The sequence below is a fragment of the Siniperca chuatsi genome, linkage group LG18 (genome assembly GCF_020085105.1).
Source record: "Siniperca chuatsi isolate FFG_IHB_CAS linkage group LG18, ASM2008510v1, whole genome shotgun sequence".
Classification (NCBI taxonomy): domain Eukaryota; kingdom Metazoa; phylum Chordata; class Actinopteri; order Centrarchiformes; family Sinipercidae; genus Siniperca; species Siniperca chuatsi.
In genome coordinates this window covers 1,976,939-2,097,559 of record NC_058059.1, presented here as the reverse complement: position 1 = coordinate 2,097,559, position 120,621 = coordinate 1,976,939, and the positions used below count along the sequence as shown (strand labels likewise).

The 120,621-nt window shown below is 42.3% G+C and overlaps 6 protein-coding genes and 1 long non-coding RNA gene across 7 annotated transcripts in view; 4 read left to right on the top strand and 3 right to left on the bottom strand.

Moving 5' to 3' along the window:
- Window positions 1-12,819: 12,819 nt before the first annotated feature.
- On the top strand, window positions 12,820-14,372 carry cldn5b (claudin 5b). The gene has a single exon (XM_044175047.1). It carries the CDS (start codon window positions 12,835-12,837, stop codon window positions 13,675-13,677), a length of 843 nt encoding a protein of 280 aa, XP_044030982.1. The 5' UTR covers window positions 12,820-12,834; the 3' UTR covers window positions 13,678-14,372.
- A 671-nt stretch (window positions 14,373-15,043) lies between these two features.
- On the bottom strand, window positions 15,044-25,608 carry acads (acyl-CoA dehydrogenase short chain). The gene is made up of 10 exons (XM_044175046.1): window positions 25,452-25,608; window positions 23,254-23,414; window positions 22,383-22,532; window positions 22,189-22,300; window positions 21,290-21,441; window positions 20,959-21,129; window positions 19,311-19,448; window positions 17,953-18,048; window positions 17,811-17,867; window positions 15,044-17,721 (listed from the first exon to the last, which is right to left on the bottom strand). The coding sequence occupies exons 1-10, from the start codon at window positions 25,477-25,479 to the stop codon at window positions 17,569-17,571; spliced, it is 1,218 nt and encodes a 405-aa protein (XP_044030981.1). The 5' UTR covers window positions 25,480-25,608; the 3' UTR covers window positions 15,044-17,568.
- A 3,443-nt stretch (window positions 25,609-29,051) lies between these two features.
- Window positions 29,052-33,111, bottom strand: crybb1 (crystallin, beta B1). Its single transcript, XM_044175048.1, has 6 exons — window positions 32,997-33,111; window positions 32,473-32,616; window positions 31,426-31,544; window positions 31,133-31,265; window positions 30,247-30,389; window positions 29,052-29,445 (listed from the first exon to the last, which is right to left on the bottom strand). Exons 2-6 carry the CDS (start codon window positions 32,593-32,595, stop codon window positions 29,268-29,270), a joined length of 696 nt encoding a protein of 231 aa, XP_044030983.1. The 5' UTR covers window positions 32,596-32,616; window positions 32,997-33,111; the 3' UTR covers window positions 29,052-29,267.
- Window positions 33,112-38,108: 4,997 nt separating this feature from the next.
- On the top strand, window positions 38,109-40,436 carry cryba4 (crystallin, beta A4). Its single transcript, XM_044175050.1, has 6 exons — window positions 38,109-38,183; window positions 38,848-38,891; window positions 39,300-39,418; window positions 39,620-39,761; window positions 39,874-40,016; window positions 40,197-40,436. The coding sequence occupies exons 2-6, from the start codon at window positions 38,853-38,855 to the stop codon at window positions 40,342-40,344; spliced, it is 591 nt and encodes a 196-aa protein (XP_044030985.1). The 5' UTR covers window positions 38,109-38,183; window positions 38,848-38,852; the 3' UTR covers window positions 40,345-40,436.
- A 1,556-nt stretch (window positions 40,437-41,992) lies between these two features.
- On the bottom strand, window positions 41,993-42,864 carry LOC122865969. Its single transcript, XR_006375589.1, has 2 exons — window positions 42,723-42,864; window positions 41,993-42,578 (listed from the first exon to the last, which is right to left on the bottom strand). It is a non-coding gene; the product is annotated as an uncharacterized LOC122865969 (long non-coding RNA).
- grk3 (G protein-coupled receptor kinase 3) lies at window positions 42,795-107,955 on the top strand. The gene is given in 22 exon segments (XM_044175045.1): window positions 42,795-45,120; window positions 56,124-56,200; window positions 74,264-74,337; window positions 74,494-74,595; window positions 77,577-77,651; window positions 79,503-79,564; window positions 79,667-79,718; window positions 81,747-81,838; window positions 81,930-82,029; window positions 83,856-83,934; window positions 84,568-84,698; window positions 85,377-85,471; window positions 87,477-87,584; window positions 92,063-92,129; window positions 95,865-95,916; window positions 95,919-95,964; window positions 96,397-96,463; window positions 99,250-99,345; window positions 101,015-101,177; window positions 101,280-101,416; window positions 102,448-102,561; window positions 102,674-107,955. Coding segments are annotated over 22 exon segments (2,064 nt in total). The 5' UTR covers window positions 42,795-45,007; the 3' UTR covers window positions 102,836-107,955.
- Window positions 107,956-111,680: 3,725 nt separating this feature from the next.
- The window catches only part of LOC122865676 (unconventional myosin-XVIIIb-like), a 49,039-nt gene continuing 40,098 nt past the window's right edge, over window positions 111,681-120,621 (top strand). The window contains 4 exon segments of the mRNA XM_044174454.1: window positions 111,681-111,821; window positions 114,282-114,349; window positions 118,780-118,923; window positions 119,153-119,557. Of these exon segments, the coding sequence (XP_044030389.1) occupies window positions 114,311-114,349; window positions 118,780-118,923; window positions 119,153-119,557 (588 nt within the window). The 5' untranslated portion in view covers window positions 111,681-111,821; window positions 114,282-114,310.

Sequence of the window (120,621 nt, the reverse complement as noted above, 5' to 3'; positions counted from 1 at the left end):
TTGCTGTCTAACTAATATTAGCGAGTTAGTCCGGTGACTCGGAGACTCTTAACTTGTGATACTATTACACTATATTTTACTAACATTAAAAGTAAAACAATAAAAAAGCAATAAAGCTCTACACTGCAACACTGGATCTTCTACATGGATCAACTATCGAAGTTTTTAGTGTTTCCAGCTGACGCATTTTTAAAAAAGAACCCAGTAAAAGGGTCTTAAATAAGCATTACATACATGATGATCTACAAATCTCTCCATGGTCTCGCCCCTGCATATATCTCAGACCTTCTCGCCCGCTACAGCACGACCAGACCCTCTGATCCCCCCACGTGGCCTGTTGGCTGTTCGAGGAACAAAAAGGCTTTTTCTGTAGACAGGCCGAGGCACCTTAAGACTCACTTCGATTCTGTGGCTTTTAATTGTGTTTAACCTGTTTTTAATTTGTATCTGATTCCTTGGGTTTTGAATTGCGTTTAACATATATGCCTTTATGCTTGTATGTGTATACATATATGTCTGTCTTTGCGAAGCACTTTGGTGCAAAACCTGTTTGCTTTTTAAAGTTCTATATAAATGAAATAAACTGAAACTACTGAATGAGGCTAAAGCTAACAGATCCAAGGAGAAAAAGCAAGTTGATCTAGTGTACTGGCCTTAGCTTGTTCTGACGGGAGGAGATTGGCAGGCTATGGTTAAGCAAAGCGTGAACAGATATTTCTTTGTTAATCCCTGGGGTTAAAATGAAAGTTTATATTTATATAACACACACACACACACACACACACACACACACCTGAATATAGACATCCTGGTAGGAACTTTAAGGAACATTTCCAACAACAATGCAGTATTGTGTGGCTCGGTGTGGGATGCCCCCCACTAACAGAACTGGGTAACATATAAGTGTGAAAAATACATGTAAGTGAATTTGACTGTGTTGGTGTTCAAACCTATAATGACAACAAAAGAGTCTGTCTATGCTTCTCTATTTGAATTGCTTTTTCTCAGTGAAAAATTAAAGTGGACTTTCACCTTCGTCATGAAAGCGTAAACACGTCTTTGCCACGAGCCATCAGCTGCTACACAGTCAGACCTGCCAATCATTTCCCTGCCTCCAGTTTGTCGAAGACTTACTAATCAATCACAGGCTAGATGTGCATCAATGACAGCGAGTGATTCAAACAACAACAGCAGGACAAAACAAGCAGAAAAAGCAGAAAAAAGACATGAGGATTGGTGAGATTTGTCCTGCAGGGCTGACAGCTACCTGAGGGGGGGGAGGAGACAGCAGGGAAACAATGATGAGAGCGTGGGACTGGAGGCAGCAGCAGGGTGCCATAACTGGCTCTGCTTCCTGTGCTACGACACAGGCTGCATGGGTGGCGGGAGCCAGACAATGAGCGACCTTCCCTCCCACCATCACCAAAACAGATTTCTTCTGATCTTAGGGGGGGCCCAGGACCACAGTGACCTCTGCACACAAACAAAACAACACTGTAATTGCTCTATTTATTTATAATGCCTACACGGTGCTTTAGCTGCGCCACTTTTGGCATTTATGAGACGGGGATGGCTTGAGTGTAATAAACTGGGATTAACATGAGCCGTTTGGGCTAGAGGTCAAAGATGCAGCATAAAAACCCAGAGTTTAGAGGTTTAATCTCCGCCAGCTGACAGTGAACGCCAAGAAATGTCATCAGAGTATCATCATTAGAGAGTCCAGGCTTCTCCAACAGTAACCAAGCGCTCTGATGTCTCTATAACGGCACAGTGACTAACATTAACATTAACATTAATATTTTCTTCTGTAAAGGGAGATTGCTTCCATTCTGATTTTATAATATTTGAAGGATATATTAAGGCGTCGGGAACGAAAATGGGCGTTGGGCGCGTCAACTGATTTTATCCCGTGTAGTGTATCACAGTGGGCGACAAAAAGACGAGCGTGTCAGACATTTTTTTTGCCTTCCACGACAAATTCCACGATGTATGCTGTGACGTTGGCCAATAGGAGCACAGAGCGCTCCTCGGCTGTCAGAAAGAGGAATGACGTGTTGTCGGTGCTGCGAGGCGGAACTGTGAAACAGAGGAAAAGGTCACAGTCGGTTTCACACACTCCGCTTCAGACACAGGTGTTTGTTTACATTCTCCCAAACACCTCCTTCCAGATGACATCACGCAGGTCGTGAAAAACGGCAAGCTATGATTGGTCGGGAACCAGCGTGTAGTCACGGCAAGAATTTCTGACTATAATAATCTGACACAGTGACCATCTTAGTCTGAACCCGGCACAAAATGCTAAATTGTTAAAGCAGAATGAGCATCCTCTTGTCATTTAGCAAATGAATATTTGAACACGGTTGAAGAACACAGGGACGAACCCGGGATTGGAAAAACAGAGGTCAAGGGTCGCCGCGACGAACCCCTCAGACTACTGTTTCAAGACAGACTTTAAAAAATTCTGTACCTATATGCAAAAATCATTTCTCAGCCTCTTTAGTAACTCACCTCCTAATATATTAATGTGATCACACCAAAAAAGCTGACAGTCAAATGTAATTTATTTTACTAAAAGTCATTGTTGTCCAGTGATGGAGGAAGTATTCACATCCTTTACTGAAGTAAAAGTACTAACACCACTCTGTAAAAATACTGTTACAACTAAAAGCCCTGCAGTGAAAATGTTACTTAAGTAAAAGTATGTAAGTATAATCAGGAGGATGCACTTAAAGTATCAAAAGTAAAAGTACTCAATGCAGAAAAACTATACTTTTATATATTATATCATTAGATTGTTATTACTCGTGCATTAATGTAAAATTTTACTGTTGTAGTTGTTGAGGTGGAGTTTATTTTGAACCATTTTGTATCGGACTGCAACTAATGATTATTTTCGTTATGGATTAATTTGCTGATTATTTTCTCCATTAATCGATTGTTTGGTTTGTAAAAACGACATATTTTATAAGCTCTTCATATGTTTTCTGTGCAAAAAGTCTTAATTTGTAAAGTAACTAAAGCTGTCAGATAAATGCAGCGAAGTAAAAAGTCCAACATTTCCCTCTGAGACGTGGCGGAGTGGAAGCAGAAAGCGACATGAGATTGAAATACAAGTTAAAGTACAAGTACCTCAAAGTTGTACTTAATAACAGTACTTAGTTAGCATGTGTGTGAGAAACATGCATGTTGTGAGAGTTTATGAGCGTTTCCTCCCCACAGACAGTGAAGGGGTCACACAATGACTTCAGCTAGGAAGCAGGCTATCGCAGGAAGGCCTTAGCACAGCGCTGTACAATAGCTCATCATGTGCTCTGCGTTGATTCCTCGGGCGCTGTTGAGCACGCCACCTCACAGGAGGAAGTGCATATTGTTGTGAGCCTTTTCTCTTTTTCCCTGGTAGAGGGACAATGGAAGTGTGGGGGGGTAGAAGCAGGAGGGAAACATCTGATTTAGTCTTTGTAAAAGACGGAGGAATACCAAGACAACCACTGGATGGTGGAAAGCAACTAAGTACATTTACTCAAGTACTTTAAGTACAGTTCTGAGGTACCTGCACTTTCATTGAATATTTCTATTTTATGTTAATTTATACTTCTACTCCATTACATGTGAGAGGGAAATATTGTACTTTTTACTCCACTACATTTATTCGACAGCTATAGTTACTAGTTACTTTTCAGATTAAGATTTAACATTAAAAAACATATGAGAAGTTTATAAAACACAGCACATTGTGAAAGATTAAACCAGTGGTTTCCAACCTTTTTTGCTTGTGATGTCTTACAAAAATCAGTGTTTAGTTTGGGCCTCTTGTCATGTTTCAGATGTCTCTGAGTTGTTATGTTCCAACAAAGAGACATTTCCCCTCAAAACTTCTCACATGGTTTCATTTAAATTATTGTTTTTAGTCCAAAGAGGTAAAATTATCCAATGTTTTACAAATTAGCAAATATTAGAGAAATGTAAAAGAAAAAACTGTTTCTTCTTCTTCCCTCTCCCATTAATCATCTCACGACCCCTCAGATTTATCTGGTGACCCTTTGGAGGGGCCCGACCCCTAGGTTGAGAACCACTGGACTAAACTAGCTAAATGTATATAAAGCAGCTAAAACTAGCTAACTGTGTATAAAGCAGTTAAAATTAGCTAACTGTATATAAAGCAGTTAAAATTAGCTAACTGTATATAAAGCAGTTAAAATTAGCTAACTGTATATAAAGTAGCTAAAACTAGCTAACAGTATATAAAACAGCTAAAACTAGCTAACAGTATATAAAGCAGTTAAAACTAGCTAACTGTATATAAAGCAGTTAAAATTAGCCAACTGTACATAAAGTAGTTAAAACTATCTAACTGTATATAAAGTAGTTAAAACTAGCTAACTGTATATAAAGCAGTTAAAACTAGCTAACTGTATATAAAGCTGTTAAAACTAGCTAACTGTGTATAAATTAGTTAAAACTAGCTAACTGTATATAAAGCAGTTAAAACTAGCTAACTGTGTATAAAGTAGTTAAAACTAGCTAACAGTATATAAAGCAGTTAAAACTAGCTAACTGTATATAAAGCAGTTAAAATTAGCTAACTGTGTATAAAGTAGTTAAAACTAGCTAACTGTATATAAAGCAGTTAAAATTAGCTAACTGTGTATAAAGTAGTTAAAACTTGCTAACTGTATATAAAGCAGTTAAAACTAGCTAACTGTATATAAAGCAGTTAAAACTAGCTAACTGTATATAAAGCAGCTAAAACTAGCTAACAGTATATAAAACAGCTAAAACTAGCTAACTGTATATAAAGCAGTTAAAACTAGCTCCACCTCGAGCAGCTACAACAGTAAAATGCTGCTCTAACGTTGATGCATCAGTATTAACAATCTAATAATGTCAGACAGAATCAGATATCAGTCACAGGAGACGTTTTACTGCACACTGAACTTAAGTAGGACTGTGAGTGCATGACTTTTACTTGTAACAGAGCATTTTTACATTGTTGTATTGGTACTTTTACTTCAGTAAAGGATCTGAATACTTCTTCCACCACTGTTTCGCTCCATTTATTTCTGGCAGAAGACATGAATTAGTTTTGTTCCCCCTATGAAAGCAATATGTGGGTCAAATAACTACGATAGAGACGACAACAGTGCGAGAGATAACAGAGCACTCATTTTTCATGGGTCGGACCAACGTTTGATGACTTCCAAGTGGTTAAAAATCTATTAAGATTAAATATGAATGAAAGCCAGAGAGCAGGACACTGACAGTAGGAGGAGGAAAGAGAGGTGCAGGCTCAGAAATAGAAAAAGAAACAAGGAGAAAAAGGAGGCGGTTGTATAATCTCTCTGATTGTACTCCACAGAGACAGGAAATGGTGCTGTTACACACAGGAAATGAGCTGATGGCAGAGATAAGGCGGGAAAATGGCTCCGGAAATCAAAACAAGTCCATGCCGATGCAGCTGAGGGACAACAGAGAGGACTGCTGAGGAGAATGGACAAGAGTTAAAGGAATACTCTGCTGAAAATCTGTCCATTTACAATCCACCCTTTACAGTGGTGTGAAAAAGACTTTAACAGATCACCAAACAAATATTAGTCAAAGATAACACAAGTAAACAAGTGAAATAGTGATTGCTCCCTAAACCTAATAACTGGTTGCTCCACCCTTAGCAGCAACAACTGCAATCAAGCATTTGCGATAACTTGCAATGAGTCTTTTACAGCGCTGTGGAGGAATTTTGGCCCACTCATCTTTGCAGAATTGTTGTAATTCAGCCACATTGGAGGGTTTTCGAGCATGAACTGCCTTTTTAAGGTCATGCCACAGCATCTCAATAGGATTCAGGTCAGGACTTTGACTAGGCCGCTCCAAAGTCTTCATTTTGTTCTTCTTCAGCCATTCAGAGACCCCACAACAACATCCAAAGAGCTGCAGGCCTCACTGGCCTCAGTTAAGGTCAGTGTTCATGACTCCACCATAAGAAAGAGACAGAAACGGCCTGCATGGCAGAGCTCCAACACGAAAACCACTGCCGAGCAGAAAGAACATTAAGGCTCGTCTCATTTTTGCCAGAAAACATCTCGATGATCCCCAAGACTTTTGGGAAAAAGTTAAACTTTTGTCTCGTCAGTCCAGAGTATTTTCCCAACAAAATGGAGACTTTGGAGCGGCCTAGTCAAAGTCCTGACCTGAATCCTATTGAGATGCTGCGGCATGACCTTAAAAAGGCAGTTCATGCTCGAAAACCCTTCAATGAGGCTGAATGAAATGAAAAGCCCATTAACCTCCATGTTCAGTGACATGTTCAGACATGTATTATCACCATGTTGAGTCTCCAAGAGAGCAGGTCAGTAAGAATGGAAACTGATTCTTCATCCGATTGGAAAACTCAATGTTTATTAACTCAGCATTGGATCTGTTGTGTGGCCTCAAAAAGACACCACACCGGATGAGGTTGAAAGTATAGTAAAGATGACATGTTTGATTCAACATAACGAAGATATACAGCTGTGAAAGTCCTAAATTGTTCATTCATTACATTAATTCATTACATCAATGCTTTGTGGGATGGGTAATAACATGTATGGGCTGCTGGAACAATAGATTATTCAAAAATTACTATCACTATAGACACAATCATCTAATACATCTATCTATTAGTGTTGAAACATTTAGTGGATTAATTGAGTCGCTGCTCGAAAGAAAATGAATCGCATTTATGAAGCAAAAACCATTCTCTGCTTCCAGCTTCTTATATGTGAGTATTTTTCTTTGTTTTATATCATTTTCAGCTGAATCTCTTTGGGTTTTGGAAGGCTGGACGGATAAAACAAGACATTTGAAGACGTCCCTGTAGGATTCGGGAAATTGCGATGGGATGCTTCACTATTTCCTGATGTTTTATAGATTAAAAACATTAAAGATTAATCAAATACAGACGCATGAATCAATAACGAAAATGATCTGTAGTACTGATACTCATAATGAGAGATGTGAGGAGCTGAATCCTCACAGGATGACTGTGCTGCGAAGGCACTCTGAGCTCTGAACTGGATGAATGTGTCACGTCCGCTGTTTGTTTTAACAGGTGCAATTAGTCACCAGAGGAAGAGGAGGCACGGTGGACATTAAAGGCCCAGTAACACAGGACTTCTACGTCTTATCAGGGCAGGCTGACGACTTTCTAGTGTTGGGATTTCCTCCAGTCTGAGTCAACCGCTTGTAAAAGCAATAATGCTCTGTGACTACAGCTAATTATACTGAATGTGCTGTTATTATGATACATGGTGTTGTCATTTTCATCCATCTTTATGTGGCTACAGCTCCCTGCAAACAGCATAATCACCAGGTTTCCATCCAAATGTAAGAAAATGCAAATGTCCTGTAGAGACAAGCTCATGTTAAGAAATTGTTGTTGATTCATGTTTCACTGCACTTAACTTTGCAAAGATAGAAAAATAGATAGAAAAAATGTTAAAAAAAATAGATAATAAATAAACTATTCCACCCATATACTTTAACTTGTTCCCAACATGGGGGCTGAGTCCCCTCCATGGGTCGCGAGATGATCAGTGGTACAGGAAAGAAGAAAAAAACATTGTTCTGCTTCACAGATTTCTGTAATCTTTTCTGCTTTTTGTGTGAAATACCTGGATAATTTAAATTTAAAGCAACTGTTACAATAGTTTATAGAGGGAAATCACTCTTTGGCAGAACACATGCTTCATGTGCGTCATTATTTATTGGTTTTTTTTATTGCACTTTCGCGGTTCCACTCAGGGGTTTTGTTATGTGCAAACTGAAAATGAGCATAAAAACAAGTGGATGGAAACACACCTACACCTGTGGTAAAAGAAATACAGAAAGAGTGAGTCACTGTCAGCACATCAGTGAATGCAGACAAACAGCGAAGCAGAACATGTGGTGTCAAACTCCTGTTTCATGGACGCTCATAAGTTTCTTTTATACGACTCCAGTGTTGCTGCTGAGCATAATCCTGCTGTTAAACTGCTGGCACAGGACACTACAGACCAAAAAGGTCACATGACCCCACACACGTTAGATTACCAATACTTAAAACTAACATTAAAGACATCTCTGAATCAAACTGCCGGCCCACGTGCCAAATATATTGGTACCGGACAAACACACAACACAACAAAATGCCAAGGCCGCACGCCTCTACAAGAGCCAAACATCCACGGCAGGTGACATTTCATTGTGGATAATAAAAAGAGTTGATGTGGAAAAGGAGGAGGAGAGTATTCCCAGCGGCTCGGAGAACAATAGAGTCGAAGGGAAGTGATAAGAGACAGGACATCCTGACACTGCCGCATCTCAGCCCTCCCACCCGCCGCTAACACGTCAGCTGGCAGCTCTGCAGCTGGCAATCAGCTCCACACGAAGCAAAACACCGAACACAACCAAGACGTCAGAAATAAAGCCATAAAAGTGGATGCTTGTTTATTAAGTTCTCTGTTAAAACGGATTTATGTAATTCCAGTTTTGCTGTTGCCTCCTATTACATGTCGTAAATATAAAGCTGCTACAAACACTTTCAGTCTGTAGCGAGTTTACACTAGACTCAAAACGTGCACTCAGTGCAGATGCACAAAATGGTAAAGTACCAGGATTTCTCGTACACCAAATGCAAAACAGTAAACTATAACAAACAGCATAAAGTAAATACTGAATATTATTGGTATGTGGTCTGGAATTGGGACACTGGTCTGTAGTATTCAGATCCTTTACTCAAGTAAAAGTACCACACTGTGCGAATAACTCTACTATGAGTGAAAATCCTGCGTTCTCAATTCTACTTAAAAAAGCACTGAAGTATTATCAGCAAAATGTACGTAAAGTATCAAAAGTAAAAGTACTCATTATGCACAATGGGCCCTTTCATAGTTTTAAGATTATAAGATATATTATTGGATTATTTGTATTTATTAATTCACCTGGAAGCAGTATTTTAATGTTAGCTGCTAATTTTAACTACTTTTTTTGATGATCATATTGTGTTTTGCAAAAATCTGCAACCATCTAATAATGAATTAATTACTGAGTCCTTTTCTTAAAAAAAAATAAATAAGGGAAACGCAAAATAAAGGACTGGCTGCTGTACAATTAATGAAGTACAGTGAAGTGAAGTTAGAGTGGAGTTGGAGCTTGAGCTGAGTTCAGTAAAGTGAAGTGAAGTGAAGATGGTATTGAGTTGAGTAGAGTGGAGTTGAGCTAAATAAAGTGAAGTGAAACCAAGAGGCTTCAGTTCAACCATGTATTGGTTATCCATTGGTTAATAATTTTTTGGTTCACACACACACACACACACACACACACACACACACACACACACACACTGTTGATTCAATCAGTTCTCATTCTGCTGGCAGCGACTACAGGCCTGACTGTGATTAAGATTGGTGTTCTCCTGTTTTGAGCCAACAGGAACGCAGTTATGACCCGCTCACCTACTGCGTGACATCATGACTTATTCTCCTTCACGTGCACGTGTACGTGCGTGTGTGCACGTGAAGGAGAACAATGAGCTTTCCAGACGGAGGCCCGATTGTGTTTTTCTGAAGGAACGTTGTTTGTCAGCATGTTGACGTCCACACTTGACCAACACCTGCTGCCTGTGTCCTCAATCTGAAAATGCTGCCGTGAATTTGGCATCATATTATCAATAAAACAGCAAAGATATTAATCCATATTCACTATACACAATTATTATTTTCTGTCTGTACTCCACAGGCATTAAAACTCCACATTAGGACAAATATTTATAATTTAGCTCCTGTTGTGGTTATTAAAGACTTTATCTTGGCATCCCGGCTCTTCCTCCACCCTGTTTGTGTTTATCTGCTGTGGCATCCGAATTAATCATCACCCCCCCCAAAAAAATACCAGTGGTCTGACTCAGCCCTCTCTGTCTATATAAGGGAGGTGGAGCAACGGCATGCCTAAAACTGAAAGATTAAGAGTAATTACAGGAGGTGTGGTCCAGCTTTTATCAACACGCATCATTTTCTCTGCAGTAAACATTAAATAACAGGATGCTATTTTCAAACTGACCAGATTTTCCAGCAAGAAGGTGATAAAGAGAAATCAAGTTTGGGTGTATTTTTATTTAAAATTTGAGCAAAGGCAAAGTAAAAAAAAAAAAAAAAACAGCTTCTGGGCCTAAAACAGTTCTTTGCAGAGTGAGAACACATTTATCAAGAGAGTAGGCCAAACATTTAAGAGCAACTTTAAGAGATCACATGATTAATCACATGTATGTTCTGAGAGGGAATAATCAATCAGAGATAAGGATTTACCCTACAAATGCCATATTGTTCTTTTTTTTTATCCTCTATTCAGTTATTATTATTATTTATGTTATTATTAATTTAATTTTTCTAACTAAAAATTGTTTGTTTGTTGCCTTGAAATGGAGTTTTCTCAACATTTTCACAGCGAAGAAGCTGAAAAAAAAAAAAATCAAGTTTGGGTGTGATCTTGTTTAAAGTCTGAACAGGAAGTAGTCATGATATATAGATGTGTTTTTAAAGGTCTCTAACGGCCCGAAATGCTTTGCTTCTGGTGCTTCTCTCACCACAGTGGTGGCTTTGCAGCATGCATAGGATGTGTATGTTTGGTCGACTCGGGCTGCACGCATCTCCGCTGAGTCCACTTAAAGCACAAAAACAAAAAGAGAGTTGAGTTGATTTTTCAACGACACATTTAGAGTACAATGGAGCGTATCAACATGGCCGCCATGTTCTCTGCTCGGAGTACATCCTGTGTGCCTCGTGTGTGTGGTGTCGAAGCCAGGAAAGGGGTCAAAATATCAGTCGGAGCCACAGAAAATGACGCCGGTTGAATAACGGGAAAGTCAGTGTCACTGTCTCACGAGAGGCGTCACAAATCAACAAACACGGTGAATGAAGTTTCCAACAAATGAATAGATGAACATTTGGGATTAAATGGATCTCCGACTATTTTATCCAGTCAGATGTTAGGAGTTCTTTAAAGGAAATCAACTCCAGCTTATAAACTCTACCCATCTATGTCACTACTAACTGCTAGTATACTACAAGTGTACTGTCTCAAGGTTTTCCTATAACTAGTAGCAAATTAAACTTTTTAGGACTTTTAGGTATTAAGAAATGAAAGGACCCCTAAAATAAAGCACTTATCTTATTCTGTAATGTTACATGAACAGGCCCGCTTAGTCCTGACAACTTGCAAAAACAATATGCCAAAAAACGACTTTCTCCACATACAGCGGTGTGAAAAAGTGTTTGCCCACTTCCTGATTTCTTATTTTTTTTGCATGTTTGTCACACTTAAATGTTTCAGATCATCAAACAAATTTAAATATTAGTCAAAGATAACACAAGTAAACACAAAATGCAGTTTTTAAATGAAGGTTGTTATTATTAAGGGAAAACAAAATCCAAACCTACATGGCCCTGTGTGAAAAAGTGATTGCCACCTAAACCTAATAACTGGTTGCTCCACCCTTAGCAGCAACAACTGCAATCAAGCATTTGCGATAACTCGCAATGAGTCTTTTACAGCGCTGTGGAGGAGTTTTGGCCCACTCATCTTTGCAGAATTGTTGTAATTCAGCCACGTTGGAGGGTTTTCGAGCATGAACTGCCTTTTTAAGGTCATGCCGCAGCATCTCAATAGGATTCAGGTCAGGACTTTGACTAGGCCACTCCAAAGTCTTCATTTTATTCTTCTTCAGCCATTCAGAGACCCCACAACAACATCCAAAGAGCTGCAGGCCTCACTGGCCTCAGTTAAGGTCAGTGTTCATGACTCCACCATAAGAAAGAGACAGAAACGGCCTGCATGGCAGAGCTCCAACACGAAAACCACTGCCGAGCAGAAAGAACATTAAGGCTCGTCTCATTTTTGCCAGAAAACATCTCGATGATCCCCGAGACTTTTGGGAAAATACTCTGTGGACTGACGAGACAAAAGCTGAACTTTTTGGAAGGTGTGTGTCCCGTTACATCTGGCGTAAAAGTAACACCACATTTCAGAAAAAGAACATCGTACCAACAGTAAAATATGGTGGTGGTGTGATGTTCAGTCTCTTTCTTATGGTGGAGTCATGAACACGGACGGTTTGGATTTTGTTTTCCCTTAATAATAACAACCTTCATTTAAAAACTGCATTTTGTGTTTACTTGTGTTATCTTTGACTAATATTTCAATTTGTTTGATGATCTGAAACATTTAAGTGTGACAAACATGCAAAAAAAAAAAAGAAATCAGGAAGGGAGCAAACACTTTCGCACCACTGTATGTGTTTTTGCTTTTTCTTTAAGATCATTCATGTTATTGTTGGATTGACAAAAGTGGAGAATGATGGGAAAACTGGGGCAGAGAAGGACATGCGACAGCCAGATTTGAACCCAGGATGTGGCGTTCACGTGGCATTATTCTCCTCAGACCACTGGACCAACAGGATGTGCCCATATCCTTCCCACAATATCGGATTCTTTGCAGTCTGCATCAGGATGTCTGTTTTTAAGCAGTATGTGTAAGATCCATAATATTATTGGGTGAAATTATAAGTTGGGAATCCCGATTAACTCCTTCCACATCGAGCCAAACGCTGCTTTGCTCCACGGACTCTGAATTACAGGAAAACACCACACATATGGTGCTCTCCAGCACAAACTGGTAAATACTCTCTCACACCAGTGCGTAAACGTGCACGCGCAAGTGTGTGAGATGCTGCTGCTCCTGCAGACCCCCCCCTTCCCTCCTCCCTCATTGGCTGAGAGAGAGATGCATTCACAGCTGATTGGCTCAAAGTTTCTGGGTTTTGCTTGGATGGCGGCGCAGCAGCAGCGTCAGTCTGGTCGTCGCATAAATGAAGCCTCAGAGCGCACGCACTCAGTGAGCAGAGGAGAGACTGAGCGCGCGCAGAGCATCAACACGAGCCAGCTGAGAGGAGGAGACACTAACGAGAAGACACGTTCATTCATCCCTCAACTAAGGAGCACCAGCACACCGAAGAACCGAGCCATGCTTGCTGCGTGTTTGGAGTTCCTCGGCTTGGCGCTGTGCGTCACGGGCTCGCTGCTGGTGATGGTCGCGTGCGGGCTGCCGATGTGGAAGGTGACGGCTTTCATCGACTCAAACATCGTGGTGGCTCAGACCATCTGGGACGGCCTGTGGATGTCCTGCGTAGTGCAGAGCACCGGCCAGATGCAGTGCAAAGTCCACGACTCGGTCCTGGCCCTGACGCAGGACCTGCAGACGGCCCGGGCCCTGACGATCATCTCCGCCGTGGTGGGCGTCGTCGCCCTCACGGTGACGGTGGCCGGGGCGCAGTGCACCAACTGCATCAAGGATGAGACGGTGAAGGCTAGAGTGGTGAACGCCGGGGGGGTCATCTACATCATCAGCGGTCTGTTCGTGCTGGTCCCGCTCTGCTGGATGGCCAACAACATCATAGTGGACTTCCACAACCCGCAGGTGCCTCCGTCCAAGAAGAGGGAGATCGGGGCGGCGATCTACATCGGCTGGGCCGCCACCGCGCTGCTGCTGCTCGGCGGGACCCTGCTGTGTTGCTCCTTCTCCCAGGGGGTGAGAGGCGCGTACCCCATCAAATACGCCCCCACCAAGACGATCACGTCCAACGGGGACTTCGACAAGAAGCATTATGTATAAACTGAAAGTCCACTTCCACATAGGGGGCATTTGCTTGGAGCAGAGCCGAGGCATCAGAATGATGTGTGCCAAAAGATGCTGTGGCTGTTCACACTTAGGTACACTGAAGTGGAGCTCATTGTGGGTGTAACTGTTGTACTCAGAGCACAAAACTGTAAAATAAGAGCAACTGTCACTGAATTGAATGTAACTTTAGCATTTGTCAGGCAGCAGAAGTTTATTTATGCTCCTAATGGGTTTTAATCTGCTGTTCCGCATCAGGAGGCCACTTCAGGTGAAGCTTTAAGAGTGTGGTAATTATCAAACTCAGTTGTTAAAAGCCGTTAGGAGATTGATTAGAGGCTGAAATTTGTTGCCACGAGTGTTTTATCATAAAAGGTTGTAAAGGTGCTACTGTGCAGGTGGTTAATTGTCGTGTGTGTGTGTGTGTGTGTGACCTCTGAAAAGCAGCAGAGCTTCATTGTAAATACTTTTATTCTCTCCCAGTGGACTGATTCTGAGTCCTGCTCATGAGATGGGTTCCCACAGTGAACAGGCAGCAGGCAGGGAAGCCCGTTCAGACCGATGCTCACTCCTGTTGCGGTCAAAGAGGGGAATTTGCATTTGAATACATGTACAGTGTTTTGTACTTCCTGTCATTTTTTTCTAGTCTTTTCATAGAACATACTTTTTCTAATAAAGACAAAAAAAACCAACCATTTAACTGTCTGTACTTGTTATTTACAGCCTGTTCTGATATTGAAAGATTATGTATTTCTATAGCTATAGTTAACTTCAACCAAGATCATTATTCTTCACTATAAACAGGCCTGTTGGCATATGAGCATCAAAATCCTGATCTTCACATGAGAGTCTCACTTCTATAAAAGGAGGGCAAAGGTTATCAGCAGCAGGAACACAGTATATTATGTTCTTGCACGTGCACTTGTTTGTGTGTGAAATAAAAAGGAAACAAACAAGAGCCAGAAAATGACGTCAAAATAATCAAGACCCTGGTTCACACATCCTGACGGAGCGAGGCCGGTTTGAACAATGCACCCTGCGGACTATCGGCATAATTAACACAATCAGCAGGGTGCAACTCCAGGGCCAGGAAGCCTGGCCTAGATCTGGACCAGTGGAGCAATCAGTGCGCTCACGTGGATAAACATAAAGGAGAGCGTGCACAGATGCACACACACACATAAAGAAGGGGGAGATCCCCAGCTTGCTTTGAGTTACGCCCAAAGACAGCTGGCTAACCTACTAATATTGCTTAGGTTAGTCTGTAGAGATACGTTTCCAAGGTAACATATTTAAACCACTTTAATGAAACAGAATTTACTAAAATAAAAAAAATGTTGAAATAAAATCCATAATTCCTCTGTGGCAAGTACTGTTGTGTTTTTATTATCATCATCTGCACACAATAAATTACATTAAAATATGTACAAGTTATTGAGGCACAAGAGGTCTGTGAAATCAACCACAGTAAAGCAGACATACTGTATTTCATTACACGGCCTCTTACAGCCTTCGACATAATCACAGACTGAACCCCAAGCTGCTTCGGCCATCTTCAATGTCAACAGACGTAACACACCACAAATATTCAAGTATAATCTCTAACTGCCACCCAGAACATTAAATTAATAAAACTGCAGTCAACAACGGTGTACATTCTGAAAACAGGTGTGTAATTGATGATTACTTTGCAGTATTTCAAAAAGATGCATGAACGGTGAATCTGTATGAAGCAGAAATGGGTCAAGAAGCTTGAAGGCACACCGTCGCCCTCTGCTGGTTAAAACTCTCATAGGAAGCACAAAACCGTGTGAACTGTGTAAGAGACAGAGACCAGACGAAATGAAGCTGGTGAAAGGGTCAGTTCACCCAAATCACAGTATGCTATTGGCAGTTAGTTAGTTAGCTGTGGGCTACAACTTCTCTTTCAGCCTGTATTTGTTTACATTTAGTCAAACTGTCCCCATTAAAAGCAGCCGAATCAGCAGTCAGCAGCTCCTGTCTGCAGTGGACCCGTGGACGGACAGACGGCTGTCTCTGGATCACTGTGAGACTGAAGGAAACTTAAAAACAGCAGGATTCTCAGGCAGGTTCTGCAGTTATGAGGAGCGTCTCTTTTCTATGATTTCTAAGTGGGTTTATGGAGGTTTATTCTGGATGGACATCAGAGATAATGATCTCCTCTGGAAGTGTGAGTCACACTGAATGTTTCAATATGTGTTTCCTGTCTCTGTGTCTGACAGAGTTATGACTCCGAGAGGAAGTAGCTTAAGTACCTGAGGTGTGTTTCGCAGGCTCTGCTGTAGCTCCAACTGCCGACCGTGTTGGTAAGCCGGTCAAATCAGCGGGCCAAACTAAATTAACTTCTCTTGCCAAAATTTCTTAAGGTTACGGAAAGATCATTACGGCAAATAAACTTTAAAAAAGGTATAGTTAAGGTTTCGCAAAATAAAAACAGCCAGTTTAGGGAAAGATCAGGGTTACAGTTAAAGTCGACCTCAGCGTGTGTTTCCAGGTGTGACTGCATGTGATAAAGTAGCATAAAGCCTTTAGTGTCTCCAGAGGGAGCTGTGTGAAGTCTGATAAATGTCCTCAAGCGATGTCACTTGAGTCAGCGTCGGTCGGGACTACAAGTCTGAAAATGTGGCGTTAGAAAGCAGCGAGCTGACCAGGCTCTGCTGCAGGCTCCAGGCTACATTAGCCGCTACTAGCATAACACACCACAATCTCTGACTGAACTGTCTGCAGTCGAGTTGCATTGTGGGTAATGTAGGCACCAAGTTTTGACATGAAAGAAGAACGTGTGGAATTAAAAACATGATATCTGTGGTCCAGCTGCATCGAACTTACATCCGAGCTTCTCCACTTAAAAGGTCACACTACTTCCTGCATTGGCACGAAACGGCGGCACTGGATGTAAATCACGAAGAGTAGAATCATCCAATATAAATGCAAATCCTGTGATACTGGGCTGGAAAAAGAGAGTAAGAGGACCTTGAGTTGGGAGTTTGTCTGTTCATAGGGACTATTTCCTTGGTAGAACGTAGTTACAGTGACACGAGGTCTGTGGACAGAGTAACCTGGAGCTTCCCATGAGCTGAACTTTCAAGCACCCATAAGGTCTAGGTTCTGTGTTGTGTTTCCATTTTGGGTATACATCACCGAAAAGGCAACACCGGGACAAACGTCGTCATTTTCATATGCTGTTTGGTAGGAGGGTGCAGTTCAGCTGCGGGACAGACGGCAACGGAAAGAGCGGAGCTAATTTCGATTTCCTTTTACACGCGGTGACTTTTAAACGTCAGTTATCATTAAATTAATTAAAGGGCCGACAGAACGGAGCAAAGAGAGAACACGAGACGGACAAAGTTTTTTTCTGTAAAGACAAGTTGCTTTCGAGGACCAAGAAAGAAATTCCATTCATTCGGCGGCAGAGGTGTCGGAGGTTGATATCTATAAGACATGAAACAGCATATATCTGTAAGGCTCGATACCACTACGAGAAAACATGTCCTTTTTTTAAAATTTGGGTGAACTGACCATTTAAACTGGCAACGCACTGATATCCTCTTAAGGCAGCGGAGACACGTTTGAGGTTAATTAGCTTACAGTATTATAAAGTTATTCCTGAATTCCCTCGAGACACGAGACAACGGAGGTAACGGACAATCATCTGAATCTCTGAACTTCTGTATTGTAGTCTCTGATCGGATCCTGACATAAAGGCCTGCTGGCAAAAAGTTTAAAAGCTGCACCTCAGCTCATCGTTGATCGTACTGGCTCTTCTTTATCTTTACGGATGAGGTGATGTCTCCGGGTTGATTTTTCTGATTCCAGATCTGGGATTACATTTCCATACTGTACCAAAGGCACTGACAGAAAGCGTGTCTACGATTGGTATTCCTTCAGTAACTGGCCGGCAATAACCAGTCTCTGGATCTCACTGGTGCCCTCGTAGATCTCTGTAATGCGAGCGTCGCGGTAGTGCCTCTCGGCGGGCATGTCCGTCACGTAACCCATCCCACCCAGAACCTGGATCGCCTGATTTAAAGTACAAACAAACAAAATTAAAAAGTAGCCTGGAGGGTTTATTCTGCATCTTTACGGCCGTTTTGCTGTTGGTTTCTTACCTGATGTGAGCAGAATGTGGCGGCTTCAGACGCTACTAGTTTGGCCATGGCTGCTTCCTGCAGGAAAACACAGGTGGAGGTGGGCTAATGTACGTCACACCGCAGACATGTCAAACTTGCTCAGTCAGAGGCGACTCTGTACCTTGGTGAAGGGTTTCTTTGAGTCTTTAAGAAGCGCAGCCTTCCAGGTGAGCAGACGAGCGCTCTCCACTGCCACAGCCATGTCAGCCAGTTTGAACTAAACAATGTGAAAAATACTCGATTAGTGCCTTAAAGATTAGCTAATTTATGAAGCAAAAAACACCAAATATTCTTTGTTTCCAGCTTCTCAAAAGTGAAGCTTTGCTACTTTGTTTAGTTTTATGTTGTAAATTAAATATCTTTGGGTTTCGAATTAAAAAAGAAAAAAGGCATTTGAAAACATCAGATAGACTGTGGGAAACTGTGACGGGCATTTTTAACTATATTCTGACATCTTATGAACGTCACAGGTTCTCCAGCGACTAAGTTTAGCATTTCAGTAAAGTTAAGGGACTCGCAAAAGACAGATTAAAAAACAAGACAGCCTGACTTTTAGGCCTTAAATTTGCTGGGAAAAAAAAGAAGTTGCAACTCAATAGGATCTTTCTCATTGGACCCCACCCTGCCAGGTAACAACCATCTTTAAAACTCTACACCTCCACCTTTGTAATGCAGACTTTCTAGTGAGTTGCATTATGGGAAATGTAGGATTCAGCATTTTTGGAGTTTAAGGCCTAAAAGTCAGGATATTTTGATTTTTAATCTGTCTTTTGCGAGTCTCCTAACTTTATGGAAATGCTATTCTTAGTCGCTAGAGTTTATATGACACCATCAGGGTTATTTTCTCAGACTTGACAAAGCTCCTCCAGAACCACACAAGACAATATACAGCTGTTTTCACAGGCTGAGTGGGACTCCCCATGACGAGCAAACGGACCTTTATGCGAGTGCTCCTTTAACAATGAATCGCTAAATTTAACAACAATACTGCGTTACACTAAGATTATTATTTTTAAAAGCTAGGGTAACTGAAAGTTAGGTTTTACTTTCGTAGCTCTGGCCATCAGTTTCGATAATAGTGTGCTCAAAGAAGTAACTGTTGAGATCTGGAAACCCTAAAAATAGGTCCAAAGGGGCAACAAGCCCCCAGGGTTACACTTGACAAAAGGTGAACAGTAAAATTATAACCCAAAGTGTCTGTATCACAGTTTACAAACTCTGACCTACCGTTCCAAACAGTTTTCCCGTGCAGAGGATTATTACCAACATGTCAGGTGCGTTCACTTTCAGTTTTAACTCCAAATAAATCTGGGTAAACTGTTTGCAGCCTGTCTGATCGTGTTTGTTTCCCTCCTGGACCCATTTTAACTCCCAGGTCCCAGAACTGATGGCCAAAGCTACAAACAGAAACCCCGAGCTGTAACAGTTTTCCTCTAAGCCCGTCACCCTGTAATACAGAGTTACGGCTGGTCGTGTTACCTGTATGGCCTGCAGCTTGCCGATGGGGGCTCCGAACGCAGTGCGTTTGTGTGCGTAGTCTGCGGCGCAGTCCAGAGAAGCCTGAGCGATACCAAGAGCCTGAGCTGCAATGCCGATCCGGCCGCTGTCCAGGGTTTGCTGAGCGACACAGATGAACAGTAAGTTTACACGCACACCTGGGAAGCATGGCGAGCTTATTTTTACCTGGATTAGTGATAGAAGATGCTTCTTGCTGAATTAACTGTGTGTGTCGGAGAGCTGACGGTGCAGAGGACAGTCTCTGTAGTGAGAGCAGTTTTTCTTTGTTCTTTGAAACAGACTTGTTGAGACTTCGAGGACACTTAGTGTCAGTTTGGATGCATCACTACATGTGATCATCTTTTCTTTGATCTTGCCACCGCTCTGCTGTCACCTTCTCTGTCTGAAGTCTTTGTGATGCGTACATTAACAACCCGATTACAAACCTGAACACCAGGCCAAGAGATCAGCTTTCCCCATGAGAAATACAGCTCTAGGTTTCTGTAATCCCTGATAACAGAGAATGGTAACTTACTGTCAAAGTCAAATGCATCTCGTCTCAGTCACATGCTGAAAAACTGGTTCATGCATGGATCTCCTCCAGGCTAGACTACTGTAATACCCTTCTTGCCGGACTCCCCATAAAGACCGCGGGACGGCTCCAGCTCATTCAAAATGCTGCAGCCTCATTGGGACAAGACAAACTGAGCATATTACTTCTATACTTAGATCACTTCACTGGCTTCTGATAAAATCCAGAATTGATTTCAAAATATTGCTCGCTGTTTACAAATCGCTTAATGATCTAGCTCCTAAATACGTCTCTGCTTACAAACCCTCAGATCATCAGACCCTGGCCTCCTAACTGACCCACGATCAGCAGTGAATCTGGTGACGGTGCCTTCAGTTATTATGGGCCGACTCTCTGGAACAACCTGCCCGATGACATCAGATGAACCACAGCGGTGTCGTCTTTTAAAAGCAGACTTAAGACCTACCTGTTCTCAGGCGTATGACTAGCTAGTCCTTCTGTCTGTCAGTCCGTGCCCCCCCCCCTTTGGGTATATGTGGGTGGGTGTGTTTATGTTGGTGGGTGGGCAGGTGATGGATTTATGGATAAATCTGTTTTTCTTTTAATATATATTTCAATATGTATTCATGTCTTATTTTATTAGTTGTATGACATGTGCTACATGTGCTATAAACATTTGACTTGACTGGTACAAAGGCTGCAAGGATATTTCAGTAAAACTTAGTGTTGTAAGCGTTCGTAAGCACTCCGCCTTCACCAAACCTGTCACAAAGATAGAACGGCATCTTGGCAGCATTACTGCTTTACTGACGCGCTTTCTATTGAAGAAGCTCCTGCAGTGGTTAAACAGGAAGAAGAGCCATTTGCTGAATCTCAGCGAAACTATTTTTACGTCACGTGGACGAGCGTGTTGAGAAGTGTAGTAGATTTTCAGGAAACTTAAGGTTTGATCCACCCCCAAGCTAGTTTGTTTCAACTGAAGTGTTTACATGGCACATCTTTAGTCGGATTCAGCTCCTATTTTGAAATATAAGCGGAATAACAGGCTCCATGTAAACGCAGCCTCTGTGTCACAATGAGCGAACTGCTTTAAAATACCATGGCGATCTTGAATCCGGCCCCACGGGGGCCCAGCATGTTGCCCAGCGGTACCCTGCAGTCCTCCAGGATGATGTTAGCAGTGGATGAGGCTCTGATGCCCAGCTTATCTTCCTTCTTCCCCAGAGAAAGCCCTGGGTGCGGCATGGGGATCAGGAATGCACTGATACCCTGCAGACACGGAAGACAAAAAGCAGTTTGAGGAAATAAATAAAAGCACAAAGGTGAGGGAGGATTCGCCGCTGTTACAGTTATATTGCTCAATACAGAACAATCCACTCTTTATCTCTCTGCTCTGAACAGAAAAGCAGCCCTGTGTGCTGAGTCATGCCTTGTGTTTGAGTTTCTTGTCCGTGGTGGCGAACACGACGGTGGCAGAGGCGTCCCAGCTGTTGGTGATCCAGGCTTTGGTTCCATTCAGCACCCACTCATCTCCCTCCTGACGAGCTGTCGTGGAGGCTGCGCCCGCATCGCTGCCATTACCTGGAAATTAAATTAACCTCACTTTATTTCAAGAAACAGGTGTGGATTTAAACCAGTCTTAGTTTGTTAGATTTGTAAAAACATGTGTCCTTAAAGCCTATAAAATATTTCTATCAGTGATCTTTCAACAGAGGAATTAAAACGTGGCCTTCTGGAAGTACAAGCATAGTTTTCTGTAGCCCTCATCAGACACGGAATACGTAACATTGCTGGCTGTTAAAATGGCGGCTTTTTGTCTTTCAGACATGTCCATTATGTTGTGATTCACAAAGTGAAACTCCTGATAAATTTCCTCATCAGTTTCATCATTTATTTATTAATTCTGCTTCATATTTGTAATGTCCAGCAGGTCACGAATAAAGAATCACAAGGACTCTCGTTTGGTTCCTATTTGCTCACGTATTGCTCGATATTCATAATTTCATCCATGCTACATACTGATGCACTATACCAAGAATAAAATAAAAACACTTATTACTTGTGTTGTTGTTCACTTTTCACTGGAACCTTTGGGAATAAATCGTACATCATCATCTTAATGTTTACTGTAGGTTTGCATTGTATTCATTCAGGTACTTTACAATAAATAAATAGCTACTGCTGCTCTTCCCTGGCTTAGTTTATTATCACACTAACAACGCTTTTAACCCATCACACCTTGATAATAATGTCTCTTCTGTGTCGGACTTCAGTGGCATGTACATACACGTGCATGGGGAGAGTGTATGTGTGAGGTGTCACGCTTACCTGGCTCACTGAGGGCAAAGCAGCCCACCTTCTCTCCGGTGGTGAACGGTGTGATCCACTGCTGTTTTTGTTCTTCTGAACCAAACTTCAATATCGGCCCGATGTAGAGAGACTAAGAACAGGATCACAGAGACCGGAACCGGTTAACACCGGTAACATTCACGCGTGTATCTACGCTGTCAGACCGCACTCACATTGTTAACAGAGACCACGACTCCAGTGCTGGCGCAGCCCCTGCTGATTTCCTCCAAAGCCAGACTGTACGCCAGATAGTCCATCCCAGCTCCACCCAGCTCCTCTGGTACCTCCATGGCCATCACCCCCATCGCCCCCAACTCCCGAACCTGGACAAGAGCATTGACAGTAATGTGTTTGATACCTTAAACCTGCTATAACTGATTTTTGTGCCCACTTGTTTTCAGCAGAAACAAGCTGTGAACGCAACATTGACATATCATCACCTTTTAAGTTGATATGTTGAACGTGTTAGCAAACAGCTGTTTATTTCCACCTCCAGCAGCTACGGAGCGACATGATCGTTCATCAGGAGGCGTGTTTGTGTCTCCTGATGAACGTCAGTCCGGTCTTCTCTCCGTCAGCTCTGTGTTTGGTCTCCTGAGGGAAACATCCGGCTCTTTAGCTGCTAGATGCTCCACTATGTTCACCAGCTGCTCTCTGACTGCGTCTGTCTGCTGTTTTTACAGCTTTTTCTCTGAAAACGACGTTATGAGAGCGGTGAGAGGGAACCAGAACAGCGAAGTTGCAGCCGGACAGATAAACAACGAGCTGAAACTCACTGTAAAGCTCCGTAACGCCGAGGGGAGCTGCAGGATCAGCTGATAATCCTCTGGAGGTTCGTCACTACCAGAGGCACCCAACACACTGTCATTTGATGTATTGTTTTTATAAACATATTTTCGTTTTCTAAACAGTTTTTCCTCATAAACCATCTCCTTGGTTCTTATCTCGGAGTGCAACAATAAAAATGGGATCAAATTTCAACTCATACGTCACTATTAAAGCATCGCATTGTGCAACTCTGCGAGTGTGTGTGTGTGTGTGTACCTGTTTGGCAGGGTAACAGTGCTCTTTGTCTAGTTTGGCAGCGATGGGGGTCAGTTCTCTGTCGGCGTAGTCTCTGCAGGTCTGTCTCAGGATCTGATGAGTCTCTGATAACTCTGCTAGCTGAGACAAACTTCGACAACCACTGAGACACAAGCGAAGAGCTGAGGGAGAGAAAAACAAAACCAACCAACCGATTCTGGTGGGTAATTTCTGAAAAATGTCACACTTACACAAGTTCCAAAAAAGTGAAACAATCACCAGTGACAACTGAGAGGTTCACTCAGCCACTAAATTGGAGGAAGTGTTTGTTTGACAGCTGTGTGAACACGTTATAAAATTATCTTAATCCAGCTAAAAAAGATTGGGTCATTTATCCAAAACTTTTAATACTTTTAATATATATTTCCCCCCCCCCAAATACTTTGAGTTTTTCCTTTTTATGCTACTTTATACTTCTACTCCACTACATGTAAGATGGAAATATTGAAATATTGTACATTTTACTCCACTTAATTTATCTGACAGCTACAGTAACTAGTTACACTGAAGATTAATATTTTACATACGAAACATTTGATCAGTTTTTAAAATATGACGCATTGTTATGGATCAAACTACTCAACAACATATAAAGTAGTGAAGCAAAAAATTTTAATGCAGGACTTTTACTTGTAATGAGTATTTTCACAATAAAAACGGTATTACTACTTTTACTCAAGTAAAAGATGTGAGTACTTCTTCCAGGGAGAACAGATCAGCCTTTGAAGATAACTCAGACTGTGCTTCCACTTTAGTGATGACATTGTAGAGGACTACAAGTACCTGGGAGTACACATGGAAGGACTACAAGTACCTGGGAGTACACTTGGACAACAAACTGGACTGGACCAAGAACACTCAGGCTGTTTACAGGAAGGGCCAGAGCCGCCTCTATTTTCTGAGGAGGCTGAGGTCCTTCAACATCTGCCGGACGATGCTGAGGATGTTCTATGAGTCTGTGGTGGCCAGTGCTGTCCTGTATGCTGTTGCATGCTGGGGCAGCAGGTTAAAGGTAGCGGACGCAAACAGACTGAACAAACTGATCCGTAAGGCCGGTGGCATTGTGGGGGTGGAGCTGGACTCTCTGGCGGTGGTGTCAGAGAGGAGGATGCTGGGTAAACTACACGCCATCTTGGACAGCGTCTCCCACCCGCTCCATGACGCACTGGTCAAGCAAAGGAGCGCCTTCAGCGGAAGACTCATCCCCCCACAATGCACCACAGAGCGCCACAGGAAGTCATTAAACTCTTTAAATCCTCCCTCTAAGTGTCAGTCTGTATGACCCTAAGTCACTAAACTGGACATTGATCGTTAACATCTCTGCAATACTTGACATAATTGTGCAATATTTTAGTTTAAAAATTCCCTATTTATTTCAGGCACTATTACTTTATACCGTATTATTATCATCAACCGGTAAACCCACTTTGTACTTCACACTTATTTTATTTTATACTTATACCCACTTGGTACTTAATTTATTTTCTGACCTGTATTATAGTGTATTATATTTTTTGCTAGTACTTCTATCCCTGTGTGCACTGACGTGACAGCGAGCCGCTGCAGCAAAAGAGTTTCCCCTCGGGGATCAATAAAGCATTTCTGATTTCTGATCCTGATTTACTCTGTCTTTGAAGGCAACACCTGCTCACTCGCTAGCTTGGCGTTATTTAGGTGAAAGGTCATCCACCATCAGTCACCTTCCTCTCAGTCTGACAGTTAAAGGAAAAAACATCAAAATAAACCAGAACAGCTGTAAAACTATTGAGTTGACCTAATTATCCTCAGTGAAACTGACTCGGTACCTGTTTATTGATCGCAGCTAGCCGGCTAACTTGTAACCTTATTTAGCCGAGGAGCTAATATCAGAAGCATGTTTACCAGCTAACTAGCTAACCAAAGCGTTTCTTATGTCACCAGCTAAAGCTGGCTAACTTTTAGATTGTAACTGCCAGGTTGTCAGTTATATTGTTAACTGATATCATGAGATACGTTACTTGTTACGTAGCAACCTAAGCTAACTAGGTTTGATATTGCTCTGCGGTAGTTCCACGCGCAGCTAATATAGTTAAAGCTAGCGTTGTCCGCCACGTGCAAATAATGTTTCTTATCGTAATATTAAATTGTTCTGCCTTGTTTTTCTCTCTTGATGTACCCACCTTTCCTCGCTTTGAAGAGCGCAGCCATGGTTCCTTCCTCTCGGCTTGATGTACAGTCTCGCGGTGAGGCGTTATGGAGCTAACTGCTGCCTTTACGTGCTGTCGGAACTATCAGCACTGCGAGGTGGGAGCACAGCGTCCGAAGTTACAAACGTTTTGTGTTTCATCAGGAAGTTTTAGCCTTGTAATTCTCTCAAAGTAATTATTTGTTCTAGCATTTTATCATACATTTTTAATAAATATCCAAATCAGCAGCGGTGTAAAGTAATATTACAGTAAGTACATTTATTTTTTCATCTCCGCCTTAATTAATAATAATTGTGCAATATTCTGTGTATTACTCCCGTGCAATATTAGTTTTCCCATGTTAGTTTTCTTATTTATTGTATTGATATTATTACCTCTATTACTCTTGACAGTACATGCACCTCCGCTTATTACTATTACTTATTACATATTTGGTGACACTGTATTTTATACTGTACTTTCATCATCAATCAGTAAACCCACTTGGTACTGGACACTTAGTTTATCTTATACTTATACTGACATGATACTTAATTTATTTTCTGACCTGTTTTATAGTGTTTATAGTGTATCATATCTTTTCTAGTACTTCTCCTGTGTGCACTGACGTAAAGGCGAGCTGCTGTAACAAAGAGTTTCCATACAGGGATCAATAAAGTATTTCTGATTCTGATTCTGATTTACTGTAGCCTACCTAAGTGCTTGTACTTTACTTGAGTATTTCCATGTTATGCTGCTTTATACTTTTTACTCCACTGCATTTATCTGACAGCTTTGGTTACAAGTTAGTTTGCAGATTCAGATTATTAATCCAAAATATAATCAGCAAATAAATGATGATGTATTGTTGCAGGTTATGCTACCTGTATGTAAAGTAGTAGTAGCAACATTAGTGATGAACACATTAATGCATCAATAATTATAATCCAATATAAATTATTCTGAAATGGGCCATTCTGCATTATGAGTAATTTCACTTTCTGTACTTTTACTTTTTGTACAATTCAATTAATGTCTCTTAATGAATTTCCCAGTCAGCCAAAAGATTATGCAGCAATTTTTGATGCAATCCCAAATGATGCAGCCAGACTCCCAAAGGCAAATAAAGCAAAAATAATAACAATAACAATAACATATTGATGAAGATTGTCCATTGATAAGTCACAAAGAAACTAACAAATGTAATAGGAACATTATTCTCAGAGACTCAGTTACTACACCACCTTCTGTTTCTTTTTGGAATAACTACTATGATGTAAATAATTGAAAATGGTTTTGGTTGTTAATGTATTATTTATTTACAAGCAAGGTAAAATACATTTATTTTAAAATAATGTATAGATGATATAGTGATTTCTTTTGTTGTCTAACTATAAACTGGACTCATATACTTTATGTGATGAGACTTTAGTTCATCTGCACAGTCAAATATCTCTGACTGACATGATGACCTGTTGACTTTAAAGATAAATTTGTGCTGTTGGCTATAGAAAAAATGTTATTCCACACTGTCTGACAGCTTCAAGTATATTCTGTATCATCTTGACGGTATGTTTACACTGACTGGTGTAGTATTGAAACTCAAGATTGATTTTATCTTGTGCTGCTGCCTTGGCCAGGACTCCCTTGAAAAAGAGATTTTGAATCTCAATGGGACCTTATCCTGGTTAAATAAAGGTTAAATAAAAAATAGATAAAGACTATAGTTTTTATGGCTGCACCATTTCATCAAATATAAATATTCTACATGTCTTGTGCATTATTTTATACAAATCTGATGAAAACAGATTTGTTCATCAACAGCATATAAAGTAGTTAAAACTAGCTAACTGTATATAAAGTAGTTAAAACTAGCTAACTGTGTATAAAGCAGTTAAAACTAGCTAACTGTATATAAAGCAGTTAAAACTAGCTAACTGTATAAAGCAGTTAAAACTAGCTAACTGTATATAAAGCAGTTTAAACTAGCTAACTGTATAAAGCAGTTAAAACTAGCTAACTGTATATAAAGCAGTTAAAACTAGCTAACTGTATATAAAGCAGTTAAAACTAGCTAACAGTATATAAAGCAGTTAAAACTAGCTAACTGTATATAAAGCTGTTAAAACTAGCTAACTGTATATAAAGTAGTTAAAACTAGCTAACTGTATATAAAGCAGTTAAAACTAGCTAACTGTATAAAGCAGTTAAAACTAGCTAACTGTATATAAAGCAGTTAAAACTAGCTAACTGTATATAAAGTAGTTAAAACTAGCTAACTGTATATAAAGCTGTTAAAACTAGCTAACTGAATATAAAGTAGTTAAAACTAGCTAACTGTATATAAAGCAGTTAAAACTAGCTAACTGTATATAAAGCAGTTAAAACTAGCTAACAGTATATAAAGCAGTTAAAACTAGCTAACTGTATATAAAGCTGTTAAAACTAGCTAACTGTATATAAAGTAGTTAAAACTAGCTAACTGTATATAAAGCAGTTAAAACTAGCTAACTGTATAAAGCAGTTAAAACTAGCTAACTGTATAAAGCAGTTAAAACTAGCTAACTGTATATAAAGCAGTTAAAACTAGCTAACTGTATATAAAGCTGTTAAAACTAGCTAACTGAATATAAAGTAGTTAAAACTAGCTAACTGTATATAAAGCTGTTAAAACTAGCTAACTGAATATAAAGTAGTTAAAACTAGCTAACAGATATCAGTCACTTTACTGCAGAATGAATACTTTTACTTTGATACTTTAAGTACATTTTGCTGCTAATACTTCTATACTTTTACTTAAGTAGGATTTTCAATGCATGACTTTTATGTGTAAAAGAGTATTTGTACACTGTTGTATTGGTGCTTTTATTTAAGTAAAGGATCTGAATACTTCTTCCACCATTGTCCAACTCTTTGCAAAAAAAAGAAAACAGCAAAGACCCAAACTTTTTTTTTTTAAACCTTTGAGATTATTGACTGAAATTAGTTGAATGTACATGTATATCTTTTATTTCTTTTCTCCTTCTATATATATGAACTTATTTATACTGAATGTAAAGAGCTTCCTGCATTATCCCCCATTATGTTTAATGTTTATTTGTGCAGTGTCATAATTTAATTACCTGGCGTTTCCTCTTTTTGTTCTTATACATGTAGATATTATATGTTGCTGTATCTTTAATTTAAAAAATTGGGCCACATATGAATAGTTTTGATATCCCAAAACTATTCATATTTGGAGTTTGGACAGTGAGTCTGTAATACTATATTGACCACATCCCATGTATTACTGGTAACCTTACACAAAGTACAGTACATATAGCAAAACATTTGTTACTGTGTAATTATTTAAGGTTTAAAATAAATGCCACAAAAATAATTTTGCATACCAACGGATATTTAAAAATAGCACTCAATCTACAACAGCAACACGCCTCAATTACAGTGCTAGCTCTGCCTTAGGAGATGAAAATATATGAAAAACTCATATAGTCATAACAAACCACCTACACACCATTAATTCCTATGGGGATATTATCCAAACATTAGAGTGATTTTTGTGTAGAAAGAATAAAGGTAATCCAGCCAGGGAGGTTTCAGGTTTTTCACAACATGTTTATTTTTTTAGCACCATAAAAAGTCAGTTAATGTTGTCCCGTGTATTTGCTCTCATTCTGTCTTTCCTCTGAGATGGAGCGATGGTGGTGGATGATTTTGGAAAGGACTGGGAGAAAAGGGGGGAGTTTGGAGAAATAAAAAGCTGAGTGGGCTGCATGGCTACGGCAGCACCAGACGGCCTGCAGGTGTCATTCACTTGCTGGCGGAGGTGAAGGTGAAGCATCCCCTCTGGTGGAACTGCATGTCCCTAATACGACGCATGGACTGGATCTGGGGCTGGAAGGCGCAGAAGTCATTGTAGTGTCTGTAGTCACCGCACTCAAACAGGTACTGGTAGCCTCTGTATCCGGGGTACTGGTAACCCACCCACCTGAGAGACACACGGAGAGGGTGGGGACAGTTAATGCTGAGCGTCAGTATCACTTTAATATTACACACGGGTATTTGAATCCCATAGTTTGCAATGGTTTATAATGACTTAGTTAGATTTATTGGTTTTTGTGGTCATTCAGGAGGTTCTAGAGGTCACCGAGGAGGTTTTAGGGGTCCTTTAGGAGGTTCTAGAAGTCCTTTAGGTGGTTTAGTGGTCATTAAGATTCTAGGGGTCCTTTTAGGAGGTTATAGAGGCCCCTGAGGAGGTCCCAGGGGTCCCGTAGAAGGCTCTAGTGGTATTTTAGGAGGTTCTAGAAATCCAGAAGTCCTTTAAGAGGGTCTGCGGTCACTGAAGAGGTTCTACGGTTCTTTTAAGAAGTTCTAGTGGTCACCGAGGAGGTTCTAGTGTTCTTTTAGATGTTTATTTCACTGTGAGACTTGGAATAAAAATTCCTGGCTAAAAATACACATTTGTAGACGAACAAAACACCACGCAGTCAGCTTTAAGCCTTGTGATGACATGTCACCCTACTTTTTATGAATAACTACACTGTAGTGAAACTCTGGAGGCCTGTGGCTTCCTCTGAAGCTACGTCCAAAACAATATTTGCAGCACAGAGCCTCCACTTTAGTTATATATGAAAAATGAGCAGATAGATTTGCTCCCAGCCTGTATGACTGTAAGTCTTTTCTCGCTGTCACGCATCTAAAAAAAAAAAAAAAACAAGTCTCGATCCTTTGCCGAATTCATTCATATCGTCATCTAAAGCTATTCAAGTGCGGGTTTGTGTGTACTCACGCTCCTCCTGGCACCCTCACGCTGCCCACTCTGTCGCAGAAGCCATGCGCCCACAGGGTGGGCACATCATCCTCCTGGATCTCCATCTTGTTGCCCTTGAAGTCAGAGAGCTCATACAGGCAGATCTTGTGCTCCAGGCTGTCCTGCAGGGAGGACATGAGGCACGGGGACATTAAGAGTTAGTCTTTATGCTACATCATCTACATGCACATGAGTTATATTCCTGTTTTTGTGTCATTTTTGTAATCCTGCTCTAAGGGTGGCAGCGTTGGTTGTAAGGAAATGTGAAATATCTCGGCATCTATCGGATGGACTGCCGTGAAATTTGGTGTGCAGACTTTTGTGGCGTCCAGATGATGAATCCTAATGACTTTCATATCCTCTGACTTTTCATCTAGCGCCACCATCAGGTCAGACTCTATACTTGTCCAATACTTCAGCTCACGAAGACTGAATCTTTGTCAGCTGAGATTAATGCTAACATAAAAATGCTAACATGCTAAACATAATACTAGCGTGTGAAACTTCGAGTGCTAAGAATTTAGACAAAGCAGAGCTGAGTTTAAAATGTTCTAAAAAGGATAAATCCTTTTCATTTAGGTAAAAACAGAACCTTTGCTCAGACCAAACCTAACATTTGAGGTAAGGATCTAAGTTGTCTCAGGAGGTGAAACAATTTGTTTCGATTAATCGATTAGTCCATGGACCGAAAATTAATCAGGAGCTAATCACTGGTTCCAGTTTCTCAAATGTGATGATGTGCTGCTTTTCTTCGTCATGTATGATAGTAAATTAAATGTCTTTGGCTTCCATCTCTTACTGACTAAAGGAAGCAATTTAATAATTCATATGTAAGATAATATATACAGTCTGGTTTCACTGTTACCATGCGGATGGGCCTGAGGGACATGAGGCAGTCACTGCGGTAGGAGTTGCTCCAGGTATCCCAGCGAGGATACTCTCCCTTCTCCAGGATGAACATCTCCCCACGGAAGTTAGTCTGCTCAAAGGCAACAAAGCTGGAGAAGGGGGTCCGCCGGGCACAGGGGGGGCACAAGGGGGGGGAGAGGACAGGAGAGAGGAATTAGAGGAAAGATAACGGTAAAATACATGTGAACAGAGAGAATATAGAGTTTGTTTGACTGTCGCCGCTTAAATCAGGTTTGTGTGTCCACTTACGGGCCGCACTCCACAATGATACTACGCACTCTATCCATGCCACGGTCACACACGTTCATACACTCATTCTGGACCTCGATCATCCTGCCCTGGAAGTTCTCCTGGTCGAACATCATGATCTGCACAGAGGAGGTATCACAAGTTACACCAGCGGGCGGGACAACAAGCATCATCCCCAGAGTAATAACATGAACCTACAGACCCAGGGAAATAACTGTGGCTTGGCTTGAGCAGCAATACCTGCTACATAGAGAGAAACTGTCGAAATATTCCATTAAAACACGACTCGTGAACCTGTATTAGGATACTTTTTACTCCACTGCATGTATTTGACAGCTGTAGTTACTGGCGACTTTGCAGATTAAGCTTTTATTAATAAAAAACATAAAGAGATAAAATATTCTGGTAGTGTTGTAGATAACCCAGTATATAAAGGATATAAAGTAGTATATAAAGTAGTTTAATGTAGCTCCACCTTGGCCAGCTACAGCATTAAAAGGCTGCTTGTATGTTAATAAACCAATCATTTCAAAAAAGTATAATATAATAATAATAATATCCTAATAATATAATGTAAAGTATTTTTTACACATGTGGTATTGTTACTGTACTTCCACCACTGTTAAATCCACTTCATTAATTCATTTGAATCAAAGGAGACTAATCCAACAATGTCAAGCCAATAACAAGAATGAAAACCTGCCTTTAAAGGGTCTGTTCACTCAAATCCCCTTTTGCCACGACCCCAACACAGGGAGGGTGAATATTATTTATGGTGCATAAAAAGCATCAAAATTTGAAAAATTCATCAGCACTGTGTCTCTCCAGAAACAATGTCCTGCTTACTCTTACTCTAATAATCTATAGACCTCAGAAATCTCATCGGATATCTCAAAACCTGGGTAAATAAAACCAAAACTATCTGCATGGCTAGATGAGAGGATTTGTTTTCTTTGTAATTTGCGTGAACTGGCCCTTTAAATAGCACAGCTTGCTCAGACTCTGTAAAAGCAGTTTGTGCAGATGTCTAACGCTGCAGTGACTCACTCTGTAGGATCCCATGCCGGGCTCGCCGGTCTTGGTGGCCTTGCTGGAGGCAGCTGGAGCTGGGGCACCCTTGTCCTTGGCATCGGTGCCCTGGCTGGAGGCGGACTTGGCGGTCTGAGACATGGTGAGGGGCTTCAGGAGAGTCTGGGTGAGAGATGGAGGAAGACAAGGGGGTGAACAGAAATAGAGGTGTAAATGGAAATGACAGGACTGCAGAGGAGAAAGCGAAAGGGAAGGAGAAGTGAAGTAGAAATGGAGGTTCAGCGTGGCCCAGTTGATGTGTTAACATTGACAGAGGGGTGGTAGGTAGGTATGTTTATGGGATTTGGAATAAAGCACAAGTCTGTTGTTTATGTGGGAGGCTCATTTAGGCCCTGGACTTCTGTTTGGGCCTTTCCCCAGGCTGAGGGTGGTTTGCCTGGGTGTGGTGGGCAGGGAGCGGGCCCCTGGCTCTGGATGTGTGGTTGTCCCGCTGCACTGTGATGGATGTTCTGGTGTGTATGTCCGTGTCTGTGTGTCCTTACCTGCGTTAGTACAGCTTGCAGTGCCGTGTGAGGGAGGCTGGCTCGTGCTGGTCCCTTCAACGCTCAACCCAAGCTTTTATACTCTGGCAAAGGCCAAACGTAGAGGCTCACAGCACAATAGAAAACCTCTCGTCATCACAGTTGGCCCGTGCCAAAGCCACCGGGTCATTGCACAGCCTAGAAATGCCGCCGGCCCCCCTGGCCTGCCTGTAAGCATTTTACTATCAAAGGAAACCACTGACCAAGGCATTTTCCCCATGTGTTGGGGCTGTAGGGCTGTGAGCTATAGTTGCATGTAGAGAGGAGGAATGCACAGATCCAGAGGGCACAAAGAGATAATCCCTCCTCTCTATCACCTACACAGGCACACACAAAAATACAACATATTCTCCGAAAACAAAGACTCCCTATTTTAAACCATCCTTTCATTTGAACCATACCGCTTCTTGGTTTCGAGGAACCACAACAAGAACGTAATATAGGAAACAGGCGATAAGCACATCTGTCTTGCTTTCACTCTTTATGTCACAGTTTAAACCTTATGAGGAACATTTAAAAGAACACACAACAATGCTGTTATTTAGAGTTTTAACTAATCCACAGGTTGGGCAAACTATCAGTCTACAAGAAATTGTTCTACATTTTGGGAATTATGCCTATTTGCTTCACTTCCGAGGGTTAGAGGAGAATATTGATATCAGTCTCATGTCTGTGTGTTTGGTACAGAGCTGGAGTCAGGAGGCGGTTAGCGTAACATAGCATGAAAACTGGAAGCGGGAGGAAACAGCGAAATGTATCTGTGCATCCTTACTGAATATAGGCGCCACTAGAGGCTTGGTGATGACACAGTAGGCTTTAGTAAGTGAGCTAACCGCTAACACACTAGCCATCCGGGAAGTCGGCTAATCAGTTACAATATCTCTCTGAGCCTCTTTCTATTTTCTCTGTACTTCGCTGTTTACTCCGCCCGGCATTTCGTTCTCAGGACTGAACATAATTTAATTATATATGAGTTAATGATGGGAGAAAAAAGCGTCCAGGTCTAGCAAGATCGCTAACTGTCACGATGCAAGCTCATTAGCTCGGTCGCTAATAAGACAATAAGTTCACACAGTTAATTGAAAAGACTTATTTGTACCATCGAATAGCTAACAGCTAATAAACTACAAGCTTTCTTTTGGACTTCCCTTAAAGGCGGTTTTCTGTTAGTCAACAGCACAAATTTGCATGTCAAAGTTTAGCAAAGTTTAAATGGATGTGAAATATTTGTGCAGCTTCACTTTACTGACGTGTGATGGGACCCTTAAAGCTGACAAATTAACACGGACATATCTTATTTGTTTAATCCGTACACAGACATTTCAAAAAAACAAAACAACTGTCTAACGGTGTATCCATCCACCCAACAGTTCTGTGTACATCAACCACCTGCAAACCTCACTGTGATGACAGGAAGTGCTGTTTGTTAAGAAATAGTTACAATACATAACTCCCCTTAAAACCACAGTTTTCTCCCCTGCTTCCAGTCTTTATGCTAAGCTAGGCTAATTGCCTCCAGGCTCCAGCTACAGTATGTACATAACACACAGACATGAGCGTGGAATCAATCTTTTCCTGTTCCTTTCCTCGGAAAGGAAGTTTATGGAACTTTTGCAGAAAAGCAGCGACTGTGGCCCCAAATGACAGAATGTTCAATGCTAAATTATAGTGTAACAGCAGGCAAAGGCAAGGCAAATTTATTTAAATAGCACATTTCATACCCAAAGTGCTTTACAGAAAACACAGGCAAAAACAAAAGCAAGCAAGGAGGAGCACGAAGAATAAAAACAATAAAAGCAAACAAAAAACACACAAGAAGAACAATGAAACAAACAAGAAGAACATACAGAGTAAATAAAACAAACTAAACAAACCAACAAATGAATTTGTTAGTTGTTAAGAACAGGAATACATTAAAAATAAGATTAAAATTACGTTTAAAAGACAATAAAACTAAAGGAGAAAACAAGCAAATAACTTAAAGTTAAGGATCAAGAAGACATTACATTCAAAAGTCAATAAAACAAAAGAGCACAACAGTAGCATAAGTAGAGAAAAGTCATAACGTCCACAAACTGACTCGGTAATGTCACTTACAGTAATATCTATCTGAAGTTTGCTAACATTAGCTAACGTTAGCCAACATAAACTACCGTCATACCAGACCACGTAAGACTGTAGCAGCAAAACTCCTGAGCGTATTGAACTGAACTGTGTTTTATTGCTTATGAATTTAACTTTTCATTTGTAAGAGATAGAGTTTCCTTTCAAAAGTTACTGATTTCACTGAACTGCAAACGTCACTCCACCATAATTACAGCAGCACTGTGAATGAGGATACTCTTCGTCGGTCTTTAGAAGTGAAATAAAGGTCGTTGTTGTTGTTGTTGATGATAATTTTTGGATTACAGCCGGATTTTATTTGGATTATTTCACCTCCGAAGTGATGATTTCCCCTATGGAAGCAGGATTAAACGGTTTGATATGTGCGGATTAGGTGTGAATTTATCCTGCTGTGTAATCTGTGTGGTTCCCATTGCATTCTGTGGCTGGGGATCAAACCTCAGCACTTTTTTTGGGCGAAATGTGTCCGTTGCACCGAGTATCAAAAACTACTCCTGACAGACTGCAATGTATCCGGATACACACATAATCTTGCTCATTTATTCTTTCAGATAGATCGGATGAAATGGTCCCTGATTTAAATCAAAATGTTGCCAATTTTAGATGATTTGATTTAAGGAAAAGTCTTGTACAGGTGCTTTAGTTTAACATTTAATATATCTTTTGTTAAAGGACAAGGCTGATGATATTCAAAATTGTTGTTATCGATAAATAACAACAACAACATGTTAGTCCGTCTCTCAGTACTTTCTGACTTCCTGTCTTTGGTTCCTACTGAAGACATAAGTCGTCAAAGCACGCCCTCGTTCAGTTCAATACGCTCAGGCGTTTTGCTGCTAGTCTTGCTTGGTCTGGTGTGACCGGTGTCTTATGTTGGCTAACAAATACAGAGTTTAATGTTTAAAAAAGGCTCAGTAATTTCCTAAAACAGCTTGGCGCTGTATGTTTTAGCAAACGTTACTCAAACAGGAGGAAACAGTGCATTTGTTGGGGACTATTTCCAGCGGCGGATGAATCCACGTGTGGTGCTGTAGTTAGTGTTTGGGGCAGCAGGACGGTGTGTGTGGGACTGAGTCAGAATAAACTACAGTGTGTGTGTTCATGGTGATGAAGGAACATGTCGCCCAGTGCAACAGAGCGGCTCGCTGATGTGATTTAACAGTTTCTGGACAACGATGGCGCTCTGCGGCTATCGGCAGGAGCCCTTCAGGCCTCTCCCGTGTTTCCACCTCTTCATCAATACTGTTAATTCCTTACAGTTCCTCTTCTGATTACATTCCCTCCTCCAAAAGCACGTTTGCGAGACATGAAATCTGTCCTTTTTGGTGACCAAGCCACGATGGAATCTGATTTGTGGCTAAAACTACAACCCGTGACCTTTCCCTATCTCTGCTTTCAATGTTTAACTATCCTGTCGGTGCACTTCTGACTGTGACAGCTAACTAGGCCAGTTGTTGCACCTAAGTACTGATCTCCACCCTCCTCTGGCTGCTTTCTTCTTTCTGATACGACACAGAATCACAATAAGTCGACAAAAATATCAGTATATGAATCATTTCTTGAGTTTTATTTGATATTTTAAAGGAAATATCCCTTTACAGGGTAATTCGCTCAGGTCAAACGTGTCTGTTATCGCATATAAGAATTTTAAGTAATAAATTACACCCAGAAGTGGCTGAAATACAGGTTCTGTGCTTAAATTCCTTCGGGCTCACAGGAAATAAAGCTGTTGTTTAGAAAGTCGTGCTGCCCAGCCACTGCCTCTGCTCTCTTGTTTACAACTGGTTGATTATGTAAGCAGTCACTCTCTCTCACACACACACACACACACACACACACACACACACGGCTAGCAGCAGAAGATAACATCGTTTTATACACCACGACCTCTTGGTTAAACGTGTTTAAACACTTTTTACAAATGTCAAAGTGGCTATTATATTGTGTGATAAGGAGAATTAGGCGTGACTTTGAAAACTGAATGCAGCGACGTAATAAAACTCTTCGAGCACAGATGTAATTGTGTAATCATAAAGTACCAAAGATGTTTGCTACAACTCTTAAAAAAACATTTTTTAAAATGCGGAAGTTCAGCTTTACTTTATGTTATAAAGCACTGTGGTACGGCAGCCTATCAGAGTCATCAAAGGGAGTGTTCATGTAGTGCTGCTACACCAAATGTCTGGATAAACAACTTCCTGTATGTTGTTTATACTTCTGCTTGCACACATGCTGTCCTGTTTCATAAGCAGCGCTATCTGCACCGAAAATCCCGTCTCCTTGACTAAACATTACCGACTCGTCTGTGAGTCTGTATTCATGTTGTCAAACATGTAGATACCTGAGCAGGTGAGGCAAGAAGTGACATTAAAGGGAGAGAATAGAGCTGAAATGAGTAGTTTATCAATCAATTAGTCGATCAATAGACTGTTGTAATCTGCTGATATTTTGATAATCTAATAATCATTCTTTGGTTCCTGTTTTCAGACACGTGAGGATGCTTTTCTCTGTCACATGTAAACTGTGTATATTTGGCTCTGAGAAATTCTAATGGGCATTTTTCACTAGTTTCTGACATTTTATGGAAAAAACAATGAATCAATTAATCATATTAATCTACAATAAAAATAACAAATTGTTGCAGCCCTAGATTTAAATAAACAGTGAAAATTGCTTTCAGCTGCGTCGTTTCGCTCCATCTCCCAAACGGGGGGTGGGGGTGGGGGTGGAGGTGGGGGGGGTTGTGCTTGGCCCTCAGGATTTTCTTGGCGACTCTCACTGTATCTTGCTTCTCTTATATTCCTGTGTCTCCATGTCCACTGCCCAGGGTGATAATGTGGTGTCTGCACTTCTGCCCCTCCACAGATTAACCACGCTTTTGTCGGGGGGTACAAAGACAAGCCCCTCCCCGCTGCTGAGCCGGGGCTTTCAGCATGGCCCCTTGCCAGGGGAGGCTTTAAAAGGGTGGGGGCGCGTGGCTACTCTCACTCTCACGGCAGGACAACCCAAGGGCATCAAAGCAAGGTGAGTCCCTGTCCCTCACCCAGCCAGCACAGCCAGGGCAGCATAGCCTGGGTACAGCAGGCCCCCATATCCACACTCACAAAAATCCCCCAACACCGGAGCCATCCGGGCTCCAGGGCCCAAAGGCCGTCACTGCGCCCAGTGGGTAAGATAAACAGTGGTGGAAAATCTCAGTAGCAGCAGCAGAGAGGAAATGGGCAGAAAATAAGATAAAGAGATAGAACGGGTGGGAGAAAGAAGTGGCTTCTTTGACCCTCTTCAGCTCTGTGTAGGAACTATAAATAGACGCTGGTGCTTTCAGTCTGGGAACTATGGGCCGATTCCAGTATCCAGGACATTGTGTTGCTGGTGCTTTTCAACCTTCTGAAACGCACACTGTTGCTGTTGAATAGGCCATTTAACGAGCTGTATAGCAGCAGTGAAGTTGTTGTGATGAAAGGTTTATAATAGAGGCTCTCCTGTTGTGCTGTTTTTGGATTACTTTGCATGTTTTAACTGCCAATTTGTGCATTTCTTTGATGCTGAACCTTTTTTTTCCTGCATCAGAATTGAATGCATGTTTAGCTAACCTCTCAGACTATGCGCACAAAGTCTTAGCTGTCCTCACTGTAATCTCTTTACTGAAGGTCCCTTTCAGCCATCTTATGTTTTTTTTCTCTTGCAGACAAGATGACTCACCATTGCACCAAGTTCTCCGGCCACTGGAAGGTGAGTCTGCAGATGGAAACACAGATTCATACATCACCTCGCTGGAGGGCTTTTCAACCTGAAAGTTTCCCCTGAGATGTGACCGGCTGTCTCCATTAAAACGTCTCCACTGACGGTTTATCACCAGCTCTCGGGGCCCAGCTGCCATTTCTTTCCTAGCAGAGAACAGAATAAACGCAGACCATGTTAGGACACTATAAAAACCTTTAGCCTTCTTTATCATAATCCTAATGCTAAAAGAACACTTTCTCCCAATTTGGTGCATTTAACAATCACAACTAACTGAATTTTATGACTAAATTAAACTGCTGAATTGATTTCTTACATCAAATTGTATATTTTTTTTGTGTGTTTCTATGTGGTTCTGTATCCATATGCCTCTTTTACACGTCTGCATTTCCCCGTCAGATCATTGTCTTCGACGAGGAGTGCTTCCAGGGCCGTCGCCATGAGTTCACCTCTGAGTGCTGCAACGTGATGGAGTTTGGCTTCGAGACTGTGCGCTCCCTCAGGGTGGAGAGCGGAGCGTGAGTAAACAGCATAGTTTTACATCCGCAGAAGGGAGTGGAAAATGCAACTCTGTCGCTGTCATAAAACTCCAAAATAAAAAAAGTAAAACTAAGGTTAACGTGCCCTGACATTAACAGGCTATGTGGCTTTGACAGAGACAAAAGTCATGAGAAAGTGATCATTATTAACGCAGAGTCTCTTCCCTTGCTTTTCCACAGCTGGGTGGGTTATGAGCACGCCTCCTACCAGGGACAGCAGTTTGTGCTGGAGAGGGGAGAGTACCCCCAGTGTGATGCTTTCGGTGGCAGCAATGCCTATCACATTGAGAGGATGACCTCCTTCAGACCTATTGCCTGTGCTGTAAGTTAAACATGGATTACTTTCTCACCTTTTCTTCTTTCGTTGGTCTTTTTTGTGTCGATTTGACTGGAAAAACAACTCATATGTATTGTTTGTTCTTTTGTTTCCCCAGAACCACAGAGAGTGTCGTATGACTATCTATGAGCGTGAGAACTTCCTGGGCCGTAAGGGTGAGCTTAGCGACGATTACCCCTCCCTGCAGGCCATGGGCTGGTGCAACAATGAAGTTGGCTCTCTCAGGATCCAGTCTGGAGCGTGAGTGTCCCCATCTGCTTTACAGCTTCTCCTTTACTTCCACATTTCTATTTCCTATGCACCTATTTTTTTCAGCCGTTCAGAAATAATCCCGGTCAGACTTTCACAACAACAATCTTTTGCAACATTTCATCTGTACTTCCTCCCCCCCCTCTTTCTCTCTCTGTGATTTCTCAACAGATTTGTGTGCTACCAGTACCCTGGTTATCGTGGATACCAGTATATCATGGAGTGTGATCGTCACTGTGGGGAGTTCAAACACTTCAGGGAGTTTGGCTCCCACTGCCAGACCCCTCAGATCCAGTCCATCCGCCGTATTCAGCAGTAACAACTTACTCCAAACCCTTTCGCCCATGTGACCCTTTACCTTTGACCCCTGCTGCCTCCCAGTGCTGAATAAACTGTCTTTCTTAAACCTTACCGACTTCCACCAATGTATCTGCTTATCTAATAGATAGATGGATAGTTCCACACTTATGCTCATGTTTTTCTGAATTACAATCACTCCAACACGGTTCACACGAGTTCTGGCAATAAAAGGTTGAGAACTGAGTTTATAGTTTATTATATAACAGCCTAGTTGTCGATTAGTCGACCGACTGAAAATTCATCTGTAACCATTTTGATAATCCATTAATCATTAAAATTATCAAGCAAAAATGCCAAACATTACATTGGGTTTAGGACAAAACAAGACATTTGGAGGCATCACTTTGGGCATTTTTCACTATTTTCCGGTGGTTTATACACTAAATGATTAATCTAAAAAAGAATCAATTGATTAAAAGAAAAGAATCATCAGTTGCAGCTGTAGCAAAAGTACATATAATTTTATTTAATTGTATAAATTTACAAGCATTTCACTATCTCAAAATGCTCAAAATGGATGAGCTATTTTCTGTTTCTTGCCAAAAACAAATCCACAGTATGTTCTATCTTGTAAATCTACGTAACTTTGAGGCCACCGGTTGCCAACCTGTTTGACTTGTGACTCCTAAAAACAATATGTTGACCAGTTCAATCAGACAGGTGATTTTTTTTTCAGTCCTTCAGAAGTAAAATGATCTAGTAAGAAGAAAGACGGATAAAGGCAAAGATCAGAGGAATGTCTGAAAATAATGGTTTTTCTTTCTGTTAATCATCTCGTGACTCCTCTGATTCATCGACGCGACCCCTCGCGGGGGCCCTGACCCTCAGGTTGGGAAGCGCTGTTGTGCTCGGTTATAAAACGTCAACATTTCTGCTGAAGTGTGATAATGTTGCTGCAACTTCGTGTGGCACAGTGGTGGAACGTAACGAAGTACATTTACACGAAGCACTGTGCTTAAGTGCACTTTTGAGGTACTTGACTGCTGACTGTTTCCACTTCCTGTTACTTCCACTCCACTAAACGTCGGGGCGAGATATTGTACTTTTCACTCCACTATCGGACAGCTGTTGTTGCTTCATAGGTTTAAGATTTTACAAACAAAACATCATTTGATTAAAATATATTGTTATAGACTGAAACATCCAGTAAAGCAGATGAAATGAGCTCCACCTGGACCAGCTAAAACACTAAAATGTTTACAGTTACATGTTTGTGCATTAGTTACAAAAATCCACTATATGTGATAATATCACACAGCCAACGGCCATGTTGCTACATAATGAGTACTTTTACTACATTTTGAATGCAGGACTTTTACTTGTAATATGTTTACACTGTGGTGTTGTTACAAGGACTGCAACAACTGTGGATTATGTTTATTATCGATTCATCTTATTATTATTTCCCCCATTAACTGATGGGGTTAATTGGGGACCGTTTTGTCTATAAAATGTGAGAAAATAGTAAAAGAAAAACGTAATATTTAAATTCCTTTTTTTATCCAAGCAACAGTCCAAACCCAAAGACGTTCAGCTTACTATCATATGGGATAAAGAACAGCAGGAAATCCCCACATTTAAGACGCCAGAGCAGGTTTTTTATTAAAAAAACATTGATTGCAGATTCATTTTATGTTGACCAACTAACAGTTTCAGCTCAGATTGTTACTCAAGTAAAGGATCTAAGATCTTCTTCCACCACTGGTCTGGCATGCTTTTTCTGCACAGCCAAACTATAAAACATCCCTGTTTATGAAACATGGTGTTATCTGCTGTGTGGGCCTCCTGCAGCCTGCAGGCCTCCACCATCGCAGTGTATGAGGAGCAGTACCATTGCTGGCCAGGAAACGGCACTGCGTTTCCACCGAAACCACACATCCAGCTCACTTAAGCATCCTATAGAAAATCAGTTACTGTGCTGTAATGCCATTTATCAGAGGCTGCTGCTTCGTGAACATGCAGATTCAATGTGAAAAACAACTTATTCAATACAGACACACACCGGCGGGGATGAGTGAAGCCTGTCTGTCTGCTAAGTGTGCTGCAGTGAGGCTTATCCAGTTCAAATAGGCCTAAATGTGTCGTCCTCTCTTTCTCAAGTAGCCCCCCTCTGGTTTCCTGTAGCCCATGCAGACTGGTCGATGCTATTCCCACTGTAAATCACCACTGACAGAAAGAAAAAGAGGTCCAAATCTGTTTAAAAAAAAAACATCCCTAATTATGAAACTGTGATAATACGTGTTGGCTTTTTTATTTCGGATTCAAAACAAAAAACCCCAACAACATTGCTTTTGTAAAATAGCTAAAACACAAACCCTTTCCCCTCACAACACCCACCAGCAGGTAACGCGCTCCGGCTCCAGCCGGCGATGACCCGCCCCGGGTTTTACAAGGCTCTCCCCGCCGCAGTGGGAGGAAGTGGAACCACAGAGCGAGCAGCGCCGCGGTGCTAGCGAAACACACAGAAAAAATATATCGAAGCGGGACTTCAACTAAGCTCTAATGTGCCATATCGGAGCTGGAAAACCAACAGCTTAATCGAGAGGAGCGGGCGGTATCGGCTGGCGGCGGACGGACACTTGGTTTAGCTACTTAGCTACTGAACTAGCCGAGAGCGGGCTCCCCGAGCGCGGATAGCCCGGCAGGCAGGAGCCGTTTGGGGCAGGCGGAGCGCGACGACCCGCTCGGCTCCCCTCGATTTATTCGAGACATCGACCTCTTCTGCGGTCGATTTACGAGAGAAGCCCACCAGCGCAGTGCCGTGTGAGGTATTTTAAAATTAGTTCGGGTTGGTCGAAATTGTTGCCCGCCCTCCTCCCCCCCCGTTGCCTTTTTTTATCAGCTAACCGCAGTTTCAAAGTTATCGTTTAAACAAGCAAACTACCGCTGGCCAGACGATTTTACATCTCCCAGCGCTCCCTCCCCTCCTCCACCAGCCCACAGTCTGTAGCTCTGTGCTGGGTCTCCAGGCGAGGAGGGTCCCCCCCCCCCAAAGCTCGGGGTAACTCAACAAGCAGCTATGGATTATTTTGTGCGATTTTGCCTTTGTTTTTGAAGCCATTGGACTCTCGGAAGACTGTTTTTTTTTTGTTGTTGTTGTCGGAAACGCTGCAAGACTTCCCCAATACTCGCAGCCGTTAGCTTCGCGTTATTAAGTACATCTCTGTCTGAAACCGAGCCAGTGCTAACTTACTGTTAGTCCGCCAGCTAGAGACTCCGTTTGCCTCTGGCAACGAGGGCATTTTTTTACGTATCTAATTAACTGAAATAATCCGAACTAGATGTATAGATTGATTAATCACTCCATACCTTATTCGATAGTTAGCCTACTGGCTAGCAGGTTTCATTTTGCTAGCTAGCGCGGTGGCTAACTAGCAGACGAACCCAAATATCGAAATCGCCCGGAGGCTAAAACAAGTTAGCTTTCGGCGGATTTGGCTTGTGATTTAGTTGATAACACCCTCTTGCTTGGACTGGATTTTGGTGCTAAACCTGTTAGGGTGTTTAAACACATCTTTTCGGGCGACATTTTTTTTTTTTTTTTTTTGTGGTAGTTGAGCCGTTGGGGAGCATTTCAGTTATAACACAGGAAGCCAGCCAGCAACGACGACGACGACGGCAACATAAACAACCGCGGTGTGTCGATTTTAATGGAGTCCTGGCTCGTCTTTAACCTGAGCTCGTGTGGTTTTATTTGTGCCAACGCGCGTCTGAGAGGCTCGTATTCGCGGTGCAGCAGGCGGGACATTAAGGACGACGAACTAGCATCCCGATGAGACACATTTCAACCTGCCGCCGCCGCCGCGTGTCCTCCCTCCCGAGTCTCCCTTTTTTCGGTCTGAGACGAAGACAACCGACTGCACGTGCCCCTGTTTTATTCCGGTGAGGCTGTCAAAGCAAAGAAAGGTGCACAGTCACATTTTCACCGTGCAGCCACTCCGCTAAATTAGCACCTTTTTATTATTATTATTTTCTCGACAGCACAGTGTTTACATTTTAAGGACCCCCCCCCCATCTGAAACACATGCAGCACTGGAGACAAACCAGTCGTTTTGGACACGTTTCCGTCAAGAGGACCAGGAAAGTCCCCCAGAGGACCTGTAGGATTCTGACAGCTGTCCCCAGATCCAGCATCTGGTGCATCTAACCTATCTGTGTGAGACATATCGCATTGCTGTAAAGCGAGGAAGTGCCGGCCTCAAAACCAGATCTCATCAGTCCTTTCCTCACAAACACGCCCGAGAGAAACCTGCGTTTTGTTGTTGCACTAAATGGGATTACAAGGGCGGTGAGCTAGCGGCCCCAGTGACTGTGTGTTTCTCCGGTAACCTGTCACCCAATGTCTTCCCTCCTGAATTTCCCCCTTTCCGCCGCGCTGATGGCAGTTTGAGGCGAAGTGAACAGACTGCAGCCGGAGACAACGACACCGTTCCGGTCGCTGGTCAGCCCCGCCGCCCGCTCAGCCGGCCCCCGTCACGCACCTCGGCGCTTGATGTTGCTCGTATCTGGTGGAGGACGCTGTTTTTTTTAAAAAATCCCTAAAAGCAAAACCCATCCCCAGTCCGGTTATTATTATTATTATTATTTTTTTTTTATTGATTTGGTCGTCCCAGGGTCGAAAGATGGCGGACCTTGAAGCAGTACTCGCCGATGTCAGTTATTTGATGGCGATGGAGAAGAGCAAATCTACTCCAGCGGCCCGGGCGAGTAAGAAAATCATCCTGCCTGAGCCCAGGTAACCACATTTACAAAGAGCTTAAGTGTCGTGCTGTGGCCCAGGCTTGTGTTTTAATTGCCTGTCAAATGCATGAATCTATTGTGCATGCTATGCAGCCATACAGCGAGATGGAGGCGTGCTTCCTCTCAAACCTGTGACTTATTGCAGATGCTAAGTGAAATAATGACTGTAGAGCCTTTTGTGCCAGTTGAGATTTCTGCAAACGTGCACCGACTCAGTGGCTTCATGATGTCACCAAAAACAGCCATGCAGTGACTTAACCTGCATGCCATTTTACACCTGTAACTTACCAAGAAGTTAACCTAGTGTTAGCCTGTCAGAAACCCCCTCCTGCAGCTTACTGAGGGCTGCAACAGCAGGCTGTGATGCAGCTGCATGCAGAATATTTTGTCATTGACATGTTGTTCAAACAATACCAAGTGTTGTTAATGTGCCTTCCTTGCTATCTGTGCCAAAATGTTCTGTCAGACATGCTTCACTTGCTCCCTGACTTACAGTCTGATCCTAAATGTGTTTTCTGTAGCATGTGCAACACATTTCTGGAGTCTTGTCTGTGCTGTTGTATACGCTGTGAGCCCTTTGATGCAGATCAGTGTGTGCACTTCTTGATCCGAAACCTCTGCTCATCCATGCCGTTTGCAAGAACTCAGCATGAGTAGGCCATCAGAGACTACAGCTAAAATCTGATTTAAATAATACACCCCCCCCTCAAACATCTACACATGATTGCACATCCTTTTGTCCCTGCTACGCAGCTTGTCCGGGGCTTGATTGTGTCTCATCACACCAGGTTTTAGGCATGCAACTTGATTGAAGAGGATGTGGTTTTAAATTTGGTTATTGAGGTAGTTGCTTTTCATACGAGGTTTGTAAATTTGACAGCGAGTTTTGAGTTTAGTCAAATGATAACCGTTGTGTGAAGAGCGGCTTTGTGTAGAGCAGATCTTAGCCTGCAGTTGGCACCGCTGTCGGATTTAATTTGTGTTCATCATGTCTACAGTTATCGCCTTCACATTTATTAATCACAAACTCTAAAACTATTATTGACACACCCACACACGTGTAAACCCAGTGGCTCTGGCTTCGCGGCGTTGATGTGAGTTTAATTGCCATTATATTTAAACCAAGAGAGATGTCGGAGGAGGTCAGCTGTTCAGTTACTTACTGACTTGTCTTGGCAGATCAGCAGAAAGCTATGATCCAGACAGCGCCTTACACACAGTAATGAATATGAAGCCTGTTGATTTATTTTCAACTGAAATGATTTACTTAAAGGATATTCTATAATAGCTAATTAAATGTGCTAGTCTAGATCAATTGCCGTTCACATATTAGAGTTTAGAATTATATAAAATCATTCATTACCCCATTTATCCATTCATCTATCCTGGAGAGCAGAAATCCCCTGCCCTCTGGACAGCTTTAAGAAAACGATGCATGGTGAAAAGGCACTTTAGGTTTTGTAATGAATTCTCCCCTCTGGCAGTTCAGTACAGAACAGCTGATTATGTTTCTTAACTGACACCTGACATGGGTTAACGTCAGACCCCTCACTGTGTGATGTGCTCTCTTTTATAACTTGACGTGATTTGACTCGTCTATCACAACATATTTCTCGGTGCTTCAGTTCTTTGAAACAATTTAACAACCCCACCAGGAGTTCCCCATGTTTGAGCCCAAATCACATTTACTTTACATTACTGCTAACCATTAGTTGTTTTTTTTTCTTTCTTCTAAGCTGACATATGTGGGTTTCCTGCCTTCAGGCAGTTATTGGTTTCGGTTCATGTCTGTATGGTATTAACATGAACTTGCAGAAACTTGTAGCTTGCTTGAGACCGTCAGTCCGTTACATTGGACCTTCTGTAATAACACAGTTGTTGCTTTGGCATTACATGTAGTGAATATGACCAGTACAGAGACACAAAATTCACAGTACCTCTGACAGTTGGGGGGGGGCCGACTGAGGGCTTTGACCAAATTATAATCGGAGTTTCAAAGCATGGCTGTGGTGGCGGGTCCGCTGGTTCAAACAAATTTCCTCCAGAGGAGGACTGACATGGCCACTGGTTGGGAAACCTACACCCCTTGCATGCTTGCTCCGTCGCAGCTGCACTTGCTAACTATGCTAATGTTAAACCGAAGCTGTATATTTAGTAATATTCTTGCTTATTTGGGCAAATATATAAAATGCTGCAAAAGGACATTTTAAGACAGTTTTATTGTAGTGGGAAAGGGTCACTGTTGGAGAATACAAGCTGACTACAGCTTGTCTGGGTGAAGCTACAAACTTTTCAGACACACCTTTCGAGCCTATTCTTTTGATATTAAACGGACGAGTATTTCCTGTTAAGGTGCTTTTTACAGCCTTTTCTTTGAAATTAACAGCATTTTACTTCTTAAGCGTGCATTATTGAATGTGATGGCCAAGGCACGAGTTGTAAAAAACATATTTAACATATATAAGTGCAAGAGAATTTGTCCGATTATTCATTTCAGAGCCGTTATTGCAGTGAGACAGAAACTGTGTGAGGTGTTGGTGAAAGGGGTTAGCTGTGAATGTAACCGCTCTTGTGGTTGCATTTGGGATGCAGTTACTGAGCTGATGTGAGAAGCAACCTATAAAGATGCTCTGGTAAGACTTTCTTTTACCTTTTAGCTTTGTTAGCCTTTAGCAAAACCATCAAAACGAAACAAAAAAAAAACTCTGCTGTACTCTTAGTTCAGGATGTACATGTGAAATGTAATGGCTTGTAATTCAAAGAACTCCAACCTAATACTGTCTGCCGTGTTAACAATCAATAGCAGATTAATTAACGAATAGCTTCTAAAATAGAAAATGCACTTTTCCTCGCCGAAAGCTTTAAACAGTTGACATGTTTTCATGGCGTTTGGTATTTTAATCATACGCTGAATATGCAGAAGTAAATGATTTAAATCAGTAATAACACAAAACGCTCCTGTCGGGCCGGTCGGTATTCAACAAATGGCCAAACAAAATTGAAAAGATTAAACGCAATAATTCTGTGCATGTTAGAGGCTTTTCTGGAGGACAAATAAGATAAAACTAAACATGCAGGGCACCTAAAGCAACGCTCAAACCACCTTAAATCAAAACGCCACATATGCCTTCAGTGTATCAAGTTGGGGCAATAGTTATGGTTTTAATTTAAGAATATGTGCATATTGGCAACCGTCACTGGTTACATGTTTGTCATGCACAACAACATATTACAGCTTTGCAAGCAAGTATGAATCAACATTACCAGAGTGAGAGCTCAAAGCAGCAGAGATAACTAGTAAAGGTTTGAAGTATTTGGGGCGGCAGGTCGGTGTATGTGGGACTGAGTCAAAATAAGATATATCAGACTTTGGATACACACACTATACTTACTAGTAGAATCAGTTCATTAAGAATAAATATGAACAATGTTGACTGTCACCAGCCTTTTAAACAAAGAAGCACTTGAACTCAGTTACATCAACATCATGGTTTTTACTACTGGAGAGCCTTGGTGCTGAACCCGAACATACTGGATTACCAGTAACCAAACCTTCTTCTGAAGAACTAAATCAAAACCCGGGTGAAAGTACTGTCGGTGTATGCACTCTCCTTCACATGCAGTGTAAAGTTGTTAGTGCTATGTTTAGGCTGTGGGTTTGTAGCCGCTGTGAATCTAATCAGGATCATCTTGTTTGACAGCCCAACTGTAGGCCGTGCTAATTGCTCCTCATTGGATGTTCAGTCAAGAATCCAGGTTGCGAAACTTTGACGCTGGAAGTTAATCCAAGGATTTGCAACCGTGTGCCGCTGAGGTGCTGACAATGTACAGTTTCATCCCAGCTAAAGACAACGCCGGGACGTTTGACTGATTAGCACATCCTCAGTCAGAAAGTAGGAGGTAATCAGTGAGATCACCTGATAGTTTAAATTGCATCAGGCAGAGATGTTTCTATGTGATTAAACCCGAACAAGCGCAGTGTTCAGCTTTTGTGCCTGTGGTTTATTAAGTGATTTTATGTTAGATATTAGCTTTATTATTTATTGCTCAGTATAATGCAGGAGCTGCAGAGATAAAAGCCTCAGCTAATGGACTTGTAAGCACTGTTACACTGCTGTTGAGGAAATTAGTCGCAGTAATGTGAAAATGTACTTAAAACATATCAGTTAAGTCGTTATTATTACAATAATGTGTTACATTATGTTTTCTTCTGTACAGCCCTTTCCCACATATCGTTATCGCGCTTGAGTGCTTCAGATGGCTTCAGAGGAATTGCTGTAATTTGGAGCAGACTGTATAAGATCTGAGAGTAATGTGGCCAACGCACGAGAGGAGTGAGAGGGAAAAAGGGTGTATGGACGCTATCTGTGAAACTAGTTTCTGAAAATAGCAGAACTTGATAAAGTCTGTCGAAATTGTGTGCAAACTGACAAACTTTTATGTATGCACGGTTTTAGCAGTAGCAGTTGTGCGTGTGTGAAGCTTTCAGCCGCTTGCTTGTGGGGGGGCAGTTAAATGTGGCACTTTGGAGATAGCGTGGTGCTGCCACATTCTCGGCGGGCCAAGGCTATGTCCTCTGGCAGAGAGGTGAGATTTTGACAGCAACACTGGAGGCAGTTGAGATGAGAGGCGTGGGGGAGGGCGATTGGACGACCTGCTGTGGTAGAGAAATCCATATCAGAGACGAGACGTGACGAAGTTATCCGGGAGGTGGAGATGCAAGTGAAAACAGACACTCTGTTAGTGGTTTCAGTCTCAGGCGGACGGCGTTCGGGCCAGAGTGCGCCATTATCATATCGACCACCTTAAAACATAAAACGTCCTGTCAGTACAACCTCCCTGCTGCTAGCTGTTACCATGAAAGCAAGGGCAGGATCAATGCTGTTAGCAGATCTTATCAGCTGTAGTCAGTAACGTTAATTTTGTAAGTTGGCCAGACCACAAAAGGAAAGTAATTAGGTAAACATGCACCACAAGCTGGTGTCCGTCCGCTTGGCCAAGGACGGATTTTAGACGGAGAAAACCAACGCTCTGTATTGTTTGAATATTTAAATTTAGCAAATGGATTGGGCCTTTTTTTCCTGATCAAAAAGACCAAGCTATTGTAATGTTAGCTAACGTTAGGTCAGCAGCCAAAGTGAAAGCTGAGGACGGGTGTCAACAGGATCAATTTAGACGATGTCTGACATCTTGAGCCTTAATTGTCGGACGTGACGTACCAGAAGTATTATTTCCATAAGTGAAAAACTACAACGCAGGTATCACTAAATGCAATGCCACATTGGAATAACTAAATATCAATTGATCTGGTTTTCTAGATGCAGATGAAGTTTGAAGTTCAAAGTAAAATAATAATGAAATATTTGTACAGCTGAGCCCTGGTAAAACGACTTTTCATCACCCTGTTTTTCATCAGTATGATTTATAATTGTAATTTCTTCAGTGTGAACTGAAAACAAAATTAGACTAATGTCGGTTCTCATAACATTTTAATATTGTGTAGCACTCAGGGGCTGTTCAGTTTTCACAGTGCTGTTTATGCTCCTTCCAAAAGCACCAAAGGGCCCATTTGACCCCTCCAAGTCAATTCTGCGTCAAACACTTGAAGCAACTCCTCAGTTTTCCGAGGAGCATGCCGCTGTCACACTTGAGTCATCACGCTTTTCCGTCACCTCCCATATGTTTTTTTTTTTTTTAGTGTTTCAGCTGATTTGTCAGTATTTTAGTGACTTGTTTTTCCCCCCATTTTTGCAGAACTTGCAGCAATTATGGTTGCTGATTAGAAAATACTGTAGACAGCAGTGTTAGTATTGAAGTTACCAAGAGTGCAGCGCGTCCCGTTAGCAGCTGCTATGCTTTGTTGGAACTCAGATCAGCATGACGGTGGCATCTTTTTAATTATATCTTGCCTGTTTACCTCTAAAGCAAAAGCATAATTGCACCACAGATAACCTGCACGGAGCAGACAGTTGTTGCACGTTGGAGGTATTCACATTTCGTTTTGAAGTTTCTGTCGAGGCGGTGAATTAGCTGCAGCCAGTGATTATTTTTGTAATTGCATAAACTGGCAGTTCAGCTGGAGAATGAACGTGGATGGTGCCATCGTGCTATAATCACACAAGGTGCTAAATCCCAAAAGTAACAATGTTACTACTACTACTGCTGTTTCCAGCCAACACTGAGATAGCTTTGTTTATCTTAAGAGCTATTTTTTTAATTTATTTTTTTAGCTTTTGAAGACAAAGCATTGGAGCATATCAGGTTTTAACAATTATCACAGTAGCTAAAGTGAAACTAAAATGGCAAAAGCATTTTAGTCCCTCTGTGAATTAATAGGAAATGATTGCTTGTCTGAAAATTGCTCAATTTGTCTTAGGCGGCTCCATTCACACCCCCTAAACCCTGCACTTGTTGCAGCTAGACGCCAAGCAGTAGCCAGAAAAACAGGTTTCAAAGTCTAACTAGTTTCCCCGGTAAAGAGAGTAATTGCATGTCTAGAGGCTTAAATAAGCAGAAATAAGCGTCCTTCCCTGCTGCTCGGGTCATGTTTGTATGTTGTATGTTTGTATTATCAGCTTTGAGCTGAGCTTTCTGAAGAGGCGCTGCCAAATATAACGCTGCTCATTGTCCCGTCGCACTGTGAGAAATACAGAGGTTGATCTATAAAGTAACGATTTAAAGGTCAGGTCGAGTTTAAAAAAAAAAAATAATAATAATAATTCAACGGGTCAGGATCTTGGAGCTTGGCACTGTGTGGTGTGTTATCAGCACAGTTCAATTACATGCCCACAGACCAAGCTATAGAAATGTGCGTGACATCCTGTTAATATGTTAAATATTTACATATCTGCTTACTTCCTGTAGTGTTAAATAGTCACCAACACAATGTTGTCACAGGGTCGGGGTGGAGATCAGCAGCTAATGAAAGCTGGGCCTCTGGGCCTTTTTACTCTGACTGCTCCTGTTACTTTTGAAACCTTTTTAAGTTCAAGTTCTTCATTTGTCAAATGCACAACAATGACAGCGAGTAAGTAAAAACTGAGAATCTGAGACATGAAATGGGGCAGAGGTTAAATGATCAAATCAAGTTTATTTGTTAAGCACATTTAAAACAACCAGAGTTGACCAAAGTGCTGTATGATAATATATTTACTGTGTATATATATCAGAGATGGAAAGTACAAGTAGTATACAGATGGTTTAATGGTCCTTGTTAAAGAAAGACCAAAGTAGTACAGTACTTTAGTACAGGACGAGTGTGAATATATGAAGAACTGTATGAACACATGCAGGAATGTAGCCTGAACAGCTGGTTCGTGCTGAAGCAGATGTAATGGAGGCAGAATTATGTAACCGCCGCCAAAAGCAAAGTGCCGAGCGCGTTCTTGTGGACCGTGTCTGAATCCGGCCATACAGTGAGCCTACAGCGGGTACTGGCGTGGGACACGAGCGCAGGACAGTGCCGCGAGTCCTCGCTTCTCACTAACGGGAATAAACTGTCCTGCTCAAGGACACTTCAGAATATCTTTCTATTTCCTGACCCCCCCCCCCACCCGTCTTCACCGGGCGAGTTTCAGCCACGTTTTTCAGTTTCTGAATCAACGATGCTGCCTACTTCGATGCCGTTACGGCTCGTGTGACACTCAAGTGTAACTGCGGCGCAAATACTCGGCCGAGCGCTCTGAATCGCTTTTCAAATTATTATTATTATTATTATTATTATTATTATGGAGTACGTAACTGCTGCTCTGTGAACTTTGGATGCCAGAGAAGGTGTGTAGCACCTGGGTTTCCACCGTCTGGCGGTCAGGAAGAATGAAATGGAACATCTTGATAGGGCGTGTTGCCCGTATCGAACATGATGTTGCCATGTACTTCAGGAGCGCGGCGCGTAGGGCTGCAACTAACAGTTATTTTCATTATCGATTAATCATTTGGTCTATGAAACATTAGAAGACATTTTAAAATGAGATCACATGTATTGTGCTGTCCAGTCAACAGTCCCAAACCCCAAAATATTTAATTCACTAGAATGTAAGACGAAGGAAAGCAGCAAATTCTTACATCCGAGAACCTGGAGCTACTAAGTTTTGACATTTTTGCTGATCAAAATCAAAATAGTTGCCGATTTTAATTTTCAGCCGATCGACCAGTCGACTCATTGCTGCAACTCTAGTGGCAATTTTCTCTCGATAAAGACAAAGATCTGCTGTTGCGTTGGCTCTGGATGAGTTTAGGGTGAGGCCAGCTAGCAGGGGTGGGACACGTTCTGTAGTGATGCATTATCAACACACTGGCGCTAGCGTGGCTGGGGTGTATATATTATATATTATGGTGTTAGCAACAGAGCCTACGCTTGTAGCCACCAACGCTGCAGCTGATGTGCACCACCTCAGAAATTTAACTATGTCAGGACTGTGGCGATACCACACTAATTATTTCCTTTTCAGTAAAATCAGACGTGTTTTGGGGGCACATGGAGCCCCAACCCTGCAGCAAATGTGGTGTATGACCGGTTTATATTTGAATATGGCACACGGGGGCACGTTAAATAGGCGAAGACTCTGTGTTGATTGTTTCCTCTCGGTTGTCTTCTCTTCAAAATACAGCAAATGAATACCAGCTACATTCATTCACTTGTGGCAGCCCACCACTCACACATTTTCAGCGTCACGGCAGTCCCCCTGTAGGTAATATCGCCTTATTTATCACTATGGGCCTGCAGTCATTCTGTCACTCAAACTGCATCGTCACAGCGGGAGCCGCTTCGTTTTCTGTTCTGCTCCGGTCGCTAGCCGACGTTTTCTTTGGTATAAAGCAACGAAAACTGCTCACAGCAAGGACTGTGTAATATTGCAACATGTTTTTTTTTTTTTTTTTTTTTAGAAAGAAATGCTGCTGTTGGGGTTTTAAAATGTTATGTTGCGATGCTTGAACGCCGCAAACAATTCACCGTTTACCTCCATCGCATCGGGGTGGTGATAGAGATCTCAAAGGGATGTGTCAAAGCCTGAGCAGTTAAAATGCAAACTCTGCATGACCAGATACAGCCCTTGTTGAAGTTAGAAAGTGTTCTGTGTGATTTGGTAAATGAAATAAAATAAAAAAAACCCCATGTGGTACACGGACACCCACAGCTGTCTGTACACTGTCTGTAACACTATATAAGATCACTGACTCCTCTCTTACCTAACCTCACTAACCATGCATACTTTTTCGGAAACTTTTCACCCCCAGACCTTTCGTGCCTAACAAGGCATGACCATTACAGTAAATATTACCAACTGTCTTGATTTTAGGGTTAAAGTGGTGTGGTTTTATACAAATAATCCAGAGTCAGCTGCTAATGATTCAGTGTGGCACACAAACAGGCCTCCTCTGAAAGAGGAAGTGTTTACTTCCTAGGTTCTTGTTCCTGTAGCTGCGGCTGCAGTCGAAAGGTTGCATCCACTGCTCATTCCCACTCTCCCAACAAATCTGCCTGTACTGGCCCAGGTTACATTCACATACTGGGAGTACTGGTCAGTGATGACTTTTTGGGTGGCAAGTAGTCCCGGTTTTGGACCTAGTTATAGTTTTAGTGCAGGTCGCAGTGCCCAGATTTAATATATAACCTACAATATCAACATGTTGTTGCCTTTCAAAGGGGGAAGAAGGTAAATTTAGCTTTTATTAGTCTTCTGTTTTTTGCTCACCAGAGAGTTTTACATAAACTGTACGTACATATATCGCTACATGAGTAAGTGGTACAGTTTCCTGCATTTTTATAAATGCATTAATTAGAATATTTAATGAGCTATTTGTGAAAAATCAGTTGTTGTTTTTTTTAAAAGACACTTTGGATGCACATCACCCCCTACAGTTTTAATGCTAGAAGACGTAACTCTTTTTTTAATGTATCACATGTTAAAAACATCCACTGTATTTACATTTCAGCCACGTGTACGGTACAAAGTCATTGATATTTCAAAAAGCTCACCATTGCACGACGATCACATGTACAGCAGCTGATTGTGACGATACGTACAGTTTACTATGAGGTTTATAATGCATTAAAGGCACTGGAGGCCAATTGAGACCCATTGTATTTATAACTAAGCGACTGCGTACAGGAGAAATGCCATTCGAATCTCACACTGCTCAGTATCGCACACCGAACAGCTGTGAATAAGCCGAGCAGTTTGAGTTATTAACTGTAAAACATTAAATGCAGAAGTGTTATAAAGTCCTCATTCACTCCCATTGCATCTGTATAACTCAGCTTATATGGCTCAAGGTCAGTTAGTATTTGTATGATTTATAAAGTCATCCAGAAACCAGCATCAGTGTTCACTGCAGTCACGTGCATTTTGTTCTGCAAACGCTTCTATAGTTTTTAACATTTTCTTTGGGCTCGACCCTGGAAGCAAAAGGTTATTTATGATTGTGTTGTTTGTCTGCTGCTGGAACAGAAAACAACAGTACCTCGCAATGTGAGCAAACACTGTCAAAGTGCAAATACTGGGAGAAATTATGACCTAGACATAAGGAGCCAAGGTTTCTCCTTGCACATGCTCAGTATAAAATATGCCTGCAGAGGTGTTTGCGGGTGAAGTCTGGGCACTTTTCTCCCGTGTATGTAGGGCGCTGGTGTAGTGTTAATGGGCCCGTGGAGGGGGTGCTAATTGATCCATTCTCCCCAATCCCTCGCTCATTAACACCTGTTCCCAGGCTAGCATGTATCCCTCCAGGTTCCCCGGCAGCGTCCCATGTGTCCCTCTTCCATCCCTGCAGTTTGACTGTGTCGGGGGACAGGTGGCCCGGAGAGTCCCAAACCTAGGCCGGGATCACAGACGGGAGGTGGAGGAGGAGGAGGAGGAGGAGGAGGAGGAGGAGGACAGGACAGGACGGGACGGACATCTCTGACATTAGATTATTGTTGCATCTGGCTGAGTGAACTGGTAATGATGCTGTGTATTAATCCACCTCCTCCCCCCCCCCACCTCCTTGTGTTCACAGTATTCGCAGTGTGATGCAGAAGTACCTCGAGGAGAGAGATGAACTGACATTTGACAAAATTTTCAACCAGAAAATTGGTAAGTCAACACTTTTTTTTTTAAATCAAAAAATTACATTAAAGTACAATATCCACTCTCCAATGTGATGAAATGCTGTAGACATTGTAATAGAATTACCAGCATTTAGTAGCAGAAGGGAAGAGACGGCTCATCCACAGACTATTCAATAAAACAATTGTTGGAATCTGTTTTATTCACACAACCATGGTACACTGCTGCTCCGAGCTGCTGAAGACATGCTCTCAGTGTATACAGAAATAAATAAATGGTCTTGATCGGCTGATGGAGTTTGCTGAGGGAATTAGACAGGGAATCCGATCTGCTGATGAAGGCTGTGAGATGTGGTGAAAGTATAGCTTGGCCGATACCGGCTTTTTAAGACGGATACTGATATCTCTGATAGTTCGAGAGCTTATAAATCCAATAGTGATATATTTAAGACACAACAGATTGTGAAAGACATGTACTGTGCGGGATATATTGGCGCGGCCAATTTATCGGTCTAGCTCTAGTTGAAAGCTGTGCAAAAAAGCTAGTAAGTGGACTTTTTTTTTTTTGTCAAGTCTACTCTCTAAATTCGCTAATGTTGGCAAACTTCAGGTCGATATTGCCATGTAACGGACATTACTGAGTCAGTTTGCTGACTTAATGACAAACTGTATGTTACAATATGTATTAACATTCAACACTGTCCCGTAATTGTCACTTATGGCCACAATGGCTGCAGTTACAGAGGCTGACTTTACGCTTAACTGCGTACGAGTGTAATAAGGGTTCTGTCCCAGTAGTCGTTTCCATTTCGGCTCCAGGTTGATAAAATCCCCTTCGTCTCCCCTCGCTGTTTTTTAGCCATGTTAGCAGCATGGCTCTACGGATGGCTCACCACTTTGGTCCAGACTGAAATATCTCACCAGCTGTTGGACGGATTGCCATGAAATTTTGTACGGGTGTTCATGGTGCTCGGAGGACGAATCCCGCTGACTTTGGTGATCCTCTGAAACTAGTGCTGTGTGGTTTCATTAATGTCACTGTATCTGCTATGTGGCACTTTAGCCGTGCGAGCAATGCGCACCTACATCTACCAGATATTACATCTACCGCACTGATCGCTGGCGGTCAGAGGTAAGGTGTTGTTACTGGTCTTGCTGGGGCTCTTCCATTACGGCTGCTTGTCCTGACATCATGCCCACAAAGCTGACTGGACAAAAGACATCAATCACAAACTCTTCACTTAACATTTTCACACCATGCGGCTAAAATAAACCGCTTGAATGTTATCCTGACAAAATATTCTTCGTTACTTTTTCTCAGATTGTCCTGCAGCACAAATAAAAATCCCAAATTAGGATTTTTGAACGTCAGTGTGATGTTAGTTGCTTATTAATCTTTTGCTCCAGTATGCGTACAGATATCTGCCGTCGCTTCTCTGTGCACAGTTATCGGCTGTGATCATACGGCGGCTTTGTTTGTGTTGTGTAGTGTGACTGTTGTTGATGCAGTGGCTCGGTGCAGAGCGTCATGTTTCCTGCTTCCTCCTGCCCTCCAGTCGGTAGCAGTGCCTCTGTGCTGGCTCCTCCAACTGTTTCCATTCTGAGCAGACCGGCCGTGTGCCAGTAGTTGTGGCGTACCAGGGGACCGCAGCCGCCCTGCAGGCTTCTACTAGGTTTACTTACTGTTCTAGGTCTCAGCCCCCCTGTGAGAATAGACAGCGTTAATTCTCCCTGCCTCCTCCTCCTTTGTCTTCAGCTCTCGCTTTGTCAGACTCGACACTTCCTCTCTTCTACTGCGTGGGTGTGGGTGTGCACATGCTTATTAGACACCAGTTTTAAACTCGAGGCAGTCAAGACTATCAGCTGCAATATGTCGAATGCTGCTGATCAGATTATGACACAACAGCGGGAAATGATATAGGTCTAAAATTACTGACTTAAAGAATATTTAATCAGATCCAGCGCTGAAACGTTTAGTCGATTTGACAGAAAATTAAAATGCAACTATTTTTGATAACAATTTTTTAAGCCAAAATGCCAAAACATTGTCTGGTTTCATTTTCTCAAATACGAGGATTGTAGTTTTATATCATTGTAAAGTGAATGTCTTTGGGTTTTGGACTGTAGCCTCGACAGAGCAAGCCATTCGATAACGTCACCTTGGGCTCTGGGAAACTGTGAATGTCGTAGACCGAACAGCTAATCTATTAATCGTGACTTTTTTTTTTGAAAGATTAGTCGGTTGCGGACCGAATCATATCTAAGATATTGTTTGTGCACACAATGCTAAACAGATTTGAACCAAATGCTGGAGAATGATGTTTGTCATCAAATTACATTCATGGACTAAGAGGGCACTGCAGTGTTTGTTTACTTGCTACTGATTGGTCCAACAAATATTTTCATGATCGATAAACTTTTTTTCTACAAGCAGTTCTAGTTTATCCAAATCAGAAATACTTTATTGATCCCCGAGGGGAGTCATGCATATTAAAATGTCTGGCCAACATGGACTTGTAATGTTTTATGTACGACATTATGTTCGTGTCTAGCAAATGTTTCACCACTGCAAACAAAGAACTTTGTATTTGCAAAGCTGTGCAATTTAGGCAATCTGCCACAAAAAGGTTCCCTATTTAAAACACAAATCACGTCTTTTATAATCAACCAGAAGAATTATCCGAATTGAAGGACTGTTCGATGTTTTCAGTCTAATCTAAGTCAAATAACAAACTAAGCCTTTCCTCTTCAGGGAAATCATTAAACCTGTGTCTGATGGTGACGTACCTGAACGTTACTGTGCACACGGAGATTTGACTTTTGGGTTAAAAACTCCCAAAAACAGTTGAATAAACCTGTAATGATATCCATGAATTGTTTAGTCTATAAACTTTCTGGAAAAGAAACGCTCATCACAGCTTCCCAGAGCCCCGTGTTACTCGTTCTGTCCAACTAACAGTCCAAAACCCACAAATATTCAATTTACAATTATAGAAAACAGAAAATCAGCAAATCCTCGCATTCGTAAAGCTGGAACCAGCGAGTGTTTTGGTGCATCTTGGCTTGTATTGTTCCTAATGGGTTCATTGTGACCACTTCTCTCATCTCCCTCCTTATCAGACTATCTGTCTTGCTGTCTTCCTTTGAGCCAGAGCCTGTCCCCGGCTTGCTGCTGGTCATTAGTCCAGCTCTCAGGTCTCATTAGCTAGTCTCCCAGAAAACATGTGTTACCAGGCCAGTTAATGTGCCTATGCCTCTGGGACATTTACATTCCAGGTAATCAACAGGCAGAAGTCTCCCATCTAATTCCTGTGATATAATAGTGGGCTTGGTCTCCACTAATGTGGACCTCTTTGTTACAGTGAGCTGAGCTCTTTCTTTTTTCTCCTAAAACCTATCAAAAGGGTTGCTTTTGCCCTGACCAATCATTTTCACTTAATGCAGAAACTGCAGTAGTGGATCTCAGAGCAGTTAACATTGGTGAGTGTTGTTTGAGGACATTATTATTATAATAATAATAACTTTATTTGTACCGCACCTTTCATGCAAAGATACAGCCCAAAGTGCTTTACAAAACAGGATTAAAGGCAAAAATTAAAATACACAATAACAATAAATAAAACATTTGATAACAATATGATAAAACATTTTTAAAAAAAAACACAAGAAAACCAACAAGGAAAAAATATATAAATAGCAAAAATACAAATTTAAAAGCTGACAAAGTTGGATTACCTCAAATTAAAAGCCAGATTAATAAGTGTTTTCTTTTTTTTTTTTTTTTAAATATTAAGGGAGTTTTAAGATCCAGAGGGAGGCTGTTGGACAGTTTAGGGCCTTTAAAAACAGGCAGCAGCCTCACCAGATTTCTTGTAGGAACTTCTAAAAGAAATGCAGCAGAAGAGCGGAGTCCTTGTTCGAGCATAAAATGAAAGGCAGTCGCTGATATATGAAGGGGTTAGCTTATGAAAGGCTTTGTGGGGGGGCTGCTTTAAAATCAGCACTAAAATCTGTAAGAGTTGTTATTTCTTTAAGTTGATTTACGACAAGCTGCGTAACTGCATCCATCACACCTGCACTTGCTGCCGCCGCTGTACCCAGATCAGTTTTCCAAGTTGACTCTGATTCACCAGTTTAGGCTGAAGCTTCAGATCACGCGACATGAACCAGTTTCTGAATTTTGGTTTGGTGGTTCTTACTTTTTGGTGTCTATATAGATACTCGGTGTTGTTGTTGTTGATGCATTTTCATCAATACCCCTGGACTAGAATTATGAGAAGTGCTATATTATTCATGACCTTCGCCCAATTGACCTTTAGGCGAAAGCCCAGTTTACAGCTTACCAACTGTAACTAGGCACAGCAGGTTTATCAGGCTTTGCATTTCACCAGATATTTAATGGGTGTGCGTGGAGCTGTAGTGAGAGAGATACTCTGTAGAGAGTTTGGAGGGTGGTATCATTTTTTTTCCAGCCTTTTCAAAACCAAAAAGAGCAAAAGTGTGAGGATTAAACAGTGTGTGTGTGTCGGCTCTAGCTTCCTTTAGTAGTAACCTAGCTTAATTTCCAAAGCCAAGAGTTAGGACATCTAACTACGTTATTTTGTGAGGTTAAAGGTCACTTACAGGCGAGCATTCAATTTCATTTCATTTTCCTCACAATACTGCACTATAATACAGTAATAAAAAAAAAAAAAAAGAATAATGCTACGGCTAACTGGCTGCCCCACAATACAAGAACACGGCTGCTGCTTTGTTTCCATGTCTTCTGCACAGATCAGCTGGTGAGGATGCTGACGTTTTACCTGGGACACGTAGCTTTAGCCTCAGTCTGTTAGCGTGTAGTCATCATGTGCACATTCGTAAATGGGCAATAAAAGGCATTTATATAGCGCTCTACTTCCCGAGCCACAGCCGTCCTGTTAATCAGTGATTTGAAAACATCAAAGCGTTCTGTTTTTTTTTTGTTTTTTTTTGTGTGTCTTAATGTTACGACCTGCTGCATTACTGGTTCTTTGTGCTCTTCTTGCTCGGCCCGTTAACTGGACAACAGAGAGATCTGAAAGAAGTGTCGAGCCCAGGCAGCGCTGCGTTAGGCAGCACAGCTCAGGGAAATAGCTGTGAGGCTGAGAGCACCACAGAGAGCCACAGTGTGCTGTCTACATTTGAATGGAAAATGTGTGGTTTTGCATCTAAGAAGAGATAGCTGTCAAACATAGCACCATGTGACCATAGAGGTGTCCAGGTAGCCATGTAGCGGTTTCAGCAGTACAAACAGTAACCACAAACCCAAGCCGGTTGCTTTATGATTTAATGATTATCTAAAACAACAAGCTTATAATAATGTATACGTTGTTAATACTGCTTTTATTCATATTGTATTTGAAATACATTTACGTTATATTGTTAAACAGAGTTAAAACAGGAAGCCTAGACATCATTTTAGAGTCAGATCTTGGTTTTGAAGCACATTTCAGTTATTTGGGCTGTTTTATCTGCAACGTTTCCAAAGTAAGATCTGTCCTGTCACAACAGGACACAAAGACCCATTCATGCTTTAATAATCTGTCTGCCTCTATTATTGCTATGTCCTTCAACTCATTTAAAATGCCGCTGCTGTGGTTTTGTTGCAGACAAAATTGTGAGACATCAACACTGGCTGCCATTGTCAGCTAGAATTGATTTTTAAAGTTCTTCCAATTGAAAATCCTATTATTTTACACTCGAGCATGCCCTCTAATTTCGCTCCCAGAAACATCCAGAATGTGAAATCTATGGTAATTGTTTAAGTTATTCTGCCACACACTCTTGGATCTTTAGCTTGCATTGTGTTAAGAGAGAGTTTGACTTTTATCACAGAAACGTGCGTCAAATCTGAGTTGCTGGATCTGTACAGGGACACACGGTTTGTTCAAACAGCTCCAGGTAGAGGGTTTACCTGTGCTGGATCTGGTTCACAATGGATCCATTTCGTGCATAAAATCTGCCTGTCTTTTTGAGTTGACTCGAAGGGTTTTAGCTTCAGAATTGGAAGTCGATTTTAATCAACAGTTGTAGAAGCTCAGCGGTGAGTTTGCTTTTGATTTAAGCACTCTTAACATGCTTTGTCCTTTAGCTCAACAAGCCTTGTTGACTGTCATGACAACCAAGGTCAGGAAGAAGACTCTGCAGCGCTGCAGGAATGTAGAGATACAGTGTTAAATAGTCAATTTGTAGTTTAGAGAGTTTTCGCAACAATAAAATGTAAGTAGGTGAATTAGATTAGATTGAGTAGGGCAAGTTTGTGCATCAAATGAATCAGACCTGAACATCTGAAAGACTGTTTTACAGCGAATAATGGTTTCCTTTTTAAAAATCCATCTTTAGAGCGTCCTTCACAGTCAGTGCATGAACTCTGCTGTCCAGAGACCTGAGGGGGTGAGAGCCAGTGGCCTATTTTTAAGCCTTGTTACGAAGCTGAAGACGGCAGTGTCGAGGAGATCCACCTGTCTTAACATTAGCTGGGTAGCCAGTCCTTTGTGAGAGCCTGGTTGTGAGTAGATTCCTGCTTGTGAAGTCCATGGGCCACACAAAATCAGGGTCAGGCAGGATGACCATTATGTAATGGACATTCTGTACGCTCTAAATATAGCTGGCATAATGGCCACTACTTCACCTTGAATACTTTAAAAACTACCGCTCAAAAGTTTGGAGTGTCCTGCCACAAAAGCTTGATTCGGTACAGTCAGATGGCTGCGAGGAAACCTCCATTTCTGAATGGTCTTTCATGCTTTTAGGTTTTAGGTCTTCTTTACAAATGGATGTTATTTTGTATGAAGGGTTTGCAAAAAAGTAATGTTTTGTACATGGAGAACAAAACGCTGTACGATGGTTCAACCAGACTGACGACTGAAAGGGCAGAAAGAGACAAAGATCCTCGGAGCAACAGTTCAGTAAGAATATATGAGATCAGCAGTCACTGGTGAAAGAAACTGGAAGCTGAGCATTAAAATCTGTGCAGATTTAGACACGAACAGGTTCCTGTTTCAGTGTCAAGTGCACAATAATGCCTCTAACAAGCTGGAATTAACAGGCGTGTTGCTTTAGCAAAGCTATTGTTAAAACTTCACAATAGAAACAGCAGGTTAGTCGAGGGTTAGCACCGCTGGAGTTGGATCACAGAGTAGCAGCCGAACATTTGAACCTGTTCAATCTAACCACCGAGGAGACTGCAGAGGGCCCAAAGTACAACGGTTTCCCAAAATATTTAGAGCCAAGCTGCACCGCTGTGGTTCAGAAATGATCCAGGGTCACTTACGCTTTTCTGGACTGGAAAAGAAATAAAAAATCGAAGAGTATTTGGGAGAAAATGGTTCCAACAGTATTCTCCGCTGTCATGCTACACTGCAGAGACAAAACATCAACTAATCATTTAATTATCCTACAACTCTTTCTAATGTAAATAAAACATTTGGTGTATAATTATACAGTTTTTAGCTGTGTTAAAATGGCCATTATTGAAGGAAAGAAGAAAAACACCAAGATAGCAGCTGACTCCAAACCTTTTGAGCGTTGGTGTAAATGCTTTCCTACAATAACGATTGCATTCAGAGCTGTAGCCAGTTTACTGTGTACTGCTGTTTCACGCTTCCCGCTGTTGTTTTCCAACGCAGGCTGTATGTTTTACATGAGAAGACTTGGATTTCATTGTTTGTGTCACAGTAAGACATTATATATTCCTGAGAGAGACTTCAGTTTCTTTATGTGCATGGCTGGAAGACGTGCGTCATATCACACATAATCACACAGTTGTGATGTAGTGGCCGCTGCTTTAAAGCTCCGCTAATTAGTATTTTTATACAAACAATGGATCAAATTACTGCACGGAACCTGCTCGTAGTGACAAACCCACAGATAAGATCACCGGCTCCCCTCTGCTCTGTGCAGCGTTCAGCATCTTTCAGCCCATTTCAGCCACAAATTTAGCAACTACCTGGCGAACAGCGTTGCTCTGTGTCTGCTGGATGTGTGAACACGTTCGCTATAACAACGTTATAAGCTGACGACACGTCAGCGTGGGATTTGAGTTGTTCTGCTGCCTCCGAGAAAATCAATTACTGCTGCTTTTAAAGAGTAACTTGCCACTAAATCCACTTTTCTTTTTCTTTTTTTTAGTTTGTGAACTATGTCACTTTATTTTTCATTTTTGCATTTGCAGAGAAAATCAAGTAATGCTCTGTGGAGAGTCTGTGCAAATCATCGTCAAGGTACAAGGCAACGTCCTGCTCACCCACCCCTGCACCCCCAATACTACAGTATAGTATTACTACTATAGTAGTAATAGTATTGGAACGCCTGGACCGTCAGGGAAGCTGGAGTCAGTGTCGCTGCTTTTAATGACAGACGGTAGAGAAAGACTCTTTGTGTTATACGAGCGACATGCGGGCCGTAAAACAAGAGTTATGTATGGAACCACTGTTCTATGAATGGAATATCTTTAACATGACTGAGACGCCCGTGCAGACAGTCGGGGAAAGATAATAGCTTAAATGCATTGTGAAGGGGGCGTGTTCAAGCTAAAACAAGCTGTTAAGTTGCTCTTTAAGGTCCCCAGTTTCACAAAGACAGTCACGCCAACGTACCCTTTCCTTTAAAGATTGTCCCAAAATAAGTAATTAACAATGCTAACGGTGATAATCCATTATAAACCTATGCATTGGCCTCCATGTCATGCATTATTATGCCTTCTATTAATGCATGGCTTTTGTTGTAAGTTGTGTTTCACCTTTTAATCTTGAGGAGCATGAACATGTGTAAATCAACAACCTTTTTTAACGTTCATTTTGGTGGGGTGCACGGTGGCAGAGCGGCTAAAGCTCCTGCCTCCCAATAAGGAGATCGTGGGTTCGTGGGATCGATTCCCGGACCAGACCAACATCACACAATCTCTCTGGGTGGAGTCTGCATGTCCTCCCCGTGTTACCGTGGGTTCTCTCCGGGTTCTCCGGCTTCCTCCCACCGTCCAAAGACATGCATGTGTAGGTTAATTGATAACTCTAAATTGCCCGTATTGAATGAATGTGAGAGTGAATGGTTGTCTGTCCTTGCCTGCGACGAGTTGGCCACTGTCCAGGGTGTACCCTGCCTAAGGCCCAAAGTCACTGGGATAGGCTCCAGTCACCCGCGACCCCTAACGGGACCAAGCGGTAGAAAATGGATGGATGGATGGATGTTTTATTTCGCTATTATTGAACAGCATCAAGGTGCTTGACATACAATATATGCAGATTAAATCTTTTTTTTTTTTTTTTTTTTTTAAGTTATGAATGAGTCACCAGGTCTTGTCCTGGGTCGGTGACGTACGTTAAGTCAAAGCTTTATAGCATGCCGTAGCGTTGAAATATCATTCATAAAAAACGGAGCCTAACAAAATGCGTTAATAAACGAAGTAAATGTGAAGCTGGGGGCTAATGGACGGCACGGGAGGAATCCATATCAAGAGAGGATCATTGAGGAGGTTATTGGAACCACAGTTTTATTTGGGTTGCATCATCCCCACCTCTCGGCCGCACCGCTCCTCCTCTCTTTTCTTTGCTTTGGCCATTTCTTCTTCTTCTTCTTCTTCTTCTTCATTCTTTCCTAACGTCTCCGTCCCCCTTCTCTCACTCTTGCCTTGGCATTCTCCCTCTCCATCTGTCAGACTTCTGGAATGGATGATGGAGAGTCGTGCGTTGCCTAGCAACTGTGGTTGCCATGGGAACCTCACCAGAACGGCTGCATTTGCTTGTCGACGGGGAGAAATGAAATTGATTAAAGGAGGAATAAAATAGGTGATGAGAATTGGGGAGAGGAAATGGAGAGGACGGCGTTTTAAGGAGAGCAATGAGTGGAAAGAGCCTAGACGATCTCTTTTTTTTTTTTTTTCCCACAATGCAGCGTTTCTCCTAGAGGCCAGGATGTGTATGTCGACAGACTGTCCACGCCTCCAGTCCTTCTCACGTCTGTCCTTTATTCATCCATCATGATTCACACTGTCTTCACATCAAAGGAATCTGATTCCAGCCAGTCGGAGTTGCTGGACAATACAAATTGCATTTGACAGTAACTGGGCGATGACGACATAATGCAGTTTTTATATTTTAATTATAACATGTATTGGAGTCAGTCTGCATTTTTCTTTTTTTTTTATACAGCAAAAGCTAAAATGATAACCATTATATCACATACCCTGAATAACCTTTGGTCATAGTAGTAATAATAATTATGAACTTATTCAGCACCTTTCAGACGCAACATGCAGCTCAAAAGGCCTCACAAACCAAACAACAACTTAAGATTTAAACAATGAAATATTAAAATACTTTTTCCTCATGCTTGTAATAAAATCAAATACAAATGTAAATACTTAATGAATAATAAGTGAGCACATACAGAGTGTACGCCTACCCAGCACAGTAACATCAACGCCTGTGAGATGTAAGGGATTTGTGTTGCTTTGCCCACCGTAGTCTAATTCACTGATAAATACAATAATGTTGTTTTCTACTGAGCAAAACCACACACTACTTGAAAAATAACCACAGGGGAAAAGGCATACAGTGTTCATGTTGTTTTGCCCACCGTCTGTATTCGCAACCGGGAGAAGGGACGCTTTTTTTGGTCTGACAAAGCAATCTCACCACAAGGTGGCTGTTCTGGAGCTTTTCATCGTATCGCATGATCTTCCTCAGCAGAGTTGTCATTGAATTGTGTATTAGATAGGACTTCTCGCCCATGTTGGTTTACGTTTAAAGTTCGGCCTCGGAAACTCTGCGATACGACTGAAAGCTCCAGAACAGCAACTAAACGGACCTCGTGGTGAGAGTACAGCAGCTCGCTGTCACGTCAGCGCACACAGGAAGAGAAGTACTGAGCAAATCAATATATAATACGCTATAATACAGCAAAGTATAAAAGCTAAAATAAGTATAAAGTACCAAAGTGGATTTAGAGGTTAAGTATGTACGGTATAATACAGTGTAATATAAGTAATATAAGGCTTTTTTGTGATTTCGACGCAGACAATGCTGTCATGTGACAGGAATCTGTATAGAATCATAACACATGCTGATGCTTCCATCCAGGACACTGAATGAACACACGCTGTGCTGTCAGACGGCGTGGTATTGGTCAGTGGTGTAAATTCGTGTGTCAAAGTCCCAACAAAGTCGAACACACTCAGATTTACTTGACGCCGGCCAGCGAATGCGCCGATCGTAGCGGGTTCTTCATGTCGCCAGTTTTTTAGATGCAGGCGTGACCGGAGCCTTTACCCCTCACGCCACTGGCACCACACCTCGCATTGCCCTCCACTGTTGCTGGTATTTAATGGTACTCAGGCTGGTTAACATGGGGGGGCTGTACTGGCTTACCATTTCTCCTCTCTACACTCTACGGAGACAGATGTCAGCTTTTCGCTTTGTTGCCCTCTTTTCATTTTTCGTCTGACCCACACCGTTCCCCTTTCCAGATTCTGTGTGTGCGCAAGTGCGATCTTTTAATTCACCACGTGTCTCTCAGACAGGGAGTCTGTGTGTCTTCGTCCTGAATTGTACGTGCGAACTGGTTCATATCGCTTTTTGTCTTCATCTTTTCTAAATATGAATGTTAAAGGTCACACCATCTGCTGGCGACCACATCGCTTTCATCCAGTGTGTATTGATCGATGGTAACGGCCCCAAGTATTACGTTAGATGTATCCAGATTGGCTGTGCAAGTGGATGTGACGAAGCTGTTTGCAGGCCTGCAGACACTCTCCATATACTCGTATTCTTTATTGTCGTGTCCTGTGTGTCTGGTTAGCCCGTTAGGTCTTAACCCACGTGTATAAATCATGGTTTCTGCTCTGGATTGTCTCTCCACATGCAGCTCCTGGCTGAGCGCGTGGGCTCACGCTTAACTCTCTCGGCTTGTTGTTTTTTAATAAACTCGTCTCAAGGTGTGCATAATTTGATGAAAGTCGCTTGAATTAGTACAGCATGTTCAAATGTCAGGAGCCGTAGTCTCGCTCAGCATATTCAACGCAGCAGGCTTTGTAAACAGTCAAAGTTGTTCCAGGACGAGACATCCGCTCTGTAATTTGTTTTATGTTTTGCAAACAGTCGTGTGTTGATGAAGTATGAAGCTGCCATGAAAGCCTCATACCTGCTGAAGTAAAAGGGCTTTCAGTGCTTTGTGTAACCGGCGATGTGGCCTTTTAATCATAAAGGAAGTGCCTTTTAAAATAAGCATGTGGAAGCTGAGTCTTTTTAAAGGTATATCTAACATCATGTGACACATTGCCATGCTGTCCAGCGTGCAGTGCCTAACCCTGAAGATATCCGGGAAGTTAAATGTATTTGTTTGAGACCTCTGATGATTCATATTACAATCATTTTATTTTTATGTAGTAATAAAAATTCAAAATAGGATTTGCTACACTGATGAAGGCTTAATTGTGTCTGATAAATATTTGATTAGAATTTGTTCTGCTGCTCAGACGTAATGTTCAGGCTGTACTGACAGGTTTTATTAATTATCATACAAAGTTCTAGTTTTTCTGCCTTTTTGACGAGCAGATAACAGACCTAAGGGGAATTAAATGTACACTGTAGGGTTGGGGATAAGTTATATTTGGAAAAATGAGCATAAGCTTGCATATGAGCTTTGCTTATGTGCAGCTTTGGTTTTCAAGTATTAATTGCTTGGGCTGGAATTTGGAGTGGACGTGCAATTCTGCTTTAATTGATTAATTGAAAATGAGTCACTGCCGTAATGTGGAGGGTGTCAAGGTCCACTTCACCATATCGCACAGATCATAACCATAAATACAGGTTGTCCGTAATATTTAAGTGATATTACACAGTGTCAGGAATAACACCCCCTCTTCTCAGGGTCATAACTACGACAGATGACAGGCGCCATAAACATTCGCGTTATCTGTGACGTCCATCATAGATAAACATCCATAGATCCGCTTAGAAAACACACAAAGAAGACGCTCCTTATAAGTTCACATCTTGCCTCACGATCATAATGTTAGACGTTTTCCTCAGAATCAACACTAGTTGTGAGTAGTGTGTCTGTTATTTTATTTAATACAAGTGTGTTGTTTTCTGTGCAGCGTTTCCTTCAAACCAAGAGAAATTTCTCTCCTGTTAGACAGTGAAAGCCGCCTTTGACGATGCCTGACGAAGATCTCTGTTAGATCGAAACGCTGCTTAATAAACACTGACGGGAGCTGTTAGTGCAGTTTATTAGTGGATGTGCGTTCCCTGCACCCTTTTTGTCTTTAGTAAAAGCAACCATGACCTTTATAAACTGTCCTAGAACATGAATGGTACTACCTACATGCTAAATGACTTTATATCTGAATAGCCTAACTGAAAATAACGACATGTGACATATTGTATTATGTTACATACGTGACTAGCTAAGACGTGTAGAGACTGCGCTGTAAGCCTGTAAATAAAGCCCTACCTGGACGTTGCTGTAGCCGTTACGATGCTGGGCCAGTGTTGCACCTGAGACCCACTTTATGAAATCTCAATTCAAAGCAAATTGTCAGATAGCATTTTTTTTTTTTTTCCCAGCCAATATTAGCGCTCACACTTGGTAATCACTATCAGACAGCAGGGCAAGAGAGCAGCAAGATCGGGAGAATAGTTAACAGTGTTTGCTCATCCTGACGTATTTGAATGAATATCTGTCACATTGTGCAGTACATGCACGCACGCCGTGGTCGGCTCGGCGCTGGCTCGCTTCCACCGGTAAAGGTCAGCGTATGTATAATGCAACACAGTCAAGTCATCCCCTGTCTCACATGACCCTTCAATAAGAAACGTTTTTCCCCTCTTTTCCATAAATTGAGTTGAAACAAAATAATGCTTGAGTGCTCCTTCGCCTCCAGATGAACAGCAGCCTGTTTCTGTCTGCTCACTTCTTACGCAGCAGGGCAGCGAGGGGGAAACCGTGGACTGGTATGCATGTTTTAAATTCACAATAGAGCAGAAATGTAAAGCTGAATGGCTGGCGAAGTCACTGACTGTAAAGGGTAGTAAAAGTATACTTTACTACATACTTATATTTGTTATTGAATGGTTTTGCTTGACCTGGTGCTGACCCAACGTATTTCTGTGAGGAAAGGACGGGAGAGTGAATGAAACACCCCTTTTGAAAACGTGGATAAGCGTGCACTTCCTGAAAGATAACACTGATGGGAACAGACAAAGTGAGAAGGCGGAGCAAAAAACGACTTTTGTGAGACAGTGAAAGAAGTCTGAGGGGGATGATACAGTACTTTGAGTGCACACTGTCGGGTATCTTTTAAGATTCTGCTTATCACTTCTGATTCTTATAGAATATTTGTTTAGAAACTATTATTTGAGAATGAAAAGAAAACAGAATACAGGAGATTTGGGTTCATGATGAAGTATTTAGTGATTCTTTTGGGTTAAAAGGTAAAGGAAATAGAAATATTCTCTACGTTGAAGATACGGAGTGTTTAATCTAGGATGTGTTGGTGTGGGTTTGTTGCCTCAGGTACACGATGAAATACAATCCAGTAAATCCAGTTTGAGTAATAGATCCATGAATATGAAGGTTCCTCAAATGCACATTTACAGCAATATGAGTCAGCATTCAGGAACAGTAAAAATATGCCCTTCATGTTACTAAATAATCTACCAGGAATCCTTGAACATATTTCAGTTGGCCCCTCATTCATTTCAGGGGCTGAGGGGACGTTTTGTCACGTAGAGCCGGTCTGAACACGACCTTACACTCGTTTGGTTTGGGGGTTTTTTTGTGGTCGGAGGTGCTAGCTTTGGCTAATCGTGATACTCAGTTTCACTTCATTCCTTTTGAATTTATTTCTATTTGGATCAAAGTCATAGATGTGATTCAAAGGCCTGTGACCTGGCTTTGATGCCGGGGTATCGGACTATCACAAACCCAGGAAATGGTTCATGTCGGACAGACTTCGTCCACTGCAGGAAATAATTTTGGTGCAGTGATCGCACCGGAGCTGAAACAATTAGTCGGTTTAATTTCTAATGTGAGGATTCGCTGCTCTCCTCAGTTTTTTTATCATTGTAATTTTAATATTTTAGGGTGTTGGACTGTTGGTTGATTAGGGCCGCAACTAACAATTATGAAAATAATATAATCAGGGAATCTGCCGAATATTTCCTCGATTAATCGTTTAATCTGTAAACCATCAGAAAATAGTGAAAAATGCCCGACACAGTTTCTCCAAGGTGACATCAAATATCTTGTTTTATCGACCAAAACGAGAAAAACAAAAGCAACAAATTCTCACTTCAGAACTATCAGATGTTTTATAGACTAGATTATTAATCGATTTATCCAGAAAATAACCGGCAGATGAATCGTAGTTAGTTGCAGTTGCTTAAACCACTCGTGGCTGAATCGCTCCGTCGTTAGCGAAACTTGGTAAAAATGTGCTCGCTCCAGTCCGCCATATTGACCCATGCGTCAGTGGCCGAACGTGGCTTTCCGAAATAAAACGTCACATTTTGTAATGAATCCCCAGATCTGGTTCCAGTTGAGAACCCGGTCTGGATCCTCAGCCCCACCTGCTCCACGCGGCGTGGCCAGCTGTTGCTCCTGTGTGTGCTGGAGGCGGAGGAGGACGGAGGCAGTTGTCAGAACAAGCCAGCTCGGTATTTATAGACAGTTCAGGTGATCTCGCTAATGAGACAAAGCTCAGAGGAACTGGCGTCTGATTTGAGCTAGGTGTGTGTGTGCGTGTCTGTTCTCTGGAAGAGGCCATTTGTTGAATTAGCTGGGCAGTGTTGAAGTGTTCAGCGATTAAGGTTAATCCTTGAGTCTTGGTGATGTAAGAACTCGTTTGTCCCTCTCTCTTAATACCTCTCTCGCACGTTTAGTTCTTGCTGTTGAAACCCTGTGTGTGTGTGTGTGTGTGTGTGTGTGTGTGTGTGTGTGTGCTGTTGTCAGCAGCACCCATTCTGCAAACATGGATGCCCTGTGCAGTCGCTGTGTACGTACACCATGTGTGGGTGCATGTGAGCATGTTTGTTTGTACGAGCCTTAGTGTCAGCATCGGGGCAGAGGGGAAATGATGCATCACGTCTGGAGGGGAGATAAAGCAGAGAGGAAGACGTGAGAATGGACGATAGGCCCAAAACAAATGGCTTCAGCTCCGAGTGTGCCTTAAACTGAATCAGTGAAGCTAAGACGCTCGTTTTTCGTTTGTTCTGTGCCTTATTTCTGTAACTAAACAATCGTAAATTCTCCCACAGTTGCAGAGGCCTTTTGTTTATCTGAGCTGCAGAGAGAACCAGACCTTTAATACAAGACTGTTTCAAATAGAGACTTTCTTGCTAATTTCCTGTTTTTATAAGTTTATTATATTTCAAAAAGCCTCTTTTTATCTGCTCCTGCTTCAATTTGCTGTTGAGGCAAACTATTATCTGTTGTTTGGTCTATAAAATGTCAGTGCTGTTGAAATATACTGAAATTACCTTGTGAGAGACTCGAACATTACGTCTCCTCGTCCAACAGTCCACCGTGCTGCATTCACACTGCGATGAGCGACCAGACCCATGATCTCTGTCCAGATTGAGATCTTATTAGCCGACTATTTTTGCTAACACCTGATGCTAATCGGGTAAAGCCTCAGAGAGGAGCATGGCACCGCACGCAAACCCCGAGGCCGCTACGTCTCAGCAACATGCTGCTGCTTAACTCATTACTCCTCTCTGTCTCTGTCTCTGGTGTCTAGTTGTCCTCTTAACGTACGTCTTTGTTGTGACCACGAGTAACTGTGAAACCATCCAGCAGTGCGGTAATGCTGCGGACATTACACAGTAACCAGGGGATCACCACAAGCCACCGGCCCGGCCTCCCGGCGAGCAGCGCGGCCTACTGTACATCTCGTCTCTGTGTCGCCACACCATTACACACACACACATAGCCGGTAGCCACGGAGGCAGTTGCCATGGCAACAGTGCGTCTCAACTCTGCAAGCAACGTGGATGCGTGTTTTTTTTTATTTCCCCCGCCCCTTCCTCTTCCTCAGATAACGTTTCATTGAGTGTGGATTTGACTACACGTCGTGAGATTATTATCCATTGTTGGTGTGTTTGAGAGTGACAGTGTGTCATTTTCAGCTAATAATGCCGGGTGCCTTCTGTGTGTGTGTGTGTGTGTACATTTGTAGGCTGGAGGGAAAGCTCAGAGTCAGCTGCTGTAGCGGCCCCTAATAAGAACAAGCCAACCTCGATCCATTATTAAGGCTTATAGCAGGCGTACTCAGTTGGCGGCCCGCGGGCCACATCCGGCCCAGAAGCGACCTCCGAGTGGTCCGGCACACACAAATCTGATATATGACAAAATAAGTAAACTACATATATAGTGTATGGAAGTAGCTAACGAATCTCGCTTCCTTCTTATCTCTGTTGAGAGTTGCGCAGTGCCGATCAGGCAGGATGTTTACGGACACCGCCAATCATATCTCTCGCAAATCAACGGTTTCTCATGTGAGCTCCGACCACGCTTAGCCTATCGACAGTAGGGACTTATGTCTCTGTCAGCCCTGAAACGTACCTGCCATGGACTCAAATCAAATTAAAAGTGTTCTTTTGATGCATACTGACTGTTTATACTTCATTTTGTCTGTAATCCATCTGTTACATACAGCACAACCAGAAGTTTTAGTGCCGGACTGCGGAGGAATGAAAGCATCTTTCACTCTGTTTCTTTGTGAATTTTATATTCTCTTTGAGAGGAGCATCGGGCTGTATTAGCTATGACGTTCTCATTGTCGTGATGATGACCTCGCGCTTCTTGTTTTTGGACCAGAGTGAACACACGGCAGGTGATCACCGAAGTCAGCAGGATTCATCCTCAGGGCACCTTGAATATCTACCAAATTTCATGGCAAGCCATCCGATAGTTGGCGAGCCGTTTCGGTCCGGACGCTGCTAGCGTGGCAAAAAAATATCCAGAACACAAGAATTTTATCGCTGGCATCGAGTTAATTGTAACCAACGGAGTGTTTGCAAAACAACAAACAATCAATAGTCAGTGTGTCTCTTTTCTTTATGTCCTCCAGGCTTCCTATTGTTCAAGGACTTCTGTATGAATGAGATCGACGAGGCCGTGCCACAGCTCAAGTTCTACGAAGAAGTAAGTCTAAAGTGTCCCGTGTGTGTGTTCGGGATTAGACGGCATCATGGGATGGATGAGAGATTAGGCCTGTAATCCCGCTCATTCAGATGTAGCCCTCCCAGGAAGCGCTTTGCTTTGTCGCGGCGTTAAGATGACCTTGTGTGTCTGTTTCAGATTAAGGACTACGAGAAGCTGGACTCTGAGGAGGAGAGGTTGAGCCGCAGCCGGCAGATTTACGACGGCTACATCATGAAGGAGCTTCTGTCCTGTTCACACGTGAGCGCACCTTCAGCTCCACACCGTGTCACTAATGCACTCGAGGTCAAGTACATACAGGGACGCAGAGCACACACCTGTGCTTCTGGCTGCAGGTTGCTGTACTGTAGTGGTTCCCAATCTCCCACCGAAAATCAATCTGAGGGCTGTGAGATGATTTGAAACGATAGACAAGAAAAACAGAATCTTTTATTTCTCTCTTCCTGTGACGTATTGGATAGTTTTTCCTCCACAGGCCTCTAAAAATGACTTAAATCAAACAATCTGTAAAGTAGGGCAACTAACAATTATTTTCATCATCTATCAATCTGCCCATTATTTCCTAATTCATTAATCAGTTGGTTGTTTGGTTTATAAAATGTAAAAAAAAATAAGTGCATCACTTTCCCAGAGTCCAAGGCGATGTCCTCATTATTATATGTTTTGTCTGACCGACTGTGTAAAATATACAAATATGAAGATTAATAAAGAAGATGAAGAAAAAACTTCTCCTCAGAGTGGAGAAGCTGGAACCAGAGAGTGGCTGCCATTTCAGCTGGAAAAATGACGATTAATCTGTAATCAAACGGGTCGCAGATTTGTTTTCTGTCGATCAGTTAATCGATTCATCGACTAATTATTTCAGCTCCACCGAGAAGTTGAAGTCACTCCTCTGGTTGATCTGCTCACAGCTCGCAGACGGATGCGTCCTGCAACACAAGCAGATCTTGTTTTGCTTTTTCGGGCATCACAAAGTCCCAAAGGTTGGGAACCAGCGCTGTGCTACCAGACACACACAGCAGCACGATGTTGTAGCATCAACACGCCTTCTTCACGCAGATATAACGCGTTCAAACCCAGAACAACAACAAGAGTCACGTGTGTGACTGCAGTTCTGTGAGTTCTGGACGACCACCGGGACAGAGCACCTCGGTACGTAAATGTTCTGGCAATTTTACGTCGGAATAAACTTTTACGTAAAAGTCACAGTGACACAATAACAGACTTATCTCTCATCATCACAGTGAAAATACAGTCAATTTAATAAACGCTTCTCATGTCAGATCAGACAACAATAATAATGTTTAATGTTTTTAAAAAACTTAGTCATTAAACCATCACTCCTCTGTTTTCAGCTTTCACTCGTGCCAAATGTATGTATGAAATAAAGCAAAAGGCTTTACATATAGGAATGAATCCCCCGCTCTCGCAGTGATTTTAATTTAACGGTCGTATGTCCATCACTGATGCAGCCTGAGAGAGAACAGAAAACACTCCTCCTCCTTCATATATCGGTACTTCCTCTCGCACACCAGGCGCCAAATATCACCGAGCATTGTGGTTCTTTCTGTAGTTCTGTCATGGTGGAACAAAGCCGTAACAGACACACGTCTGAATGACAAAACAACAAAAAGACAGCGATGGTAGCGTCAGGAAGAATTACCACAGGCAGTTGAGATCTTTTGTTATGTGTTTATCAAGTTGATTTTCACAGTTTTTTTGGTCTAGTGGTCAGGAAGGACCAGGTCTAGGAAAAGGCGACGAACACCAGAGGTGGGAGTAAGTCACACATGTGCAAGTCACAAGTCACCATGAAAGAAGTGCTTAAAACAAGAGCGAAGTGGGTACAGTACTACTTTTATAGTAGTTTTGGCAAAAATATTTAGCAACATAGTTTTGTTGATATTGCCTTCCACTCTTTTGCTGATAATGTGGATACGTCCAAATACATGTAGGCCTAGAATCGATATCGACACAGTCAGAAAGTAAAAGCGTGCGTCCTGCTAGTTCAGCTGTGAAATCCCAGCGCACCATGAGGCGCCTGTCCTGCCGGGCTGCTGACAGCGCTGTCATCGGCGGCGCAGAGAGACTGCCGCCCCGCCCGCCCGTCAGGCGGCCCTGCGGTTCTATCAGTTTTGTGGTTTGCGGTCATTTTTGACCGGTATTGATATCAATCAAAAGCAGTCATCATTACGGATGAGTCCTCCTCCTCCTGCACGGCAGCGCACGCTCTACCCAAACAAAGTATTTCCACTGTCCGGAGTTCATATGAGAAACATATGCGCTCTGAATGGGTTGATGAGGCTGGGATGCAAAGCAAGCACTTCGCTACGGTTGCCAGCCGCGGATAACTATTACTATGATTACTCTTTTCTGCTGTGGCTTGTGTAGACTAATAGCCTGCATCCATTTATATAACACTGAAATTTTAATCCTCAAGGAGAAATACCATTTTGTTTGCCTGATCTAGCAGGATTGCATTTGTCACGCAGTTGATTAGAGAGAGGGAGAGTGGTTGAGTTACACTGACTTTGAACTAGTGAGGGTCCGCTAGCAGAATTATGACGCTCTGTCTTGAAAATCTGTTAATTCATAAGCTGTCTTGTCTGAATCAGAAGCGGTCTGGTAATAAAAGGCTCGAGAGAAAATCAGCGCAGGTACGAGAGAATCCTTCTTAACATGCTTTCAGCTCGATCCTGTCTGGCATTGTTTTGTCCTGTCCTTTAAGCCTGGGTTGCCGCACCGCGCTAAAAGTCACCCAATCACGTGTCAAAACGGTAACTGTTCATGCTCAACATCCAGAAAAATGCAAATGGGATATTCAGCTTAATAAAAACTGTCAAATCCTTTCGAGTCATCTGTCTCAAGTCTCAAGTCATGAATACCAAGGCTGTAACGAGTCCATCCATATTCACCACAAACAACACACCACAGTGCAGCTTTTGTCCTCCTGCAAGGCAAAAATTAGGGATGTAAAGCAAAGTTAGTGCTCGCTGCTGGGAGGAAGTTATTAAACACACCGCCCACGCACACATGCACACACACACACACACACACACACACACACACAGATATTAGTCTTCTTTTTGGTAGCGGCCACAAAGCAGCGTAATGTCCCGGGCATGTTACACTAGAAGACGCACATCCTCACACACAGAACTGAAGTTACTGGTAATGCTGCATTTTGAATGACCCTTCCTTTTATTTCCTCTTTGTCTCAGCCATTTTCTAAGAAAGCAGTGGACCATGTGCAGAGTCACTTAGCAAAGAAACTGGTTCCCCCAACTCTCTTCCAGGTAAAAGACCTTTCAACACATTCATGTTTTTTGAAGTTTCTTGTATCGTGTTTTACGATGTGTCGCAGTAAGACGAGACAGTGTGGCAGTCAGGGAACCACCTAAAACCAGCTAAAGCAGCTAAATGGAATTCAGCCATCATTAAGGTTACTATTTACGCCTGTGCTTTTCCTACTGTGACACGTCAAAATGTCTTCCATTAAAGAACATTATTTTTAAAACAATACAGTGTAACATGAAACAAGAAGCACAACAAGATGCTTTGTGACCCGGTCAGTAACGGCTGACAATGACTCAAATATTTGAGACTTCACACCCTCAGTACATTTTGAGGGTGTAAATCGTGCACACACACACACACAGTAACCTTTGCAAGCCTTGCTTTTTACAGTACGCTGCAGTCTCTACCCTTTCTGAAAATGATTTGCGTTGTGGCCGGGCGATATGGCAAAAACTTTGATCTGTTTTATATTTTATAAGTCAAATCTTTCCTGTTGAGTTTAAATATTCCCCTTTTTAGCTTAAAATTCCCTATTAGTAGATTCAGAACCTGAAAAATGACCAAGAATTGTCTGAGCTACAGACAGAAAATCTATTTAAATAGATAAATTGTACAAAAATAAGTAGTAGTAGTATAACACATTTTCAATCTTGTCAGGATAAATGTTCATAAATCTCCCAGTGTGAAAAGCTTGCAGCCAAGAAGCTCATGACTTGGGTCGCTAAGTTTATTTGTTTTAATCCTCACTTGTGGTGCGTGTCTTTACTGTTTAAAGAGCGCTAAGTTTATGAGTTGCTGCTTTTTAACTTCTGGTGTTTGAAACTGTAACTTGCAACCTGTGTGTCTTATCGCATGGCGATGCTTCAGTCGATAAACTTAGTTTGTGGTGTTTCCCATCTTTGTTGGCACAGAACAACAGAGTTCACAACATACATCACCAATCTGTCTCACTCTTTAAAGAATGTTTCAGCACCGATGTCGTGCGAGCCCATTTATCCACGCCGGCTCTCTCTGTGCCGACGCTCGTCTCTCCTGCCCAACTGTCCGACTTTTGCTCCCAAAACAAAAGCACGTGGTGTGTTGAGCTAACTCAACCAACCCCGCTGTGCCTATTTTGGGAAATCTGCTATCCATTCCTAAAAGACTGTCATGTGATTGGCTAAGAATAGCTTAGTTTCTGTGATGCTATTGGCTGTTAGTATGTTGTCAAGACATCTAGTCTTTCAACAGTATATGAACGTTTCTAAAAGTGTTTACATCATCTCTATCGCCCAGCCCTAACTTGTAGTATGTATTCATGTTCTCAGATTCATGTTGTTGGTAGTTATATATTTAGTGTGGAGCATCAGTAGCCAAAAGGCCACCCAGAAAATAAAATACAGAGAGATCAGAAACAAGAGTTGTTTTCTTTCAGCTCAGTAAATCTAATCAACAATTTCCTCTTTTAGACTACAACATGGCTCTTATTCTGGATATAAAATTATCTCCAGTGACTTAATTTTCCCTCAAAGATATTTCATCAAGCTGTCAGTGTTCCTTGTATATTTTGTGAGCCTTCAGTGTTGCTCAAATTTTATATTCAGCTGGAACATACAGGCTTCTTTGGAGCTCACTTGTCAAAATGCAAAGCAATGAATGTTCAGTGGGTGAATTCACTTCCACGGCAGACGAAAGGGGAGGCGACAGAAGCTTCCACAAGGCTGAACCCCCAGAAAACCTTAAAGGAACTGACCGCAGAAGCCCCAGTTCAGTCGTCGCAACAATGCACAGAGGATGTATTCACATGCAAAGAAATTGTATCACATAGTTACTGAGAGAAACCTGGTCTGATGTGTCTGTCCCCCCCGCAGCCATACATAGTGGAGATCTGTGACAGCTTGAGAGGGAAGATCTTCCAGAAGTTCATTGAGAGGTGAGACAGGGGAGATGGAGGTAAAGGGGGGGGAGAGTTTCACCATTTGTTCACTGCATACAGTAAAATCACATTTTACTTTTTTTCTTTTCTTCTCCTCAGTGACAAATTCACTCGTTTCTGCCAGTGGAAGAACGTGGAGCTCAACATCCACGTGAGTACAAGCTTTTAAAAGTCACTTTCACACCCGTAGTTTGCTTCTTTGGTATCTCCGCCTCGCGCCTCCCCCTCTGCGTCCCCGTAACTCTCTCGCCTCAGTTTGAAAACTTCTGGTCCAGACGTAAAGGAGAGAAAAATGAACTCTGTCATTTTAGTTTCGGTCCATTTCATGTTCACACTGACTTATTACAAATGAACCGAGAGGTGTAAACATTACATCACTGGACGGTTCGGTAACTCACTCATTGGACAGCTTTAGTGACTCATCCGGCATCATCAGGATCAAAATCAAAACAATGTTTGCTCTGGAAACAAGTCATGCAGCACTTCACTGCACCTAATTTGTTTATTTACAGTCTTCGGTGTCACAAAAATCTTGTAAAGAAATCGTGATCATGGGCAGTATTAGTCGAGGCTGCGACTGCACCTTAAATATCATAAATAACGATGGGCAGGTAGACGAACAGGACGAAAAGGAGTCATCTTGTATTGTATCTCATGGGTGGATGGATCAAACGATTTAATAGTAGTTAATAGCTTTTGAATTCATGCTAGAATCGCATATCTACTATTGCAAAGTGACAAGTCATAACAGGCAGAATTGAGACAAAAAAAGAGTCGTAATATTACGGGTGATATTTATTTTTATTAATTTAAAGAGTCCCTCCAGATACTGTTTAAGATATATACTAATACTCTGTTATAATAATTTGTGTCCGATATGTTTTTATCACCTGCCTGTCCAGAATCTGTGAATATGCAAATATTTTTAATTTCAAAAGTTTAACTGCTGGACACAAAATGTCTCCTACTTCACTGAAAAGTCCGTTCTCAGTGTTTGTGACCCGGAGGCTTCGAGCTTCCGCCTCACACTGGTTTCATACTGGATGGTGATTGGCTCCAAACTAGCCGTGGTGTAAAACCTGCAGGTATCTCCAGGTGTTGAACTGAGATTTAAGGCGAGCTCAGAGAAACTCTGCACATTAATCATCCTGCACAGTGAAGCTCAACGCATTTTTGAGTGGAGGAGGACTTTAACCTTTATTTATACAGGGGCAACGCCCTGTTAACAGATTAGTAGAAACATATAAACAAAATAACAGGAACAGCTGATTAATAAAACAGAAAATTGACAATAGTTGTGAAGTGGGAGAAACTATTTCAGACGCTCCTGGTTCTGAAAAGTCCCGTTCATTTCCCCATGAACAGTGTTCGTGACTCACAGTTGGAGCTCGTGGACGTGAAAGTCTTCCTATTAAATCTTCAGTACAAAAGATTAAACAACTGCGCAAGAAAATATCTGGTTCTTGATTTTAAAAAGTACATAAAAACTTCAAGGTAGACATCAACTAAGACGTGTATTTCGGCAAGAAACATCCAATCGCAGAGCGTAAAATTCAGTTTTGTGCGCCGCTAACGGCTCTTTACTTCGCCAGAACTTTCAACTGCACGTCATGGTCTCCATCTGCAGATTGTGTTTGCTGAGTTGTCGTGGATACGACCACCAGTTATCACGTGACCACAGTTCCATACTTTAACATGATGACAACTTGGTAAACTGTATCTGCTGATGAAGACCACAAGATGCGGTTGAAAGCTCCAGAAAAAAAAGCTTGTAAGAGGACCTTGAGGTTTTTTTTGTTTTACTTAACTACTGTTTCCAAGGTCAAGAATGGACTTTGCGCTGAAATTTGATAGTTCAGCTTTTGAATTCATGCTGGAATCTCATATCTACTTTGACACAATCCTGTGGTCGGTCTGGTTTGCACTCGCACCACAAACGAACAGAGCTGGCTTGGAACCGGACTGACGCCCTCCTTTTCAAGCCGTCTCGGCCTGGTTATCTGGTCCGCACCAGACTTCGATTGACAGCTTTCACACCTGCCTGAAATTAACTGAACCAAACGCAACAGACTTTGTTTGAACCGAACCAAACCGGCTGGGGTGTGAAGACCTCTAAAAGATACTTTTCACTCCTGCCCTGCCTCTGTTAAAGTCCTTCTGCTCCTTTATCCATCCTCAGCTGACCATGAACGACTTCAGCGTGCATCGGATCATCGGCAGGGGCGGCTTCGGAGAGGTGTACGGCTGCAGGAAGGCCGACACAGGGAAGATGTAAGGAAAGCCACGCGGAAAAAGGGGAATAAACTACAATCATGCTGTCACTACCAAGTGTAATCTGTGCCATTTGTTGTTCGAATGTCAGGTATGCCATGAAGTGTTTGGACAAGAAGAGGATCAAGATGAAGCAGGGGGAGACTCTAGCGCTAAATGAAAGAATCATGCTGTCATTAGTCAGCACAGGGGTGAGTTATAACAACAGTAGCTAGCTGAGCCAGCTGCTCATAAGTTTAAACTTAGCCTAGTTATAACACAAGTGTTTACTAAATGGAGATTTAAGCATCACTAAATTGGAAAAGGTTGCATCACACAAAGTAGTTCTTAGGGAGAGAATTGTTAATAAACATTTATACCCAGTTATTGTCAGGTGCAACTGTTGAACAGCTAACTGAACCATGTGGTAAAGCTAACGTTATCTTGCTTATATATGGCCCATTTAGAGGTAATGGGATGTAGTCGACACATTTGATCTGGCACTTGACTAAAATGCTGTTTTAACAACGATGTTAACTGAGAAATTTTAAAATTGCATTTCGCAAAAATAACACGACATACTGTAAATTACAAAACAATATACCAATAACGTCAGACTAAAGACCATATAGCGCCTGTTATGTTAGCATTATCGGATAATTCCCACTCATACTAAACTGCATAAATATGACTAACTCTGACATATTTCTCCATGTACGCAGATATAAATTAAAAAGTCGTACCTACAGTTGGAAAGGATTGGCTGTGTTTAATATATAGTTTGACTCACTACAATTTTATTTTTGGACGTTATGCTAAGCTGTGATGCTACATTGACTTCCTTTTTACATAGTTGATTGCTTTTGATTGGACAGTGCTACTGATGTTGCCTAGCAACCCATTTACACATTAACAAAGTCCAGTTGTGGAAAGTGACTTTCTCAAAAACTGTACTTAAGTAAAATTTTGAGGTACTTTACTTTTGTACTGTTTGAGCCCCAACGATGGAAAATTATCCAATGTTTCCCAAAAAACAAAACAAAGATTAGAGAAAAGTCCAAAACTGGAAAAGTGATTTGTGTATCAGAACTTAGTTTTTTCTTCTTTCCTCTCCAATTAATCATCTCATGACCCCTCAGATTTATTTGGTGACTCTTTGAAGGTTGGGAACCACTAGACTAAACTAGCTAACTGTATATAAAGCAGTTAAAACTAGCTAACTGTATATAAAGTAGTTAAAACTAGCTAACTGTGTATAAAGCAGTTAAAACTAGCTAACAGTATATAAAGCAGTTAAAACTAGCTAACTGTGTATAAAGCAGTTAAAACTAGCTAACTGTGTATAAAGTAGTTAAAACTAGCTAACTGTATATAAAGTAGTTAAAACTAGCTAACTGTGTATAAAGCAGTTAAAACTAGCTAACTGTATATAAAGCAGTTAAAACTAGCTAACTGTATATAAAGCAGTTAAAACTAGCTAACTGTATATAAAGCAGTTAAAACTAGCTAACTGTATATAAAGCAGTTAAAACTAGCTAACTGTGTATAAAGCAGTTAAAACAGTTATATAAAGCAGTTAAAACTAGCTAACTGTATATAAAGCAGTTAAAACTAGCTCCACCTCGAGCAGCTACAACAGTAAAATGCTGCTCTAACGTTGATGCATCAGTATTAACAATCTAATAATGTCAGACAGAATCAGATATCAGTCACAGGAGACGTTTTACTGCAGAACCAGAACTTTTGCTGATGATACTTTAAGTACATTGTGCTGATAATACTTGTGTACTTTTACTTAAGTAGGATTTTGAAAGCAGGACTTTAACATGTAATGGAGTATTTTTATATTGTTGTATTTGTACTTTTACTTAAGGAACTGAATATTTCTTCCACCACTGCTTTACAGCGTTCCTCAAGTTTTAATGGTGCAACCGATTTAGTAAATCACTAGTTTGAAGCATTCATGTGTTTTTACAAATGTGAAACACACACAGCCAGATGGTTTCTGATCTGGTTCAAACTCTCTCCATCTCTGCAGGACTGCCCATTCATCGTGTGTATGACGTACGCCTTCCACACCCCCGACAAGCTCTGCTTCATCCTGGACCTCATGAACGGTAGGGTGACCTCCACCCCACCTGCCCAGATTAAACTCAAGCCTCAGTCAGTCCATCCTCAGACAGAGAGATTGGATTACTCAGCCTGTCGCCAGCCAGTCAGGTCATTCCTCCTCCAGAGAATCAAGAGTTGATGGGATTTTGACCTCGCTGATGACTCTTTACACCACAGCGACCTGCCTGTAGTAGCCTTCCCGACATCTAATATCAGCCTTCTTTTAGCACTCCTCACACCTCGTCGTTAGTATTTCCTCTTAAGGCTTGGCCGGCGAGCAGCCAGTTTCCGAGCTTCCCCAGAGGCTGCACTCAGCGTTTCCAGCCAGTCTCACAATCAAAGCCTGAGTCACCTTTTTAAAAGTCAACACAGTCATCATCATACCGTACACAGTGTGAGGGTGTACGCGTTATAGCTGCAGTTGTGCTATAAATACAGCTAGTCAATACATGTTAAGACAGAGACAGCTGGGGAGGACAGAGTCACAGAAGGCCTCCCATCGATTCTCACTTTCTCCCCCCGAGAAGACTACCACAACGTATTGATGGATATTGATTGAGGCATGATGTGTTATGAGGTCTTGCTGACGCACTCTACGTTGTGTATGTCTGTGTGTGTGTGTGTGTGTGTGCGTTCAGGGGGCGACCTGCACTACCACCTGTCTCAGCACGGCGTGTTCAGCGAGAAGGAGATGCGTTTCTATGCGGCTGAAATCATCCTGGGCCTGGAGCACATGCACAACCGCTTCGTCGTCTACAGAGACCTCAAGGTAGACCCCTCGGACTCCTACGGTGGTCTCCAAAACAGTCCTGAAACATTTAAAGAATAAGTATTATTTTTCTTATTGTCAGCAAATCCCATAAAACGGCTATTTCGCAGCATGTTGCCTTTTATAAGATAGTTTAATATTTAGAGAATAGCAGAACACCGGATGGAGAGAGGAGTGACGTGGGACACAGATTCAAACCCTGAACCACTACTTGACTCAGTCCACTGAACCACGGACACACCTCCACTGATGCTTTTTCAGAGCCATAGATTCATATCAGCCGTGTTTTCAACTGTCCTCTGTTTTTCCTCCAATTCCCTTGTTTGGACTGGTTGCCATAATAACAAGTATATTTTGCTGGGAGTCCGGGAACAGTTTTAGGGCTTCAATAAACAGTGCAGTACAATGCAGATAATACTTTTAGGCTGAGTGTTGGAGGGGAAACAGAGTGAGCGAGTCACGGTTTTGCCAAACAGCAGAGGATAACCAGGACAGGAGGTTTTCTTTCTTTTAATTTTCTCCTGGTGAGCGGAAATTGTAACTTAGTCCTGAATTAGTGAAATCTCCAACATTGTTTCCTATACTTATGATCTTATCTCTCGTATTCTCCGTCAATATCACCCTCTCTATCCCTCTCTCTGCCCGTGTGTGTGTGTGTGTGTGTGTGTCATCCCTCAGCCAGCTAATATCCTGTTGGATGAACACGGCCACGTTCGTATCTCCGACCTCGGCCTGGCCTGCGATTTCTCCAAGAAGAAACCCCACGCCAGCGTGTGAGTATCTGAGTTTAAGGCGGGGTAAGCGATTCTGGAGATGGATTGTTGATATTTGAACTCAACAGCCAAACAAATACACCCCTCCCTTTGGTGCTCCTTCAGAAGCCCTGCCAACGCAACGGCACCAACAACTGGGCAATATGGCGGAATCCACAGCGTCTGCCGCCCGAGGGTAAAACAAACGTTATGATGTGAAACATCAAATGATATATAATAATAATAATAATATAATAAAAGCCAGCAAACACAACTCTCCTGCTGCTATAGCTAACATCACAACAGCAGCACGTCTTGGCAAACTAGAAAGTCAGCCGAGTGTCGGTGGGCAAGTCATTTAACGTCACCTGACGCACAAATCACAAACATTAGCAAACGGGGACAAAACAATGACCTACTGGTTCTGTGAAGCATAGCAACACTGATGTAACCCCACCTGTCGAGCCGGAACAGAGCGACCTCTGCATCCGTCTTCAGCTCTCGGAGGTCTCTCCGCCGTCGCCTCATCATAAACGTCTTTTTTTAATTTTTTGCTAGTCTGACCTTCTCCTCTTTGGCTGTTTCCCGGCCATCTCTTCTCCTTGACAGCGCGATTACACGTCAGCAAGTGACAGATTTACCGCCCCTCGTCCTGTGCACGAACACCAACGCCGCCTGTTGCCGATTGGCTGGAATAGTGTTGTGTGTTTTGTTTATTTCCCGTTTACAGAGCCGGAGCGGCGTACAAACACCGGGGTGTTTTCAGCGGGCACACAGAACGGACGGCTAGCGGCCCGCGAGGAGATATTCGCTGAATTTGACAAAAAGTGTATTTGGATTAGAATCGCGTGCCCCACCTTTAAACCTCATTCTCACAGGGTTTATTTCTCTAGGGGGAGGTGGGGTGATTTAAATATTATTTATGCTGGTCACTGATTTTAATCCCGTTTCACCCCAGTAATTATTACAGCCGTATTACTGTTTTTCGGGAACTTGCCGGTCCTTTCGTAATTTCGGCCTAGACCTGAGAGACTACTGGTTTACTGTTACCGAGTTTGAAGAAGTAGAAAAGGATTTAGCTAACCGATCACTCATTAACATCAGTCAACTCGTCATCAATGGAAAAGGTGAGATTTTAAGAGCTCGAGCTCGTCCGATGTGCTGCTGTAATGTCATTACCTCGGTACTGCTGAGCTGATACCAATAACTGCAGATTATCCACATTCAGGCGGAAACGTATGTGGTTTGCATTTGTCTGTGGTAATAATTAATAATTACAGCTGATTCCTTGAATATCAATCAATTCAGAATGTTTCTCAAACTTTACTTTGGAGGGATGTAATGCAAACACATATAATGATACTAAAAGCATCCTGGGAGACGATTGGTAAGAAGTGCACACTTTTTTATCAATACATTTGCTTCTAATATCCATTCTGTGACAGTTTTCCACACAATAATGTCATGAATATTATTGTTTTAAATTCCCTGTTTATTTCTAAATATGTAGCTATGCTGTTAAGCCCGGTAATAAATGAGATGTTTGTTGATGTGAACTTTAATACGTTTTTATGTGACTTTGTGTTGCTGTTTGTTTCTGTGGTTGTTTTTTCGTTTTCTTTGGCTTTTGTCTCTTAATTAAAAAGAGGGGGGGGGAAGAAGAAATATCCGAATAATAATTAAATTACAGCTAAATGATAATCTGCAAATAATACTAATATTAAGAATAACACTAAAATATTAGGAATCAGTGAGTGCTGGTGATGAAGGTCACGTGGTTTTCCTGCAGCATCACTGTGTCTCACCGAAGCAGCGCCTGTATTTTGCCTTCTGGAGCAACACGTGTTATCGGTTAGTCCTGTTATTACGAGGGATGAGGGGAAATATTTTATTACCAACCTTCTCCACTAATATGAATCCTGTCCAAACGGAGCTTTACTGTGCGGCTCTGTACTTGCTGTTCCTCTCGAGCTGTAAAAAGTAACGAGTGTGTGTTTGACATGAAGCTGTGGTGTGTTTGTCGCAGGGGCACTCATGGTTACATGGCTCCGGAAGTTCTTCAGAAGGGGACGGCGTACGACAGCAGCGCCGACTGGTTCTCCTTAGGCTGCATGCTCTTCAAACTCCTCCGAGGGTAACTACTCCAGCTTTTCTCTGCCTCTCATCCTTTTCTTCTGCTTTCCTGCCACCGTGTCCTGACTTCCTGTCTGCTTTCAGACCTCTTCTGCCGCTCCGAGTAAACCTCTTTGAATCTGCTCTCCGCATCTCTCGCCCGCTCGCCGTCTGTTTGGTGTGTGTTTGATGTTGTTTGTGTGCAAGCCTCTGTGTGTGTGTGTGTTTGTTTGATCTGGAGTGTGTAAATGCCAGAGGTCCGGGCCCAGTAGGGCAGAAATCAGGTAAAAGGGGGAAGAAGAGTGTGTGTGTGTGTGTGTGTGTGTGTGTGTGTGTGTGTGATGGTTTCTAGGTCTGAGCGAGCAGAAAAAGAGAGACGTGTGTGACGTGTCTTTCCATTGATGTTTGGATCAGTGTGTTTGAACACTTTAAAGAGGAAGAGTGTGTTGGTCTCTGGTGAAAGGTTGGCTGCTGGAGAGATGGATGGACATGTTTTTAACAAGTTTTGTTCAAAAGTAAAAACATTTTTAGTCCCATGAATTCTTTTGTAAACAATATTGGTTTTAGCTCGCACTCTGGCTGTTATAAACATTTTGCAGAATTTGAGAATCGGGATTATTCCAGCTCGAGCTGGCAGTGAATCAAGAAATTGTTTCTCTTGTCTTTTCTAAGGGAAAATGCTTACTCACTTTCTTCCTGAGAGTGAAATAAGAAGATGGATATCAGTCTCACGTCTGTGTGTTTAGCAGGGAGCTGGAGTCAGGACAGGGTTAGCTTAGCATAAAGACTTTAAGCAGGGGGAAACAGCTAGCCTGGCTCAGTCCAAAGTTCAACACTACACCTCCCAAAGCGGTCTTGTGTATTTTAAAGACAGTTGTGTGGTGGAACTATTTCTTGGAGAACGACAGTGTATCCATCCACTTCAGGTTACCAGTTGTTCAACAAGAAATAGGGTTACACACACAATCCAACGTGCTAATCAGTGAGCTTTGGAAGTGTTGGTTTACTTGATCTTTAATTTACTTTACGACAGTATATGTTGTTATAAAATTGCATATATTGTGGCTGAAGGTTGGTATCCGTGTTGTCCACTGAAGGTGAGGTCTGCTGACTGTGGAGTTACAGTCACGTGAGCTCAGCGCTCCTCTCCTCAGCGGACGTCATACTGGCCCGTTGGAGCTTCGGCGCATCTTTAGAGTCACTGTTGTCCTTCTGGGAAATCAGCCTTCATCCAGAGAGCTCGACGTGCCGCTGCAGAATAAATTCAGGCTTTAAAACCTTCCCTGTACTGTTTCACCGCCATCTTTGCGTTCAGGCTTTTTGCTTTATTGCTTAAATTTGGACTTCTCCTGAACTTAGCTCTCTGGATGCAATCATCCATAAATTTCAGACTGGATTTATTGATTAACATCCTTTCCGGGCTTCAGCAGTAGATTTTGATGTAATTTGGCTCCGACTGAACAATTAGACTCATTGAAGATGTAGTTTGGAAGCTGCTACTCTCCCATCAAGGCTGCCAGTTGTCATTTGATCACTTTCACTAAATGTAGCACGGCGCTCTTTGTGTCTTGGATAGAGATGCTGTTGTGTCAGATATGTTTGCTTGTTATATGAGCCTCCGAAGCAGCGCTCACTCGAGGGCTGCCTGCTGTTTTACTGGATCAGAATGTGTTTGTCTGTGAAAATCTCTCCAGCATGGATTCTTCAGCTCCTTTAGAAATGTCCAATTTAGCTGCTCGGCTGCTTCCTCAGCATTCAGACGAACAATTCGATCCCAAACTGCTTCTCTCCAGCTCTTCATCCTTAATTGAAGTTGAAGTAGTGGCAGTGGCAACAAGGACCATCAGACTTTAATCAGAGTCTTTTATCAGTTAAAAATAATTCAAACTAAGCATTAGCGGCATCCGTACCCATGTGTTGATATTTAAATGCAATATATGAGGAGACCACAATAAAAGAGGACCTCTCTGCAGCGTAGAATAATAATTAAATCAAGTCAGTCTTTACGTCTCTTAATATACAGACTAGGCATGATTTCAGTGCCCGTAATATATTTTGTTTTGTTGTTATGTACTGTATTTGGAGGCCCAACATTGAATAAAGGATCCTGATAAAGCTTTTTAAAAAACTGTGTGCGTGTTTTAAGTGTGAATGTGCACACAAACACATTAACTCACTTTTTAACACTAAAATGTTAAAGTTACTAAAAGCACATATTATGGACATCAGGCAAGAACATTTCTGTATTTTTGCACGGGCCTTTTCCTCGCAGCTAATAAATATGCTGTCATGCCAAAATCCTAATGCCAATAAAAAAAATACATAACAAAAATTCAACTAAAATTTTAGTTGATTTTGGTTACAAATTCATTCAGGTTAAGGCATTAAAATTCTCAAGTCAACAAGTGTTTGTTCCCTCTTAAAATATCGCAGACCATCTGTACATAATAATAAAATGAACTTTGTTTATACAGCACCTTTTCGAAGCAACAGCGTGACTAAAGAACAAAGCTGTTAGCACGCGTGGTTCCTGCATGACGCCCGTCAGTGTTTGTGCTTTTGTGGTGTTTCAAAAAAAAACTACTTTCCACCTGATACCCAGAATGAGAAAATATTAGTAAGAAACGAGAATAAATATACTGAGAAATGTCTGATGTTTGATTCAAACTATATCTGCAGCCTCCGCGTCTGTTTTTATCAATTGTGTTGCATAGCGACAGACTTTTCCTAGACAGTAAGCCCCGTTCGTGAGGTGACGGCTAACGTTAACGAGAGCAGAGCTCCACCCGGACACAGCCGATGAACGAGTTTGTAGATACCTGCTGTTCAGCCCTCTTCGTTAGTTATTAATGATCGATTGCTTTTACCTTTGCTCCCTGTCCCGTGTCCTCCAATAATAAGACTTCTACTTTGGAAGATGTATCTGGAAGTTTTTTTGTGGTAGGTTAATGTGATATGGAAGGCATATTGTGTTTAGGTATTGTATTTAAGTGGGCTTTCTTTTTTTTTTTAACGCACACCTTCCATTTTAAAGATAAGAGTGTAATTGTTGACTGAGAGTCCGGCTAACCAACGTGGCGCGCAGCTCCGTATGTTTGCTAGCAACAAATCAGACTGAAGCTAGTTGAGGCGCTCACTTGAGCACTTAACATACACCAACGCTGCCGTGGCGTAACTCTGGGGAGCTTACACTGAGTTACCATTAAACTCGATGTCATTCCACAGTTTTCCTCCAATACTGAATGTGAACGCTCTCCAAGTCAGCCGTTGAACATGCAGGTGGCTAATTAGAGTGAGTGAGATCTGGGTCGTTTCAAATGACCATTTCTTAATGAAAAGATGAGTCAGCTGTTGGTAGCACATTCCCATCGAAGTATGTTGCTGGTTAGGTTTGAAACCCGCCACAGGGTGTCCGGTAAGAGACGGGCAAAGATGGTTGAAATATATATAATAACAACTCAGTTATTAGTAGAAAGTTGAAAAGTTTACTTAGTTGGGTGCTTTCAGTATGTGTGTGTGTGGTTTTTCTATAAAACAGAAAATACAGAGTAAAAATAAATATACATAATATTAACAGTGACTGTTTAACAAAAATACACAATGTATATTTAGCAAAATACAAAATTAAAAGGATTAATAGTTGCAAGAAAACAAATTAGGTATGTCGTGCACGTTAAGTTAAACAATGAAACAGCTTAATCTGTTCTATACAGCGGTGCTTGGTCTGCACATGCGCATTAAGGTGTTTACAACTTAGAATCTCTCGAAAACGAGCGCTTAGACAAGTAAACCGCACCGAAATATACAAACACAACATCAGTGTAAGCAAGTATGAATAAAGGAAACATGTATACAGCGTAGCATCGTGCTAAAGACAATAATCTCTTCTCATTAGCCACAGTGACGCACTTTATAAAAGCAAATAGAAAACCATAACACACAAGCGATCCTACAAAGATCACATATAACGCACTTACTTTCAACAGACGCACAACACCCGAACGATGAATAAAACTATATAAGATATGAAACAGAAAAGTTCAGCGTCAGCGCTCCGCTGGACTCGCTTTCAGCTTTGCGCTGAGCGCTATGGGCGGGACGATCGCCTGCACGTCGATCCGTGAACGCTGATCGGCTGCTGTGCTGGATGCTGCGTGTCGATCGTTCGATCCCGGCAAACAGAGAGAGAGATTTACATCAGAAGGCATGTTATTCTGATGAATGTAACGGCCTTTTTAACACTTAATTTATAGCGTTGTAATATTTACGAGCACACTGCTTCAGTTTTAACTAAGAGTGTTAAAGCATGGGGAGTTTTGACAGGTGTGATTGTGTCTGATTTTATTCTTGTTTCTCTCCTTATCGTCCAGCGCTCATCCCTTCTCTTTGTGCCCTCCCTCACCCCCTCCTCCCTCCCTCCCTCCCTCCCTCCCTTTTTTCCCCAATTAGCTCCAGTCAGAGTGTCAGTATCTGTCTCTCTCTCTCCCCTCTCCTGTTCAGGCACAGTCCCTTCAGACAGCACAAGACCAAAGACAAACATGAGATCGACCGCATGACGCTCACCATGGTAAGACACATCTACACGCCGCATGTTTCCTAGAAGTCAGTGGTGGTGCACATGAATGGCGGATGCACATATTACAGAGAGTCTCTGTGTAAACACGATGGAAAGCACATATGAGTCTTTACTTAACCCTGAACATAAGGGTTCAGCCCGTGTTTACCTTTTACAGTAATACCAAATGCACACAGATGTAAATATCCTCGTGCGTGAACAGACAGTGGAAGATACCTGACGCACGCTAGTTTGAAGAATTAGATCTTCCCGTATGAGACACGTTCTAGTTTCTAAATGAGTGGATAGCGTTCTTCCTGCACTTTCCCTGAAAGAGATTCTTTGTTTCTGAGTCGTCTTGTAGTCTCTGTGCCTGCTGCCGTCCAGCACTCGCTGCGTGTTTACTTTGCTGTGTCATGGGAAGACGCGGGAGATGAGGCATATGACAGAAAACCAGCTTAGATAAACTGAACTAGCAGCCAAGCTAGGACCCCCCCTCCCCGGGTCAAATGGATTTATAGCCACATCCAGCACAGGTTTACTCGGGGGGTCGGGGATCTGTGGTTCAGGCAGGTTTAAAGAAAAATAAGGAAGCTTAAAAATGCATTACAGCTTCATCTGTTTTGAATCTGTGTATTTTTAATTAAGTTTAAAGTTCCCCTCCTCTCAAAAAATGGGTTTTTCTTCTTGTTCCGTCACTGCGATGTTCGAGCGTCGCTGTGCAGAATGATGACTGTGCAGAGTTTGTTTTCACATTCATCCGCTGAAGGAGGAAGGTTTCTCTGATCACCTTAAATCTCAGTCTAACACCTGGACGTACCTGCCGGAGAGGTGTGATGTGGAAACTCGAAGCCTCCAGGTCACAAACACAGAGAATGGACTCTTCAGTAAAGTAGGAGACATCTTGTGTCCAGCTGTTAAACCTTTGAAATGAAAATATTTGCTTATTCGTAGATTGAGGGAGATGTAATTTTGAGAGTTTTTTACAAGGTAATTGAACTTTTTTTTGTGGAAAAACCAAATCAGACACAAATTGTTATTCAGAGCAGAGTAGTTGTTTTTTTTAAACATGTCTGCAGCGGATCTTTAACTTACAGCACGTCCAGTACGAATCACGAGTCATCTTTAACAACGTTCATTAACCGCAGCTGAGTAAATTTGCCATCCACAGTCGTCACTGTAGCCGGTGAAATCAGCAGCTTCCGGTTTAAACTTTAACTTGCTGCAGCTTTTTAAGACTGTGTTAATTATGTTGGTTCAAATTGGAATCGCAGCTCTTGCAGTTTGTGATTCGGTGGCTGTTCACAGCAGACGGTTTGGGCAACACTTTGCCAGTTAAACGCTGTTTGTTTACGACCTGTCTGATCGCGTGAAACGAATGTTTCAAAGAGAACGGACCAAACGCGAGTCATGTTACTGTGCTATACGACACGTTTCACTCTGAACCAAAAAAAGCACTGAGGTTCGATACCCAGCCCTGATTGGATGTTAGATATTTAGAGCTGCAATGATTAGTCGATGAATTGATTAGTCGATCCACAGAAAATTAATCCGCAGCTATTTTGATAATCGAATCATTGTTCTTGTCATTTTCTACATTTGCTGGTCCCAACTTCTCAACTGGGAAGACTTGATGCTTTACTTTGTCAGACATGATAGTGAACTGAATACCTCACAACGCTTATATCTTTGTACTTCTCATGAGCATCGCCATGTTTTCAGAGAACGGGGCTCACTGGATAAGTAACCTCAGTTTGTAGATGCTCGGTGCTACGGACACCTTTCGGTTTGAACCAAAAAAAAGGCGTCGAGGTTCAACACCCGGCTTTAATTAGAAGATATTACAGCAGTCCTGACCAAACATCTGAGGCACAGTAGTGAGTAGAAAGCACGTAGTGTATTTAGCGTGTCATTGTCTTAGAGGAATATACTGTTGAGCCTTTTGATGTCGTGGGTCAGATTCAGCAAACACTGGGGATGAATGGTGTCCATTGAGCCCACCCAGTGACACATCTGCTCTCACCCACCTTTTTTTTTTTTACTCTTCACATCCAAGCCAGAGTTCTGCAAAGGCGACATGTTGTGTTTGAGCGCAGGCGAGTTTACAATGACAAACTGCAGTCGTAATTTTCAGCACAGCTTTGCTCCTCTTCGCTCTGCTCGCCAGCAGCAGCAGCAGTTATCTATCACAGTGGAACACGTCCAAATCTCTGTCTCCGTTTGTGTGTTTTGTCAGGACATGAAGCAATCGAGAAGGGTAGCTGCTCCCTCCCACACACACACACACACACACACACACACACACACACACACACAGGCGCTGTTTGTCTGAGCAGGACCTTTAAACAGAGAAAGTATGATCTTTCATATCACAATAAATCCAGATTAGGATTTTAATCCTGCCACTTAATCTGGTTCATCCCCTTAATCCTCGTCTGCGGGTGTGTATGTGTGTGTGTGTGAGAGAGGGAGATGGGGGGGGAGAAAGGCTGCGATTCAGCCCCGACCAGGCTAAAAATACTGCTCTATATGTCTTTGTGTTTATTAAACATGATGAATGGTCTCATTACATAAACACGATAGAAGCAGACAGCAGTGAAAAGGATGAGAAGTGAGCAGCCAAGACAGGAAGAGATGGATAGGAGGAGGGATGGAACAGATCCCAATAGATTGTGCACTCTGAAACATCTCCACGGAGCAGCTGACAGAACGTGAAGCCCGTCAGCGGAAAAATAAAAGGGACGGAGGCCGACTTGTACTGTAGCAAAGGTTTTCAAGCTGTGAGGTGAAATGCTTGCAGTACTCTTTATATTTTCCACTCACTATGTTTATTGTTATGCAGCAATATACCAAGGCAAATTCCTTGTATGTGAAAACCTACTTGGCGGTAAACCTGATCCTGAAAGGGACAGGTGCGTGCAGGTGTTTTTAAAAAAAACAACAGGAAGTTAGTTATTGTAGTTCCGCTGCTGATTTGGCAGCTTGTCAACATGGCCGGCGGCAGCAGTGGCTGCGACGCTCGGCTCACGGAGGTGATTAAGGTACTTTTAAAACCCTGATTGAAGGCAGTTCGCATTAAAAATGGTATGTCTCGTGACTCCGTCCAATCTGAACACGCAGACATGATGCACGTATTTTTAGATTCAGCGTGATTTACACTTTCCGAGGATCGTGAATCCCGAGTCCGTCGTGAATAAACGTCCATAAATTCACTTAGAAATCAAATAAAAGACGCTCCTCCTGACTGCAGAACCTGCCTGAGAATCATCATGTTTTTAAGTTTCCTTCAGTCTCACAGTGATCCAGAGACCGCCGTCTGTCCGTCCACGGGTCCACTGCAGACAGGAGCTGCTGACTGCTGGTTCGGCTGCTTTTAATGGGGACAGTTTGACTGAATGTGAACAAATACAGGCTAAAAGAAAACGGGGCTAACTAGCTGCCTCTATGGCAACATTAGACCTCGTGTTTACCTCAATGCAAGGCCCCCAGATTATTATTAAATAGTTTGTTTGTTTGACATTACTAAGTCTCAGAATGTCCCTGGAACACCGCCACGCTCTTCCATCCATACATATACAGCTGCCCTGTGTTGAAAACCTGCGGTCTTGTCTCAATTTAGTCTGGGTGTGTCAGACTTCCTTGAAAACTACAGTAATAGGTGCAAATGATGTCAGTCTGTTTTCAAACACCCCATTCTCATTCCCCCCCCGTTTCTTCCCTCCCTCCCTCCCCCCTTTTCTCCGGCAGAATGTGGAGCTACCAGACTCTTTCACCGCAGAGCTCAAAGATCTGCTGGAGGGCTGCTGCAGAGAGATGTATCCAAGAGGCTCGGCTGTCAGGGCCGAGGGTACGACACACACACACACACACACACACACACACACAAGTTCACATTAACGTCCGTCCCATATCGGCGTTTATGCCCACAGGCGTGCGAATGAATTCATCAGTCGGACGTATTTTGCTAGATGTGCTCATTAAGGCTGGAAACACTGGGTGGTGTAGTTTGCGGCCCATCGAAGACGGACACCAAGTGATCCGATAGAAGAGTTCATAACTAATTTCATCAGCGCTGTCATTTCGCATCAGTTTCCGACTAACCCGGAGTGATGGATCACTGTCTGCACTGGGTGTTTGGCTAAATAGCAGGATTCTGAGTGTTTGTCAGAGGGCCGTAATGTGGCGAACACTGCCACCTAGTGTACAAATGTTAACACATGAGTGAAAAACCTCCCTTTACCCTTCTCTTTCCATCTTTCCCTGTCACACACACATGCAGAGCCCCAGAGGTGAAGGAACACCAGTTTTTCAAAGGCATTGACTGGCAGCAGGTGTACCTCCAGAAGGTGAGTGAGCATCTGTTTCTCTGTGAATCGTCTTTTGTTCTTTGTGCCTCAGGGTTTTTCAGGTTTCTTTATCGAACCTGTGAGCTTGTCGTTTTGGTCGATCCATGTCTGACTCCAGTGGATGTCCTTTTTTTTTCTATTTTTATTTTACGTGATTGATCGGATGATAATGGCCGGTCAACATGGCCCACCTCTGATGTGATGGAAATGTAAAGAGAGAATTTAAGTCTCAGTATTGGTGACAGATTCGTATTTCATGATCCACTAATAAAACGAAGATTTACAAATGTGTGTGTGTGTGGTGAAGTTTCCAAAATGAAAGCCACATGACACTGGAATAATGTACAAATACTTCACTGAATATTGACTTAAATGGTGGCAAGCTATGTTTTTAATATTCCACATGAACGCCACACGCTAAAGTTACCCGACCCACACGTGTTCGACGATCCGTGCACGCACACATTTAACAATCTGTAAATAAATGCTTAGCTACTTCACAGATATTAGTATACGTTTATATGCGCAGGAATATATGTTAATATATATATTATGTTATATATGTTAAAATACTGATTTATTCAACTTGGGTTATATTTATTTGTAAATAGTTTTGCATTTGTTCAGATTGGTTGGTATTTGTTTGATTGGACGATGTATTTACGAACACATTTGTAAATCAGACATGACAGACATGATGCAGCAGAAGTCATCTATGCAAAACTGCACACTGTTGTTGTTATTTTAAGTACTTATTGATCTAAATAAGTTTTTCTCTGTGCTTTTTGGACCTTTTGTCAATTTAAACTTCGACGAAAGTCTTATTTATGCTTGAATGTTGAAATTTAAAGGGCCAGACCAGTGTTTTTACAAACCTTTTATCTACAAATCCGAATGAACGAATGAGAACTGAGAAATAATTTGTTCGCATTAAATCAAACACAACCCACGCAACCTAATATTAAACTGCACTGTAGGTGACGGGTGACTTCAGAGTTGTTGCGTGTGGTAAAATTACTCAGTTGCATCTTTAAAAAAGGCAGCAAACAGCTTCACCTTTAGCCACAGTTCTTCCATCAGTTGTGTCACGTCTAAAATACTTTCCTCACGTTACTTCTCACATGGTTCGGTGTGGTAATCATCCCTTCTTGCTAGTTTCACAGCTTTGTGTGTTAATGAAGAGAACAAACACCAGTCTGGTTCGCTGACGGCAACAGAAGCGCCATAGATCACAGTGACACTGCATTTTATGAACGCGCCCCACTGGAGTACCAGGCGCAGCCTGTTGCTCTTATATAAAGTGAATTGAGAATTTAATGTTTATCTGTTTCCCACGTTACAAATAGTAGATGCAAGTTCAAATCCAAAGTGACAGCCCCAATATAATGTTTGCTGAACATTTACAGAGACGTTCTGTGCAGGTTTAGATATTCAGATGTGTTTTTCCTGTTGGCAGCCTTTGGTTTCCCTTCATTTCTGTACAGTATGATAATCTATTTACACATTCTGGAAACTTAATATCATTTTTCTAATAGTCACAATGCTGGGTTCATACTTAATACTTTAATGATGATCTGCAAGTTTTTGATTTATAGTTCAGCGTCTGTCGCTGTGACACGGCACAGGTATCGTATGTGATCGGACCGTATCACGCTTTAGTTATATTCCCCACGATTCCCCGTTCTGTGATTCGTGCTCTTATTTAACTGGAGTTGCATCCGGGTAAAAACGCTGTCGGCTCGTTTGTCTCATTACTGAATGTAAGATCAGGCCCCGGCTGTGATCGGGAGCGGTGACTGTGTTTAGATTAGATTTAGACTTTCTGTCCCAGAGGGAGATTCCACAGCCGGTACAGCGCAGAAACGTACAGATGGGAACAATATGTAAAATAAAACATAGATTCATGCCCCTGCCAGTATCCCAGCTCACTGGCTGCCTGAAGCGAGCTCTTCTCATGTTTCTCTGTCTTTAACAGAAGGTTTGTAAATGTTTCCGCAGGATGTGTGAGTCAAAAGCAGCAGATAACTGAGCCTTTCTTCACCCCGCTTAATGTTGTCTTCACTCCCAACAATCTCTACCGCCATCAGAAACAAGCCGGCCAGTCACCGTTCTTGCGGTCTCCACGTGGTATCTCTGTAGCTCGCAGCCCTGACGCGTAGTTACATTTCTGAAGAGTTGCACGTTAGCTACGGCAGCTAATAAACCATCAACGCACAGCTATGAATCCCCCTTTTAAAAGTTACATTACATCATTTTTTTTTTTTTAGATGATCTGCTTCGTCACATAATGATAATGGAATTAATGCTGACTTGATGTTCACTGTGGTGAATCACAAGTTTCATGAGTCTACAAATGTATTTGTTGTACCATACAGAAATCTAACTTTAGGAAAAAAACACGTTTACAGATCTGAAACACGGCGAGCTGTGATGTGAAGTGTGTATCATTTGTAATAAATGAATAAAAAGGCAAGAAACCACTAAAGTGCTTTTTATTAAAGACTAAATATCGTTTATTGGCAGTTTTGGTAAAAACCTTGTGGTCTCCATCTGCAGCAGATCAGGTCAAGTCATGGCTCTGTGTTGAAAGCAACACTGGATGGAGCTGCACTAGTCATTAGTCCAGTACAGTTACAGTTGCTATGGTTACCCCATCACTTCAGGGGAAGCACTGCTATGGGACCGTTGCCTTGTTGTTTTGCTCACACTTGTTTCTCTTTCTGCCATTTCTTCCTTTACTGTTCCTCCCTGAAACCCACCTCTCTGTTCCCTCCCCCCGCCTGTAGTACTCTCCCCCGTTAATTCCTCCCAGGGGAGAGGTGAACGCTGCAGATGCTTTCGACATAGGCTCTTTTGATGAGGAGGACACCAAGGGCATCAAGGTAAAGCTTACACACCTGTACGCTACATTTATTACCCACTCCCTTACACCGCAGAAGCTCTCTGCACAGGAAGTATCCATCGCCGTAAACACGTGTCCTGTGTCCAGCTGAAACAGTCACCGCGCAGCAGAGGGGCGGAAACTCACCGCCGCAATGTCCCGATAACCTACATATGTTATATTTCAGTGTTTAGAAATAAAGCAACTCGCTGGAAACCAGTAAAATAACTGTTTAGAGGCAATTTGTATGCAGCACTCATCCTCTGATTTCCAAAACTTTTTTTACTTCTGTACATCGATTGACGTCTGTCGGCTCTAGCTAGCTAACATGACGCATCGAATTCCAGTGAGGAGCAGCAGCTAGTAGTAGCATTAACGCTAACGCAGACTACACAAAGTTAGAAATGAGCTGTGAGTTCAAACCATCAGCGGGCCGCCTGGAAGTCCTCGTCACAGCAGCAACGTTAGCCTTGAAAAAGGGAGCGTTAGCTTATATGAAATTCCTGCTGTTTTCCTGCACAAGTTGAGAGCGCAGACGCCCCCTCGTTCTGGATATTATGTATGACTTCCTAACATCAAAATATTAGCAACAATTATGACAGAAGACAGAAGATTAATTGGCAGTTATTTTGATAATTGAGGAATCATTTTAGTGATCCTTTAAGCCAAAACACCAGACATTCGTTGGCTCCAGCTGCTGCTTCTTTGTCATATATGATAATAAACTGAATTCATTTGGGTTAGTTGGACAAAACAAGCAATTTCAATACGTAACATTTGCGTCTTGGATAATATTTTATAGGTATTTTTCACTTTTTTCAGGCTTTTGTTTTTAGAAAAAAAACAATCGATAAATCAAGAAAATAATATGCAGATTAATTGATGACAATAATAGGTTTTGCACATATAACACATCTGGCATACGTGTAGTGAATGGTATATTTCAAGGCTGCAACTGAAGATTAGACGACTGCAGTGTAAACAGGCACGACTTCACTCGTGGGAAACTTTCACACAGGATTTAATAAATATTATTCATCAGCCTTTCAGACACACTTCTGTCTGTGAAAAATGAATACTGTAATAATGTGATTTTCCATCCAAACCTTCAGTGTGCGCCTGTATCAGCTGTCCCACACTGACACTCTAAATGCAAACTGATCAGCAAAGCGTTGATCAGAGTCTGGTAAACTGTTGCAGTAGTCATTAAGCAGCCATAAACACACAGTGGCATTTCTTCTTTACCAGTCTTAAACACTACATTTTTAGTAAAGGTCCAAGAAATGTCAGATTCGGGCATCTTTTAAGAGTCGATATGTACAAAAAGACTTGTTTATCTTTCACTTGGACACCTGACAGCAGCACTTGGTGAGATCTTAAATGATGGGAAGTCACCAGATGTTGCTACAGAGAACAGGAAACCAAATATAGGAAGAGTTTTGGGAAATTCGCTCATTTGCTTTCTTCACTAAAGTTAAGATATCAAATCTCTGTGTGTTAACTATTGAGCTAGAGTCAGGCGTTTGTTAGCTTAGCATAAATACTTAAAGTAAAGGGAAACAGCTAGCTTTCAAAAATGACCCTGTACCTGAATTCGTTAGCCAATTCAGAGGAGTTCTTAAAGGTTAAATGTCCTGCACCTTTTCTCTCCCTGTCTGTTTGTCCTGTAGTTGCTGGACAGTGACCAGGAGCTGTACAAGAACTTTCCTCTGGTCATATCAGAGCGCTGGCAGCAGGAAGTGGCAGAGACGGTCTACGAGGCGGTCAACTCGGACACCGACAAGAACGAGGCTCGCAAGAGGGCTAAGAACAAGCAGCTCGGCCACGAGGAGGGTAATGATGATAGCGAGGAAAAATGATCATGACAGGCGACAAACACAAAAATCCGTGCAGAATGCGGCGGCAGATATTCTAACCATGTGTGTCCGTGTGCAGACTACGCCTTCGGAAAGGACTGTATAATGCACGGCTACATGTTGAAGCTGGGGAACCCGTTCCTGACCCAGTGGCAGCGCAGATACTTCTATCTTTTCCCCAACCGTGTGGAGTGGAGGGGAGAGGGCGAGTCACGGGTGAGTTTACCTCACAGCGCACACATTTCATCACTTTCCACTCCGCGTTCATGTCCGTGTGTGTCATCTCCACGTCTGTCCGTCCCGAAGAGACGGACGTGTCTGCTGTTCATCATGTTTGTCAGTGCATGAACGTTGTCTGTCTGTCTGTCTGTCTGTCTGTCCTGACTCCACACTGAAGGACAAGTGGCTAAAACATTTTAAAAAGCAGAGAGATGAGGTGAGTGTTAACACCGGGACCAGGTCTCTGCTGTGTCCTCAGCGTCCCTGCTGTCTCTGTCCAGAAGGTGTTTAGAGCTGTAGTCCACCTCCCTGCTTCAGACTCAGTAGCGTGCTTCAGTCTTTTCACCCCCCTCAAACTGCTGCTGTTAGATGAACAACAGGAAGAGCCACCCCGAGAGGCGTTCAGGTGCAGGAACTCGGCTTTAGGGGCAGTTACTCGGCGTCATGTGTTCAAAAGCAAGTCAGTGGAAGTCTTTTAACTTTAAAGCTGCGTTAAAACTTTGAACCCCGACTGACATAAAAACCACTGCGCTTCTTTTCAAAGTCATAACTCCATCAAAGACAAACATCCGTAAATCGGCTTCTCAAAAAGATGCTCTTTTTAACTTCAGATCTGGCCTCATAATCATCATGTTTACAGGTTTTCTTCAGCATCAACAGTAAACCGGTGGTTACGCAGTTATTATCCCATAAGCCTGTCAAGGGAGTGAAAACCTTGCCTTGGTTCAAAGGGTTAATAGTGTTTTTTAACACCAAGAGCTTTAGTGAGACCTTTCAGTGCACAGCTCATGCTTTCCAAAGCTTGCCCGGTGCCGTCATATTACTTTTTATTGTTCCAGGATTTCACAAAAGTCACAACTGAGACTGTTGCTTTCAAGTCTTAAGTCAAGTGTTTATAGTGAGCGTCTCAGCGGTAAAGTCTCAGCTCTGCAGTTTCGTGGATTGGAAGTCAACTTCGGGGCAATAATCAGCTCAGCCTTGGTGCACTTCACCTCTGCTCGTTTTTGATTTGTCAACTTTGTTCACAGCAAAACCTGCTGACGATGGAGCAGATTGTGACGGTGGAAGAAACGCAGATCAAAGACAAGAAGTGTATCCTGCTGCGCATCAAAGGAGGGAAGCAGTTTGTGCTGCAGTGTGAGGTAGGACCACCATTCCACGCTTTTTTTATTTTTTTATTTATTTTTTTGAATCTTGTCGACGAGATAAAGACAAAAAGGGCTGATCCCTTTATTATTGTTTTTCTGTCTGCAGAGCGATCCGGAGTTCGTGCAGTGGAAGAAAGAGCTGACCGAAGCGTTCACAGAAGCCCAGAAGCTGCTGCGTCGGGCCCCCAAAGTCATCGGGAAAGGCCGGGCTGGAGTGGTGGAGCTCTCCAAACCTCCCCTCACACACCGCAATAGCAATGGCCTGTGAATACACACACACACACATACATATATATATACACACACACACACACACACACACACACACACACACACACACACACTGACTGCATCCCCCCCCCCCATCAGTCACAGGACATTTGCCCTGACACCCTCCCACCGCCCACGACGCCTTGCAGTGTGTGTACGGACCATGCCCACCAGCCTCTTACCCCCACCCACACACACACACACACACACACACACACACTCAATATGACGACCAATCATAAGCGTGATATAGTTTTTGTCTGCCATGGGACGTTGCCAGTTGCCAGAAACATTCAGGAGGACTCAGCATGTGAAGAACCTCTGCATGAATGTGACGAGGACGGACGCCCGGTCCTCTCTTGTCCTCCCTGTCTTTCTCTTTTTCTCTGTCTTCCCCTGTCCCCCCCTCCTCCTGTACCCCCGCCACCTCGCCCTGTTTGAATCAGGTGAATCTGAAGGGGTCCTCTCTTTTGGATCTCTGTGAACCAGCACCCACGGGGGCCTGACAGAATCCTCCACAAGCCCTCGCAGAGCTAAAGATCCAACCAGCCTTACTGTTGGCCAGCTGAGAGGCATCTCTCGCTCGCTCTCGGAGGCGATGCAGAGGAGACCAGGCTTTAGCGAGGAATGCATTTCTGCGAGAGGAAAAACACAAAACAAAGAAGGCTGCTCGACTGGTTCTCCTCCCTCCCTCCCTCCTCCCTCCCTCCCTCCTCCAACCACTCCTCCCTCCGTTACTGAAGTGCGTAAAGTGCCAACATCAATATTTACTTGAGTCACCTGAGCACCCAGGAGGACCCGCTTGGTGGCAGATATCGCCCCCGGATACACAAAGGCGGAGGGCGTTTGCGGGGTGGGGTTAGTTGATCATTCCAATGCAGAAAACAGGAAGTACAAGGACCGCAGACTCTTTCAGATTGGCTCTTGTACAGCCAGTTACCATAGAGACTGAGATTCCATTGGCTGACAAACAGCAGCCGGTGCTATGGGAACCATGAAGACTGGTATACCTGGGGATCGGTAACCACGGACAACGGTGTAACTGTTGTGTATGAAGGCTACACTTGCAGCAGATGGCAGAGGAGGGTGAGGAAGTGACTCTGAGTGTATATAAGCAACCCTTCTGTGCATCTCCAGTGTTTTAGTCCAACGTGTTTGCATTATCGGGGAATTCTCTATCTGCCTGTTCGTGAATCTGTCCTGGCTTTTGGGGGGGGAGGGAAGAAGAAGAGGAGGGGGAGGGTGGGTGGACAGGCAGGAGTCTGACAGCTTTCAGTCACTCGCAGCGCTGCATTACCTCACTTTGACTGTGTCCGTTTGAATACGTGGAGGCGAGAGCCTCCTTAAGGGCCAAATGTCGCTCTGTGTGTGTTCTTATGTTTGTGTAAGACAGACGTGTAGAAAGACGCGCGTCATCGTCTCGCAGCTTTTGGAAACGAGCAAGTTCATCGTCCCCGCTCGCACACATTCATCCTCGTCGGTTTACGGTTTCAGTCAGTCGGCTGTGAGTGTGGACGGTGCGAGTGCGGGGAGGGGAAGGAAGACGACGAGCTGAAGCTAATTAAAGGAAAAATCCACCCTCAAATACACCAAACAGAAGCTGTCATGGATGCGTTTTTATAGATCATCTCTGACGTTCGAGGTATTTCAGAGTTTTTTTGTTATGAAGGGTTGAAATGTTTCAGTTTTTTCTGCCTCATCTTCACGTAGTTCTGTACTGGTTGAGTTGGCCTGCATTTTCCAGAATGCCCTTGGACAGCCTGTTGCAGGTAGTAAGAGCAGTGGGGGGAAAATAGCAAAGAACACAAATGATAAAGGAGTTTTTCCTGGAAAAAACAAGTAAGTTGCTGCTCTTATTCGAAATGCAGCATCACGCAGAGCAAGCGAGCAGTGAAGTCAAATAAAGCTGAAACCTGCAGCTTCATAGCACAAATATTTCATAAAACCGCAAAGTCTGAACATCAGCAATTTCAGAATCACTTTGTCTGGTATGTAAAAATATTGTCACCGCCATCTTAGTGTTTAAATAACATCCATCAGTTCAGGCCGACACACGTGTCGCTCAGCTGCCAGGACTGTGGGAGCGTGTCGGACTAAAAATATTGGAACTTCTGTATTACAGCTGTTAGAATTCGAACCCTTCGTGCTTTTAATAAAGTTGAACAATTTAATTTGTTAGCATGCAAAAAAGCACAGCTCCCATGAAGTGTTACCACCGTGCAAGTGTACGCTTCTGTAACGGCCACGATCTCTCCCAGCGTCACGTCTCCGCCGCCCAGAGCTCGCCGCTCGGCCGGCCTCGGTCTGCGCAGCCGGCGGCGTTTAGCGCACATCCTGCGCTTAATCAAAGGTCAGTAAAACAGAACTATTGAACCAGATTACAATCCCCGTCTACACATGTGGCGAGGACTGCGCGCCATGCTTTCGAGTAAGGTTATGTTCCGAGGCTAGATTTTTAGTCATTTGTGTTATTAATGCGATTTTAAATAATCTGATGCTGCGTTCGTGACATCTCAGATTTATCGTAATTACCAAATTTCAGACCTCTAAACAGCGCCAACACCCGAATCGTAATTTGCGACAGAGAAACTCAGATTTTAGTTGACGTCGCAGTGAAGCGGCAGTTTGTCTTCTGTAACGTGGCGCGTGTCAGAGCGAGAGATTTGATTGGACTACTCGAAAGTGGGCGTGGCCTCCACTCACCTCCCCCCCACCCACCTGTGTTGCTGGATCCGGAGGACGGAGGAAAAACAAATAAATGAAACCCCAGTCACGCTCTTTGGAAATGTAAACCAAGCTTTTGCTGACTGAAATCACACACACACACACTTCGTGCTCTGCTAGCTGCCCGCCAGCTAACGGCGGGGTGGGTTCATGTGATGGTTAGCTAGCGCCCCAAATCACACCTGATTGGATAAATTAATGTAAACGCCCCCCAGTTCATCAAAAATATGTTACAGGATGAGAAAAAAGACATTTTGATGTAAAAGGATTTTTGAAATAAACAGTATAACAAGAGATAACCGAACAATTAGCACAGGGACGCTGTCTTTACGGCTCCGATACGTCTACTGTGACACGTGGAAGTACCTAAAGCCACACAGGGCGGGGCCCGGCTGCAGTCCGTCAGTCAGGCTGATTAAAACAGAGCGTAATTAACATGGTGCTACGTTATCAGTCCACAGTATTTTTATCCCGCACAGCCGATGCACACAGGATCAAAAGAAGTTATTATAAACGTGGCGGCTGACGAACGTTCACACGACCAACACTCACGCGGCTCTGCCGTCCTTCCCGCGTGATTCCGAGCCTGAGTGCGAGGTTTCGCTCCGGCTCATCCCGGCAGATTTTGGCGGCTCTGGACAGAAGCTCCTGCTCTTTGACTCTAAAACAACGCGTAGCCGCTCTCACCGTGACGGCGGTATGCTGGCGTGATGTCACACAGCGATGAGAACAACATGCATCGGCAGTGTCTGTTTATTCAAAGTGTTTCAGGGTGGAGTTTTCCTCAAAGTCACTCTCTTTTTCCTAAACGTGGCACAGTTCAGGTGAGGTGAAACGTTTTTCCGGGGGCTTTTTACGGTTTGCGGCGGCGGCGCGAAACTCGTCGAAGTTTGTACTTGTTTAACCGAAGGGCAGAAACGCACCCGGTCGTGGTGTTAAAGAACACGCGGCAGAGGAGCCGGAGGAACCGATTTATTGTTGGATGCATTCATTAATTTCAGGGTTTTATTTCTCATGCAGTACAGTGTCTCGTCTGTGACGTCCATGCGTTTCCAGAGCTGTGATGTGACCTACAGTAGGAGAAGGGTTGATCGGGGTGCGTTGTGATTATTTTCTTTGTTTGTAGCCTTTACCAGTCAGGGGGAGATATTATCGTCTTATAGAGAAATGTTGTCACCTCTCGAGGTGTCTTTTATTTTTGTAAACCAAAATGGTTTTTATTGTTTTCATTGAAATTTATGTTGTTGCACCTTTTTAGCCCAATGTGTTACTTAATAGTTGTTAAATGTGCCAAATAACTGTTGCTGATTGAGTGGAACCAATGGGAAGCCTCCTTTTTCCTGAACTCGTGACCCTTCTCACCGCGGACTCGGCAGCAGCCAGAATCAAAACCCACACACACACACACACACACACACACACACACACACTCGAGTTCACACACACGAACTTTGTGGTGGAGGTTTTGGTGGAGTCTTTGAAGGGTTCAAAACTGTGACCAAACGAAGAGATGTGTGTGTGTGTGTGTGTGTGTGTGTGTGTGTGTGTGCGTGTGTGCGGCCCACCATCCAGCTCTACCTTCGACACGTAGCTAAAAGTGTTCTTTCCCTCTCTCTGTGTGTGTGTGTGTGTGTGTGTGTGTGTGTATGTCGTGTGAGTGCGTGAGCATACGTGCGCTTTTATTATCGCTTTGTATGTTTCATGCGGTGGACTTTGTATTTTTATTTCTTTGTTCACACACAGACGTCTCTGCTCGAACACACGCTCAACACAAGACAATTTAAAAAGGATGGCATATAGGAAAAAAAATTCAAAGTATATATAAATATATGTGTATATGAAATGACAAAATGCTCTAGGTTTATTTAAAAGATTTAATGTAGAAAACAAAATGAAATTGTTCGGGGAGGTCGGGGGTTTTGATGTGAGTATAATTGTTTTGTGGTGAAGACTTCAGCTCAAATCTTGCACATAAAGACTTTAGATATTGTACCTGCAAGTTCCAGATGATTATTTTTGTTTGAATACAGGACTCTTTGCTCTTTCATATTTATTGCGTGTGTGGGGAGCTCTCTCGCTCCGCCTCTCCTCCACGCGTCCGAGCCTCAGCCGAGCGCTCGCTGTAGAAGACCCTCCGGTTTACACCCATCAGACTCCATCTTTGTTTGTTTTTTGTTTTTCATATGCCACAGACAAACACAAATACTACTGGCTTTGGATTATTATCGCCATTGAGGTTATGATAATACTGATATATAATTGATAATATTATTCAATGATTATTATTAAATTTATTCTATTTCAATGATTTGTTTTGTTTTGGAGACAGGTAGGAAGTTGCGTGTTGGACTGCTTGTAAAAACAGTTCATGAATAAAAATCCTTTTTCCGTGTTGCCTGCTGTCACGTTCACTTTGTTCAAGGTTCAGCTTTATTGACATTACACACACACACACACACACACACACACAAACAAATATTTAAATTGGAATAAAACAATAAAATAGAGCAAGTATATAAAAGTAGCACTAAAGGAAGAAATAAAACTAAAATATATTTGCAAGAAAAATATAGTCATGGATCTATATTATAGTGTGTATAAGATAAAAATATGTTTCGGGGCCTTGAAGGCTCCATAATTTAACTTACAGGGGCCATTTTGCACAGTGAGTACTTACTTTTGGTAACTTAAGCACATTTCGCTGATAATACTTCAAGTAGATTTTCGAATGCAGGACTTGTACTTGTAGCACAGTATTTAAATACTGTGCTACAAGTAAATGATCTGAGTGCGACTTCCTCCTCCGCCTGCTGCTTCAGGCTGAGCAGTGATGGAGGATTTGAGCAGCTCCTCAAAGCAGCAGATCTGCACATCTGAGAAGCTGCAATCAGGAAATGTTTTTACACGAAAAACGACTTCAACCGTCAAAATAGTCGCCAATTAAATTTCTGTAAATCGACTAATCGATTCAGCTGCACTTGTATAAACTGTTGGGGAGTTTAGTCTTCTTATGTTTGGTATGAAAAAGGCTTATTTTGTAAAGTAACTAAAGCTGTCAGATAAATGTAGTGAAGTAAAAAGTCCAACGTTTCCCTCTGAGGCGGAGCGGAGGCAGAAAGTGACATGAAAAGACAAGTAAAGTACAAGTACCTCATATTTTGACTTAAGTACAGTCCTTGAGTAAATGTACTTAGTTACTTTCCGCCACTGATTCCAGATGATTTTGTCCTGCTGCTTCAACCTGAGCAGTGATGGAGGATTCGACCAGGAGCAGCAGCACCATCCAGAGGTGGTGTACAGAAACTCCACCAGCTTCAGCTCCTCGGACAGGAAGTACAGCAGTGAGTCAAGGTTGAACCCACAGTGATCCTCTGACTTTCCCTCTAGCGCCATCATCAGGTCAACATAGTGTTAGCATCAGATCACTAAACTCAGCAGCAGCTAGCTTCAAAACCCGGGTTTATTGCATACATATTAAAATTATGGGCATAACTGAGTAAACTTTTACTAATAATAACATTAATTGATGCTAATAAACATTAGCATAAACTGTGTAAATAACATTAGCAAGCTAGCTGTCTAGCTTTGTAGCTAATGGTCAGCTTTTCATCAAGTTCAAATAAGATTTTTTTTTTTAAATATTCTCAGCCTAAGTGGCATATTTACGTGTGACATTTACGATTCCTTAGCTATCTTAGTTTTAGTTTATGACCAAATACCTGCAGAACTAAAGCCTCAGCTATACTTTGTGTTTAGTGCTATTTAGCCAGTGTTAGCATGCTAACATGCTAAACTAAGATGGTGAACATGGTTCATTTCTTTTCATATAACCGCTCATCAGAATCAGAATCAGCTTTATTGGCCAAGTATGTGAACACGTGCAAGGAATTTATTTCACTGCTGAAGTATGTGAAGAAAGAGGTGTAGCCTATATTTAAATATATATATATATTTATATTTGGGCTACACACACACACACATATATATATACATATATATATATATATATATATATATATATAAAAGCAAAAACAAAAATAAAACTTCTATATGCAAGTCGAGTGTTTTTGTAAGTTGTAAACAATACAAATAGTGCAAATAAATATTGAAAGGATATACATGGAGTGGGTGATTATGTACAGTATATGCATGTATACATGTCTATATACAGCATGCAGGATTTCTATTGACAGTGCACCGTGATCACTGCACGTTAATCTGTAGAAATATAATCTGTAATGGAAGCTGAAGCTAAATGAATCGGATTAAACTGGGAACAAACCAATACAAAATATTCGGGTTTACAGGATTTATTCAGATAGCAAAATAACGTCATTCTACTCATCCAGACTCCTCTGTGGGTTTATTAAACAATCAGATGCAGCATTGGACGTCAGTGGCGGGCTTTTAAAGCTACATCCGGCGACTGAAATTAATTACGAAAGAAGTCCACCTCCTCTGCGGCGCCTCTCCACCCGGCCCGCCTACGCCCGAAAGCAGCTCTGAGCCCGAAGCTTTAAAATGTCCAGAGCCGGATCTCATTAAATGGCGCGTTGAGTTGAGACGCGGCATCGATAAGTCTGTGCTGGTCTGCCCGGGCCGAGACTCGCGCAGCTGACTCAGCGAATCAGTTGACAGGTTGACGTCGGCTAAACGTTGATGTGAAATGCTGTTCTCCTTTTTCTGTGAGGTGAAAAGCATCACGTTCTTATTATTTTCCATACGCGATGTTTCTGTAGGGGTCACTCGGAGAGACGCAGCTCTACTGGACCTCTTTTAACGTGGTTTCATCAGCAGAGCCGGCAGCCGTGTACAGAGCAAAGGCTCCGATAAAACCCAGCAGCTTACAGAGCCGGCCCGGGTATCGGAAACTTCTGTTCCGACATGAAAGATGTGGCCTAATGACCGACTGACGGCGGAGCTTTGACTCAGTTCAGATACACCTCAGGGCCTGTGGCTCCTCTAGTGGACAGCGTGGCCAGATTAACCTGTTTGGCCCCTACTGGCCCCCCCCGACCTACTGTACTGCCCCCTCCAAAGTCCATGTACAACCAGCAGTCCTCTGCTGGAATAAATACTGAAATAGTGTTCACTCAGTTTAGCTTTTAATTAACTTTTAATGAATAAACACATTAATGATAATCAATAGACTAAAACAGATTGCTGAGCTGAGGGCACTGCCTTCAGAATGAAATGCTAACAACTAACGTCAGCGTGCTAACACGTTGATGTTTAGGAGGCATAATGTTTGTAGGGGCACCAATGATCACTTAATGCGGCTGTGTTGTTGTTTATTGTTTTGTGTTTTAAAGTAATGGACAATTATTTGTTGACAATTTAAAGATGATTTTTATTGACGAGTTCAGCTTAAAGCAGGAACAAAGTAGGCGTACTGCAGAAGGGCTGCCGTTCACATTTTCCCCATATGGACAGACGTGTGTTCCCATCATCCCACGCGTTAACGTGTCGACCTGATGGTGGCGCTGGATGGAAAGTCAGAGGATCAGTTACTACAGTTGATCCTGAGGGGTCCTGGGTCAGAGCGGGGCACAGACCGGCACGCCATCCAAACACAGACAGCAAACATCATTCAGCAGCGTTACTTTCTCCTAAAACGGTGCAAATTATTCGTATAAAACATTTCTATCTAGGAGTTGCTGATCCCCCCCCTTCCTCTCCTCCTCCTCCTCCTCCTCCTCCTCCTCGCTCTCTCAGCTGGAGCTGTCAATCAAACTGGACAGCTGATGCGGTGCAGATCTGCACATGTGCACTTGTGTCCTCTGTCAGGACAGGAACAGCTGGCGTCCGCACCCCCTTAACATTCACACAGCTTTAGAAAACACAAGCCTTTAGAAATAGTTTAAAACAACAGTTTCCGCCGATTACGGATTTATTTTACATCTCCTCAACTTCTCTCCCTTCTTTTCCTCTGGGCATTTGGTGTCAACCAGTTCTCCAAACAGGGTCGTATCCCCGTCCTCCCCCCGCTGCCTGCAGATATTTATAGATGGCCTGCGAGTTGCTTATCACTGTGTGTGTGTGTGTGTGTGTGTGTGTGTGTGTGTGTGTGTGTGTGTGTGTGTGCAGACCCCCATGTGTCACTCTATTTCTGACTCTTGTTTCTGTTGCCCCACTCGGTCTGTCCCGCCCAGTGTGTCTGTGGTGGTGTTTGTGCGACAGCGGGACTCTCATTTTGGCCTCCCAGGATTTGCCATCAACCATCTGGATCCTTCAGCCGTTTCTTTTGCCGTTTTTCGCAGGTATGCCGCCGTGTGTAGCGTGTGTCGGTTACCGTCCAGCAGTGTGCACAGACAGTTAGAGATAACGACATTCCCCAGGTTTTATTTATAGATGATTCGAGCTGGCGGAGAGAGGCGGCCTGACGGGCCCGTGGGCCACAATAGCCGGGCTGTGATTTGACTTTGGCCTCAGACAGAATTTAACACCAGCTCGGACGCCGTCTACTTCACCGGAACATTGGTTTTTATGGTTGGTTCGATTTTTATTGTCAAGTTTGTCTCTGTCTCCGGTGGCTCATTAGGAGGGAATTTCGAGAGGCTCCTCGTGGGTCGTAAATATGTCGGCTCCTGTGTGGGATCCACGGTTTTTAAACTGTTGTGCTGTTGCTCGCTCAGGAGTTTGGGTTTAAGGTGTCACCTGGATTGTAAACATAAACCTGGTGGATTCAGTTCAACGTCAAAACAGGAAATCCTTTCGAAGAGTTTTCTGGTGTTTTTGTTTCTCAGTGCGAGAAGAAGTTTCTTCCTGATTGGCACGGCGTCTCGTCCTGCTGAAGCTAGCCGCCGAGTTGTTTACAGAGGCCGACTCCACCTGTCGCCTAACGCGGAGCCCGCCGGCACAGGCTGGGGTTTCGCACTGTATGATTCAGATTAAAGGAAGTTTACTGGACTGGGGCTGCAGTGAGGCACATGCCACCAAAATGAGACAAATATGTAACCCAAAGCTTTTGAATTCCCCAGCTCACCTCCCGTTATTAGAAGGGAAAGCTCAAAATACTGGGTTGAAACACGAGAAGCAGAAAAATAAACGGGAATCGACTGTGTGCTAATGGTTTGGCTGGAAACTAATAATAACCTTTATTTATACAGCACTTTCCAAAAACGAGTTTACAAACATGGACGCAGATAAAAACAGAAAAGGGGGCCAAAAGAGGAGAAAAATGGTCAGATTTTCTACTCTGACTGCAGTATTTGTGACAAGCTGGAGGCATTCGATCGATTTTTGGGGCAGTCCGCTGGATACGGAGCTACAATGGTCCAACAGGCCGGAAAAAAGGCATAAATAAAGGTTTTTCCGTACTGAAATGAAAGAAAAGATCTAATCCCAGCTGACAGATAGCTGTCTTTGTTATCTCACGCATTTAAAACGTCACATTTTACTGAGTATACCCCTATTTCTCCAATTTATCCCCCGGCCGGAGTTCCCCTCAGGTCTTGAAAGGGTTTTAGCGTCTTTCAGCTGATTGTTTTTGTTTTTACGGCCCACGGCTTCACTTGTTTTGGATCATTCCCACGGCTCTCATCCTCTCATTGTCAGTGAAAAAACTCCCATGAACCCACCGTACACCAACCCTGTCTGCTAGAAATTACGTTTTATATTAGTACTAAATTGTTTTCCAAATTTCGTCGTGGTGACAAACGGAATCGCTGCCTGGATTATGTTCACAGGCAACTTTATTTAATTTTTTTTTTGAGGGAATGAAGCGCTACGTTTTTGTATCGCACCACAGATGCCTGGACATGGTTGTCTTGGTGGACGGGGGGACGCACAAAGCGCAGGACTTGGACACCAGAGTCCCGTCTGTTGTTAGGCTTCTACTGTATATATATACACACCTTATCCTATACAGGATAGTGTCCTGCGTCACGCTGTCCTTTAGCGTCCTGTCCTTTAGCGTCCTGTCCTTTAGCGTCCTGGGCTCTGCGTAGACACCTCACCTCTCCGATAGCTGCTAAACGTTGCACAGCAGGTGTACAGTGGGTTTATCAGAGCTTCTTCACTGGAAAAGCTTCCTGCTGCTGCTGGAAACGACGCTGATGAGAGCCGTAAGGACCAGAAAACCAAAACAATGAGCCGAAAGACGCTAAAATGCTCCTTACAGCTGAGGGGGACTGCAGAGTCGGTGATAACTCTCATTGATTGGTGCAGCTTTAAGCCTTATTTTTGTGTTGAATTCTTTTTAAAAATTAGTCAGACCTTAATTTTGTCAGGACTTACACAGACCATAGCTCCCAGTACAATATGGAGACAGGTAAAAAAAAAGCTCACAGACGGCAAAATGAAGAACAAAGAAGTGTGACTCTTTTTCTGAAGATGATTATGACAGTTTCTTAAAGAATAATGGCGCCTCAATGGACACAGAGCGGCTGTGAAACATCTCCGTAATGGAAAAATGTATCACCGTGACGTGTGTGTGTGTGTGTGTGTGTTTGTACGATAACTTCTGCCCGACCGATTTAATCTGAGGGAATGAAATGTTTGTGTCGCTGTCTTCTACGATCTTCAAGTTGAAAGTCACTTCTGGCACTTTTCATCATTTTCACGGCTGCTGAAGACGCGACGAAGCTTCCCGTTTTTCTTTTTCTGTCACTTGTCAACCGTCTCTCTCCATTGTCAGGTTGTTTGTCTCTCTGCGCACACACACCACCACTCTGACATCACTTCTGATCTGGCTGACGTCCGTGTGTCACCCCCCCCAGCACACCCCCGAACCCTCCCCCGAGCAACCATGGCCCTGTCTTCACGCCTAAAACTGTGGGAACAGAAGGGAGGTGCAGAGCTGCTGCATGCTGCGTTAATTCAACATCTAATATGTAATCTTGACTGCATGTGTGTAGAACGTAGCATTGATTACATGGTGGCGATGGACCCTCTGTTCTAACCCTGAATCATCGTGGCATGTCGCTATGAAGCCTGTCTGCTGCTGTGACCGGTGCATTAGTCATCCTGCATGTTTAGTGTACGAGCTGGAGCCGTTTAAAGCCACATGCTGTCACCGACATTTGTGGTTTGAAGCCGGCAGAAGCTGATATCTGTGTTGTTGTTCAATGCTTTTGTACAATCAATAAGTCCTCCTTTCAGAATTTGATTCTAAACAACTGTGATAGAAAGTACATTTTAACAAGTACAAATTTTAGGTACGACTTTCTACTCATACTGTTTATACAGGGAAATATTATGCTCTTACTCCACTACATGCATTCAAAGTCCTACTATAAATAAAATAAAAATACACAAGTATTAGCAGCAAAATGCACTTGAAGTATCAGCAGTAAAAGTTCTGGTTCTGCAGTAAAACGTCTCCTGTGACTGATATCTGATTCTGTCTGACATTATTAGATTGTTAATACTGATGCATCAACGTTAGAGCAGCATTTTACTGTTGTAGCTGCTCGAGGTGGAGCTAGTTTCAACTGCTTTATATACAGTTAGCTAGTTTTAACTGCTTTATACACAGTTAGCTAGTTTTAACTGCTTTATATACAGTTAGCTAGTTTTAACTGCTTTATATACAGTTAGCTAGTTTTAACTGCTTTATATACAGTTAGCTAGTTTTAACTGCTTTATATACAGTTAGCTAGTTTTAACTACTTTATATACAGTTAGCTAGTTTTAACAGCTTTATATACAGTTAGCTAGTTTTAACTGCTTTATATACAGTTAGCTAGTTTTAACTGCTTTATATACAGTTAGCTAGTTTTAACTACTTTATATACAGTTAGCTAGTTTTAACTACAATATACAGTTAGCTAGTTTTAACTACTTTATACACAGTTAGCTAGTTTTAACTATATACAGTTAGCTAGTTTTAACTACTTTATATACAGTTAACTAGTTTAACCACTTTATATACAGTTAGCTAGTTTTAACCGCTTTATATACAGTTAGCTAGTTTTAACTGCTTTATATACAGTTAGCTAGTTTTAACTACTTTATATACAGTTAACTAGTTTAACCACTTTATATACAGTTAGCTAGTTTTAACCGCTTTATATACAGTTAGCTAGTTTTAACTGCTTTATATACAGTTAGCTAGTTTAACCACTTTATATACAGTTAGCTAGTTTTAACCGCTTTATATACAGTTAGCTAGTTTAACCACTTTATATACAGTTAGCTAGTTTTAACCGCTTTATATACAGTTAGCTAGTTTTAACTGCTTTATATACAGTTAGCTAGTTTTAACTACTTTATATACAGTTAGCTAGTTTAACCACTTTATATACAGTTAGCTAGTTTTAACTACTTTATAAACAGTTAGCTAGTTTTAACTACTTTATATACAGTTAGCTAGTTTTAACTGCTTTATAAACAGTTAGCTAGTTTTAACTACTTTATGTACAGTTAGCTAGTTTTAACTGCTTTATATACAGTTAGCTAGTTTTAACTGCTTTATATACAGTTAGCTAGTTTTAACTGCTTTATATACAGTTAGCTAGTTTTAACTACTTTATGTACAGTTGGCTAGTTTTAATTACTTTATATATTGTTAGCTAGTTTTAAAAACTTTGTATACAGTTAGCTAGTATTAACTACTTTATATACAGTTAGCTAGTTTAGTCCAGTGGTTCCCAACCTAGGGGTCGGGCCCCTCCAAAGGGTCACAAGATAAATCTGAGGGGTCGTGAGATGATTAATGGGAGAGGAAAGAAGAAAAAACAAAGTTCTGATACACAAATCTGTTTTCAGTTTCTGGACTTTTCTCTAATCTTTGATTTTTTTAATTTGACCAGTTTAGGTCTCAAAAACAATTTAAATGAAAGCGTGTGAGAAGTTTAGAGGGGAACTGATAACTCATAGACATCTGAATGCATCCAAATGTGACAAGGGGCCCCAATTAGATACTTTTTTTGTAATGAGTTACAAGCCAAACATAAATCCTTAACATTATGTTGTTTTTTTAGCATTATCATATATATTTTTAATGTAAAATCTTAATCTGTAAAGTAACTTGTAACTAAAGCTGTCAGATAAATGTAGTGGAGTAAAAAGTACAACGTTTCCCTCTGAAATGTTGCAGAGTGGAAGTAGGAAGGAGCAGAAAATGGAAATATTCGAGTACCTCCGAAAAGTACAGTACTTGAGTAAATGTACTTTTACATTCCACCAGTGGTTGCTAATTATTTTGTAGATTCATATTTTAGATATCATCAGGGCCAGATTAACCTGCCAACGTGCCGACCTGATTGCAGTAATAATAGATTATTTTAAACACGTTGGGAGCAGCGAAACAATCTGTTTCAAACAAAGACTGCGTTCATCTCTCTTTCGTTAAGTTCAAAAGTTACAGAACATGAAAGGATCTGAATACTTGTTCCACCACTGTTTTAAACCCTCTGCTGAAATCTGTTCTAATGAAATTCTGAAACAGATCAGCCAAAGTTCATGGCATGGCATACTTCACTGCAGGTTTTACCATGGCTGGCACATTTTCTCTGGTTAGTCATCCAGTATACAGTTTGATGAAAGCCTTTTCAAGTGCACTTGTGTGGATCTTGGTCTAAATTTGGCATTAGGGTTAGACTTTTATGAACTGTGAGAGGAGGAAAATGATGTTGGGGATGAATTACAAATGGCTAATGCTGAAACAAACTCAACATTATATTTATACAAACAAATCCATGAATTGAGTTTAGTTTGCAGCCTGCTCATATTCAGTGGTGGAGGAAGTACTCAGATCCAAGTAAAAGTACTAACACCACACTGTGAAAATACTGTTACAAGTAAAAGCCCTGCAGTGAAAATGTTACTTCAGTAAAAGTATATCAGTATAATCAGGAAAATGAACTTAAAGTATTCAAAGTAAAAGTACTCGGTGCAGTGCAGCGTCCCTGTGGCTGCTGTGCTGTTATATATTCTATCATCAGGTTATTATTCCTCGTGCATTAATGTAAAGCAGGATGTTGCTGCTGCAGCTGGTGGAGCTGGAGCTCATGTTGAACCGGTTTGTATCGGACTGCAGCTGATGATGCTTTTCATTCTGGATCCATCTGCTGATTCTTTTCTCCATCGATCCATCGATCGATCGATCGATCGTTTGTAAAACTTTGAAAACAGTGAGAAAAACTCCACGTGACCCAGAAAAGTGGCGCCTTCACCGTGTCGCGTGTCCGACCAACAGTCCAAAGCTCGACGTTATTAACAAACATTACAGTTATTACAGTCATTCAGAGGAAAAGCAGCAAACCTTCGTTTCAGCTGTACTTGTATAAACTGTTGGGGAGTTTAATTTGAAACAAAACATCATATTTTATAAACTCTTCATATGTTTTGTGTGCAAAAATCTTAATAATCTTAATTGTAAAGTAACTAAAGCTGTCAGATAAATGTAGTGAAGTCAAAAGTCCAACATTTCCCTCTGAGATGTGGTGGAGTGGAAGTAGAAAATATCATGAAAAGAAAAGACTCAAGTAAAGTACAAGTACATTAAATTTGTGCACTACTTAAGTAAATGTACTTAGTTTCATTCCTCCACTGCTCATGTCTATGTTAGGCCAGTTAACCCGTAATACAACCATAAGTGTTATAATTAGGCATTACTGAGCTCGACCCTCACAAAGTTCCTCATGATTACATTTTGTAGCTTGTCATAAAATGTGAAACAGCTGTCCTCCCGACCTTTATGATATTCCCTATTGTGTCAGCAGGTGATACCTATTAGTGAAATGTCAGGCCTCTGGCCGCCTCTCTGTTTAGCACTTCTCGTTCGCTCATCATGCTCGTCATAGACACTGACTCACATTTCCTCGTGAAGCAGGGGACACACTGGGAAAGTTGGAAAATTAGACTTGACTGTGAAAAGTTTAGGAGATTACAGTTGAAGACGACTCAGTCTGGAGGTGAGAGATTTGATGACCTGCCCTGTTTCTGGCAGAACTTTTAACAAGTTTTAATCAGCTGGGCAAGCAAATGTAATGAATGTGCAGAGTCCAAGAAAAGGTCTTGTGCTTATGAACTGTGTTGCTTCTCTGTTGTTTTAAAGGGAGAGTGTGCATGTGAGGGAAATGTCAAAAACTTGCATGTACAGCTTTTACATCCAAATTGAATCTCAAAATGGTAAAACCACCACATTCATGCCGCGTGTATCTCATTCGATAAAATACTCAGCTCAGCATGCAGCGTGGCCCTAATGTGCTGTACATCCAGATCGCACAACGACTTGCTGTCTGATTCTACCTGCTTTCATCAACACAACAGATAAAGGAGGAGAAAACGCAGGTGGCCGCGGCCGACCCTCCACCACCTCTGTCAGCTCTGCCAGGCGGCTTCCTCAAACAGCTGGTCAGAGATTCAGAGAAGGAGACCAAACATAAAGAGCCAGAGGCCAAAGACGAGAGGCCGGTGAGTGATTTTTCATCCGTTTCAGCTCAGCTCGCTTCTCTAAACTTCTTCAAGGATTAGTTTCGATGTAGTTAGACTATTTGGGAAATACCCTTATTCGCTTTCTTGCCAAGTTAGCTGAGAGGATTGATACCACTCTCACGTCTGTACGCTAAATATAAACTGGAAACAGGAGGAAACAGCTAGCCTACCAGCGCAGCTAACGCTGGCTTGTTTTTTCCCCCTGCAGCCAAACAAACTGAGCGACAACCTCGTGCAACAGTTCCTCCTCCCAGATCAGACTCCTCCGATCCTCGAGGCCGAGATGTCCCTCCGGGCAGAGCAGCTGATCCAGAACAGCAAGCAGCGATGCAACTCGGCCCAGTCGGACGGCCAGTCCTCGTCTCACAGGCGTGCAGTCACTCGTGAACCTGGCAAGAAGCAGGAAACCAGGCAGGAAGTGACACCAGAGCCACCAAAGCAGCAACAGGAAATTAGGTCAGAGAAGAGCAAGAAGACGCCACAGGCCGAGCAAAAGAAGGAGAGGATAGAGGAGGTGGAGCAGGTGGAGAAGAAGGAGGAGGGGATGGAGGAGAGGCAGGAGCCAGAGGGAAGGCAAGCAGACACGACCGTAACAGAGCATGACAGGAAAGAGGTACGCACGCCTGTCAGTCATCATTCATTACGTGGAGCCTGAGGTGTGTCCCTGGAATAATTCTACACTTTTCACTGTTTAATTAATAAGTTGTTACATTTTAAAAAAAACATTTATAAACAGATTAACTACATTTGCATTTAGAGGCTTTAGAATCAGAATCAGAAATACTTTATTGATCCCTGAAGGGAAACTCTTTGTTACAGCAGCTCGCCTTTACGTCAGTGCACACAGGAGAAAGTACTAGAAAACGATATGATACACTATAAACACTATAAAACAGGTCAGAAAATAAATGAAGTATCAGGTGGGTATAAGTATAAGATAAACTAAGTGTCGAGTACCAAGTGGGTTTACCGGTTGATGATGAAAGTACAGTATAAAATACAGTGTCACCACATACATGTATGTAATAAGTAATAGTAATAATAAGCGGAGGTGCATGTACTGTCAAGAGTAATAGAGATATATAATATCAATACAATAAATAAGAAAAACTAACATGGGAAAACTAATATTGCACATGAGTAGTACACAGAATATTGCACAATCATTATTAATTATGGCAGAGATGTAATGCTGAATGTCCAGTTTAGTGACTGCTAAACATCATTTTAAAGCATCATTTTAATTATTCTGATGGCAGAATATTTTTTTTTTCTTAGAAAAATTTGACAATCCTAGTGACGGTTGTTGCAGTCTGTGTGCTGCGTTCAGCCCAAAAACGACAAACAAAAAACATAACAAAAGGATATTTTTTTTGTTTTTCATTTAGTTTTTTTTAAAGGTATAGCCTGACATCTTGGGAAATACACTTCTTTGCTTTCCTGCCGAGAGTTAGATGAAAAGATTGATGCCACTCTCATGTCTGTACAGTAAATCTGAAGCTACATCCGGCAGCCAGTTAGCTTAGCTTAGCATAGCTAGCCTGGCTCAGTCCAAAGGTAACAAAGTCCATCTACCAACACTGATCGATCTTCTCACCTAACTCAAGCCTCAAGAGACCGTATAACCGTATTTCCCAAAACAACTTGACAGAACAAACTAGACAAATCTGGCCAGAT

Bases quoted from the DNA above. Each gene is read 5' to 3' on its own strand.
- cldn5b (XM_044175047.1), top strand. From the start codon at position 12,835: ATGGCGGCGCAGCAGCAGCGTCAGTCTGGTCGTCGCATAAATGAAGCC.
- acads (XM_044175046.1), bottom strand. From the start codon at position 25,479: ATGGCTGCGCTCTTCAAAGCGAGGAAAG. The intron at 21,130-21,289 runs GCATGACTCAGC...CCGTGTCTGCAG, and splicing joins ACAAGAAACTCAAACACAAG to GGTATCAGTGCATTCCTGAT. The intron at 18,049-19,310 runs GTAACACGACCA...CACATTGTTTAG, and splicing joins GCAAGCTGCAGGCCATACAG to TTCAAACTGGCTGACATGGC.
- crybb1 (XM_044175048.1), bottom strand. From the start codon at position 32,595: ATGTCTCAGACCGCCAAGTCCGCCTCCAGCCAGGGCACCGATGCCAAG. The intron at 31,545-32,472 runs GTGAGTCACTGC...TCCTCTGTGCAG, and splicing joins CCGGCATGGGATCCTACAGA to ATCATGATGTTCGACCAGGA. The intron at 29,446-30,246 runs GTGAGTACACAC...TGTGTCTCTCAG, and splicing joins GTGAGGGTGCCAGGAGGAGC to GTGGGTGGGTTACCAGTACC.
- cryba4 (XM_044175050.1), top strand. From the start codon at position 38,853: ATGACTCACCATTGCACCAAGTTCTCCGGCCACTGGAAG. The intron at 39,762-39,873 runs GTAAGTTAAACA...TTGTTTCCCCAG, and splicing joins TCAGACCTATTGCCTGTGCT to AACCACAGAGAGTGTCGTAT. The intron at 40,017-40,196 runs GTGAGTGTCCCC...ATTTCTCAACAG, and splicing joins CTCAGGATCCAGTCTGGAGC to ATTTGTGTGCTACCAGTACC.